The sequence below is a fragment of the Podarcis pityusensis genome (genome assembly GCF_964106645.2).
Source record: "Podarcis pityusensis genome assembly, chromosome: 8".
NCBI lineage: Eukaryota > Metazoa > Chordata > Lepidosauria > Squamata > Lacertidae > Podarcis > Podarcis pityusensis.
Window position 1 is genome coordinate 62,440,479 of NC_138033.1, and position 121,896 is coordinate 62,562,374.

At 48.3% G+C, this 121,896-nt stretch overlaps 2 protein-coding genes across 7 annotated transcripts in view; one reads left to right on the plus strand and one right to left on the minus strand.

Moving 5' to 3' along the window:
• Nucleotides 1–4,273, minus strand: part of SLC2A1 (solute carrier family 2 member 1) — a 42,416-nt gene extending 38,143 nt beyond the window's left edge. The window contains exon 1 of one of the 2 annotated variants that reach the window (XM_081017166.1): nucleotides 3,926–4,273. In XM_081017166.1, the coding sequence (XP_080873292.1) occupies nucleotides 3,926–3,946 (21 nt within the window). In that variant the 5' untranslated portion in view covers nucleotides 3,947–4,273. The remainder of the gene's footprint in view (nucleotides 1–3,925) is intronic. The other variant, XM_081017165.1, reaches the window with a different exon arrangement.
• Nucleotides 4,274–60,509: 56,236 nt separating this feature from the next.
• Nucleotides 60,510–120,700, plus strand: PHC2 (polyhomeotic homolog 2). Of its 5 annotated transcripts, none has more exons than XM_081017144.1 (16): nucleotides 60,510–60,583; nucleotides 76,831–77,053; nucleotides 88,792–88,950; nucleotides 91,188–91,265; nucleotides 91,463–91,627; nucleotides 94,434–94,583; nucleotides 94,849–95,173; nucleotides 97,001–97,422; nucleotides 98,941–99,118; nucleotides 114,271–114,479; nucleotides 115,286–115,441; nucleotides 115,556–115,691; nucleotides 116,324–116,438; nucleotides 117,110–117,251; nucleotides 118,530–118,821; nucleotides 119,387–120,700. In XM_081017144.1, the coding sequence occupies exons 1-16, from the start codon at nucleotides 60,567–60,569 to the stop codon at nucleotides 119,539–119,541; spliced, it is 2,922 nt and encodes a 973-aa protein (XP_080873270.1). In that variant the 5' UTR covers nucleotides 60,510–60,566; the 3' UTR covers nucleotides 119,542–120,700. The 5 variants fall into 5 exon arrangements, with proteins under 5 accessions (XP_080873270.1, XP_080873271.1, XP_080873273.1 ...); XM_081017145.1 differs by having other exon boundaries at nucleotides 60,511–60,583; nucleotides 94,500–94,583; XM_081017146.1 differs by lacking the exon at nucleotides 60,510–60,583 and adding an exon at nucleotides 71,931–72,275.
• The last annotated feature ends 1,196 nt before the right edge of the window (nucleotides 120,701–121,896 follow it).

The window sequence follows — 121,896 nt, forward strand, 5'->3', positions numbered from 1 at the left end:
AATATATTCTGCTGGATCTTCAAAACAGAAACTAACCAAGTTACAATGTTTGGCGGTACATGACAGGCAACCCCCACAAAAAGAGGGATGCGATTTAAAAAGTGAAAACAATCCAGTTATTCTCTCCCCCCCCCCCATTGTGAGCCTTGTAAGGAATTTTAGAATGATTTCAGAGTCTAAAAAAATATTTCTAATATAATGTAATAGAAGGCAACGTTTTACAGATTAACAACAACAGCATAGCCCTACTGAAATTAATGGACCTAAATTAGTCATGCTCATCAATTTCAATGTGTCTACTTAGAGAAGAGCTAACATGGGACCAAACCTATCTGTAAACTCAGGGGAGAGGGTACAAAAAAACAGAATCGTCTGCCAATAAAGGTACGTGTGAGAAATAGATTACTTGATCCCAAAATAAAAAGTAAGCCTTACTAAAACACTAGACTGATGGTGTGATCCACAAGCAAGTTAATATCACCAAAGTCACCGTGACTAGCAGACAGCCTGACTTATTTACTCTAAGGCTGCAAGCCTATACCTTGGAGTAAAAGCTCCACTGAATTCAATGGGGCTGACTTCTGAGCAGACATGCACAGGAGAACATTAAGCTCAACGGGATTTACAAGCAGCACAAAACTGCAGCTGAACCACGCAGCACCAGACACAGTTCTTACCTATTCGTAAGCCCCATTGAACCTATTGGAATTTAAACACCAAAGGAGAAAACATGCACAGGGGGCAGGCATGGGCATAGCCAAGGTGGGCTGCCCCCTAACAAAAATCCTGGCAACACCCATGGGGGCAGGTTACACAGTGCGCTTCCTTGCGAATAAGACCCAATGCACATAGTGCAACTTACTTCTGAGTCAACATGCCTATAGGCTTGTTGGGTGTTTAATCCCAGGTCTACCCCAATCCCATACAAATTCAGGGGTGGGGTCCTCAGATTTAAGAGCTGGAGTGATGTTGGTAAGTGTAGCTGGATCTTCAATACTTCCCAGAGACCAGCCTTTCTCAATCTTGGGTACCCAGATGTTGTTGGACTACAACTCCCATCATCTTGCTAACTAGGAATGATGGGAGTCGTTGTCCAACAACATCTGGGGTCCTAAGGTTGAGAAAGGCTGCACTAGACTATTTCCCCTACCCTACCCTGTCTTATTTCTGGTACCTGAGCTCAGAGCCCCTCTGGCTGGGAAAATCAGCTCTCCTCCATTTCACCTGCCTTTATACAGCAACGCGGGTGGCGCTGTGGGTTAAACCACAGAGCCTAGGACTTGCCGATCAGAAGGTTGGTGGTTTGAATCCCCGCGACGGGGTGAGCTCCCATTGCTCGGTCCCAGCTCCTGCCCACCTAGCAGTTTGAAAGCACGTCAAAGTGCAAGTAGATAAATAGGTACCACTCTGGCGGGAAGGTAAACTGCGTTTCCGTGCGCTGCTCTGGTTCGCCAGAAGCGGCTTGGTCATGCTGGCCACATGACCTGGAAGCTGTATGCCGGCTCCCTCGGCCAATAAAGCGAGATGAGCGCCGCAACCCCAGAGTCAGTCACTGCTGGACCTAATGGTCAGGGGTCCCTTTACCTTTACCCTGTCTTATTTCTGGTACCTGAGCTCAGAGGCCCTCTGGCTGGGAAAATCAGCTCTCCTCCATTTCACCTGCCTTTATACAGCAACTAAGTACAATGCATCTTCTGAGCCTTAAGCTGCAACCTCGTAGTGTACACTTTCTGGGTAGTCCCACTGAACCCAGCAGCATTGCAATTTCAAATAGACACACGTAAGACTGAGCACCAGAACTGGTTTGCAAATGCTCACACACTGCTAGTTCTGGATTTTGCCTGTGCAGAGCCGCACACAACTCAATCCAAGCACCCTGAGTTTGTGGGCTTGCATTACAAGTCAATGGTGGATGCTTCTCTTTTTTGCAAATATCACTGTCCAACAGCTCAGATAGCCAACATGATGAAGTCTAAGCTTTGCCAACCTGCTGCCCTCTGGATATTTTGCAGCCTGGCAAAGACTGGGACAGAGGCTAGAAGACTGGACAGGAAACATCGTGGGTTCATTTATTGTATCTTCTGTTTTATGCTCACAACAGCCCTGGCAAGGCAGGTAATGGTCAAAATAAAGCAAGGGTTACAACATCACCCATGAGCTTCCCAGCAGAGCATGATTTGAACCAGCATCTCTCCTGTCCTGGCCTAACAATTTAACCAACACACCATGTCCTCTGCGTAACTTGAGCCCAGCCAATTGCAGGGTTGTTGTAAAATAAAATAACCCCAAAATAACATACACTCGCTTGGTGACCTTGAAGGATGGAATGCTTTTTTTTGTAAAAAAAATTGTAAATTAGGGAATAAAGCGGAAACTGATGCACACAGTCAAATATTCCAGCTTCTCAATCACGGCATCATCAACAAAAGTTGCCATTTCTCCCTGTTACAGAGGCTGCAGATTTTCTGACAAATTTCCAGCTGACTGTTACAATCATAGTGGGCTGTCCCAGACTCAGGGGTTTTTGGAACACCTTCTGCAGCCCCAAAAAGGCACTTGAACCCTGTTTAATAAGGAACACAAGCACACAAAACTTTGCGAATTGTGCTCCACTAATGTATAAACCAGTCACAGAATATTGACAGGCGTAAAGTTGCCAAACATCAGGCTAGCTTTAAGAAGTCCTCATAAATGAAACAGGTGTTTCCCCAATTTCTTTTCATTCTTTTCTCTTTCAGTTTCAGAAAAATATAGATCTACTGCACATCAATAAACCTGTTCAGTGTGTTGCCAAGAGTTTTGCATCCAAACACAAAATTTCCATTCAGTAGAGGAAAATTTAGACGCTGAAGTAGAGGCAAAAGGTGGAACAAATTATTCTCTGGGGAGGTGGGAGCCCCTCAAGCTAAGAGCGGGCTAACACACACACACACACACACACACACACACACACAAGCTCCAAACCAAAAATTTCCACTTTGCCTCACCACCCAATCAAATCGGGGCAGCAAAGGAGGAAAAGGCGAAGTTGGACTTTCCTGCATTTTTGTCCAACGTTAAGAAGGCTGCCTTTATTTATGTTTCCTTATTTCACCACCTTCATCCTGATGTGTTCCCCCCCATCCCATTTAAGCATAAGGCCCTGAAACCAAAACCCCATTTACAACCATTGTTTGAATCGGAAACAGAGGCGGGACATGAACGCTGCCATTCAAGCCATCACCCTCAAAACTCAAACAAATTCCGTGGGGGGGGGGAGTGGGGAAGAGAGTGGACCCCTTTGGTTTCCAGTGTAGAGATTCCCCCCCCCCCAAAAAAAACCCAGTCCCTCTAAAACCAAAGGAAAGTCGATTTAAATATCAAAGCAGCCGGAACACAGGAGACAAAGGACACCCTCCCAGGAGCCTTTTAACGGAAGTAACACTTTTTCTCCATCAGTGGTTCGTTGCTGATTTTTTGGAGGGTAGGGAACAGTTATTTTGAACTTCAGCCCTTCCCCGACTTGCTTGAGAGTATTATGGGTTGCCCCACGGCCAACCATTTGGAAAGCGACATGATGCAACGGGAGGCAACGGGGGCGGGGGAGAGGAGCCCGAGCGGTGGCGGGACAGCCTGGTGGGGGCGGGGAGCAGTAGTAGGCACGGCACGGCATTGCAGCGCGCTCCCTCCCCCGTCGCGGGAGGGCCTTGCCGGCTTCAGCCACACGGGGGAGCCGCTGCCAACCGGCTTTCTCCGGAGGGGTCTAGCGGTCCGGCGCGCGCGCCCGCTCGCTATGGAAGCCCCCCGCCCCCGATCGCCTGCTTGGACGCCAGGAAGGCGCGGGGATCGGGGGGGATCGGGGGATCCGTGACGCGGGAGGGATTCCCGGGCAGAGACCCGGGGAAAGAAAAAGAGGGAGAGAGTTGGAGAGGCACCGCGCGCTCACCTTGCCGCCGCCGGACTCCATGGCGCTGCGCCGTGCGCCCTCGTCGTGCGCTCCGTCTCTCCAAGTGCCCGTCGAGCTCCGCCGCGCCGCTGCTGCTTCTGGGCTCCTCGGGGCTGGCTACTTCCAAGCCTGGCTGGCTGGCTGGCTGGCTAGCGGGGTTGGCTGGCTGGCTGCACGCTCCTTCGCTCGCTCGCTCTCGGCGTCGTCGTCCCCGCCAAGCTCCCGTCCGTGGTGCGGCTCTCCAAAGTGGCCGCGCGTCGTGCCTCGCCTCCTTCTCCTTGTCCCGGCCCGGCGCGTGGAAGCTGCTTAAGTGACGGCGTGTGTGTCACGCAGGCCCGCCGCGGATTGGCCGGCCCGGCCGGGAGGTGTGTCGGGGGTGTGTGGGGCCGCTTCCCGAGGAAGCGGAGCCGAGATGGGGCGGGGGGGCGCCTCCCGCGTCCTGCGTGAGAAACTGCAAGGCAGAGATGGCGAGGGAGCCGGACGCAAAGGAAAGCGGCGGGGGCGCGCGCTCCGGAGGCTCCTCTGGCCCGCGCAGAGCAGGCGAGGCGAGGGGCAAGGAGAGAAGAAAGCACATTTTAAGGAAAACGCTTATTTTAAAAGCACATTATTTTTTTTTAAAGCACATTTTTACTTTAATTAAAAATCCCACATGCGCGCCTAAGAGAGAACATCGTCGACATGACGTTGTTGCTTTACTGGTTTTAGGCAGAGTTTCGCTTTAAACGGTCCAGTTATTTTCAGACCTTGTGCCGCGTAGAGGATTTTGTTTTCTTTCAGAAATATTGAGCGTTATATAAGCAGTGGAATTATTAAGCGTTGCGCCTTCGCATTTGTCTGCCGCTTACATAACGCTTGATATTTACTATGGTGCACGTTATTTACCGTTTGTTTGTTTGTTTGTTTGTTTGTTTCGTTCTTTTTTTAAAAAAAAGCCTATCGTGTTTATTTGGTCTTTTAAAACTGCCACTCCGGGATTCTATTGATCTTTTTTTACAGTTGTATTCTCAAAAATAAAGATATATTTAATCGATCTTCTATACATACTGTATATAGTTTTAATTCTAATTAAAGTGTTCAATTGCTTTTTAATGAGTGTCTGGAGAGAAGATGGGACATTAATATTATTTAAAGAAACTGTTTTTGTTAGTTGCTTAATGCACATTTTAGCATATACTGTATCTTTCTATCTCTCACAGGTTCAGCAAGCCAAGTTTCTTTTCTGTTTTTATAAAATTATGTTGCCAAGTTCAAGATTGCATGAAAATACAGACTGTATCCAATGCTAGTCCTACCCAGAGTAGAACAACTGAAATTAATAGCACATTCATACCAACTGGTCTACTCTGAGTAGGACTTGATGCAGCCTTGCCTATGCATAGCTGTCAACTTTCATATTTGAAAATAAGGGATCAGCAGCCTCACCTGTCCTGGAAACAGTCTACGGGATAGCAGCGGGAAGCAATGGGAATAAGGCAATTTCCCACAAAAAAAGGGAAGGTTGACAGCTATATGCCTATGCATATTATATTGTACATACAAACAGTACAATAAACATAAGAAATGAAAGAAGCAACTATAATTAAAGATGCCGTGGACCTCTTGGACCATGGGTGGGTCTAACCCCTTATGCCCTCAAGGTATAAAAGCAGAGAGGGATTTTGCGTAGTAAATAGTATATAAATATTGATGATGATGATGATACTCAGGAATGTTGCTGGTGGGTGGGAGAGAATTCTAGAGTTACAATCTGATCCTGCATGAACTTTCTTTGTTAGTTCATCCCTGCCTGCTGTATCTCATGGAGTTGTTTTAAATATGCTTTTATTGTCTAATTCAGTGGTTCCCAATTAGCTTAATTACTCAGGACCCTCTTTTTCAAAAGCTAAACCACGGACCCCCTACTTTTGAAAATTTTGAAAACTCTACAGTAGTTATCTCTGCAAAGCAATTTTTGGAATAAAATGTGGGGTGTCCCTAATAAGCAAAGGCTTTTAGGTATACTTTTTTTAAAAAAAGACCCTAAAAATTGTGATATTATAATGCAAAAATGACAAAAAACTTAGTTGAGGGGGAGGCAAGGGATGGGGCCTTAGAACCCCAGGGGTCCACAGACCCCTAATTGGGAACCATGGGTCTAATTCCTTGTCAATTGCTGCAGTGGGCTACTTTGGGAGGAAATGAATACCAGTTGCTGGAAGCCACAAGAGGGGAGAAGGTTCTTGTGCTCGAATCCTGCTTGCTGGTTTCCCTTTGGGGCATCTGGTAGGCCACTGTGAGAAGAGGATGCTGGACTAGATGGGTCTTGGGCCTGATCCAGCAGGGTCTTCTTATGTTTTTATGGCAGAAGAATTGCATGCTGCAGAATTACTAACAAAAATAATAATTCAGGGGTGTCAGCTGGCACAGCTTGGGCAAACGGGCTCAATAAAGCATGGCTTCCTGTAACTACTGAGGACTAGTGTAGACTTTCCCTGTCCATATATGACAGGGGTGTGGAAAAAACCCTTTGTATCCTGAGGGCCACATTCCCTTCTGAGGGCTGTATGATAGCAGTGGGCGGGGCCAGAGGCAAAAAAGTGGGTGGGGCCATGAACATCAATCTTACCTTTGTTCCTAGGAGAGTTTCTATGCAAACTCACACACCCCTCCCTGTCTTCCACCTGGGCAAGCAAGAAGCCGTATCGGAGTTCAAGGACACATTTCCAGACAGGCAAAAGCAGAAGGTGCAAAGCAGGCCATTAAGGGTTGCAGGCTGGATAAAGTTCTGGGATAAGGTTACCAGATTTTTTTTCAATGAATCCGGGGACGCTTTTCAACTTCAATGGATTTTGTATGAAGACTGATTTGTAAATCAGGGAAACAGGGATGTCTGGTAACCTTATTTTGGGAGCCAATGGAGATGCCGGGGGGGCCCTCCTTTGTCCAAATGCCCCCAACCCTTGCAGCAGCAGCTTTTTACTATCTTGCTCATATTGCAACCAACCAACCGCCTTGTCTTGAGCCAGGAAGGCCTTTTTTCCCTAACATCAAGTGTCTGATGACATTAAGACGTTCAACTCGTTTTTCAGCTTCCTTGGCAGGACTCTCAGAGCCTCCAGAGCTGTCCAGGGATGATATGCAAAGTTTATCCACGCCTGGCGTGGCGGCTCCTGCCTCCTCCCATTGTGGCGGCCTCTGGGCTGCACGCGAAAGAACAAAACACAGTGGGGCTTGCTTGCTGTCCTTAAACATAGCAAGTAGGTTTGCTTAGAATATCTCAGTGCATCCCATGATTCGGGGTCTCAGAGGTTCTAGCATCATAACAAATGAGAAGGGAGTGGGTGGGGGGAGGAAGGAAGAAGGAAAACAAATATATAAATGAATAAATTTGCAAATCCAAATGCATCCTCTAAGATGCATCCCATGACATGGCGAAATAAAACCTCTTTTTAGAAAATGGCCTTGAGGATTCCTAATGGAAAAAGATTGGAAATCTAGATATAGCTGATTGTATGAACCATGGCTACTTTTTAAATTAGATGCGACTCTTCTTTTTATGAGGTGTTTTTTGTGATTACGTTTTGTTCTCAATTGTAAGTTTTTTAAATGGTTTTCAAAGTTCCATATTTAAATTGTTTCCCTGGGGAGGGGGAAGGGTGTGTGTAAAAATAATAGTAGTAATCATAATCATATCAGGTCAGCTCACACAGGACATGAAGTCAAACCTGGGAGTTGCAGCCAGTCATAGCTCCTTATTTTAAAACAAACCCTTTGACCAAATTAGGGTTTACCTGATGAGTATCGGCCCTGATCAGATGCACAGGATGGTTAGAAAGTCATTCAATGTCAAGAGAGGAATCAGCAATAAGAGACAAGATTTTGCAACTGCTCACACCGTGTGCTTATGCTTGTGTTTGTCTGGTGAGCTTCAGCAAACATGACATGGCCTTGATTTCTGGAGCAAAGTTCACACACGCACAGTCGTGGCAGAGGTGCAGAGGGGGTCAGTTTGGCATGGACGCGTGATTCTAAGTGAATGTAAGGTACCCCCTTGCCCTGAATCAAGGTTTCCTGCATGCATTGCAAGCATGTGTGCCGCCTGTCTTCTGTGGAGTTTATCAGAAGAGGGAGGGACAGAAATGAATCACCAGCAATCACATATTCTATTAATAGGCCTATTTCTTCAAATGCCACCTGTGCACAAATGGGGGGGGGGGTATAGCTGCCTGCAGCTTTGTATGTGTGGAGGGGGTGGGGTGCACCTCAGTGGGAAGAAGTGCACAGAAACATTGGGATTAAAACTCCAAAAAACCTAATGATCACTGGTTGACTGTTGCTGGAAGGGGATGGTGATGGAAAAATCACTGAGGAAGGTGAATGGAATGGAGTATTCATGAAAAGGGCATGGCTGGCGGGCTGGCTGGCCAGCCAGCCAGAACCCTACAAAGGAGCACTCCATGACGTTGCAACATTCCTTTGCAGATCCTGCCAGTTGTAACTAACGTTGTGTGGGAAAGGTTTTCATTTGACATATGAACCAAGGATAACTCCCCTACAGAGATCATTAGGGTGGAAACGGCACCGCTCCACCTGTCCTGATCTACCAGAAAGCATCTTCTGGTTTTTTTGTCCCATTTGCTAGCAAATCACAGTCTTGGTTTGCTGTCTCATGGAATGCCGTGCATACATGTGTGTGAGAGGCATGTCATGCCACCCCCCCTTCTAGGGTTAAGCTCTCTTCCTCTTTCCTAGGAACTAAATCTCTGAGGTGGGGAACGGATGTATCTAGCGCACATGTGGACGTGCATGAACACAAGAGCACCCATGCATGTCATGACGTCCTGCTATTTAACACCCTGCAGCTGCTGCAGAGTATTCTGAACCACTGATCAAATATCATAGGAGATTTTCATTCATGCCAAAGGGATCCCATCGGGATCATGCCAAAGGGAGCCCATCGACTCCAGCATCCTCTTCGCCCAGTGGCCAACCAGATGCCTTTGGGAAATCCCCAAGCAAGACTGGAGGGCAAGAGCACTCTCCCCTCCTATGGTTTCCACAATAACATAAGACGAGCTTGCTGGACCAAGCCAATGGCCCATCTAGTTCAGCATTCACTGAAGGTTTTAAAACAGAGATTGGATGGCCATCTGTCAAATATACTTTAGCTCCGATTTCTGCATTGCAGGGGGTTAGACTAGAGGACCCTCGGGGTCCCTTCCAACTCCACAATTCTAGGATTCCCACATTTCCCATGAAGCTTTTGGTTAAACACCCTCAGGGCCAAGCCAGACAGTGACACTGGGAGATGCGATCCCCGGTGGCATTCACAGGGCAGTTTATTCTGTTTCCTTGCCCTTTCCCTAACTGTCCAATTCCGTGTTACATTTGAGTTTTCACATGATGCAACAGACCACAGTGCAGGTTTGGCATGCGTTTCTGTTACAGTGGTACCTCGGGTTAAGAACTTAATTTGTTCTGGAGGTCCATTCTTAACCTGAAACTGTTCTTAACCTGCAGCACCACTTTAGCTAATGGGGTCTCCTGCTGCCGCCGCGCCGCCGGAGCACGATTTCTGTTCTCATCCTGAAGCAATGTTCTTAACTCAAGGTACTATTTCTGGGTTAGCGGAGTCTGTAACCTGAAGTGTCTGTAACCCGAGGTACCACTGTACTTGCAAATATATCTCAGCTAACAATTTTTAGTCTCGGTTAGCAATGTTAATTAAAAGCAACTGAATTCCATGAATGGCAAATAATTCAGCAATTCTAAATAAAAAATAAAAAATCAGACACAGCAGGAGCAAACTAAAAATGAAGTGCAGAAAGGCTTCACACTCCATCAGGATGATCACTTAATGCAGTGGTTTTCAAGCAGTGTGCTGTGGCACCCTGGCGTGCCTTGAATGATGGTCAGGGGTGCCATGGGCAACACTGGCTTCTGTCCCTCTTTCCTTCCCTCCCTTCCTCAGATGCTGTCCCTCATCTCTGCCTCCCAAAGGCTTGCATGGCTGTTTGGTGCAGCAGCCCTGGTTGCAAGCTCCCCAAGTGAATGGTGCCTCTGGGGGTGGGCAGGGGGTGCTGCTTTCCAGGAACTGTGACCCCGGACTACGCAAGCAAGTGGGTGACGGAGGGAGCCCAGTCAGGCAGTCCACCAGCCCTTGCTGTTGGGAATGGACAGAAAAGTGGGAGGCTGGGCAGGCTGGCCTTTCTTGTGCTTGCTGTGTGCAATGCCTGACTGGGAGACGAATGCCCAGTGCTAAAGGGGAGCCTTTTCGCCATGCAGGCCCAGCCACTGGTGACCCCCACATTAAGGTACTGGCCTCACGTTCACCTTTGGCCAGTCTCCGTTGGGCCCCTAAGGCTGTGGGCAACCTCTTCCGAGGTCGCTGTTGGGCAGTGTGAGGAGGGACCTCTCTTTGTGGTTGGGGGGGGTGTAGCTCAGAGACCAGGGGTGGCAGCTGTGGCTGCCCAGAGGACTCCCAAAGAGAGGGGAGAGGAGAGGAGGCTGAGGGAACACTGCACAAGGAAGAGTGTTCGAAAAAGGGCAAGAGGCTGCCAGCTCTGCAGGCAAGGGGAGACATAACTGGGCTCCTGAGTGCCACTGATGTGCGGCAGAAAGAATGTAGTTGGTCAAGGGAGCTGTGGACTCAGAAAGGTTGAAAGCCTCTGACTTAACGTATCACCAAAAAAGAGGGTGTGTACAGTGGTACCTCGGGTTAAGAACTTAATTCGTTCCTGAGGTACTATTTCTGGGTTAGCGGAGTCTGTAACCTGAAGCGTCTCTAACCTGAAGCGTCTGTAACCTGAGGTACCATTGTATTAGCATATGGTTTTCATGTGCTGATTTATTTGTTTAAAAATATTGGGTGCTATCATTCTAAGTCCCAGAGAAGGCCCACTGAAATCAATGGAGGGGAGTGGGTCACGCCATTGATTTCAACAGGTCTAGTCTGAGTGTGAAATTAACATTGGCTATCAGCACCCAATGATGGTAATTTTCACAGCAAAACAGTGGTGGGCGGATCCAGCGTCCTACAGGAATGGGCCGGCGTATTCCGTTTCCCTTTGAGGGAGCAGTAGCAAAGCAAAGCAAAGCAGGGAGATGGTCGGAAAAGTTTTACCTATTGTATCCACCTGGTGTTCAGTTATGAAAACCGACAAATGCGGCTGCGCATAACTAGAGTTGTCTGCGTTGTCTTACTGTCAATGTGCAGGTGAGAAAGTTTGTAGACAGTCAGTCAAGTCTGCAAGCAGTTATTCAGAGCTGTGCATGCATTGAATCATGGGTCGGCAAACTAAGGCCCGGGGGCTGGATCCGGCCCAATTGCCTTCTGGATCTGGCCCGCAGACGGTCCAGGAATCACCATGTGGATCGGCATGGGGATTCTGATTGTTTGGGCTGCGCCATTTCTCCCCCCCCCCCCACATCATGGCGGCGCCTGCTCCCTCCATCCTCCTGGCTTCTCCCCACCCTGCCTAGAGGAGGAAGGTGGCTGGACTTTGTTGAGCCACAATTGGCTGAGCGCCATTTTAAGCAGCCCCTCTCTGGAGCCAGCCCTTTTGCGCCACTCATTGTCCCTCCGCCGCCACTGCCAACCCCTGCTGCTTGCAAGGCACAGGTAAGCAGCCACTGGGGCTCGTCCGGTGCTGTGGAGAGGGGAGGGGAGAGTCATGCGGGGATTTCCCCCCAAAAAAATATAGTCCGGCCCCCCACAAGGTCTGAGGGACAGTGGATCAGCCCTGTGCGGAAAAAGTTTGTTGACCCCTGCATTGAATGCAGGAGTGTCAGTTTGGCCCTGCAACCATGGGTGCCTGGAGCTGTGGGTGCCATGCAGCGTACATGGACCTGGCACTGAAATTTGTGAGTGCCCAGCCCCTTTACGGGGAATTTTGTGGGTGCTTGGGCACCCAGGGCCCCAGGGAGGTGGCACCTATGATTGAATGTGTGTGTGTGAATTATCTTATATCTATCTTGTATTTTATTCTGTGAACCACCCTGAGATCTTATGATGAAGGGCGGTATATAAATTTAATAATAACAACAACAACATATCCAAGACAGTCAGGGCCCTACTGGACCCGAATAATTTGTAGCAGCTTTCTGCCCCCTCTGCTTCTTATCAGCCCAGAACTGGACCAGGACCCCAAGCAGGGCCTGACCCAAGACAGAGAGAGCAATACAAGACAGTGAAATTGCAACAACTCTCTTCAAATGGCTTAAAAAGCATGCACTGAGATCAAACAAGCCTCTAAGTCCACAGTGGCCTTTGCTGCAGCTCATCAACGCAAGCAGAAAGGGGCGTGTGAGAGCTGGGGGTGAAGGAGGAGGGGGAGGCTGTCGCACACAGAGGGTGCGTGCCGTGGTGCACGATTCTGTCTGTGGGGCATGTGTGCCCCAGAAGGCGAGTCTGGAGTGAAGCACTCCCCCCCCCCCCAGCGATAATGCAAAGTGAGGCTCTAAACCTTTCCAGGAAATCTCAAATCCATTGCCTTTTGAGGAAAGCCTTTGTGAGGCTGTCTGCCGGGGTGGGGGGAGGACTAGAGAGGCTTAGACTTGCAAAGGATGTAGCAGTTTCCTTTCAGACAGGGCCAGAGGCTCACTCAGGGGGTGGGATGGAGGTTTAGCAAGAACCCTCCGGACTCGAAAGCCCCAGACACAAGGCGCAGTATGGGGAGAATGAAAAGTGCTCCTTAGACTTCTTATCCCATGAGATCCAAGAAGATGAGATGGGGAGACTTGCTCACCTGGATGCAGAAAGTTAACATGGACCTCAGAAGTCTGGAAACAGAGCTGCAGCTTGGAGCAAAATCATAGGATTGTAGAGTTGGAAGGGATCCAAAGGGTCCTCCAACTGGGTGAAAAGGTGCTGGGAAGTAGTTCCTTTTTCATAAATTGTCTGGAAGCACCCAGTGTTCTGAGAGACGGAGAAAAACTTTTCTCTGTCTGCTTTCTCCCTGCCGTGCAGTGCTTAGTAACAAGGGAAGAAGAAGAAGAAGAAGAAGAAGAAGAAGAAGAAGAAGAAGAAGAAGAAGAAGAATAATTTGGATTTGATATCCCGCTTTATCACTACCCTAAGCAGCTAACATTCTTCTTTCCCTTCCTCCCTCACAACAAACACTCTGTGAGGTGAGTGAGGCTGAGAGACTTCAAAGAAGTGTGACTGGCCCAAGGTCACCCAGCAGCTGCATGTGGAGGAGCAGGGACCCTTCTCTCCAGTAGCAGAGCATATGCCCGTGCTGCCAAGGGCGGGCGCGCTCCCGAGGGGGGTGGGGCATGGAGGGTGCCCTCCCAGGTGCAGGATAGCAGCTCAGGTGCATGGAGTGGCGCACGCACCCTGCAGCCAGGGGCGGAGTGAGGCGCCGATGGTGGACATTTGGCGCACCGCCCGCCCGCAACTGCCAAATGTCACCCCCCTCAGCGAAGACACTTGGGGCAGTCCACCCCCACCGCACCCCCTTCCTCCTCCCCTGCTTCTCTCAGGGTACCCTATGCCGTTTTTATCTGCTTCTTCTGTCTGTACATGGAGCAGAGATGACTTTTAATGCCCATCAGGTCCTGCCTAAAAACAAACTCAAGCTCTGCATTCAAAACCTCCGCCAAGGAAAGATGCAAATTATACAAATGCCTTCCACCTGCAAATTTCCCTCGTTTGCATCTGGCTTTTCCTGTAAAAACAGCAAAGTGGTATCTAAACTTTAGCTGGGACAGGAGGAAAAGTTGCTTCCAAGCTGAAAAGATTAAAAACAGGTAAGCAGGTTATTTTTGAGGGGGAGTGTCTCTATGACTTCTTAGAGCCTATGATCCTGTATCTGTGAGGGTAGAATGTATAAGAAGAAACCTGCTAAACTAGTTCCTTTGTTAAGGTAATGGCCTTTGCCTGCCAGTTAAGTTAAGTACCACCACTTACAAGTTGCCATGGAGACAAATGAATAGGCCTATTCCCACCTCACCTGACCATATCATCCTAGGATGGAGCACAAAGACCAAGGAAGGCTGCATGATAAAGTTTTTGGCTGGTGCTGGAAGCCGGAGACACAGAGACTTGTCTTGCTCTGCGCTAGCCCAAAGGTGTGGCTTCCTGCCTCCCTGGAAATCTAATAGGGAAGCAAAACCTCCTGGGGTGTTAATGCTGTGAGCTCCTCTTCAATCCTATAGACAGGTGTAAATAAAACCATATATCCTAAAGACACCACAGTCTCCACAGGTAAATTCTGGCATGCCTGGAATCTCTTGCCACTTGCAGATTGGGATGCACACAACAATACAAAATACCTTTGATAAAAGGAAGCACTCACTGGGTTCTTCCAACTGCTGTGATATTTAATTGCATACAGGAAAATTCAGTTTGCACATTTATAGTTGATGGGGAGGTCTTGTGCAACCATGAAAGTTAACACTTTTTGCAGTAAGGAATGCAATGCCCGGGAACATGTGGGCTAATGCTTGCTTCAGTGCAGCGCCAGGCAAGCTGAATTCTCATTAAACAGCCAACATTGTCTGATGTCCCAGCAAACAAATCAAGATGTTCAAAAAACAGGTCGCCTAAAACTCCTCAAATCTGGGAACTGCTGGGCCTCCCAGGCAAGGGGTACAACAAACTGGAAAGGCCCCCTTCTCAGCTGCCTAAGCACCCGGAGAAAGATAAGCATAACCTTCTGGTGTGCGTATTTACTAGGAATGGAGGACAAATTTGATTCAGTAGGCATTTGCAGATGAACCCATCCGATTTCTAGAACAATATGTGAACTGAAGCACAGCTATCCTTCAAAATTCTCTAGGTCCCAGTTAATGCTCTTGACCAGTGCTAGAGATGGCGAAATCTAATTCAGCTCGTATTTTAAAGCAAATCCATCAATTTTGTGCTTTCCTAAACAATGTGAGAACCGAAGAACAGACACCCTTCAGAATTAGCACATAGCCAAATTTTGCAATGCAGTTCTTCGGCCAAACAACGCTTACCGACAATGCATATATTATGTAAAAGTGTGCCTAAAAACAAAGGCGTTGGTGAAAATAATGCACAAAAAGGCATTGTTTTAGAAAAAATCGCTTACAGAAATGTGTACTGTGCATTTGTCAAAACTAATGTGCATATAAGGAGAAATTTTCACTAAATGCTGGTGAATTTTCATAAGGTTTTTTTTTTAAAAAAAAAATCAGAACTGCGAATTGCTGCAAAATGCAGAGAATTGGAAAAAATGAGGAACAGGGAGGATGGAAATGGATCAATCCTTCCACCCCCCACAAGCCAGGAACTAAGGCTGAAGTCCTAACCCCACATACCTGGGAATAAGGCTTGTTGAATTCTACAGGACTTATTTCTGAATAGACATAGTTCTGTTTCCAATGTTAATAACCCCTGCATACAGCTGCTCCCTCACTGTGACGCACAAAACCAGATCAGCTGATTTCTCCCGATTGCTTCACTCCTGCACTTGACAGCAGCAATCTGGTTTTCCGACTTCAAAGGCAATCTATGCAGTTACTCATCTCTTGTTTCACTTGCCTCACCTTTATACTGATGCCTGCCTGCTTGTGTCACCTGTACAAACACTGCCAAGTGTATCTTTGCAGACATAATAACAGCAAGAGAACTTGCTTTTAAAAAAGCATTTTTTGAAGTGAGCCGAGATCCTTTGGAAGGTCACTACTGCACCCACAACTCGTGCTTTTCCCCAACTGCTGGGCGACGGAGTGACCACGTGTCTGTCTTTATAGGCAACAGTCCTCTCTCTGAAGGGCTTTCAATAATACAGGCTCCTGTTTGAAGGGTGTCCTTGGTTGAAGGACTGTCCGGCCCAAGTTCAGGTTAAAGAGAACAAATCCAGAGGCAGAAGTCCATGCAGAGGGCATTATTGCTGGCAGCTTAAAAGGCACTAACCCATGATGACATAAATCTGTATAAGCTGATTTATATGTACAGATAATAGAATAACAGAATTGTAAAGTTGGAAGGGACCCTAAGGGTCTTCTAGTCCAACCCCCTGCAATGCAAGAATCTCAACTAAAGCATGCATGACAGAGGGCCAGTCAGCCACTACTTAAAAACCTCCACGGAAGGAGAATCCACCACCTTTGGAGGGAGTCCGTTTCCATCCTGGAAGAGCAAGTTGGGTGGGTGCTCTTCTCAGTTTATACTTGGTATCAGGTCAGTGGTAGACTACCTCTGCCAAGGGAGGTTTGCTTATTTAGTTACTGCATTTGCATCCCACATTTTTTATCCAATGAGCTGAAGGTGGCATACATGGTTCTTCCTCTCCTCATGCAGTTTAGCTTTCAGAGACGTAAATAAAGTTTTAGCTCATGCTGATCTGGGCTTGGTCTGGGCTTTGAGGTGCCCAACAAGATTTTCTGGGGCCAGGGTGTTGTATGTGGACCTGGCCCACAATCCTCCTGTCATCTGTTAGGAAGAACCAATGTCTATGCACAGTATGGCCGCATCTTACAGTGCTAAGGGTTCTGCGCACATGCAAAAAATGTGCCTCTAGGCAAATTAAGTTGTTGGCTGGCTTTCCCTGGCACAGAACTTTGCATCAGAACATCAGAAGTGTCCTAATGGATCAGGCCAAAGGGTGTGCACTGAGTCCAAATAATACCCTCCAACACGTTGAGCCTCAAAACTAGGATGCGTGTCTTCCTGGCTGTGCTTCCATGTGAGTCACATGACCTGCATGAGATCACGGAGCCCAGAAGATGTGCTTTTTCGAGACCATGCTCTCGCAGCACCCAGAAACGCGTGTTTTGGAGCGCCACGTGAGATCGCTGGCCGCAAAAAAGGACTTTCTTTGGGACAATAGCATGCCATGAAATGGCTGCCATACTCTTGGGGGTGGGGGACACACGGGATATCCCGGTTTTTCCGGCACACTTGCTGGGTCTGCAAATACAATTATTATTCTTTTTCTAGGATTTCTAGATCTTGTAACATTTGCAAAAGCAGCATTGTTAGATCAGAACAAGCGCTCAATCCTCTCTTTTGACTAGCTGGATGTGCCTGTGTGCATTAAAACAAATACATATATTTAGGATTCATGGGGGGGGGGAGCTCCCCCCATGGAAACCCCTACAGGGTGGGGCAATGGATGTCCCTCTTAACTTCGGCACAGCAGACAAAGGGCTCTACACACACGAACACGGATCTCTCCATCCATGCCAACAAACAAGAAGCATCATCAACAAGAGAGCCAGTGTGGTGTAGTGGGTAGAGTGCTGGACTAGGACATAGCAGGCCAGAGTTCAAATTCCCTCTCAGCCAGGAAGCTCACAGTCACTCACCCTCAGCCTCACCTACCTCACAGGGCTGTTGTGGGGTTCATACTATTTGTTAGAATCTGCTTATTTTAAAGTTATTGTGACTTTTTATATTGGATCAGATTGTTACTATTAATGTTTGGTGTTTTATTACTACTTTTATGAGTGTCGGAAGCCGCCCACAGTGTCTGGGGAAACCCAGCCAGACGGGGCGGCATACAAATACAAAATTATTATTATTATTGTTATTACAAACGCGAGTCAAATGCAATAGCAGTTCAAGGACACCTTCCAGCCAGCCAAATAGGTTTCAAGGAGAAGGCAGATCAGGTATGTGTATTCTGCACCTCTGCATTATACCCCTTGGCTCTCTCATTTGAAAATCTGTCCATCGGGCTGCAAAGGCCACAACACACACACACACACACAGAGACACCATTAGTCGCACAGAAGATGAGCCAGGAGACCAGGGACAGCAAAAAGCAGCCACTGCCACCAGCATCGCCTTGTGAAATCTCACCCCGCGGCAACGGAATGAACCTGACTTTCCAGCCAGGCGGCAGGTGTAGTCCCAGGGCGTTGGGCGTGTGTGCCATTTGCCCTTCTTTGGCCAAGTGCGGCTCCATCGATATCTGCTTCCTCCTCCTCCCACACCCGGCCTTCCATTCAACACCTTGACCACCTGACAAGGAGTCTGGCAGCAGCCGAGTCCTCCGTCTCGAATTGCATCAGACCAGACTGTCCCTTGCCGCCACCTCCCCAACCCCCCCCCCCCCCCCGCAGCACAGCAGAGGCAGGCTGACTTTTGCCTAGCAGAAATCGGCCGGGAAATCAGCTGAGTGAACTTTCTCCTGGATTTCTCAATGCATCCAGAAGAGTTGGGTTGCTCTGTGTGGGTGCGTGTCTGTAATCGCATGACATAGGACTTAGACATAACAATCAATGAAGGTGTCTGAACTAAAATGGGATGAGTCCAGGCTGCAGCACTGAGGGTTGGGCTTCACTGGCACTGCTGAAGTTCTCTTACATCACTTTACTTCCTCCTGCAGCAGTGAGTTCCACAGTTTAACTACGTGCTGAGTGAAAAGGTCCTTTCTTTTGCCTGTCCCGAATCTTCCGACATTCCTCATACGTTTAGGGTCCTGTGTGTATAAAGAAACTGGGTTTGAGCAAAGCATTCTTGATGTAGTTTATAATATGGGCAGTCAAGCAAATTATTTAAAATCGCCATAAAACCAGACTTAGAGTACAATCCTCTATGTGTCTTCCCAGAAGTAAACCCTACTGAGTTTAAGGCATGAACTCCAGGACATGGGTATGTATATAGGATTGCAGTCTTCTTTTTTTTAAATAAATCTTATTTATTGATTTGTTGCACACATAAGAAACAACAAAACAAAAAAAGACCATAAATTACTTTATCCATTGACTTCCCATCCTCCTCATCCATGGTTTCAGTATTTACCCTTGGACATAGCTGTCAACATTTCCCTTTTCTTGTGAGGAATCCTATTCGGAATAAGGGAATTTCCCTTTAAAAAAAGGGAAAAGTTGACAGCTATACCCTTGGATGCTGCGTATTTTACACATACGATTCAATACATCCCATTTTAACCTATTTATCTTAATAATTAACACTGATGCTCGTATTTCAAAAGCTGCTCGCGTTTTCACCTTGCTGTAGGATTGTGGTCTTATTGAGTTCACAGAAGAGGTGCAATTTGAACGCAGGGCCTTCCTAACCCAGTTCATAAGTCTTCATTTGCTGCAGATGAACCTTTACATGCAGACGAGCCAAACAGTGATCATCGTTTGAGCACAGGCAGCAGTGCATTTAACACTTAGAAACATGCATTTCTCATACTTCAGTGCACATAGTAATCTGGATGCAGACCAGGGCAGAACCTGCCCATGCAAATCCTCGCTTGCCGCGGCTTTGCCTCAAGTTGCCAGCAGCAGCCTTCTTCCCTGCGCCTCTCGCATTGACTCTCGGCCAACTCTCATCTCGCTGTTCCCTAGGCCTGTCAATGGCATCCTTCCACCCAAAAGCTCCTGGAAGCCGGGCTGCCAAACCTCTCCTGTCTTCAATGCCTGCCTCTCCGGCACAAAACAAACTCCGGGCAATGGGACATTTGATGCTGTGCCAGACCCACAGGCAGTGGAGGCTGGGATGCATCTATAGCCGCAGAGAGGATGCTTCTTAAACTACATAATGAAAAGCCATTTGGTCAGTTAAGTGCTTTTTGTAAGCTGAGGTGGGGCCATCCGTTTGGGGCTGCCAATTTCAGCTATCAGTATTCAGTTCTCATGCAACCCTCACTTGGGGGAAAAAGCAGGAGCTTCTAGATTACTGCTTTGCTTCTGGGGCAAGTATGGAAGGATGCAGTACTTAGGGGACTGGTGAAAGAATTGCCTGCCTCTTGCCAAGTGAGGGTGCATCCAGACAGCCTACTTATTGAGCAGGCTGGAGGCAGCAATGCTTCTGAATACCAGTTGCTGGAAGCCACAGGATTGGAGAGAAGGCTCTTGTGCTCAGGTCCTGCTTGCTGGTTTTCCGCAGACACTGGCTGGCCACTGTGACAACAGGATGCTGAACTTAGATGGACCACTGGACTGATCCAGCAAGGCTGTTTTGATGCTCTTATGGAACCTCCAGGTCCCAAGGCAGTCTATCCAGATTCCTAGGTTGTTTGGGGCATTTGGTCCCTGTGAGGACAGGATGCCGGACTAGATGAGTCACAGGCTCTTCTGATGTTGTTATAGAAACACATTGCACTCGGGTCCTTCTTTGGGGCTCCCCATTGGGGCATCTGGTTGGTCACTCTGAGCAGGATGCTGGACAGGATGGGCTAAGTGGTTAGAGCACCTGCCTTGCATGCAGAAGGGCTTGGGTTCAACCCCTGGTATCTCCAGGTGGAGCTAGGAAAGACCTGCCTGCCTTAAACCCCAAATGGGCAGCCAGTCATTGTCTAGAAAATATGTGCTATCTGTCTGTCTGTCTGTCTGTCTCTCTGTTTGTTTGTTTGAAACAGTTATGCCCTGCCTTTGAACCAAAAAAGGACTCTCAGAGCAGCTTATGGAAATCAATGTTTAGATGGCCCTGGCCCTCTGGCTCCCAATCTAAAAAAAACAACAAGAAAAAAGACATAACATATGAGGAAAAAGGAAAGGGAGGGAAGAGGAAAAGGCAAGATCAACCACAACATCTTACAGTTCTCAATACACTGTAGATTAGGGTGGGGGGATGTGGTGTCCTCCAGATATCCCATCACCCCATGCTCTTTTGGGGGTGATGGGAGTTGGGAGTCGAACAACAGCTGGAAAAACACTTGTTCCCCATACCTGGTGAGAGGGACCCATTGTCTGACTTAGTGCAAGACAGCTTCCTGCATTTTATTTCATGCATATGGGGTGGTGGGGAGAGGCAGGCCTATAGATTTCCTTTCCACGCAGTTAGGCCATCCTTGCCCATTAAGGTGAACGAGAATTAACCAGTCCACCCACACTGAATTTGCACACAGGGCTCTCAGTTAAGAATCGTCAGGAGGTTCATTCTTCTACCAGGGAGCAAAAGAACACCCCATTACTTCTGAATCAGGGTGGATGAGCCTGACCTATTTCTGCTATTCCCTCAAGGGCTTCTGCAGATGGCAACAGTTTTTTCTGCTCGGATGCACTTTCCCAATATGTGGCACAATTCTTCATGACACACATTAGTTTTGCTGCAGACTCAAGAACGCAGTGTGCCGCCCATCCTTGAAATGGCGTTTCCTAAAGGTTAAAAATAATAATAATAAATTACTAGCAGCATAGTGTAGTGGTTAGAGTGTTGGACTAGGACCTTGGAAACCAGGGTTCAAATCCCCAATTGGCCATTAAGCTCACTGGGTGACCTTGGGCCAGTTACTGCCTCTCAGCGTAGCCTGCCTCACAGCGTTGTTGTGGGGATAAAATGAGGAGAGGTGGGACCATCTGTGCCACCTTGAGCTCCTTGGAGAAAAAGGTGGGATATAAAAGCATCAGCATCAGCATCATCATATTCTGCTGAGCCATAGAGGCAACATATTTAACACAACACGCTGGCTCTGAGCCAGTCTGTTGCTCGTCCTATTTTGCTTCTGGTATGTTTATTCACCTTCCCATTCATCATTTGTTTATCCCACACCAATGCATCTTCCCTTCACTTTCCTAACCACAACAGTCTGCATTTTTGTTTTAAAAGTGGGCATCTTCCATGGGAACATTCTGTGGAACAGCATCCCTGTCGAGATACGGCAGGTGCCCATGATCTGCCCTTTCCAGAAACAACTGGAGATGTTTTTGTTGGGACAAGTTTTCCCCAGCTGGATAAATGGGTCTTTAGCATGAGTGTCCACTTTGGGTGTCTAGAGTTGGAAGGGACCCAAAGGGTTATCCAGGCCAACTTCCTGCAATGCAGGGATCTCAGCTAAAGTATCCAGGACCTCTACTTCAAAGCCTCCACTGAAGGAGAGTCCTTCTGAGAGAGTCCAGTCCACTGCTGAGCAGCTCTTGCCATCAGAAAGTTCTTCCTGAAGTTGAGTTGGAATCTCTTTCCTTGTCATTTGAATGCTTTTGTTCTGCCCTCTGGAGCAACGGAAAACAACCTTAATCCATCTTCCACGGGGCGGCCCTTTAGGTATTTGTAGGTGGCTCTCATATCACCTCTCAGTCTTCTCTTCTCCAGGCTAAATAAACGTACCCAGCTCCCTCAACCATCCCTCATAAGCCTTATGCATTGCTTTGGATATTTTGTATTTTATTGCTTGTGAAGGCCTTTGGCTATGTACAATAAACTTGACTGATTCACGGTAGGCAGTTTCCTCCAAAGCACTCCCGCTTGACCCACACCTGACTGCTTATGTGAGCTTAAAGCGAGCCACCGATTGCTCCTATGCTGACAGTGGAATAAGCTAAACTGGGGAGGGGGGTGGGCAAAGCATATTTAATTCTTAGCCTCCTGCCCCTCCAAATAATCCATTCCTAGACAAGAAGAGTGGCTGGCTGTTCAGGCCCAGAGCTATAATAACACAGTGGATAGCTTAGAATGACAGAAAGTCTGCCTCTCGCCTCTAGGCATGTTTGTATAACTGAGGGTGATGGTCATCTTTTTCTGAAAAGGTAAAATAAACATGGTTGGGGGAAGCCATTCATAAAACAGGCAGCGGCGCAGACAGAATGGGCAGGCGCGCTGGGTATGCACTCTGCAGCTGGCCAGTTAATCCTCGGTGCCCTCAGGGTCGAGGGAAGCCCTGATGCGTAACATTTTGGGTCAAGGACCAGATCCCAGAATGTGTGTGTGTGTGTGTGTGTGTGTGTGTGTATGTAGCGAGCAGATTTTAATACTGTGTTCTTAAGACTAGGAAGTGTCTGCAAATGGTGTCTCCCAGACTTCTCCACCCCACTGAGGGGGGCAGAGAAATTGGGGTGAGGGGCATTTCACCCAGAACACATCCACACGAAACATTTAAAGTGCTATGATACTATTTTAAACAGGCATGGCTTCCCCCAAAGAATTATGGGAGCTAAAATTCATTCAGGGTGCTGAGAGTTGTCTAGAGACCCCTCTACCACCCCCTCCCAGAGCTACAATTTCCGGAGTAGTTTAACAATCCCTCTTCACAGGGAACTGCGAGAATTGTAGCTCTGGGAGAAGAATAAGGGTTCCTCAACAGTTCTCCTCACCCTTAGCAAACTGCAGCTCCCAGAATCCTTTGGGGGAAGCCATGCTTGTTTAAAATAGCATGCTAGAGTTCTAAATATATGGTGTGAATGTGGCCCAAGTTTTACTTAGAGCAGATCCACTAAAATTAATGGACCTAAGTTAGTCATGTTCATTAATTTCAATGGACCTACTCTGAGTAGGGACTATCACTGGATACACAGCCTCGTGTTTTACTCTTGTTGTAAATCCTACCAGGACTTTTTCATAAGTTCAGTCAACTCAACCACGATCATCATCCATTGGAACGGACGCCTTCCTCACAGGAGGCCTCTCCAGCATGGTGTAGTACAGTCATCCCCAACCTTCGGCCCTCCAGATGTTTGGACTACAATTCCCATCATCCCTTCATCCCTGACCACTGGTCCTGTTAGCTAGGGATCATGGGAGATGTAGCCCAATACATCTGGAGGGCTGCAGGTTGGGATGCCTGGTGTGGTGGTTAGAGGTTTGGGTGTCAGACACTAGGACTAGGACCAGGGATCAAATCCCTGCTTGGCCATGAAACTCACCCAGCGTAACCTTGGGCCAATCACTGCCTCACAGGGTTGCTGTGGGGATCAAATGCCGAGGGGCAGAAGAACCACATAGGCCACCTTGAGCTCCTTCGAGGGGGAAAAATGTGAGATAGAAAATCAATTAATGAAATAAAATAAGAACCAAGAAGGGCCTCTTTTCATTCCTTCCTCACAGGAGGCCTTGCCAAGAGGTGCCCCTTTTGATTCCTGCTGAGGGCAGCTCAAAAGCATCGTCAGTTTGGAGAAGCGTTAAAAGTGTTGTCCTCTCTATCACGTAGGCTTGCTACGCTCTGCTGAGTCAGCCTTGGGAACCGCTCTCCTGTGAAATTCTCTGTAACTGCTTCCCCACTTTCTCTCTCTCTCCTTGACGGAATCAGCTCTCTTCGCCCCGCTGTCCCTGGATGACGATGGAGCAACATTGCCAATATGAGCCCAGCGGTGCCACCCCAAACCGCAACGCAGCCTCTCCAGAGAAGGCACCAGGGCAGGGGGATGCCTGGAGGACCAGCATGCCTGAACTTTGCCCCGGCTGATGGAGACGCTAACCGTGTGCCAGAAAACAGGAGGCTTTTTTTTCTTCTCCGACTGGCTTCTCCTTTGACTGCTTGGGGCAGGATTGCAGGCCCGGGCAGGCCGTGGAGCATGGCCAAACCTGACCACACTCTCTCAGATGGGGCCTGCAACCTGGGTGTGCTCACATGAATCAGCGCTCAAGAGGAGGCTGGCTGCAAGATGCGCCGGGACCCAGAGCAAGTTGGCGTCTGTTTGCAGCGTGTGGGGACAGAGCCAGATCGGTCTTTCCAACGTGCAAAGGATGAGGTCAGCAAAACAGTCTGCGCCCCCCCCCCCTTATTGCTGTTGTTCTGGCTCCTGTCAGGGATTCTGCAGGTACCTGCTGGGTTTGGGAGCTTGTAAAAGGTAAAGGTGTTATGTACTGAAGTTCTCACCCTGGGCCAGCAGGGGGATACTGTAGATAGTTTTCACTCAGGTCCACATATGCAAATAAGGGATTGAAAGTGACGTTCAGTGATTGGATAGTTACAGAAAGTTGTTACAGTTGCGTTTTGCTGGAGCTCTATATAAGCAGGTTGGCTGAACCCTTCAGTTCAGTTCAGTTCTGTTCTGGCCTGTGAATAAACAAGAGCTGTTTGAAGAATCGCTGTGTTGTCTTATATGTTCACCCACAACTTAAAAAAGGGACCCCTGACCGTTAGGTCTAGTTGTGGATGACTCTGGGGTTGCAGCACTCATCTCGCTCTATAGGCCGAGGGAGCCGGCGTACAGCTTCTGGGTCATGTGGCCAGCATGATTAAGCTGCTTCTGGCAAACCAGAGCAGCGCACGGAAATGTCGTTTACCTTCCCGCCAGAAGGTATTTGTGGGGTTGGGAGGCAGCAATGCTTTTGAATACCAGTTGCTGGAAACCACAGGAGGGGAGAGTGCTCTTGCGCTCGAATCCTGCCTGCGGTCTTCCCATTGGGGCATCTGTTTGTCCACTGTGAGAACAGGATGCTGGGCTAGATGGGCCCCTGGCCTGATCCTGCAGGCTCTTCTTATGTTCTTTGGGGTGGGAGGAGAAGAAGATGAAAAAGAACAAAGACATGTGTAACTTCATTTATTCATTTTCATTCATTTATTAAATTCATACACTTCCCTTCATCAAAAGATCAAAGGGCAGTATATAGCAAAGAACACAACCTAGAACACAAATATCAATACGTAATATCAATACGCAAATATTCATTCAAGATAAAAAACCAAAGCAGTTACATGAATACAATTACAGCAAGGAGAAAAAAAATACATAATACATAATTAAAAAACATATATTTATAAGAACGGCAGCATAAAAATATAAAGGAGAAAACACTGGGAGGGGGGAAACAGTGCACAGATACAAAATCTTTTTTAAAAATTGTCAAGCACAGCTGCAAATTTACACTATATTTGGGGAATTGGTTTGTCTGTCTGTTTTAGTTGGGTTTGGACACCTGACAAGACATCACTTTCAAAGTTGGCACAAGGGTTTTCTCGGTGGGGGTGATAATTTTTGTCAAGGTTTCCATTCTAGACACCCTTTTTGAATTGAGTTGGAGAACTGAAACATGACCGTGGCATGAATTCGTCATTTTTTTGGCCTTGGGTTCAGCCGCTTCTTGAGATATTGTCACCAAAAATGCACGTTGTGTGTGCATAAAAATGAAGATATTGATGAAAATAATCTATAAAAATGCATTAGATTCAGAGCAATTCTTTGCAAAAATGTGTACATTATTCAAAACTGCAGACAAAAATGTGTTTATCAGGAGAAATTTGTACTAAATGGGGAAGGTTTTTCATGAGGATTTTTTAAATCCACAAATTGCTGCAAAATGTGAAAAACTGAATTCAATATTGGAAAAATGAGAAATTTAGTGAAATTGACAGGTCCTCCTATCCCTAAGCATGAACTAGGGCTGCAGTCCTAACCTTGCTACCTGGCAGTAACCCTCACTGAATTCAATACAACTGACTTCTGAGAAGACATACTTGTGTTTTCACTGCCAATAACCCTTCACACTGCTGCTCTCTCACTGTCACATGCAAAACAAAATTGGCCGATTTCTGCCGATTGCTTCATTTGTACACTGGTTCTCCAACTTTAAAAGAGGCCAGAGAATTATTTGACATTAGTCATCATCATTTCTGAATTTTGCAATGCAGTTTTCCAACCGAACCATGTTTACAAAAATGCATGTGTCGTGTTACAGTATGCATAAAAATGAAGATATTGGGAAAATAATATATTAAAATGCATTAGATTAGGAGCAATTACTTGCAAAAATGTGCACATTAGTCAAAACCTTAGACAAAAATGTGTTTATTAGGAGAGATTTGCACTAAATACTGCCCCAAATTTCCTCAACTCAATGCAACCCACCTCCCTGTGATTTCCCAAGTTAAGTAGGTGGCAAAAGTATCCCCCCCCCTTGGAAACAATTAACGTGGAAATGAGCCCTAAACTTCCACTAGGTTTCCAGAAGTGGCTTCTTTGTTGTGTAAAAAGCCAGCACCTGGAGAGCTGGCCCAAAGGCGTGGCCTGGCATCAACAGTTAATGCCTACCATTTGCAGGCTCCCAGGCCTCATCAAGAATAAAGTGTGACTTGTCACTAACCCAGCTTGTATTGTGTTTGTGCATAAACAGCAGAAGACAATGCAGAGGGACGCAACCAGTCACGGGAAACAAGCAGCCTCCCAGGTAATATAATCATTGAATTGTAGAGTTGTAAGGGACCACAGGAGTGATCTATTATACTGTATCTCTGTGCCGCTTTTCATTCAAATGAATCACTAAGCAGCATACAAACAATAAATAACAACAACACAATAATAGTACGGTACATGGAAAGACTCTGTCTGTGTGGGCAACCTTACGTAGAGGACCTGTACCACTATTTATTGCAATGCCCGCTATATACAGTGGTACCTCTGGATGCGAACGGGATCCGTTCCGGAGCCCCATTCGCATCATGAGCAGATTGCAACCCGCATCTGCGTGTGCACGGATCGCGATTCACCGCATCTGCGCATGCGCGTGACGTCATTCTGAGCGTCTGCGCATGCATGAGCGGCAAAACCCTGAAGTAACCTGTTCCGTTACTTCCAGGTCGCCATGGGACACAACCTGAAAATGTTCAACCTGAAGCAACATTAACACAAGATATGACAACTCCCAACCTAGCAGTTTGAAAGTACGTCAAAGTGCAAGTAGATAAATAGGTACCGCTCCAGCAGAAAGGTAAATGGCGTTTCCGTGCGCTGCTCTGGTTCTCCAGAAGTGGCTTAGTCATGCTGGCCACATGATCCAGAAGCTGTACACCGGCTCCCTCGGTCAATAAAGGGAGATGAGCGCCGCAACCCCAGAGTCGGCCACGACTGGAACTAATGGTCAAGGGTCCCCTTTACCTTTACCTATGACTGTATAGAACCAAGAGACCAATTTATAAAACCCCTGCTTACGAATGGAACACACTCGAACAGGGCGGAAAGGGTGAAATGGCTGCTGAGTGATACTGATGACTTCGTAACTTATAAAGTAGCACTATATGCATTGGCAGCTAAGAAGATCAGGAGAAAAGAACTAGAGAAAATAGCGGTCAATTGCAAAGGTGATTTGGACATTTAAGCTGGCACATTCTATCTGAGAACCCCCTGCTATTCCATTGTATGCAACAAATAATTTCTAGGAGAAGTGACCGTGGTTTATTGTACTTGCAGTGCCTGATGTTTTTATGGTTATTGTTGTTTTTCTTTTTGTTTCCTTTGTGAAGGATGCCATGGCCTTTGGCTAGCGCAATAAAGTTTATGATGATGATGAACAACAAAATAGAACATCACAAATGCAGCACAAATCATATAGCACAATTAACAAATCGTCAGTAAAGTAATTACGATCCATAAAGCACCCTCAGCAAAACAACTAAAAAAATAAACGAAACAGCACAATTACAAGAAGAAAGTGCAGCTAAAGAATCCCATGGCAGAGAGCCCTCCAACCTCTGTTGAAAAACCATCTTCCCTGGTAGTCCCTTTTGAATGGCTGCTTACCCTCAGAAAGTTCTTACCAATGCGTGACCATAGTTCAATGGTAGAGCTTCTGTCTTGCATGCAGAAGGTCCCAGGTTTAGACCCTGGCATCTGCAGGCAGGGCTAGGAGAGACTCCTTCTCTGAAACCCTCGAGAGCGGCTGCCAAACAGAGTAGCCAACACAGTGGTACCTCGGGTTACATACACTTCAGGTTACATATGCTTCAGGTTACAGACTCCGCTAACCCAGAAATAGTGCTTCAGGTTAAGAACTTTGCTTCAGGATGAGAACAGAAATCATGCAGCGGCGGTGCGGCGGCAGCGGGAGGCCCCATTAGCTAAAGTGGTGCTTCAGGTTAAGAACGGACCTCCGGAACGAATTAAGTACTTAACCCGAGGTACCACTGTACTGTGCCAATTGGATCCCAATGGTCTGACTTCCTCTGTTCCTAATAAAAATCACCTCCTGATTTCTGCAGATCAAACCTTTATGGAAGGCAGAGGGATAAAATTGGGTGGTTTTTTTTCCTGGCCTCCTGGGCAGAGATCCTGGTGAGCTCCTGCCAGTCACTGTAGACACTACAGAGTTAAATGGACCAATCTTTTGACTAGACATAAGGCAGCTCCCTTTGTTCCAGTGACACAACCACCTGCCCACCTTGCAATGCACCGGGCCTGTCTCCCTCCACACCCCATCCCTCGGGCTTTGTGTGAATTAATAAATCTGCACAGTCCAGAGCCCTCTTGCTTTGCTGTGGACCGCCGCACGGCAGTTGCTGAACTGGAAAGGATGCTGAGGGAAAGCAGCAAATATGATCAACCACGTGGAAGGAAAATAATTTTTTAAAAACCTGAATGAGCTCCTGCAACTGGGAATGCTTGCCTAATCCTCCAACAGATGCCACTGCCACTGTTGGTACAAATCTCCCCACTCTCTCTCTCTCTCTCTCCAAAATGGGTTGATTTGCCATCTTGATTCCTAGCAGATGCTTTTATGCATAAATTCTGGAAGAAGGGAAGGGGTGGAGAAGCGGAAAGCCTAACCCTCCCACCCTAAAACTGGCCATAGGGAGTGAGCTAACCCCACTGCTTACCAAGCTGCTGGGGCGGGGGTCACTGCCTCCTCAGTTCTATAAACTCATCCCCAGTGCCCCCTGCCCTATAAAAACACTGATTTCTTTTCACTTTTAATTTGTGAAATTCCTCCTTTCTAGATTGCGATACTAAAGGTGGTTTACAAGCTGAATGAACGACAAAATATACAACCAAGATCACACATCCTATAGCAGTCTAATTTAGTGCAAACAATAAAAAATACCACTTTAAGATAAACCTTACATCAAATAAAGTAGTATTTAATAAGTATTTTGGAATACAATGTTACACAACAAAATTAACTCTCAAATTATCAGCAAATAATTATTAAACAGAAAACCACTCTCAACTATTACAATATATCACATTCCATTACTTAGAATATCATTTTGTACAACCCACTAAGGGAGATAATAACACAGCAACATTCACCAACTCGGAGAACAACCAGTGCAGGTGATATCGGTGATTGAGCTGGGATTGGGCTTTTTACATATAAACTTGTTCTTGCAGGAGGCAGCAATGGCCACCAACTTCGACGACTTTAAAAGTGGATTAGACAAATTCATGGAGGAGTCGGCTCTCGGTGGCCAGTAGCAATGAATTCTCTATCCTACCTCCACAGTTGGAGGCAGCAGTGCTTCTGAGGACCAGGTCCTGGGAACTGCAGGAGGGGAGATGGGTCTTGTATTTGAATCCTGATTGCTGTGTTGTCCACTGTAAGAACAGGGTGTTGGGCTAGAGGGTCCATTGGCCTGATCCAGTAGGACTCTTCTCCTGTTCTTATGCAATGCAAGGGCCTTGAACCTGGCTCGATTTGCAGGGAGAGTTTGGAACGGAGTAGGGTTGCCCGAGGCCTGACCCCCTTTAAGGCGGTGTAGTTCTCCACAAAGGGGTGGAGTCTGATGGGACTCTGGGCCAGAGAGGTAAAAAGCCTCAGTCTCCTCGCAACCTCCTTCAGAGCAAATTTCCTCTTGGCCCTGTCCGTGGTGCTACAGCCGCTGGCCAGTCTTGCCCTGCAGGATCTGGTGTCAGACCAGAACCCAACACTGTTGCTGCTGCTGCAGTCAAGGCTGATGGATGTTCTCCCAGTGCCATATCCTGTTTGCTATGATCATTTATAGTGTAAGCAGACAACATTTACACTAATAGCAAACTCATTCTCTGAGCACAAATCCTTACGTGGTTAAAACAGCATCAGCTGCAGAGAAGAAAAAGGCACCAGCTGCTTCCAGGTAACCATCCAAGTACAAAATTTTGTTAAGAAACAAAACGATCTAGCAACTCTAAACCAAACCTGCTAAGCAAGCATGAAATGCTGAGACAGACTGTTGGGAAATGGTTGACTCTTGACTCCCCCCACTGGTGTAGTGGTTAGTGTGTTGGACTAGGACCCGGGAGAGACCTGGGTTCAAATCCCTACTTATTGGCCACAAAGCTCACTGAGGCAACTTTGGGCAAGTCACTGCCTCTCAGCCTAACCTACCTTGCAGGCTTGTTAAGGGGGTTAAATGAGGAGAGGGAGAAACAGCATGTACCACCTTGAGTTCCTTGGAGAGAAAAAATGGGCTATAAATGTAATTAAAAAATTAAAAATTAACACAGGGTGGAATGGAGTATGCTGGAACGGGCCACACCTCTGGAGCAGGAGCCCTTCAGATTTTGCAATGCTTTCTCACAGGCTCTACTTGTCAGTTTTATTGGCCGCCTCCAGGATGTATTTTGTGGGAGGGCTCTAAGCACATCCTTGGAAATTTAGGTGTGTGCAATTAAAGCGGATTAAAGTGCTCCGTCAGCTAAGCAGAAGATATCCACTTTGAAAGCAGGCAAGGGGGGAAAGCAACAATAACCCAGCCTTTTTTCATTTTTGCTTCAGGGAAATGCTCTAAAAAGTGTGGGATAAATGACTGATTGGTGGGAGGGAGGGAGGGAGGACCCCATCAGCAAATCAGGAAGAAGGCTTGTTGTCGTATGACCACCCCTCAAACCAATCAGAATACAGGCTGGACATAGCCGAACCTCCAATGAGCTTTGTGCAAACAGATTGGGATGAAATGTTCAGTAAACAGGTCACCTGGTGGAGTGTGTGTGTGTGTGTGTGTGTGTGTGTGTGTGTGTGCATGATTGCGACAAACCTGTTTCCATGAAATCAAACGCGATGGCTTATCACTTTTATCCTTTGCCCATTAAACAGTCTCCTGATCCCTTTGTGCCTTCTTTTCTCCTGCCTAAAAAGCACTTCCAGGAGTCCCGCTCACATTCCTAGAAAAGCTTTCCTTGATCTTAGCAGGAAGAAATCAAACAGGCCAAGATTTCCTCACCATGGCATGCAAACCTGTTGAATATCCACCTGTCACATGGCGGATGTTAAAGGCAGGGAGCCCCCCTCGGGGAAAATGGCGGCAGCAGTAGCCAGGCAGGCAGCTACAAGAACCTAGCAGAGGGAATCTTGGATCTTGGCTTGTCAGATTGGCGCCCCCTACAGGGTTGATGCCCGGGACAAATGTCCCATTTGTCTCATGGCCAGTCCGGCCCTGTGATTTCCCCCCTCCCTGACCTCCTTTCCCATTCATCTTCTTTGTAGTGAGTAGAGCACCTTCCATCTTTGCAGGCTTTGTATTTAATCAATTGCTCATTAGGGCTCGGGCTTCCATTGTTCCAGCTGAGGGTCGCTCTCTGTGCAATTTCCTTTCTTTAATTGCATTTTTCGCTGCGAGGAACTGCAGGAGAGAGCGACCTCGGCGGGTCTCATCTGCACAGGCGGAAAAGCGCGCAGGGGATTCAGTTGCCTAGCACAGGCCGAAGGACAGCAACCTTTTCGACAGAGGGGAAGACGGAGCGAGTGCCCTTTGCACGTGGCGGTGCCAACCCAGCCTGGCACAGGTCGCTATATTGGGTTTCATAGCAAGCAGGACAGAAACAGCTTTGTGCAATGACCACAAAGCTTCATAATTCAGGCTTAAGGAACAGGGCTCTCCACTTACTCTGGGTGTGTTCCAAAATCCACAAGAGAGCAACACGGTTATATAGGGGTTAAGGGCTAGAGCTGAGTGACAGAGCATCTTCCTTGCATGCAGAAGGTCGCAGGTTCAAACCCCAGTGGCATCTCCAGGTAGAGCCAGGAATGTGCCCTCCCTGCAACCCGCTGCTGCCCCTCAGTGTGGGCAACCTCCAAGGGAGGAGAGTCCATCACCTCCTGAGGTCGTCCATTCCACTGTTGAATGGCTCCTACTGTTAAAAAGGTCTTCCTAATGTTTGGTCAGAATCTTCTTTCTTGTCACTCAGATCCACTGGAGCATCACAAAACAAGCTTGCTCCATCTTCCCTCTTCAGCTATTTGAGGTTGGCTCTCCTTTCTCTTCTCCAGCCTAACCATACCCATCTTGAGATGCATGCTCCACAACCTCTGCTTCTGATCCACCTTCCATGGGCTGCACTTCCCTTTTGGGACCTGGAGCACTTGGGCCCAGGACAAGGTGTCTGTGGGGGTCCTTACTCTGCTGGTTCAGGGGGTGCCTGCCCACCCCATAGGCCTTGAGTCCAGTGGTCCCCTGAACACCAGGCTCAGAGTCAGGAACTCAGGGAACTGCTTAGTGAATTACTCTATAGCCTCCAACTTGGTGTCCTGGTCATTGCCAGGTTTTCAGTGTGGGGTAGTGGCTAGAGTGTTGGACTAGGACTTGGGAGGTTTGGGTTCAAGCCTACACTCAGTCACGAAGCTCACTCTGGGTGACTTGGGCCAGTTCCCTGCTCCCCATTTTTTGTCTAGAATAAAAGTCTCTCACAAAACTTGTCAGCATTATCACGCACTTAATAGACACATTTTGTTTGAGCAATTTCCCGCACAGTAGTGCATCTCTGTATGTCTTTTGTACGGATACCTGCATTTGTTGTTGTTGTTTAGTCGTTTAGTCGTGTCCGACTCTTCGTGACCCCATGGACCAGAGCACGCCAGGCACTCCTGTCTTTGAACGTGTGCAAAAACAGTGCCAATTATTTGCATGGAGAGCTACATAGAAAATATGAGAGTCAGTGTGGCATAGTGAAAAGAGTGTCAGACTAGGAGTTGGGAGACTAGGCCTCAAAACCCCAACCTGGCCCTGAAGCTCCCTGGGTGAATTTGGCTAGCCTTTGCCCCACAATCTACCTCACAGGGTTGTTGTGAGGATAAAACGTGGAACGGGAGAACCACATTTGCCACCTAGAGATCCTTGGAGGAAAGGTGGTATAGAAATGGAACAAATAAATAAATTGCTGTGTTTTTGTGCCCTGCTGCTCATCCGCCCCCAGGTATCTCGCTGCCACAACCCCCTCTTGTAACTTTCCAGTCTGCCTGTCACTGGACTTCCAAAAAGGTGCATTCCTGAAAGGGGCACGAAGTTTGGCACCCGAAAGCCCTCGGAATGTCTCCTTCAATCAGGTTGTGGCTGAGGCGCAGGGCCAAAAATTTTAATGCCCAGGATGGGGAAAAGGGGAGGGGGGAAACAATCCCCCGCTGGATTACAGCTAATTAGAAAAAGGTTGATCCAGGTTGTGTGGAGAGAGAAAGAACATCCTTGGGTCTCTCTCCCGAGAACAGAGGCTCTGCTCCCAAAACGGAGCCGCTGTACTTTCCCGGCAAAGCTTCCTCTGAGAGGAGAGTTTAAATTTACCATCGCTTAGAGATCTCCTGTGTGCTCCCTACATGGGTAATTAAGGAAAGAGTCTCATTAGCCCCTTGCTAACTGAAATTCCACATCAGTGTGCAATTGTTTTTCAAGAAGAGGAAATTGATCGGTGTTTTAGCGCATATTTCTCCTGCTATAGACATAAGAACGCAAGGAGAGCCTGCTGGATCAGGCCAATGGCCCATCTAGTCCAGCAGCCTATTCTCACAGCAGCAGCCAGGTGACCCAGTGGGAAGCCTGCAAGCAGGATTTGAGCCCCGGAGCCCTCTTCCCTCCTGTGGTTTCCAGCAACTGGGATTCAGAAGCATCGCTGCCTCCAACTGTGGAGGGCAGAGCAGAGCCGTCGTGGCTAGTAGCCATCAGTAGCCGTCTCCTGCATGAATTGGGCCAACCCTCTTTTACAGTCATCTAGGCTGATAGCCGTCACTGCTCCCTGTGGAAGTGAGTTCCATATATTAATTATGTGCTGCGTGAAGGACTTCATTTTATCTGCCCTGAATCTTCCAGCGTTCAGCTTCAATGGATGCCTTTGAGTCCTTGTGTTATGTGAGAAGGAGAAAAAGCTTTTTTCTACCCACTCTTTCTATGCCAGGCATAATTTCATAAACTTCTATCATGTCTCCTCTTACTGGCCTTTTCTCCAGACTAAGAAGTCCCAAATACTGCAACCTTCCTTCATAGCATAATTGCTCCATCCCCTTGATCATTTCGCTTGCCCTTTTCTGAGCCTTTTACAAATCTACAGTATCCATTTTGAGGTGAGGTGACCAGAACTGTGTACAGGATTCCAAATGTGGTCAAACCAAAGATTTGAATAATGGCATTATGATACTGGCAGTACACTGGTTTTTTTTTTACTAATACAATGCATTTTTTGTGCATTATTTTCACTAATATATGCATGCACCCTTTACCCAAGTATATGCATTTTTGGGCACATTACTCTCCCAGAGAACTGCACTGCAACATTTGGAGTGGTGCAGATTTCAAAAGGATGCCTGTGTTTGGGTCCGTGCATTGTTTCTGAAAGTATGAATTAGGTAGATTTTCCTTTAAATGACTGCTGGCTCATCTTTCCCTCCCATCCCTGTTTACCCAGGCCATGAATCACCTTGTAAAATAGTTGGATAATGTGCTTCAGAGTGTGTGTGTATGTGCAGAGCAGGGGTGCAAGGTGAAAATGGTTTGTGACATCACAGGTTGCAGCCAGTCAGAGCTGTGCAGAGCTAGTTTATGCTGCAAACATGCAGTAAAACGGCTGAATCCTGGAGCCATGCAGCTCAAATTAGGAATGAGTTTTTTTACGCTGAGATTAATTGAAACCCTCTCGCTCATCTGCCCAGATTCATTGTTTGCTTTCACCCACGTACCCCCAAATTGCTCCATAGATCCTCTGTCAAAAAGGCCACCTCAAATGAGTCACATACCTGGTGCCAATCACACTGCAATTTAACAGACTAATGTCTCGGGAAAGTGATCTCATCCTAGAACATTTACCAACTATGGGCCTCAATGACAGGCAGAAGTTGACCATTGGTTCGGATCTTCCCCTCTGCAGCAGCAGAAAAGAAGATTGCTCCATATCATATCTCCTCTCAATCTCCTCTTATCCAGGCTAAACATCTCCAACTCCCTCAACTGTTCCTCATAAGGTTTGGCTTCCAGACCCTTGATCTGCACCTTCCTTTACACACCTTCCAGCTGGTCAATATCTGGGGTGCCCAGAACTAGACTCAGTATGGAATCTGCAGCCACAGGACGTCATAACGGCCACCAACATGGCTGACTTTGGACTGGGGTGGACAAATTCATGGATGTTATGTACTGAAGTTCTCACCGTGGGCCAGCAGGGGGATACTGTAGATAGTTTTCACTCAGGTCCACATATGCAAATAAGGGATTGAAAGTGACGTTCAGTGATTGGATAGTTACAGAAAGTCGTTACAGTTGCGTTGTAGTGGAGCTCTATATAAGCAGGCTGGCTGAACCCTTCAATTCAGTTCTGTTCTGGCCTGTGACTAAACAAGAGCTGTTTGAAGAATCACTGTGTCGTCTGATATGTTCACCCACAACTTAACAATGGAGGAAAGGGCTCTCATTGGCAGCTAGTCATGATGGCTATGTCCTGCTCCCAGGAGCAGAAGCACCGTGTCTTTGAATACCAGTCACTGGGTGGTGGCTGTTGCTATTCTTTTCTGCTCTTGGGTTCTCAGAGGCCTCTAGTCACCCACTGTGGGAAACAGAACGATCCACTCTAAGTGACTCCCCTCTGATTCAGCCAGGCTGACTCTTAAGCTCTTAATGAGAGTGATAAGGGTCTGGCAGCAGATAAAATTTAACTTGATTCATGTCCCAGTGGTTAAAATAGCAACACTCTTGTGCACTTCGAATGGAACTCTGGTCACTGCTGGGCACTTCCTCGCCTCCCATTACACATCAGTAAGGACTCTGGTGAGGGTCTCCCTTCACCCTGCTTTGGAGAACAATCCTCTGTTTCTAGAGCTACCTGGACCCAGTTTGGAAACAAAATAGGCTAAGGAGGGCTGTGCGAGAGAGATGCTGTTGCTAGAAGCTGGGGACACACTTTGCGCTGGACCCAACAGCTGAGTTTGCGGCAGAAGTAAGATCTGCCAGGGTGTTAATGCTGTGAGCCCCTCCATCTTATGCTCAGGTTGCGTATATGTGTAAATACCATATTTCCTAAAGATGCCACAATCTCTGCTGACCTTTATTCCGAGGAAACTGAACCCTGGAGAAGCACAGACACTCCTGGAGTCTCTACATGCTCAGAGACTAGGAGAATACAATAATTCATAAGATTGCGCGCATGCACATTTTAAGGTATGGCCCTCCCCAAATGGTGGGGAAGGCGCACTGAGTGGTTGGGAATGAAAAGCACGTTCCCACACCATAAGGAAGCGATGGAAAAGAGTATTGTCTGATCCAGAGCAGTTATGGGAGGGAATCATAGAACCATAGAGTTGGAAGGGACCTTAAGGGCCATCCAACTCCTAGCGATACAGGAAGGAGGGAGGGAGGGAGGGAGGAGGGAGGGAGGAAGGAAGGAAGGAAGGAAGGAAAGAAAGAAAGAAAGAAAGAAAGAAAGAAAGAAAGAAAGAAAGAAAGAGAAGCAGCCCAGCACAATGTTACGGATGCTGGTGTGTGTTTGCATGACTCCAAACCAGAGCCAAGCTGTACAGGCACACAGCCGATCAATTTTATATCGAAAGACACAAGGGTCACTTTTCCTTCTGGGCAACCTTCCACACGCCAGGGGTAAAACTGGGTAGAGCAGCAAATGAAATGGTTGGCTTTGGTTCACTAGTCTGGTCCTGAAACACACTTGCCAGGTAAAGGTAAGGTAAAGGACCCCTGGATGGTTAAGTCCAGTGAAAAGCGACTATGGGGTTGCGGCACTCATCTCATTTTCCAGCCGAGGGAGCCAGCATTTGTCCACAGACAGCTTTCTGGGTCATGTGGCCAACATGACTAAACCGCTTCTGGTGCAATGTAACACCGTGACAGAAACCAGAGCACATGGAAACACCATTGACCTTCCTGCCGCAGCAGTACCTATTTATCTACTTGCACTGGTACGCTTTCGAACTGCTAGGTTGGCAGGAGCTGGGACAGAGCAATGGGAGCTCACTCCATCACGGGGATTCGAACCGCCAACCTTCTGATCAGCAAGCCCAAGAGGCTCAGTGGTTTAGACCACAGCACCACCCGCATCCCTTTAACCCTTGCCCGGACACCCATCTCGACCCTCCGTCCGGGTGGGCAAGTGGCACAATTGGGGTTTATGGGTGTACATTCCAGCATCCAAGACACGTGAGAAGCCAGACCAGTGGGAGTACAGCTGGAGAGGGCGTGTGACCTGGCAAACATCTGGAGGGCTGGCCAGCCAGCCAGCACTTGGGGGGGCACATTCAGCCTGAGGGTCCCCACCCCTGCCTTAGCAGAGGAGAGGACCCGAGAGAAGTCTGGGGCATCACAGGCACGCCTTAAGAGCATGTTAAAAATGCACCCCCAGCATCTGCCCCAAATGAATACCTTTATGAGCTGATCCTGCACATGGAATCTTTTTTATAAAAACAAGGGAATGCAAAACTCACAGAGAACTCAGTCGCAACAGGGACAGTCAGAGGTGATGCTCTGAATCAACACAGGCCAGAGAAAAGGGGTAGAGTAGAGAACATAAAAGCAATTTTCTGGCAAAGCTTAGCTTTGCTTCCCTTGCTGTTGCAAAAACTGTCTGGAATTACCGCTAAAACTGGACCCCACCCCACTTGGGAAACGAGCTAATTGTACAAATGCCACCCCCTCCCTCAGCCTTTCTTTTTTATCCCTGCGCATAATCGGCTAAGCACTTTAGCCCCAGCTTGGCATTACTGAGAAAGGTCAGCATCCATGCGCAGAGAAGCGCATGACATGGAGGCCGGGAGCTGAGCTGCTTTTTGGGGGAGAAAGTAGCGTTGGTGGTGGTGTTTGTGTTGTCCTTGGGATAAGGGATTTAGTAAAACTGATCAGCTGGGGGCTGTGGGGCGGGAAGGGCCTAATTCCCCAGTTTAGGCAGCTCACATCGGCTAAATGAGCCACAGTTGCTTCTTGGAGGATAACACCGCCTCTCTGTTTTTCAACAAGAGGATAAGGCTAGCGTTGGCTACTAGGTATGATGGCTACGCTCTGCCTTCAAAGTCAGAGGCAGAAATACTTCTAACTACCAGTTGCTGGAAACTACAGGAGGGGAGAGGGCTCTTGTGCTCAAATCCTGCTGGAGGGTTTCCCACGGGGGCATCTGGTTGGCCGCTGTGAGAACACATACCCTCCAACATTTCTCTGATGAAAATAGGGGTATCCTATTCAACAGTAACAACAGCATCTATTCCCTGCCCATCTGACTGGGTTGCCCCGGCCACTCTGTGCAGCTTTCAACATATATATATAAACAAGGGCTTTTTTTCAGTCAGAACTCACTGGAACTCATTTCTGGTTTCTCTCAGGTGGGTGCCATTGCCATTATAAGTAGGGCTGCCATACGTCTGGGTTTTCCTGGACGCATCCGGGAATCAGGCTTGAAAACGGCATCGAGGCAGATTATCAGTGAATCAGCAAAATGGCTGGGAAAACCAGGACATATGTCAAGCAGGATGCTAAAAAAAAATCCCAGAAAAGCCCCAAAACGTGTGTGGGGTTTGGGGGGGGGGCAAGATGCTCAACAACTTTTATGAAAAACAAACAAACAAACAAAAGCTCAATAACTTGGTCTGGATTTTCATTTTTGGGAATATGGCACCCCTAATCATAAAAGAACAAGGGAGGCATTCATGGTGAGTTCCGGCACCTCTTTTTCCAGAAAAATAGCACTGATGAAAACATTTGAAAAACTGCCTTCAGAAGTCTTCTAAATGTTTTATAGTTACTTATCTCCTTGGTTCGGGGGTCACATAACTCCAACATTTCTCAGAAAATAGGGACATCCTACCATACCCTCCAATATTTTGCCAATGAAAATAGGGACATCCTAAGGAAAAGCAGGACATTCTGGGATCAAATCAGAAACTGGGATGGCTTCTGTAAATCCGAGACTGTTCCTGGAAAACAGGGACACTTGGAGGGTCTGAGAAGAGGATACTGGAGTAGATGGACCATTGGCCTGATCCAGCAGGACTCTTCTGAGATGGACCATAAGCCTGATCCAGCAGGACTCTTGCTACTGTGTCTTGTCTCCTGCTGCACTGCAGATGGTTGGCCATCAGATGGGGTGGAACAGCTCTCCTTGGATCATAATGAGCTTGGGGTTTCGTGATCAGGCAAGCAGGCCTGCTTGGCTTCTTCTATCTAACTTGCCAATAGCTCGCAGGAAGGGTGTTCTCTGTGACACAGCTTTTCTCTAGCAGAGCAGCCCAAGTGGATTTCCCCAGCTGTGGCCGGGTGAGCTGCGCCAGGCATTACATCATTCCTTGGCGTGTCAGGACAGCCGACATCCGAGGAGACGGCTCCTTTCACTTCTAAGGAGGAGAAGACACTCCAGCCAGGTAGTTGGTTGAGAAGCCATTGGCCTTTCACGGACTATAACTGTCCTGACTTGCCAGGGAGAGTTGCAAATTGTCCCAATATTTAATATGGGGGGGGGGGGAGAGAAAATCTCCTGTAACAACACTGTTGCTCACGTCTCCAAGTGGTGGGAGACTCTACTTGTTAACGGAGAAATCTTAACACACTCTTACCCAACATTCAGCTCCCTGGAATGAAGGTCATTGGAGACTGTGGTGAATTTAGGACGGTGGCTATGCTCTCATACCCCCCAACATTTCTCTGATGAAAATAGGGACGTCCTATTCCATAATAATCATAATAATGATTTTATTTATACCCACCCATCTGACTGGGTTGCCCCAGCCACTCTGGGTGGCTTCCAACACACACACACACACACACACACACACACACACGTTAAACATTGAAAAACTTCCCCATACAGGTCTGCCTTCAGATGTCTTCTAAAGGTTGTATAGTTGCTTATCTCCTTGGCTCAGGGGGTCGCATAACTCCATACCCTCCAATGTTTCTCTGATGAAAATAGGGATGTCCTAAGGAAAAGCGGGACATTCCAGGGTCAAATCAGAAACCAGGACAGATTGTGTAAATCTGGGACTGTGCTTGGAAAACACTTGGAGGGTCTTTGCTCAGCCTCCACAGCTGGAGGCAGCTATGCTTCTGAATACCAGTTGCTGGAAACTTCAGGAGGGGAGAGAATTGCTCATGTGCTCAAATCCTGCTTGGTGGCATCTGGTTGGCTGCTGTTGAGAAGATGATGCTGGAGTAGATAGGCCCCTTTGGCCTGATCCAGCAGGCTTTTCTTAGCTCAGTGTATTTTTCTGCTGCTACTCCATGTTTGTGAGCTACATTTTCAAGGGTGGGCCTCTCTCTCTGCCAGCACAATCCTGTGGACTTTGTGTCGGGGACGCCAGGGACAGCAGCAAGCAGTGAAGGACTGTGGGCAGCATGCCAGAGGCGGGAGCAAGTGTTGATCATGCACAGATCTGTGGCCTAGGAACAGGCATGTGACAATCATGTTCCCTGGGTTTGTTTGTCCAGCGTTGGGGTCATGTTTATTACGAAGGCACCAAACCAAAGTCGAAGCCACAAATCCAACGGCAGCTTTTTCAATGGTCTGGTCCGTTCAAAATGTTCTTCCGTTCCATCCCATCACTCTCAGTGGGATCCAAAAATAGTGGCGTTCTACAGATAAGGACACTGGCTCTGGACAATCTCACGTCTGGCAGTGAAGGAGGACCTCTTGCATATTAGGACAAAGATAGTCAAACGTGTTCATATAAATTCATGGACTGCTAGGAATTTGACTCATGAATTACGAGGCGAGGGGGCAACATGCATTGCTAGGCATTTTGAAGCAGTGTGTGTTTGGGGTGGGGAGGTTCATGCAAAAGCTTGAACGAGGGATCTGTAAAATAGAACAGTTATTGTCTCATGTGATTTCCTCCTTGCCTCTGAGCCACAAACCGAGGCAAGTCCACAGGCAAGTCTAGCAAACACTTCCCAAAATGTGCTCAGGTTTGGACTTTATGGAAGCAAATCCTATAATTACAAAGCATTGGTGAGGCAGAGCTGCAGCCTTCACTAGGAAGGGGAAAATCTGTCAATTTTGGTTTCTCAGTTTCTAATTTTTCCATGCTTCAATTCAGTTTGCTGCATACATTTGCATCATATATTTTTTTTAAGTTCACATGAACATTTCAGGACATTTTTGGGTACATGTTACCTAATGTATGCATGTTTCCATGTAATTTTGACTAGTTATCATCTAGTAGTCCAACCCCCTGCAAAGCAAGGAATGCCATGAAAATGCTTACACATTTTCCTGAGTGTTTGTTTGAATCACAAATTGCTGCAGAAATACAGGGAACTGAACAGAAGAAAGGGGAAAACTGAAAAAGGAGGGGGGCGAAACCAAATCCGAGAAATTTGTCCATTTCTGAGGCCATTGCTCTAGCCTCCTCTCTGCAGGGGTCGGGGACTAGACGAGGAAGTGCATGGCAAACAAAATGTCCTGATTTCAAAGGGATACCGTCAGCCCCCCAGGGCATCTGTGACAACCCTCTGGTCTGCTGGCAAAGCTTCCTGAGACTAGAAATGAGATAATCCTAAGAATGCAACAGGTTTCCGCTCCATGTTTGTCTTGCAGCTGAGGAATGTCGCTGCAGTGCTGTGACATTTCCCCCCCTGGGGTCAGGAGAAGCTCAAAAACTCATGACGCTGAAGGTCTGGGGGTGAGGCCCAAAATTGCACCCCAGGATCTTCTGGGAAGTTTGCCCCTTTCCCCCTGCTTAGAGTATGAGGGCAGGTCATTCATTTGTGGGTGGAGCACAAATGACTGCGGAAGACACCTGAAGGGGGCGCTATTTGGGTGGCTGTGGTGATGTAGCGGCAGGTAACTCTACAGCTCCAAGGTGGGCAAACTCCAGCTCACAGGCCCAATCTAGCGTGCAAACCTCCTCATTAGCCCAGGGGTTAGTTTTTCCCAAACCACACCCACTTTCCCTGAACTCGATGCCACATGTCATGCTAGGTAGAGTTATGAAGCTGGGTGGGCCTCTTGCCCAGCTGATTTCTGCAGAAACAGGGCGTGGCAGCAGCAGGGCCATCTGCCATGCGTGGTCGAGCCGCCGCATGCGAGGTTGGCAGGGAGAGCCCCCCGCAGCGTGCCTTTTTGTCACCCCCTCAGGGATGGCACTCGGGGCGGACCGCCCCCCGGCCCCCCTTCCAACGCCCCTGAATCGATAATAGAATCATAGAGTTGGAAAGGAACATGAGGTTCATTTAGTGCAACACCCTGCAAAGCAGGAATCTTTCGCCCAATGTGCGGCTCAAACGCATCGCACTGAGATTAAGAGGCTCATGCTCTACCAACTGAGCTATAGATCTTCATTCCCTCCTTCTTCCCTGGCTGGGCAGGGGAGGTGCCATTTTGTGGTTTGCCTCTGTTGTAAACAAAATCTGCCTCCCCCCCCCCTATGGGGTATCCAAGAGCCCATATAGAGTCCTTACGTGGGTTCCCTATTGGTAGGAGAAAATAACAGAGACCAACCAGAGTGTGCTGGTCCTGGGGGGAAGGTTACCGTTGGCGTAGTCAAAGTCTGGTCCTGGGTCACTAGCCTGGAAACAGTTCACAAGGAGCGGGGCGAGGTCCGAAGCAGGAAGCCGGGCGGGGACAGGAACACTGGAGGGTCAGGTCTGGGTCCGGGCAGGAACAGCTACTCCACAACGACGTTGCTCCCGCAACCTGGGACCGGGCTGACTGGCCTTTATCTTCTCTGAGGCCAGGGGCGGTCCCGGCCCCCAGGAGACCCGTCTCTCCTGGCCTTAAGGCGAGCACTCCTCCTGGGAGAAACCAGTTCCCTTCACCTCTCTGCCCTGAGCCTCTGCAGTTCAGGAGAGGCTGAAGGGTTACTGGGCCCAGGGGGAGACTCACCTGTAGGCACTGAGTCCTCAACCACCTCTGGAGCCAGAATGGATTCACCTGGTGCCTGCTCCTGAGGATCCGGCACAGGTGTAGGCGCCTCAGAATCAAGGCCCTGCCCCAGTTCAGCCGACCCTGGAGGCGGGGACTCCTGTGCAGGCTGGGATTCCTCCGGTTCACCCTCTGAATCGGATTCCCAGGCCATCACACCAAGAATATTGAGAAGCAAAGCAGCTAGTAAGCCTGATCTTTATTAAAGCTGTTGCAACAGGGTGCTCCCCTCACACGCAGGAGGACAGAGGAGGACCCAGAACAAAGGTGTGCCTGCCCTTATACAGACATTTTAAATTCCCTGCCCTGGAGCTCAAGACCACCCCTCCATACATCATACATACCTCACAGAAGGGGTGTAACCCAAGACCACCCCCCACAAACATCATACCTACATCCCAGAAAAGGTGGTCTACAACAGAAATTTGAATGTTGTTGTTTTTCCTGTCTGCCAGTTTATCTGATAATGCCTTATCTGATTGCCTTTCCTGGTAGTCTGCCCATTCCTTTGAAATGGTGATTACCCAATTCCTGTAACAAGGAAGGTTTTTTCACCTTCTCCCTCCTTGCAGAGAAACATTTGGTCAGCTTGGGAGTCAAAATGGTTTCAGGACTGTCTTCCTGTGCTGCTTCAGACATGTGGTTTATATATTTATGTATGTGTTTCCTTGGTACATTTATGAACATTTATTATATATCTAAGGTCTTAAAATTCTTATAACACCTCAGGCACCAAAATGTCTCGGGCCAGCCATCGATAGATGCACCATAGGGTTGCATGCACTGCAGATATTGGGTTGTATCCAACCACGTTCTCCTCCTCTGAAGTTAACATGCCTGTCATGCCCACTTTGGGCCTACTCTGAGTTGGACTGATGCTGGATCCAATCCACTGCTTGCCCACCATCTTGTTGAGAACGACTCTTTACGTCAACCTGGAAGAGAGACGCTTGTTGGTGTTGGGGTGGGGTGGGGGGAAGCAAAATTCATTGTCCTCCGGTAACTGGAACAGTCGAATGTCGGAAAGGGCCCGGTGGCTTCATGCTTTGCGGGAATGCAGGATATTTTCTGACACTAATTAGCTGAGTGGTGCTCCGGGGGCATTGTTCAAACTCCTTTGTCTTCTGTTTGTTGTTGTTGAAACCTACTTAACGTCAGTAATGAACTGATCTCAGAAATATAAAGGAAGCCTTTGTTCACTCCCCTCCTTGGCAGATCAGCACACACAGCAGCCCTTACACCGGATAAACATTCCTCCCCACAGCTTCTGCAGGGCCTCAGACATTTCTGATAAGGATCAACACCCCAAAGCTGAGTCTTGTCACTGCCACATTTCCCCCCACCCAGGGTGATGCCATGGGAGACCTTGGTTCAAATCCTGACACAATCACAGCCCCGCTGGATGGTCTGAAGTTCTACTCTGTCTTGACTTTTAGCCTAGCTTTATGCACGTATATTCAGGAGCTAGCCTCACTGAAATCTATGGTGCAGCCATGTTTGGAATCTTGTGTACGGTTCTGGTTGCCTCACCTCAAAAAGGAGCTGGAAAAAAGGTTCAGGAAAAGGCAAGCAAAATGATCAAGGGGAAGGAGGGTATTCACCTATGAGGAAAGGTTGCAGCATTTGGGACACTTTAGTTTAGACTCGCAGCGGTTCTCAACCTGTGGGTCCCCAGATGTTGTTGGACTACAACTCCCATCATCCCTGAGCTCTGGCCTTGCTAGCTAGGGGTGATGGGAGTTGTAGTTCAACAACATCTGGGGACCCACAGGTTGAGAAAGGCTGGTTTAGAGAAAAAGCAAGTTAAACAAGACATGATGAAAGTTCATAGCACGACATTCAGAAAAGTGGATAGAGTTTCTCTCCCTCTTTCATAAGACTAGAACCCATGGGCTGAATGTTGGTCATTTCAAATCTTGCAATATTCTCTACTAAAAATGTGAGTGCTGAAGAAATTGGTTACAATGCTACTGCAGATTATTTTGCTTCATGCATAAAACATACATTTTAAATTTTTTAGATTGCATCATTACCTATTAATCTGATATTTCTAACTTCGCTAATTTCATAGTGAAACACAGAGGTATGCATTTGCTAGTATTATGGATCAATACGACTGATCGCTGGGCCTGCATAAATAAAAACTGTTGTTACTTAATAAAAAAAAAGTTAATCAAAGTCCATTAAGACTTAAGGTATAAGAAGAGACTTGCAGTTGCCGCATATCCAGAATTCATGTTGATGTTAAACAAAAGTTATTATTTTCATTGTGTAAAGTATGTAATTTATGAGTTTATAAATATTATGATTACCAAGAAAAAAAGAATGTCCTGCAAATTACATTTATGTTTGACTGACAGCAGTCCATGTGAAAAGGATTTCAGGGTCTTCTTAGTAGGCCATAAGTTTAACGTGAGTCAATAGTGTGATGCAGCAGCAGCAGCAAAGAAAAAGCTAATGCGATTCTAGGCTGCATGTGCAGAAGTCCAGGGAACAAAGAGTACCTCTCTTTTCTGCCTTGGTCAGACCCCACCTGGAGTCCTGTATCCCATTCTGGGCACCGCAATTTAAGAAAGAGATTGAAAAGCTGGAAGGTGTGTGCAGAGGAGAGTGACCAAGATGATGAAGAGTTGGGACACCAAGCCTTATGAGGAAGGGTCGAGGGAATTGAGTAGGCTTAGCCTGGAAAAGAGAAGACTCGAGAGGCAATCTGATAGTAATCTTCCAATATCTAAAGGCCAGTCACATGGAAGATGGAGCAAGCTGCTTCATGGGTTGATGACCTGAACCAATGGATTCCAAATGGCAAAGGAGGAGATTGCGACCGAACATTGGGAAGAACTTTCTGAAAGTAAGAGCTGTTTGATAGTGGGACAGACTTCCTCAAGAGGCTGGATGGCCATCTGGCAGGGATTCTTTAGCTGCGATTCCTGCATTGCAGTGGGTTGGACTAAATGACCTTTGGAGTCCCTTTCAAGTCTGCAGTTCTGTCGTCCTAATAGGAACCATGGAGGTCACCTCGAACTCTTTGGAGGAAAAGGCGGGAAATAAATAAACAAGCAAGCAAATAAATGACCACCACTCCCAGCTATAAAGGGTTCCCCTTAGTGCTCACACAACTTCCAAACCTGCATTTGTGCTCTTGTGGTCTACAAGTAGATGTCTTGAAAGCTAACAAAATCAGGGGTGCTGACTTCTTTCTGCCGTTCCTTCTCTCTTTTTTTGTGTGACTTGAATCAAGAGTATCTCAAGTAAAACTGGGTAGCTGAGCTTCTAATCTCCAACATCTCTGAGACACTCGGGACCGCTGTTCACCTGTTAGGAAAAATCTACCAACCGGTGTCCTAATTTTGAGGATCACGCATTTCCACCTGCTCAGTCCACGCCACCCTTGCCATGGTTGTTGAGAGAGCAAGGAGGAACAGCAGCGCCACCCCTGGTTGTTCCACAGGGCAGTTTGCCAGCCGCTCTGATGGGTCACCTGAGGTATTTGGGGCAGTGACATCCATTTGCCTGGGGAATTCTTATCTCCAAATGACAAAAGGTAAATATTGAATCAGCCGCCTTGGCATTCAAGGTAGACAGGTTGGCCCAGGGCAGAGCTTGCCTGGTGGTGCTGCGCAGAGTATTGCCAGGGGAAGCCCCGCCTTGTGTCACCAATGCAGGACAGCCAAGGACTTAGGATCATAAGAAGAGCCCGCTGGACCAGGCCAATGGCCCATTGGTCCAGCATCCTGTTCTCACAGGGGCTAATCAGATGTAATAATAATAATAATAATAATAATAATAATAATAATAATAATACAGTGGTGCCTCGCAAGACGAAATTAATCCGTTCCGCGAGAGTCTTCGTCTAGCGGTTTTTTCGTCTTGCGAAGCAACCCTATTAGCGGCTTAACGGATTAGCGCTATTAGCGGTTTAGCGGCTATTAAAGGCTTAAAGGCTTAGCGGATTAGCTGCTAAAAGGCTATTAAAGGCTATTAAAGGCTTAGCGGATTAGATAAAGGGGGGGAAAAGCGAAAAAAAAATCTCAAGACATTTTCGTCTTGCGAAGCAAGCCCATAGGGAAATTCGTCCTGCGAAGCAACTCAAAAACGGAAAACCCTTTCGTCTAGCGGGTTTTCCGTCTTGCGAGGCATTCGTCTTGCGGGGCACCACTGTAATAATAATAATAATAATAATAATTTATTATTTATACCCCACCCATCTGGCTGGATTTCCCCAGCCACTCTGGGCAGCTTCCAACAGAACACTAAAATACAATAACCTATTAAACATTAAAAGCTTCCCTAAACAGGGCTGCCTTCAGATGTCTTCTAAAAGTCTGGTAGTTGTTTTTCTCTTTGACCTCTGGTGGGAGGGCGTTCCACGGGGTTGGTGCCACTACCAAGAAGGCCCTCTGCCTGGTTCCCTGTAACTTGGCTTCTCGCAGTGAGGGAACCGCCAGAAGGCCCTCAGAGATGGACCTCAGTCTCCTGGCAGAACGATGAGGGTGGAGACGCTCCTTCAGGTATACTGGACCGAGGCCGTTTAGGGCTTTGGAACCCAAAGGAAAGCCTGCAAGCAGGAACCCAAGCAGAAGAGGTCTCTCTCCGCTCCTGATGTTCTTCCTGGTGTTTATTTGGAACTTCCTTTCTTGTAAGAGCTGTTCAACAGTGGGAGGGATTCCTTGGAGAAGGGGGTGGACTCTCCTCTACAATTCTATGATTTGGAAAGGTGATAATCTGAGCTGGGGTGTGAGGCTCATTACTCTCCTTCCTTGGAGGCTTTTAAAGAGAGTACCTGCCAGAGATCCTCTGGCTGCGATACCTGCATTGCAGGGGGCTGGATTGCAATGGGTTCCATTGGGGGTCCCTTCCTAAGTCTGCAATTCTGTCGTTCTATATATGCCCATATATTGCTGAGTGTCAAGGCTGTGGTTAAAGGCACAGGAGTCAGGCTGGTGAAGAAAAACAAGCCAGCCCTGGCAACTCTGCCACCAAGCGAGACTTGCTCCACTTTGCCCCACCCCAGCCTGGCCAACTCAGACCTGGGTTCGCTCTCCCTCATTGCCACCCTACCATGCCCTGCAGTTCTGTGAATCAGCTGGACCGACTGTGTGGGAACCAACAGGCTTTGCTTGGGCAGAGGGTGCTTGGGCTGCCAGCTTCCCTTCTTCCCTGCCCTTGCTTTTTAATTACTTGGGAATTAACAAATTCTTGGCGCAGGCTTGGTTCCTCGGGGGAGCGTAATCTCTGGGATGAGGCTGTGGAGGAGGGCCAGGGGGAGGCCCAAGGTGCCCACCCATAGCGTGACACTTTGTGGGAGAGAGGAGGAGGTGGGGAGGAGGAGGAGGAGGAAGGCTGGGGGTCTGGGGGTCCCCCTCTTGGAGGAACCCTGGTGCCCCTCCCTCCCAAAATAGGAAGCATCCCAGGCAGATACACTCTGATTCTCGAAAAGGATGCTCTCCTTGGAATCCTGACATGGAGGAAGATAATAATAGCCTGCTGGATCAGATCAATAGCCCATCTAGTCCAGCATGCTGGTCTCACAGTGGCCAACCAGATGCCTCAATGGGAAACCCGCAAGCAGGATTCTAGCAGCAATCTTCCCTCCTGTGGTTTCCAGCTACAGGTGTTTAGAAATATTGCTACCACCAACTGTGAAGGCAGAGTATAACCATCCTGGCTAGTAGCCATTGACACCACTCTCCACCATGAATGTGTCTAATCCTCTTTTAAAGTCAACCAAGTTGGTGGCCATCACTGCCTCCAGTGGGTGAGAGTTCCTCAGGCCTTTCTGTTATCCGTCCTGAATCTTCCAACATTCGGGTAGGTGGGATGCCCATAAGTTCTAGTGTTGTGAGAGAGCAAGAAACCCTTTTCTCTCTCTACTTTCTCCACGCTCCGTGCATAATTTGATAAGCTTCTATCCTATCACCTTCTAACTCGCCTGTACTCTAAACGAAGAAGCCTCAAACACTGCAAACTTTTTACATAGGGGAATCGCTCCATCCCCTTGGCCGTTTCGGGTGGGAGTGCGCAGGAGCAACTCAAGGAAAAAGTTGGCAACATCAGCTCAGTGCACAGGAGCAACTCAAGGAAAAAGTTGGCAACATCAGCTCCTGATCTTTCGGGGGGGAGAGGGAAGGGAGAGAAAAGTTTCGTTTGCAGGGTTGCCAACCGACCAGCTCTGTGCTTGTTCAGATAGCCAGGCTCACTCAGTCACACCTGTAGACCAGCCAGCTGCTAAAGGTAGAGGACTGGAAAGCTGGCAATCCTCGTTGTTGTCTCCAGCCCTCCCTGCACCCGGCATCGCTTTGTCCTGCCACCACCGTGGGATCCTCGCCCTCATTACTACTCATTAGCAAAGCTCCCGTCTCCTGCCTGTTTGCAAAACTTTCTGGGCTGGCTGCAGAACAGGAGAGCCTGTCGAGGCCTATTAGAGGCCCGCCTTCTATGCCTTGGCTGCAGAGCCTCAGGGGGAGACTGTGTGGGGTGGACCCGCTGCCAAGCTCCAACGGGGCAGAATAATTTAATAGTGAGTTAGGGGGAACTGCAGGGGGAGCGGCGTCCTCGGATGCCCAGGCCTCCCAGCCTGCTACTGTTTACTCTGGGGTAACCAAGGGTTATTTATTTCCTATTTCCTATATTTCCCTGTGAGCTTTGTGGCAGAGTGGGGACTAGAACCCCAATCAAACTCCAACTAAACATTAGGAAGAGCCTTCTGAGCCTAAGAGCCGGTTCACAGTGGAACAGTTTTTAAACAGAGATCGGATCCTCTTATAAAGCCATCTAAGCTGTTGACCATCACTGCCTCCTGTGGGAGTGAGTTCCATAGTTTAAAGTGTGACCTGCATGCAGAAGTCCTGTCTCTTATCTGTCCTGAATCTTCCACTGTACATGCAGACCCAGAAGCAGGGTTGGTTACGGTTGCCGAGAGGTCAAAACAAGGCAAGACTTTTTTTGGTATGGAAATACAATTATGGGGAAAGCTTCACCTGTTGACATGCTGCCTGTCATCTTATTATTTGTGGGTGGTTCCCTGCTTTATTTCCAGGTCCTCTGCTCCCACCTGCAAGGAGGTCGAAAGGGTGTATATTTGCATCTGACAAAGAACGAGAAAAGGTTGTGCAAATGTGTAGAGAGCTCAATCCATTAAAAGAGTACTGAGCCCAGAAAATCCTGTTGTCACTTCTAGGGCCAGTCAGCACACACTATGTTGAGGGCAGGGGCTTTTTGGCAGTGGCCTCCCTCCCTGTGCCCATGCTGGTCTTAAATAAGGCCTCTCCGGAGATGAGCGCTGCTGTCCTTGGTGCTGAAAGCCCAGTCTCACCCTTCCTGCTGACTGAGCGACTGCATTCAAGCACAGGGAATAGTAATGTTAGTTTTCCTGAGCATAATGCACATGCGTTCCTCTCGTTTTCTAATGTTCCTTTCGCACTGCAGCGCCTGCTGTGTTATGAAACTGTGGCTTTTGGGTCGCTATCCAGTGGATATCCAATGAAGCTGAACGTTGGCAGATTCAGGATGGATTTTTTAAAAAGGACCTATTCACGCAAGGCGGAGTTGAACTGTGGAACTTGCTCCCACAGGAGCCATGAACGGTCACCGACTTGAAGGGCTTTAAAAGAGGGTTAGACAACAGCTAAGGGACGCAGGTGGCGCTGTGGGTTAAACCACAGAACCTAGGACTTGCCGATCAGAAGGTTGGCGGTTCGAATCCCCGTGATGGGGTGAGCTCCCGTTGCTCGGTCCCTGCTCCTGCCAACCTAGCAGTTAAAAAGTATGTCAAAGTGCAAGGAGATAAATAGGTACCGCTCCGGCGGGAAGGTAAACGGTATTTCCATGCGCTGCTCTGGTTCGCCAGAAGCAGCTTAGTCATGCTGGCCACATGACCCGGAAGCTGTACGCCGGCTCCCTCGGCCAATAAAGCGAGATGAGCGCCGCAACCCCAGAGTCGGCCACGACTGGACCTAATGGTCAGGGGTCCCTTTACCTTTACCTTTAGACAACAGCTACCAGCCATGTCAATTCTGCTCTGCCTCTGTGATCAGAGGCAGCAATGTTCTGAATAGCAGTTGTTGGAAACCACAGCAGGGGAGAGTTGTTGCTGTGCTCAAATGCTGCTTGCTGGTTTCCCACAGGCAACTGTTCGGCCACTTTGAGAACAGGATGCTGGCCTAGATGGGCCATTGGCCTGATCCAGCAGCTATTTCTGCTGTTCTTGTGATATACTAGCACGTCACATTAAATTTCACTCAGACCAGTGGGTGCAGCTTTCTGCACACTTGTTCCTCCCTGAAAACATCAGGAAAGACCCGGATGGTGTGAAGTTCTGATACATTACTCCTGCGATTTCCCAATTCGGGGGGCTGCAAACTAATTCAAATATCACGGAAATGAGCTCCAAACTTGCACTCTGCTCCATCAGTTTTCTGGAAGTGGCTTTTAGCTCCTGTGAAAGCTCCTGTAGAATACGGAAGTTAACAATGAGGGAAACAGAATAAACTGCCGTGTTGATGCTGAAGACTCCTCCGTCTGTGTCCCATCCTCTTTGAAGGGATGGAGAGTCTGTGATTTCAACTCCCACTAGTCTCAGAGATGATGGTCAATAGTCAGCGATGATGGGAGCCACAAGCAGAGGGTCGCGGGGTCTGCTTCTGCGTAGTCATGCGTGTAAGATTGCGCTGTCAATCTGCAACTCTACTCACACTTGCTTGGCACAGCAGAGTTTACTTTGGAGTAAACTTGAATTGAATCAGCTTGCAACACACCGGATATTTAGGAAGCCAGGGCAGCAGCACAAGTGCCTCAGAAAAAACTCACCTGAAGCTGATGGTGCTTGAGATTGAATGGCTGCAACCCAAAACAAGTACAAAAATATCTGCTGCAGTCGACAGGGAACTGTGGTGGAAAGGAGAAGGAATGAGCAGGCCACACATTTTCTGTTTAGACACAGCTGAGCCCCAGGCTCGGCCTGGCCACAAAGTTTAAAAGGAGAGATTTTGCAGTAATTTATCGTTGGGGCAGAAGTAAAGGAACACAGCTGGGATGCCTGGGGTAGATCAGATTGCACCTTATCTGGATAACGTTTCAAATATTTATTTTATTAAAAGATCTGTAAACCGCTTTTCTCAGGCGAGGCAGTGTGTGCGAAGCAGATACAAAATAAAAACCTAATAATAATAATTAAATTCACATTGTGTCTCTTGAAAGCAAAGCTTCATCCAGATACAACAATGGGAAAAAGCCAGATTCAAAGGTGGAGAACTCTTAGATGTGCATATTCTGGAGGGTTTGGCCACTTAATATTCACGGATGTGCAGCCAAGTAATAAATATTGATAAGCAGCTGGGTGCATAAGGACCATTTGTCAGCTGCTATCAATTAATATTAACGGACGGCAGCAATGAAGATGGGGGCTATAAAAGGGTCATGTGATCACAATGAAGTGGGCGGGAGGCCTCATGAATATTCATGGCATGGCTCATGAATATGAATTATTATCATTCTCCCATCCTTCCTCCCAAAGGAGCCCAGGATGAACATTTAGGGAAGGTTAACCCACTATAGAGGGGTGGTAATCTATTTCTCCTTTAGCAATTTGCACAAAGCACCTCTGCCTCTCCTGGCCAGGAATCAGACCTTTGGGCTGCATCCACACTCACCTTAACCCCAGCGCCGGATTTAGAATGGTTGGGACCATTCCCTCGCACAGGGCACTGAGCTGAGGGGGCGCAAAACTGAGAAGATCCATAACTGAGAAGATCCATTTTGGGGCACCAAAGTTTGGCCTTGCGCAGGGTGCCGTATTACGAAAGATTAGCCAAGTCCGCCCTCGCTAATGCCAGGAAATCATCTGAGGTCGCTCCGGATTTCTGGAGACTTTGTCCAGTGGGCACATGGCTGCGATAAGTGGCAAGTCAGCCCGAAATGCAGCCATGCGGCAGCGATACTGATGCAGTTTTGATGCGCAATGGTGCTCTCATTAGAGCCCAAGCCACCCAAGTCGTGCCACCACAGGGAAGGTTCCCAGAGGCCCTCTGTCGCAAGGGATGTTCTTCCTTTGAAAAGACCGCACCTCAGTGCAGAATATTATTATTTGGGGTGGGGTGGGGGTCCCCTGAACAGCAGCAGTGTTACAACTTCCGTAACACAGGCAACGATTCCCTCCCCAAACGCACAAGATGTGCTTTCGCTGAGCAGATGCTGAGGACGCAACACGTTTTCCACCCCCTGCTTCCCCCGGCGACCTTTATGCAGAAATGCTTGCACCTGAGGGATGGTGGCGATTATGAAAAAAAGGTTAATCCTGTTCGAAACGGTTCCGGCCCTTTGGTGGGACACACGTAGTAGCTTTCTTCCAGGAGGTTCCTGAGTTGGACTTGCTGTCCGGCTTTGCAGAACCCTGCCACTCATACGGACGCATCACCCCGGTGGCCTCCACGTGTAAGTGAGTGCATCGCAGATCAGACAAAGCACAAAGCTGACTTGTAAACACCTCTTTCGCCTCTCCAAGTCTGCAGGCACCCGAGAGTTTGAGTCAGCGATTGAACCCAAAACATCCTGCCTGCAAAGCAAATTGTCCGCTCCTGAGCTGTGGCAAATCTTCCCTAAGACTGTAGGAAGAGCCCTGGTGCTGGAACAAGTCAAAGGGGGCCCATCTAGCCTAGCACCCTGTTCTCACATTGGCCAGCCAGAAGCCCCAGTGGGAAGACTCGAATACAGGACCTGAGCACAACAGCAGCTCCCCCACAACTTGTGTTTCCCAGCATCTGGCATTAAGGGGGCAGATTGCCACTGGGATCCATCTGACTGCGCAGTTATGCTCTTTTACTGATCTCTTTGTATTTTAAATGACATAGTTGGGACTTTGCAGAAACGTGTCATGCGGCATCTTTAGAAGGTATAGATTAGGGCATCAGATAATCCAGCCCCTGTGAGCTGTGCCTAGGGATGGGTGAATCTGTCAATTTCTGTTTCTAGGGATCCAAGGATCTGCCAGTTTCAGATCTCTCTGTTTCTCATTTTTCCACTCTTTACTTGAATTCTCCACATTTCCACATCCGTTTGCAATAATAATAATAATAATAATAATGCCCTCATGAAAACTCATCAGCGATTTTTTTTGCCTGAATTCATATACAGTGGTACCTCAGGTTACATACGCTTCAGGTTACATACGCTTCAGGTTACAGACTCCGCTAACCCAGAAATAGTGCTTCAGGTTAAGAACTTTGCTTCAGGATGAGAACAGAAATCGGGCTCTGGGGGCGCGGCAGCAGCTGGAGGCCCCATTAGCTAAAGTGGTGCTTCAGGTTAAGAACAGTTTCAGGTTAAGTACGGACCTCCAGAACGAATTAAGTACTTAACCCGAGGTACCACTGTATTGCATATGCCTGCTTTACACATTTTTGTAGCCAGCTTTCTCTAGAGCAATGCATTTCTGCACGTCACTTTCACTATGATGTGCATTTATAGGCACACTTTACCCCAGAATATGCTTCCCTCCTCCCCCTACACTTTACTTGGCTGGAGAACTGCACTGTTGAATTCGGGGGAGTGCCTCGAAGTTGCTGCAGGCCAGAGACATCCTGGATCTCCCGCTGTCGGGTGCCGGCTCACTGCAAGCACAGCGGAAGCAAAAAGCTGTAAGCAGCTTCCAAGTCCGCAGTGAACTGAAGTCCCTTAGTGGGGTTACCCAAAGGCTTCTGGCGCCACCTGGTGGTAAAATCCAAGACCATGCGCGCCAGTTATGTGCCCAGGGTTTCTTGCACACATTCAATTCCTACCTTTTCTGTCCTAAGAGTCCCGGGAGTTTGCAGCGCCTTCCAACATGCGGTTGTCCTTGGGTGCTCAAACCCTGATGAAAGTCACGTGTGGGTGACATGGCAGGGGGCAAAGGCCCATTGCTGTGTTCATTCAGGAACTGCGTGAACGGAGCCAAATTCCCTGCTTAGTAATTTGTAAAAACTTCAAACTAGACATCCGTTCTGTACTTTCAAACTAGCCACAGTAGCTTGTGCTGGCCTGCCACCTGATGGAAGCAGAGCATAACAACCGTGGTCTTTTAAAGACACCAGAGCAACCCAAGGTGATGGAAAAACGCAGAGGTGGCTGCCTTCTGGGAGGGAATCCACAACCTTTGCACCCAACGTCTCCCATAGAGATGAACTTCAGAGTTACCACTGCTGGGACTGAAGCACATATGGCCAGACACTGTGCCACTTAACCCTAAAGCCTGGTTTGGGGACTGCTCTTATTACCAGCTGGGGTCACCACCTAGCCTCTCCTGGCTGCAGATTAAGCTCAGTCTTTTGTAGAAGACTGTCCTATGTCTGCCTGGTTCACATCCAATCCCAGGAGAGGAGAGCATCAGGGGAGCCATACCGCAAACTGAGAAAGTGCTCAGCTCACCTGGTCGCAGTCTTGCCCCGTGACAGTAAAATACATTCCTATTCAAATTAGAGTCAACATTTTAAAATTTGCAGCTGCCCACACAAATGATCATGTGAGCATTTCATGCACATCAATTGTTGTTGTTTAGTTGTGTCAGACTCTTTGTGACCCCATGGACCAGAGCACGCCGGGCACTCCTGTCTTCCACTGCCTCCTGCAGTTTGGTCAAACTCATGCTGGTAGCTTTGAGAACACTGTCCAACCATCTCGTCCTCTGTCGTCCCCTTCTCCTTGTGCCCTCCATTTTTCCCAACATCAGGGTCTTTTCCAGGGAGTCTTCTCTTCTCATGAGGTGGCCAAAGTATTGGAGCCTCAGCTTCAGAATCTGTCCTTCCAGTGAGCACTCAGGGCTGATTTCCTTAAGAATGGATCGGTTTGATCTTCTTGCAGTTCATGGGACTCTCAAGAGTCTCCTCCAGCACCATAATTCAAAAGCATCAATTCTTCGGCACATCAATATATTCCTTCAATTTCCTCTGTTGTTGGCCTTCTGGAAGTGTTGCAAGACTAGGCAGCAATTTCTGAGGGACCGGTCCCTGAAAACAGGGACTGTCCTGCAGCAAGTTGGGGCAGTTAGAGAGTTAAGCACGCAGTTGGGCCATGGTGATCCTAGTCAAGAGGAGGCCAGCCATTTCTCCACCCCTGCTGGGAAAGAAGCCAGACTCCCTAAACCTTTCTCCTCCTGTCTGCTGGTTAAAATCAGTACTAGAGAAGCCCTGGTATGAGTGGCCTTCTCTGTGGCAGCCCCTAAGTTGTGGGACTAGGTGCCCACAGAGGCACACCAAGCACCTTCACTGTACGGCTTCCGGCAAATGCTAAAGAGGCATCTCTTCTCCCTGGCTTTCAAAACTTGGTGTGTGTATGTTTAGGACCCACACTATTTCTTTGATTGTAAGTAGTTTTAAGCTGTTTTTAACATTGTGTTTTAATTGTTGTATCCTGCCTTTGCACCTTAGGGTGAAGGGTGGGTAAATAATAGTAGCAGCAGTAATAATATTAATGGTTGTTGTTATACAAAATGATTGTTGTTATAAGAAAAAAAAACTGCTCCCTTTCCCTTATGGGGTACCCAAGAGCCCATATAGAGTCCTTTTGTAGGTTCTCTATCAGTAGGTGGCGCTGTGGGTTAAACTACAGAGCCTAGGGCTTGCCAATCAGAAGGTCGGCAGTTCCCATTGCTCGGTCCCTGCTCCTGCCAACCTAGCAGTTCGAAAGCACGTCAAAGTGCAAGTAGATAAATAGGTACCACTCCGGCAGGAATGTAAACAGAGTTTCCGTGCGCTGCTCTGGTTCGCCAGAAGCAGCTTAGTCATGCTGGCCACATGACCTGGAAGCTATACGCTGGCTCCCACGGCCAGTAAAGCAAGATGAGCGCCGCAACCTCAGAGTCGTCCGCAACTGGACCTAACGATCAGGGGTCCCTTTACCCTTTACCTTTAAGAGCCCATATAGAGTCCTTTTGTAGGTTCTCTATCGGTAGGAGAAAATAACAGAGGTCAACCAGAGAATATTGAGAAGCAAAGCAGCTACTGAGCCTGATCTTTATTCAACTGTTGCAACAGGGTCCTCACCACATGTGGAGGGAAAAGGAAACCAGAACATTGGTGTGCAAGCTCCTATATAGACTTTTGGTGGTCTACAGCAGAATCCTGTCTGGCAGGAAACTGGTTGATGGATTTACCTGGCTGTTAATGGGTTTACCTGGAGAGCCTGGCCATTCTTTTGTGATGATAAATACTTAATTCCTGAGTCCAGGTCACAGGCTCACCCTATTCATACCCAAATGTGCCCTTAGGGCAGGATTTGTGAGCACAGAGACAATGGGGAGAGCCAGTGTGGTGTAGTGGTTAAGAGCAGTAGTCTCGTAATCTGGGAAACCGGGTTCTCGTCTCCGCTCCTCCACATGCAGCTGCTGGGTGACCTTGGGCCAGTCATACTTCTTTGAAGTCTCTCAGCCCCACTTACCTCACAGAGTGTTTGTTGTGGGGGAGGAAGGGAAAGGAGATTGTTAGCCGCTTTGAGACTCCTTAAAGGGAGTGAAAGGCGGGATATCAAATCCAAACTCTTCTTCTTCTTCTTCTTCTTCTTCCCATTTCCATCCAAACTGCAGAGGAATATCTGAGGTCACTGAAAGAGTCAAAATGGCTTTAGGACTGTCTTTCTGTACTGTTTCAGACATGTGGTTTATATATTTATGCATGTGTTTGCTTGGTACATTTACGAACATTTATTTTATATCTTAGACCTTATAATCCTCATAACATTGTGAATTAATCTCAGATCCGACCTGCAAATGGTGCATTTGTTCACACTCAGCTGCTTGCCTTGCTCCTCTTCTCCCTGTCAAAAACATTAGAATGTAACATCCTTGGGGCAGAGATCTGCCTTTTGTTGCTGTTGCTTCTTCCAATGCCCAACCCTTGCCCCACTCCCAGCAAGGAAGGCAGGTTCTCCCCATCTGGGTATTTCCCCCCAAGTGTGGTACAGATGCAAATTAAGAATTTAAATGTTCCAGGAGGCAAAACAAATCGCCCAAGAGAAATCTTCCAGTTAATTTGCACCCCACTTAATTTACTCCAGATCAGTTCTTCAATTCATTTATTCCCGATTAAATTCCCCCACTAATTCAGTTTAATTACCCTCCAGTTACCCCTATTCATTAACCTCCCGAAAACAGCTCTATATAAAGTCATCTTAAATTAAATGTTGTTCCTCCAAAATAATATCCTCTACAGTAACCTGGATCACACATGCTCCACTGACTGAGTGGTCTAAAGTCTTCAATTTATTGTTTGGTTGTTGTTGTTGCTGCTGCTGCTGCTGTTGTTGTTGTTATATTTATTTATATCCTGTCTTTCCCCCTGACAGGGAATCAAGGCGGCTTACGGGCTAAAATACAAACAGCTAAAAACATATTAAAAAGCAATCATGAAAAAGCAATTAAACATTAGTAGAAAGTGTGTATGTGTGTGTGTGTGTGTGAGAGAGAGAGAGAGAGAGAGAGAGAGAGAAAGAGAGATCACATAAATGACTTAGGCCCAACATTAATAAACTTCCCTATACAGGGCTACCTTCAGATGGCTTGGGGTAACGCCACACCCTCCAACATTTCCCCAAAGAAAATAGGGACATCCTAAGGAAAAGCAGGATCAAATCAGAATCTGAGACGGTTTCTGTATATCTGGGACTGTCCCTGGAAAATAGGGACACTTGGAGGGTCTGAAACCCCTTCTTTCCCTACAGACTCTCTTGGGTGTCAAGATTAGCAGAGGGGGCTTTCTTGGGAGTTCCTCCTCAAGGGTTGGCAGCCCGGGAGAGTGCCTTCTCTGTGGCAGCCCCCAAGTTGTGGAGCTTCTTCCCTACAGAGCTGAGTCTGGTGCCTTCACCACACGGAATGCTGAAGACATGTACCTGAAGAAGTGTAAGCTTATACCCACAACAAACTTAGTTGGTCTCTAAGGTGCTACTGGACACTTTTTTTAAAAAAAAAATTATTTATTAGGATCCATCCTGCTTGTTATAACTGTTTCTGATTCTGAATTTTAAATAGTTGGAACCCATCCTGGGACATGCTGCTGAAGGGCAGGTAATGAATTTAATACTAATAATACTATCCCATCTGGATACTGTAAGAATGATATAGCAATAAGAAGCTGGTGTTTGAGTTTGCTTGTTTTCCTCTTCCCTCCTTGTCCCTTTTCCTTTTGTGTTGTGTCTCTTCAGATTGTAACCCTGAGGGCAGAGACGGTGCTATTTTTCATTGTTATGTAAGTCACTCGTCTGGGAGTCTTTCTGGCTGAAGAGCAGCATATAAATGCTTTGAATAAATACACATTCACTGGGTGGGGTTTTTTGGGTGGTGGTGGTGAGTCAATTACTCTTGGTGCAAGATGCCAATGTGCCCTACTTTATGAAGGACAGTCCTCTATTTGAAATGCTGTCAGTGGGCCACCCTCTGCCTATAGAGCAAAATGCGCGCCACAACCCCAGAGTCGTCTGTGACTGGACCTAATGGTCAGGGGTCCCTTTACCCTTTTATGTCCTTTTTTAACGATGCATTCCTCCTTAGGAGCAAGCGGGCAGCCTACCTCACAGGGCTGTTGTGAGGACAGGATGCAAAACCAGGAGAACTCCCTCCCCCCCACCATCTCCTTGGCGGAAAGGAAACTGTAATAATGAGTATTAAATGTGGGTAGCGGATTTGAATTTCCAGTGTGCCAGGAGCAATTAACGAAAACAATGGATAGCTTGGAATTTCAAGGCATGTGCCAATAATGAAGACCACTCGTTTGCTTTGAAAGTTAGGGCAACTGTATTCTAAACCCAATCCTAAATCTTCAGCCACCTCCAAACTAGACATCCCGCCCCTCTTCTTTCCCTTTTTTAACCCAGACATCACATCTTGTGATTGCTGCATGCGTGCTTTTTAAATATATTTGCATTTCAAATACTGGCTAAAATAGAAGAGGGTGGGCTGACTGCATCATCCCCCCCCCCCATTTACTATCTCCACCAAGAGGTGCAAATGGAGGGGGGGGGAAGATCCAAGGCCACGTGATCCACAGGGTGGGGTTTCCCCTGCCCAGTTGCTATGGCAACTGTCTGGTACATGCATTCCCCCCCCCCCCCGCTTCGCTGGGTTTCATGGTGTGAGTCCAGGGAGGGGCGGGGACAAAAAGGCCCGCGGAGCTGCCATTGGCGGGGGCGCGCACGTGACGCATGCAGGAATGCTAATGAATCCTGCCCCCCCCTCCCGTCTTGCGCGCGCTGTCTGGGTTTTTTTTTTTTGCATTCGCTGCTCGTGGCGCGCGCGCGGAGGGGGGGCCAGGCTGGCTGGTCGCTGCGCATGCACGTGGAGGTCAGGTAAGGGGGCAGGGCAGCCTGTCAGGGTGCTGGTGCTGGTGGGGGACGTTGGTTGCGGAGGGGGTGTCTCCCCTTCCTCCTGCTGCTTCTCTTCCAAGGCCTGAGCATTGCAATAGTGTTTTTTTCCCCTTTTTGGTGGTGGTCGGGAAGGTGTCATTTGCGATGCTCTGTTGCAATAGGAACATGGCAAGCTGCATTCTTCCCGAGGCAGGTCACCGGTCCAGATAGCTCAATACTGGCCGCACTGACCGGCAGCGGCTCTCCAGGGTTTCACATTCGGGACATTCGCAGCCCCTACCTGGAGATGCCATTGGGGTTTGAACCTGGGACCAAGGCAGCTGCTCCACCTCTGAGCTGTTGTCTTTCACCTAAATGCAAAGCGAGGTTCTGAATTAAACTGGAACACGGGAAACTGCCTTGTGCTGAAATCATTGGCCTATCCATCCCAGTATTGTCTACACCAGGCATGTCCAACAGGTAGATCGTGATCTACCGGAAGATCACTGGTAGATCATTGGCTCCCCCCAAAGAAGCTGAACAACTGTGGCTCCCCTTAAAAAAGCTCAACATTTTACCTCCTTCCTAAAAAAAAGCTCAAGAACTTTGACCTACCGGTAGATCACTGCCAGTTTTTAATTCTGTGAGTAGATCGCAGTCTCTTGGGAGTTGGCTACTGCTGGTCTACACTAACTGGCAGCAGCAGGGTGTCTCTCCTTACCTGGAGGCGCCATTGGGGATTGAACCTGCATGCAAGGCAGATGCTCTACCCATTTGAACTACAGCCCATTGCAGCCCATGCAACATTGCATAGGGAAGGGAGATGTGCTCAGCTGGACTCCTGGGTCCTTGGGGGGACGGGACGATGGTTTTCATACTTTTTCAACATCTCTTATCAATCATAGGTACGGCATGGTCATGGTGATGCTCCTAACTCTTAATGTTCATAGAGTGCTTTTTTGGGGTATCTGCTTTAGATTGTTAGGCCCTCAGGGCAGAGAATGGAGCTTTTACTGACCTCTATGCAGCATCATGCCTGTGGATGAGTCCTGTAGAAATAAATATTCAGAAACCGTGAGTGGCTTTTCTGGATCAGGCCACACGATTTCGGGATAGCCAAAGTAACACCCTATCCTAGGGGTAGGCAACCTAAGGCCTGGGGGCCGAATGCAGCCCAATCACCTTCTCAATCCGGCCTGCGGACGGTTTGGGAATCAGCGTGTTTTTACATGAGTAGAATGTGTCCTTTTATTTAAAATGCATCTCTGGGTTATTTGTGGGGCCTGCCTGGTGTTTTTACATGAGTATAATGTGTACTTTTATTTAAAATGCATCTCTGGGTTATTTGTGGGGCATAGGAATTTGTTCATTCCCCCCCCCCTCAATATACTCCGGCCCACCACATGGCCTGAGGGACGGTGGACTGGCCCACGGCTGAAAAAGGTTGCTGACCCCTGCCCTATCCGGATGTTACTGGGCTGTAGCACTTATCCCCCATGACCATTGGCTGCTGTAGCAGGGGATGATGGGAAATGGAGTCCAGTGACCTTGGGAGGGCAGGACATTGACTAGAGCTTTGTGGCAAACATGGCCAGATGGATGCCTTCAGGGTGCCCTTCAGACTGTCGCCTGACCACATCTGTTACTCTTATCTGTTAGTCATGAAGGCTATCTAATAGACAAGGCCATGGTCATCACCACATCTTACTGTGCTACATGAATAACAGAATCATAGAATTGCAGAGTGGGTTCCAGGCGCCACGAGGGTCATCTAGTCCAACCCCCAGCAATGCAGGAATCTTTAGCTCAACATGGGACTCAAACCCATGTCCCTGAGATTAAGAGGCGCCACCCACTTTAGCCCCCTGCTGCTCGCATGTGGCCCTCAGAAGAAGGTTCCCCATGAGGGAATGAAGGGCTTCCCCCGCCCTTGGACCTCAAGCCACACTTGTTCCAGCAAGCATTTGGCCCCTCATAAGCTGGCGTGGTGTTGAGCATGGGGGGTATCGGTTTCAAAAAGATTTAGGCCACCTGGCATTGTGGCTGATAGATGGCGCCTCAGAAGTGGGAAGTCCCTGATTCCAGTCTCGCACGGTGGCCTTTTTTTCTGGGATCAGCGACACATTGAGAGCGAGGCAGTGTCATGGAGTGGTTAGAGTGTTGGTGTTAAAGGGTGGGACGCGGGTGGTGCTGTGGGTTAAGCCACAGACCCTAGGACTTGCCGATCAGAAGGTTGGCGGTTCGAATCCCCGTGATGGGGTGAGCTCCCGTTGCTCGGTCCCTGCTCCTGCCAACCTAGCAGTTCGAAAGCACGTCAAAGTGCAAGTAGATAAATAGGTACCGCTCCAGCGGGAAGGTAAACGGCGTTTGTGTGTGCTGCTCTGGTTCACCAGAAGTGGCTTAGTCATGCTGGCCACATGGCCCGGAAGCTGTACGCTGGCTCCCTCAGCCAATAAAGCGAGATGAGCACCGCAACCCCAGAGTCAGTCACGACTGGACCTAATGGTCAGGGGTCCTTTTCCCTTTAGCTTTATTAAAGGGAGACCTGAGTTCACATCCTGTGCTTGGCTGCAAGGCTTCCTGGGCATTCCAGAAGAACAGCCTGTTCATTACCTCCAACCACCCTCTACCTTGCAGGATTACGGTATTGGGCGGATGGGAGGCAGGAGACAGTGTGGACATTGTGGTGGGGGTTGAGCGGGGAACAGAAGGAAGGTCTGCTGTAATCAGCCTTGAAAAGGAGCTCTCTCTCTATTAAAGGCCTTATTACGGAATAGATCCAATGTCCCTTGTGGGAGGAATTGCCTTGAAATGGAGATGAGATGAGTAAGCTGCGTTGGGGGGGGGGTGTTGAGCGCAGGGGGAAGGTTGAATTCTTAATTTTTGCTTGATGTCTTTTTTCCTCCCTCCGCTCCCCCCCCCCCCATATGGCAGGCTGATTAATTTGTGGCTCCTTAATGGCAAACAATGAGCTGAAGGGATTCTGACTACCAGAAGCGTCTGGTAGCTCCCAAGTCCAGGGTTTGTGAGGGTGGCATAATAGGGTTCCTGGTTTCCCATTCCTTATTTATTTGTTTACAAAAAAACATTTATATACCGCTGCAGTTTACGCCACTATCAAAGTGGTTTGCAGCAATAGAAGCATCATAATCATCACTAATATTCATTTCATTTCTATACTGCTTTATATTTTTAATAACCTTCCCCCCTACAATAAATCTTTCCAAGGGTTAGAATCAGAATTTGGCTAAATGCTGCGGAAAGATGTATTTCTAATAGGAATAGGAAACTTTTCAGCAGGCATTTAAAAGTTGGCCCAGAAGGTGCCCTTGTTTTTACTCTGGTGTTCCACCCTAAACCAAAACCTGGGCTGCCATCCTGTACCCAACTAGGTGAGAGTAAGCCCCTTGGCACACAAAGAGATTTACAGTGGTACCTCTGTTTACGAACTTAATCCGTTCCGGAAGTCCGTTTTTAAACCAAAGCTGTTTTTAAACGGAGGTAAAGTTCGCTAACCGGGACACAACTTCTGGTTTTGCGGCGTTCGTATACCAAATAGTTCGTAAACGGGGCTGTTCTTAAATCGAGGTACCACTGTACAGTGGTACCTCAGGTTAAGAACTTAATTCGTTCTGGAGGTCCGTTCTTAACCTGAAACTGTTCTTAACCTGAGGTACCACTTTAGCTAATGGGGCCTCCCACTGCTGCCGTGTCACCAGTGCACGATTTCTGTTCTCATCCTGAAGTAAAGTTCTTAACCCAAGGTACTACTTCCGGGTTAGCGGCGTCTGTAATCTGAAGCGTCTGTAATCTGAAGCGTCTGTAACCTGAGGTACCACTGTACTTCTGTGTGGACTCGTGTTAGGTGGTGTTAGGTAGCTCTGTGGCGCATTCTCGACAAGTGCCTGGTCTTTAGCCCATGCACAACAGCAGGAGACTGTTCCTAAGCCCTTTTGCAAAACTTTGCCGCTTGCGTTTTGCAGGGAGGACTTGCATGCTTATTGTAAAGTAGTAATTGCAGAAAACTGCTTCTCGGGAGTACCAAAGTCCCGCAGGAAAGATGCATCCTGGCAGCTAGGAACAAAAGGAAGAGCAAACTAGAGAGATTTCAAGGACTATGAAAAAAATGAGATGGAGAGATGGAAAGGAAGGAAAAGAGATTCTTGCTACAGTCCCTGACTTCACCCACTGCTCAGTCTTGAGCAGCCAGGGTGGCTCACTTCACAACAGTCACTTAGAGACTTGCATTTTATTTATTGTTTAATGAAAGCTCAGCGCTGGCTGGGACCCCTCGTCAGGGGCTGCAGTTAAGGCCTTCATGGGCACTGTGTTGGTGCCCCCCGATTTCTACGGGGCCCAAGTTCCCTACCTCTGCCATAGAGGCATGCCCCATTCTCTCCAACCCACAGAGAAGGGGGATGTCGTCCTTGCAGTCGCTAACCAGCCGTTTAGCAGTGAACTTGTGGAAGGAACTTGAGAAAGCCTTGCCACAGTAGTTCATGCACAGGTTACTTCAAGACTGGATTGCTGCAATGCGCTTCATGTGGGGCTTCCCTTGCTGACAGGAGTGAGGCTTTGGCAGTGGGAAACTCCTATAGCTAAGAGATTTGCACTGGTCGCTGATTTGCTTACAGGGCCAAGTTCAATGTGTTACTATTAGTATCTAAAGCCCTTAACAACTTGGGACCAGCTTACCTATGAGATCGCCTTACCTATGAGATGCACTCACTTGACCCCTTTGATCTGCAGAACTGTCCCTGCTACAGGTACCACCCTGTAAGGCATGGATCTTTTACTGTGGTGGCATCTACACTGTGGAACTCCCTGCCTATTGATATCAGGCAGGGTCCTTCGCTGTACTCCTTTCAGCGCCTGCCAAAAACATTTTTGTGTAGGCATGCGGACCCAGACATGTAGAATGTTGGTTATGTTTTAATTTGGTTTTAGTTTATTATTGATTTTATCTTTCAAATGTTTTAACAAGTTGCTTTTTACTTTTAAAAATATATATATTTTTGTTTTATTTTCTTTGTAAACCACTTGGAGGTTTTTTTGTTTTTGTTTTCTTAAAAGACCAATCAAGCTGAGTATAAATCTTATGAAATAAAGGAAGGAAGGAAGGAGGGGGCCTTCCCTCTTTTGATTTCTTTCCTTGCCTCCTTAGAACCTTGTGGCTGCAATGGCCTTCGGGTGGGTTTGATGGATGGCAGGTGTCAATCGACGGATTGCTCCAAAGATGTTTTACTGGAGAGCTGGGCTGACCTTGGGTGTGAGGGGAAATACATCAGCCCCCTCCAACCCCATGCACTCCCCTCTCATAACTCTCCGTGTTTCCTGCCGGAAATAGATGCTTCCGTAACCCTAATACATTTTTAAATGCTCCATGTTTATCAGACGGCGTCTTCCAGGCAATTAGTCCTGGTTGGAGGATAGGGGGAAGGCAAGGAGGCAAGTGGGCAGCCCTAAGCCTTTCATGCATGTGGAATTCTTTGAAGGTTTGGGGAGCGTTTAGCTGAAGGAACGGAAAGCTGAGCTTCTTGGGGATTCAATTAAGACCAAGAGCCAAGTGTCTAGCCCTCATGGGTACACAGAACAGTGATCAATATTCAGTGGATGTGTGTTGTGTAGGCCTTGGAAGAGTTCTGGATGAGTCCTTCATGATCTGGAGTAATATTTCCTTTCTCCTCCCCATCACCCTTGCCCCAATTTCTGTTTTTCTTCTTTCTCTACCCATACATTTTGTTTTTGCAATTTTTTTAATGGTCCTCCTCTCTTTATTTGCAGTCCACAAAAATGCCCATTGCTACAACTGGAAAACACATAATCACAGATCAGTTTCAAAAACTCTGTTGTTTGTTCTGCTACTTATTAAGCTTCCCCTGATCAAGCCTGTCTTTTTCTTTTTTATCATATTTTGATGATTTTCAGATATAACAGGACTAAGGAAACAATAATAACCATTGAAGTTCTGAGGCATGACTAACAGGTTCATTTATTTCAATGGGTCTAGTTCTAAATAGGACTAGCATTGGTCTGGAATACAGCAGATCTCTGTACACCTAAAATGTCGCTAAAAGTATCCTAGAAATTGCAATTTCTCAGAAACTAGCTAAACTATAACAGTAAGGATTGGCTGTCTTCTGAGGAACCCATACACAACCTGTTTTTAATTATTTGTTTTGAATTGCTGTTCTGGGTGTGCTTCCAGACTGGAAAGAGGCAAGCCCAGAATTGCATCTCTGCATGAGTTGCTGAAAGAAGCCCTTTTCCCCCCTTCAAAGAAGGGCTTTGTACCTGCAGCAGGAGTCATCTAATCGTACTTGATGGGAAGGAAGTGTTTAGCAGCATTTGAGCTCAGCAAAGGAGGCTGCTTGAAGGAGACAGGGTCAGAGCAGTGATTCATACAGAGATACAGCAGGAAGCCTCCACCTTTGAGATTTTCTGCACTTAAGTAGCATTAAGTAATTTGTGCACTGTGGGAGTGTATCAGCAAGTTGAGCCAACATTGCATCCTTTTCTGAGCATGCTGAATGTGAAACAGAGCCTCTGTTTGGTGTTTTTAAATAGTGTCTTCCAGTCAGTCCCTTCCTACCAAACAGAGTGCATTGCAGTTAGCTGAACCACAGCAATGTGCGCTGAAGGGCATTGCAACACCATTACGTTTGCTGGGGGCAGATGGCCTCACGGCTTTGCTTCCAGAGAGAGGAAGGAGTTGCTGCTCTTATGAGGGTAAAGGGCAAGTGTAATTGGGGAGAAGAGAGGCAGTTACTTCTGCTGGCCCTGCTAACTGTGCACCTTGTTTAAAGTCCCATATGACATAATGCCAGCCAAGGAAAGTCAAGAGCAGCCGTTGGCCTGCCAGGTCTTTTTGTAAAAGATAAAATAAATGGCAGCCAGCTCAGATCAGGGAGCAGCCATAAATTTCTGTGTTTTTAATCATCATTAAGTTGCAAACGTTGCAGCAGCAGCAGCTGGGAATGCCTAAATGGGAGGTGGACCCCGGCTGCGGATGCACCAGGCTGAGTGGGCTGCCACGATTCCGGCGCTATTTCCGGAAGATTTACAGCTACGGAGCTTGTAAGCAGACAGAGGCCATTTGTGAAGGCTAATGGAAAGCTCCATAATAGCACTTTATAGAAGCTTATATATATTTGACTCCTAAATTTATATATATATATAGAGAGAGAGAGAGAGAATGAGTAAGCTTCCGGTCCATATGGAGGCAAAGGTAAAATGTGGAAGGGTTAATGGGGGCATCATTGCCTGGTAAAAGCTCAGAAGGTGCAGAGGGTCAAGTCATCTCAGGAGGCAGGAATAAGGGGAGGAGGCAGGCGGGTGAAAGGAAAGGCGCCTGCTCCATTTAGCTCAATATCATCCGCACTGACTGGCAGCAGCTCACCAGAGCTTCAGACGGGGTCTTTCCCATCCATACCTGGAGATGCTGACTGCTGGACTTGGGAGCTTCGAAGTGCAAAGCAAGTGGAGAGCGGTGGTCCTTCTTCCAAAGTTAAGCTAAGGTTCTAGTCCTCATGGTTCTGAATCAAAGAGCTGGTTTTGAAGAGGAAGTTGCTTTATAGCGAGCCAGACCATTGGTCTTGCCAGTTCAGCTTTGTCTACACTGACTGGCCAGGACTAGTCAGGGTTTTGGGAGGGAGTTTCTCTGCCCTACCTAGAGATGCTGGGGGTTGAGTTGGGACCTTCCATATAAAGGAGGGGCTCAGCACTGAGCCGGATGAGTAAGAGGTGCCATGATATATAACAATGCAGATAAAAGAAAGCCCTTCTTCATGCAGTACATAATTTAACTGTGGAACTCCCTCCCACTGGAGGTAGTGATGTCAATCAACCTGGGCGGCTTTAAAAGAGGACGGGACACATTTGTGGAGGATAACACTATCAATGGCTACTAGCCAGGGTGGCTATGGTCTGCCCTGAGGGATAGCTTAGTTGGTAGTGCATGAGACTCTTAATCTCAGGGTCGTGGGTTTGAGTCCCAGGTTGGGTGAAAAATTCCTGCATTGCAGGGGGTTGGATTAGATGACCCTGCCCCCGGTCCCTTCCAACTCTATAAGTCTGCGATTCCGCCTTCGCGGTCCAGAGGCAGTTATGCTTCTGAATACCTGTTACTGGAAGCTGGAGGAGGGGAGAGGGCTCTTGCGTTCGCCGGTTTCCAATGGGTGTCTGGTTGGTCAGTGTGAGAACAGGATGCTGAACTAGATGGGTCCCCTTAGGCCTGGTCTTCTGAAGGTCCTGTCCATCATTTAGCCTTGGTGGTCCTCTTCAGTGAGGAAAGGCGGAAGTGCTGGTTTGTTAAACTAGTGAGAAAGCAGAGGAAGACCTATGATCAGGTGTATTTTCCTGGGAGTGCAGGAAGAGAAACCCTTTTCTTCCTCACTCTGGATAACCAGAACTCCAGCACACCATGCAAGCAATAGATTTAGGGCAGACTTCTTTGCATGGCAGGAAATTAACCTGTGGAACTCACCGTCCTAAGCCATGGTAATGTCAGGTTTCTAAAAACGACATGAAAATGGGATTGATCTACTTTATAGGAGATGGGCTTTTCCACGGCTACCAGCCCACACTTTGTTGTTGTTGTTTAGTCGTTTACTCATGTCGACTCTTCGTGACCCCATGGACCAGAGCATGCCAGCCACTCCTGTCTTCCACTGCCTCCCGCAGTTTGGTCAAACTCATGTTTGTAGCTTTGAGAACACTGTCCAACCATCTCGTCCTCTTTCGTCCCCGTCTTCTTGTGCCCTCCATCTTTCCCAACATCAGGGTCTTTTCCAGGGAGTCTTCTCTTCTCGTGAGGTGGCCAAAGTACTGGAGCCTCAGCTTCAGGATCTGTCCTTCCAGTAAGCACTCAGGGCTGATTTCCTTAAGAATGGATAGGTTTGATCTTCTTGCAGTCCATGGGACTCTCAAAAGTCTCCTCCCGCACCATAATTCAAAAGCATCGATTCTTCGGCGATCAGTCTTCTTTATGGTCCAGCTCTCACTTCCATACACCACTACTCCAGCCTACACTAGCTAAGCTGAACTTCCAGGTTTCTGACCATGCTGCTCTTGGGGTACCAGTGGTTGGAGGGCAGAGAGTTCTCATAGAATCATAGAGTGGGAATTATCTAGTTGCAAGGCAAGAATATGCCCTCGTCCCTTACGGGGATCGAACCTGCAACCTTGATGTTGTCAGCGCCACGCTCTAGCCCTGTGAGCTCTTGCTTTCGTGCTGTGTTTGTGAGCTTCTCAGGACAGGAACATTCGGTTGGAAACACAGTGGGACTTGGGATATTGGACTAGATGGGCCTTGGATCTGACCCCGAAAGGTGGGGAATCTCCAGCTCTCCAGGGACCATTGGACTATAGTTCCCATTATCCCTGACTTCCTTCCCTCACATGTGTTTTTTGATGCTTTTGCAGATGGGCTTCGTGGTTTTTTTTTAAAGGGCTACCAAACTCAAATTAATTTGTGCTGAATACTTTCTCCTCGCCCGCCCCCACCCTCCCAGAAATGGCTAATTTATATGCTAAGTAGCCTGATGGAAATCGATGGCGCCTGCCGATCAATAGGGGATCCTACGGGCACCATTGACCAGGGCCGGCTAATGGAAGTCCTTTCGAGGCGGCGCCAGCAATGAAAACGGAACAATTAGGGGACGATAAATGGGCCCACTGGATGGGGGCAGGGGGAACGCTTGAGTGCCTCATATTTGAGTGATATGAGTTCATTGCCCCTTCCCCTCCCCTCGTGTAGGAGGGTTCCTCCTCCTCCGTGGTGATTGCCTTTATTTTCTCCTGGGGGTTTCAAGAAGGTTTCAACTGTGTGGTTTGGAGAAACCTCCCCAGTAGCCAAGGCTTGGATGGCTTCAGAAGAAGATCAGACAAATTCATGGAGGGGAGAGCAACCGAGGGCTCCTTGATAGCTATGCTCTGCCTCCACTGTCAGAGGCAGCCATGCTTCTGAAGACCAGTTGTTGGAAACCACAGGAGGGGAGAGTGGTCTTGTGTTCAGGTCCTGCTTCCAGGTTTCCCCCTGGGGCATCTGGTTGACCACTGTGAGAACGATCTGGATTAGATGGGTCAATGGCCTATTCCATCAGACTCTTCTTACCACCTTAAGGCTGCAGTGTGGACACACAAACACTAAATATAGTGGCAAGCACAGAATTCAGTTTTCTGATAGGTAGTATTTTTTTCACTTTCTTTTTTGAAAGAGCCACTCAAGTTTCTAGATCTTAAGGTTCTACTCAAGGCAGTCTGGATTCAAGACCCAGTGAAAATTCCAAAGCAAAAGAGGTTGCTGAATGAGACTTTTTTTCAACGTTCAGAGAGTTAGGGGTTCAGTTTGATCAAGCTGCTGCTTATTTTTGCGAAATCAAATACAGGTTGCAGAATTTCGTGGAATCATAGAATGTAGAGTGGATCAACTAGTCCAACCCTCTGCAATGCAGGAATCACAGCTCAATAATCCCAGACAGGTGGCTATCAACCTCTGATTAAAAACCTCCACCTTCCAACACAGTCCGTTTTGCTGCTGAACAGCTCCTACCCTCAGAAAGTTCATCCTAATGTCTAGTCGGAATCTCCTCTCTCGTAATCTGAATCGACTCACTCGGGTCCTGTCCTTTGCGAGCAGCAGAAAAGAAGCTTGCTCCATCTTCCATGGGACAGCCCTTTAGATATCTGAAGACGGCTATCTCCCAACTCCCTCCGCTGTTCCTCATAAAGCTTGGCTTCATTTTTTCTGAGTTACGGTTTTAGTTTGCGTTGGCAAAGCCTGTGTGTGTGAATACTTTAACATCTTAATTTCTTGCTCAGGGAGGCTCTTGGAACTTGGAAATGTCCCTTCCCTTTGTTGGCAGAAGTGGGTTTCTGTGCCCATGCCCCAAGATGTGCTGTTGCCAGCTGGACCGGGATAGATTGCGGCCGCTGCAGGGACATCCCTTTCCCTTCCACCTTTCCACCGTGTGGTTGTGCCTACCTTGAGCTTGGTCCTTGGTCCTCCCTGCGCTGGGAAGCTCCTGGGCGAGGTGGGCACTCTGTCTTTCCGCACACCCCCCAGGCTCGTATCAGTCTCTTAACGTGTCCCTTGGGAGTCATGCTAAGCCGCTTGGCTGACCCTTTGAGATTAAAAGGAACGTGCGCATGCCACCAGCCCCCTGAAACTATTTGCATGAAATACTGCAGGCAAAACGGCAAGGCCCTGATTGGTGGTTGCTAAGCGACATCATAATCATCAGGAAATTAGGCTCTCTTCTTTATCTCTCCCCCCCCCTTTCTCTCCCAACCCTGGAGTATCTCTGCGATTGCTGGGCTGTGCAAAGGGGGGGGGAGGTAGCGGAACAAAGGCAGATCGGCAGGAGGAGATCTCAGGCACACGGTTCCCCAAAATGACATCCACTGACAGCAGAGCGGGTGGCGCTTCTTCTGCCCCCAGGAGCTGTGCATTGATTTGTGCCTCTTAGCTTCAGGCTGTGCCCCACTACCAGGGTGCCTAAAACGGTCCTTTTCCAAGCCTGCTGTGGATGTTCAGGTGTGTGGAGAGGATGCTCTTGTCTGTTTCGGGGGATGTGGAGGATTGAAGGAGCAGAGCGTGGAGCTGAGGCTGGGGACCCCTGGGCAGGGGTCCTGCCATCCCTTTGAAGACTGTGCATGCCTTCTGACTTGTGCCACAAATCCTGGTAGCCTGGAGGTAGGTGCAGAGAGCCCGTGGAGGTGGGCTGTGAACTGGGGGGAGAGGTTGTGCTGTTGGCTTTGAAGGTTTTTTTTTGGTGGTGCATGACAGCAAGCTGTTGTGGACCAGAACTGTGCTTACGGTACTTGGTCCACTCGCCCTGAAACAGTTAGCTTCCTGCTGGGTTTCCTCATTGGGCAGTGCAAGTTTCTAGACCTCAAGGTCACAGAGTAGAATTTTGCAGGCAGTGTACAGCCAGCGGGATTCCAGTGGGCTCTTAGGCTTTCATGTGCTAGATAATTGTGTTATTTCCACCCACGTGGATATCTGGGATGGAGTAACGTGATCGCGGGAGGTCTTAAACGAGGCTTGTGGATGGCAAGTCAAGAGGCTTGGAGATGAAGATCTGCAACGACTAGATTTAGAAGTAAAGGCAGGGGGAGGGAGAAAGAGAATTAAGAAGTGTAATAAACTTGTGGAACTCACTGCTGCTAGAAGTAGCTGTGGCAGCTGTGAAAGGAAAGGATAGACTAGGCATAGGCAAACTCGGCCCTCCAGATGTTTTGGGACTACAACTCCCATGATCCCTAGCTAACAGGACCAGTGGTCAGGGATGATGGGAATTGTAGTCCCAAAATATCTGGAGGGCCAAGTTTGCCTGTGCCTGGGATAGACTCACAGAGGAGGCATCTGTCAGTGACTGAGCAATGATGCGTAAGCAAGACCCCCCCCCCCCCATGTTCACCTGCAGTCTACCTCAGAGTAACAGATGCTGCAGATAAATAACAGGGTCTTATTTTTTTATTTACAATTTCACTACATTTATATCCCACATTTCCCCAAGGAGCTCTAAGATTCCTCGTAGAATCACAGAATTGTAGAGTTGGAAGGGACCCCAAGGGCCATGTAGTCCAACCCCCTGCAATGCAGGGATTTCAGCTCTTATCCCTCACATCCCATTTTCTCTTCACAACAGTCCTGTGAGGTAGGGCTTCCATATGTCTGGAATTTCCTGGACATAGCCAGAATATGGCAATTGGAAACAGTGTCCAGGCATATGGCAACCCATGTTGGAGGTTTGGGCAAATTTCCTTAGAAATAGCTCAAAACCTCTTTTTTTTTTTTTAGATTTTCCAAAACACCTTTGCAAAAAAGAAAAAGGAAAAAAGAGCTCAACTTTTGTGTCCGGATTTTCACATTTTGAAATATGGCAACCCTAGTGAGGTAGGTTAAGCTGAGAGTGAATGATTGGCCCAAGGACACCCACTGAGTGTGGATTTGAAGCTTGGCCTCCCAGGTCCTAGTCCAATGCTCTCACCACTATGCAACGCTACCTCAAAGCTTTTGGAGAGCACTAGGCTGAGGAAGGCTAGAACAGATAAGTGCCCAGCTAGGTCGGCTGAAGGACGATGAGGCAGCTTCTTGTGCATCATGTCTTACGGTTTGCCAGGGTTTTCCTGCTCCACTATATCTTTCACTCCAGTTTCGGGCAAATACCTTATTAATCTCCGCTTTTTCTTCCTTATAAAAGACTTTAAAACAACAAAAAAACTTCCAGGTGTTAAAGGTCATAGCTAAGCCCTCCCCACAAGGGGCAGGTGAGATTATACCATTTCATTCCTTTTTTCCTACAATTGTTTGTACAATTGCCTTCCTCGTTGTCATATTCCATTGGTCTGTGCTTTGCTTTGTGTGAATCTTGAGGTCTAACTAACAGGCTTTTAGGGACGTTTTGACTCTAAGTAAAAAGTAAAGCAAAGCAAAGCAAACGCGAGCATTGGACAGATTAAGATGAGTTTCTGAATGATGCATTTTGCTGCTGGATTCATTTTGCTGTTTATTGGGTCTGTTTTTTTGGATTTTGGTATTTTATTATTTTTAATTGTCATGTGTTTTTCTTTTTTCTTTTATACTTTTTTTAAAAAGTTTTGTTATTGCTTAGGGACATTTTACTTGTGCCCAGAATATTAGGTGTCAGGCTGCGATCCTAAACAGACTTACTATTAAACAGATATTGTATGTGTTAGGGTTGCCATATTTCAAAAAGCGAAAACCCGGACACAGTTTTTTTGCCCCAAATTTGAAGTTTTTGAGCTGTTTTTAAGAAAATTCACCAAAATTTACACTTCTGACATGTGTTGCCATATGTCCGGACCCTAGTGTGTGTGCATGCAGAAGGCTTCAGTGACCCAGTCTATTTTTTAAAATTTATTTATTATTATGAAGCACTTCTGGATGCATACACTAATGGCTCACCTAGCACCAAGAGCCCCCCCCCCGGCAACTTTTTAAAGAAACTACCTAGCCTGATAAAGAATTCTTCCTGCTCTATTTCACGGCATTTTGTTTGGCCTCACAAAGGTTTTGCCCTAATATGGGTGCTAAAACCTGTATTATTTAAATATTTTGAAAATTTCAAAACTCTGTACATATATAAAGAAATAAGGCAGTCCCTGTCTGCAGTCAATTACCAGAGGGGTTGGGGCAAGATGCATGATGCAAAAGAAAAACGGAATTATGGAGTAGCCTGTTTTTTGTTGGCAGATGGATTTGCCATGATGGACTTCCTGGCAGCCCTAGGGCAGCTGGCAGTTGGAGCAGTCTATTTGCGGAACGAAAATCGGTTACCTCATTTCAAACCATTTCCCCACCTTACCTGCTTTCCAAACGGCCATTGCATCTGTGCACTTTCTAAAGTACCGTATTTTACCACTGGAAGCGCATCAAAACCCAAAGCCTTATGAGAAACAGTTGAGGGAGTTGAAGAAGACGAGGGGACTGAGATGTGATATGATAGGTAAAGGTAAAGAGACCCTTGACCATTAGATCCAGTCGTGGCCGATTGTGGGGTTGCGGCATTCATCTTGCTTTATTGGCCGAGGGAGCCGGCGTACAGCTTCTGGGTCATGTGGCCAGCATGACTAAGCCGCTTCTGGCGAACCAGAGCAGTGCACGGAAACGCCGTTTACCTTCCCACCGGAGCACTACCTATTTGTCTACTTGCACTTTGACGTGCTTTTGAACTGCTAGGTTGGCAGGAGCAGGGACCGAGCAACGGGAGCTCACCCCGTCGTGGGGATTCGAACCGCCGACCTTCTGATCGGCAAGTCCTACGCTCTGTGGTTTAACCCACAGTGCCACCGATAGCCACCTTCAAATATCTGAAGGGCTGTCTCATGGAAGGAGGAGCAAGCTTGTTTTCTGCTGCTCCCAAAGGGCAGGACCCAAACCATTCAATTCAAATTACAAGAAAGTGAACACTCAGAAGAACTTTCTGAGGGTAAGAGCTGTTCAACAGTGGAACGGACTCCCTCAGAAGGTGGTGGTTGGAGGTATTAAAACAGAGGCTGGATGGCCACCTGTCAGGAATTCTTTAGCAGGGATTGCAAGGGGTTGGACTGGATGACCTTTGGGGGGGTCCCTTCCAACTCTGTGATTCTGTGAATTTATCTATCATCCTTCTGGAACCTCCCTTATGGCTGTGTGCCCTAAGCTGCTCAACCAGCTTTGTAAATGGTTGGGATCAGAAGCTCCCTTCTTTAGTCCAGCGGTGCGGCAAAACTCTACACCCTGAGGGCCGGATTGCCTTCTGGTCAGCCTTCCAGGGTCCACGTGCCGGGGAGGGGGGGCAGAGGCAAAAATAGGCAGAGCAGCAAGTGTGAATTTTTACCTTTGCGTAGCCGGCTAGTTCTCAGGACTCCCACATCTGTGTCCCATCCAGGCAAGCAATAGGCATTGTCCAAGTGCAAGGACATATTCCAGTCAGGCAAAACAACTCAAGGAGGGTGCTAGGCTTGGCCATGGAAGGGTTTGGGGAGAGCTCTGAGGGGGAAGCCAGGAGCTCTGGAGGGCCGGCCCCTGACTGCTGTGCCTTGGAGCACAAATCTTCCGTCAACACCATCGCTGAGCTCAGCGAATATGTTAGCCTAGTGTGTGGCCGCTGGGCAAAAGGCAAATTCCATGCTAGGGATTATCAGGAAAGGAATTGAAAACTAAAGTGCCAATATCACAACGCCATTACACAAATCTACAGTGAGACCGTATTTGGAATAATACTGTGTACGGTTCTGGCGCCTCACCTCAGAATTATTGTAGAGTTGGAAAAGGTTCAGAAAAGGGCCACGGAAATTTTCAAGTGGATGGAGAGTGACTCCCCTATGAGGAAAGGTTGTGGCATTTGGGGTTTTTTAGTTTGGAGAAAGCTTTAAAAATGATACAAGGCATGGAGCAAACAGACAGGCAAACATTTATTTCCCTCACTCATAACACTAAAATTCAGACATCCAACGAAGGTGAACGTTGGAAGATTTGGGACTGATAAAGGACTTCGTCACGCTGCGCGTAAACTGTGGAACTCACTGCCACAGGGACAGTCACCAACCTGGATGGCTTTAAAAGAGGATTGGGCAAATGCATGGAGGGAGAGGGCTGTTGATGGCTATTCGCCATAATGCCCTTGACAGTCAAAGGCAGCCATGCTTCTGAATCCCAGTTGCTCCTCTGATGTTCTTATGAGGTGAGCTTTGCTCTCAGGGTGGATCCTCTGGTAACCTGCTTTTTCATCTCCTCACAGCTGTAGCCGGCTGGCCACCCGCACCCACGCACCCCGCCATCTTGGCCTCCGCCCGTCCTCTGCCGCCTCTCGGGTGCCCTGGATGGTTACCATGGAGAACGAGCAGCTGCCAGCCCCCCCTCCGACCAGCAGCGCCACGGCAGCCACGGCCACCAGCAATGGACGCCAGGCAGGGCCACAAATCTCTGTGTACGGAGGGATCCCCGATCGCCAGACCGTTCAGGTAAGTGGAAGCGGGCGGGAAGGCCCTCCTGTTCGGAGGAGCTAAGGCAGACGGGGAGAAGACGCCCCAGGCTTGAACCAATCCAACCCCTGCTTGCCTTTGTGTCTGATCCAGCTGAGGAGTTGTGCATATTGTATTGTTGTTTTATTACATTTACAGTATATCCCACCTTTTCTCCCCCGTCTCCATTTTGCCCTTGGCATACAAGGCGCTCCCTTTCTTCATTTAATCCTCACAACAACCCTGTGAGGTAGGTTAGCCTGAGAGGCCAGCAATTGGCCCCCAAGGTTGCACCTAGGGAGATTCACGGCCTATGAGTGGCGATTTGAACCCTGCTCTCCCTGGTCCAACTCACTAGCCACAACATTGACTCTCACTTATATTAGATTAATATGCTGCCTTCCCCCCCCCCCCCATGTATCTCAAGGCAAAGTACTTGGTTGCCCTGCCCTGCCCCTTGTTAATTTCTCTTCATCCTGACAACAGCTCTATGAGGTAGGTTAGGCTGAGAGATAGTAACTTACCCAAGGTCCCCCAGTGAACCTTGGAAATGAGAAGGGATCTGAACCCCGGTCTCTCCTGGGTCCTAGCCCAGCGCTCTAACCACTACACCATGCTGCCTCTTGCAGAAGTGGGAGCGTGTGCAAGCATAGGCAGCCTGGGCCATTTGGGGCTGTTTGAATGCAAGAACATCCCTGATGGGTCAGGCCAATGGAGTCCTTCCAGCGTGGCAACCTGACTCCCATTTGGGAGGCCTATGCAATGCCTACTTACTTTCACACACACATACACAGTATCAAGGAAAATCTGGACTATTGACTCCTGTTGTCATTGTTGTCATCCTCCTTATTATTCTATTTATTATGATTGATTTTTAAATCGTTTTCTAAACCACTGTCTCAAGGTGATTTACCTATAAGATATTTAAGAACAGTTAGAAACACAAAAACAACATACCCGTATATACTTGAGTATAAGCCGACCCGAATATAAGCCAATATAAACCTAATTTTACTACAAAAAACTGGGAAAACTTATTGACTCGAATATAAGCCGGCTCACCACACCACAAACCTGGTGGTAGCAGCAGTGGCAGAGGAAGAACAAGCAGCCCGAAAGGGCTGCTTTTGGGTTGCTCGTTCCACTTCCGCTGCCCCCGACAGCGGCAAAGGCAGAGGAGGAAGAAGGAGCAGCCTGAAAGGACCTCACTCGAGTATAAGCAGAGGGGGGCTTTTTCAGCATAAAAAATGTGCTGAAAAAGTCGGCTTATAATCGAGTATATACGGTAGTCCATTTAAAACAAGACTGGTGGTAAAGAGCCCTTTTTTCCAGCTGGGAAAGCCAGTCAGAACAAAAACGGCTTCATCTGTTTCCAGAAAGTGCAGCTAGTGGGCACCCAGGGATGCTATTCCACAGGGCAGGGGCAGCCACACTAAAAGCCCTGCTCTGAGTTACTGCAGAGATCTTTAGAACTTGCAGGAGAAACTCTCCCGCAGACTGCAGTGAGCTACTGGGTGTATAAGGGATAATAAGACGAGTTTGAACTCATCGAGCCTTTCTACAAATAAACCACCAAGAACTGCAGAATTGGCTGCGCTGTAATGCATGGAATCTGAACTGAATATTTTATTTAAAAAATATTGTGCATATTGGTGTGTTCTCTCTGGTCCTCTCGCATCAATTTTATTTGGTATCGGTGAGGCAGCATCGCCCCCTAGTGGGTCTTGGAGAGCAGTTGCACGTAACTTCTTGAGTGTGTGTGTGTGTGTGTGTGTGTTTGTCTCTGACTTGAGAGAACAGCTGATGCTCCATGCAAAATTAATGACCGAAGGGGACTTGTGCCTTGATGACTGTCAAATGTTGGACATTTGGGAGATAACCCATCCTAAGAGGAGCCTGCTGTGGTTTTCTCCTCCATGAGCTGCTGATCTTAGCATGCCTCCTGGTTGGGAGATGGCCACCTTGGAGCAGGGACTCGTTCAGGAGTGTAATGAGCAGCCTCCTCTGAGGGCAAGTCGTTCTGCCATATCTCTGGCTGAGCCATCTAAAAACCAGCCAATGGGCCAAACCGTTCTGCCCTGGAAGGAGGGTCACCTGCCGCGTCTCTCTCTCTCTCTCTCTCTCTCTCTCTCTGTTGTTTGCTTTGTTCTCCCAGTTTTAATTTAGTTGTTTGGAAGTTTTGGTTGGTTGGCAACAGCTGTGGATTTTATTTTTTATTTGCCAACTGGAAGGACGCGGGTGGTGCTGTGGTCTAAACCACAGAGCCCAGGGCTTGCCAATCAGAAGGTTGGTGGTTTGAATCCCCGTGACGGGGTGAGTTCCCGTTGCTCGGTCCCTGCTCCTGCCCACCTAGCAGTTCGAAAGCATGTCAAAGTGCAAGTACAGTGGTACCTCAGGTTACATACGCTTCAGGTTAAATACGCTTCAGGTTACAGACTCCGCTAACCCAGAAATAGTACCTCGGGTTAAGAACTTTGCTTCAGGATGAGAACAGAAATCGTGTGGCGGCGGCGCAACAGCAGTGGGAGGTCCCATTAGTTAAAGTGGTACCTCAGGTTAAGAACAGTTTCAGGTTAAGATCAGACCTCTGGAACGAATTAAGTATTAACCCAAGGTACCACTGTTGATAAATAGGTACCACTTTGGCGGGAAGGTAAATGGTGTTTTCATGCTCTGCTCTGGTTCGCCAGAGGCGGCTTAGTCATGCTGGCCACATGACTTGGAAGCTGTACGCCGGCTCCCTTGGCCAGTAAAGCGAGATGAGCGCCACAACCCCAGAGTCAGTCACGACTGGACCTAATGGTCAGGGGTCCCTTTACCTTTACCTAAAGTGCTTCCCAGCCCAAATCTACCAAGGCAGTTTGCAGTAAGATGAAATAGTAGAATCATAGACTTGAAAGGTACCCCCAAGGGTCATCTAGTCCAACCCCCTGCAATGCAGGAGTCGCAGCTAAAGAATCCCTGACAGATGGCCACCCAAACTCTGCTTAAAAACCTCCAATGAAATAGAGTTGGCCACCTTCCAAGGCTTTTAAGTCCTCCACCCCTTTTTAAAATAACAATAGTGGGGGGTTTTTCTTCATTTTCCGATACACAACGAGAGCCTGCTTTTTCCTTAGCTTTGAAGTTTTGGATTAAAAATCCGTTTGAGATGGTTCGTTTACAAATGAAACAACTTGGTCTTCCTGTGTGCAGCTGGGAGCAAGCAATGCCTGTCTCTCAGCCAGGATGCTGGGGAAAAGGCTTTGGATCTATGTTTAATAATGAGATTGGCCTGTAGGTGTCCATTTATTCAACGTCTTTGTTTGGGTTGGGTGGAACCATAATGATGGGGGGTCCCTCCAAGAACCCAGGGTGGGTCCATCTTGCCGAATACCGTTAAACAAAATACCAGGAAAAGGGTAGGAACTCAGCATATAGATAGATAGATAGATAGATAGATAGATAGATGATAGATAGATAGATAGATAGATAGATAGATAGATAGATCGATCGATATATGAGAGAGACAGCTATATAGAAGGGTGTGTGGGTGTGTAAACAAACAAACAAGCAAACAAACAAACCTTCTATATAGCTGTCCCAGCCAGGAGCCTTCCTGGGTTTCAAACTATTTATTTCTCTGGTGGTTGTTTTTTTTTGTAAAGGATCTGATTAAATACTGTATACAATCTCATCTTTCTCCAGTTTGTGCAGTCCCAGTTTGTCCAGATACACACCTGTGTTGTTAAAGGAAAACAAATGGCAGTCTGTCTTTAAAATGCCCCAGTTTTTTTGCTCCTGAGCAGAGATCTTCTTTGTTTCCATGCTGTGTGGGTGTGATTTCACCCCTCCCCTTGTTTTTGCTTTCATCTAAAAATGGGAATTTCCTTTGGGCAACTCTGCTTCTGGAGGTGGATGGGAAGCGAACTGCGCTTCGGATTGTCCTGCATCCTTGCGAGGTGCTGAATGGAAACTTTCTCCTGGGCCGCCTCTCCAGCTCCCCGCCCCCCTTGCTCGTGGGGGTCGGAGGCCAAAGGCCAAGGGTCACCTTTGTCTTCACCCAGGGAGGCGGGGATTTCCTGGAGACAGCCTCTGGAAAGCGGGGGAAATCTGGGGCCAGAGGAATTGGGGGCGTGGATGCCAGCAAGGGGGCTGGGCAGGAGAACTCCCTTCGTCCTTTTGAGTATCATGTCCCCCAAAGCTGTGTGTTAGGATCTCCTTGTGCAAAGAGGCTCTTAGCTTTTGCTGCTGGGTCTGCCTGCCTCTTCACCCTCCTGGGCCACCCATCGTCCGAGGCCTCTCATCCCGGAGTCCTTGAAGAGGCCCAGCTGTCTTGGGTCTTCCCCGCGGGGCGTAAGTACCCTCATTTTCTGCAAGATCTTTCGAAAATTCTCTGCCCAGAAGACTGCATGATTCTGGGGGGTGGAAAGGGTGGAATGGGGTCCCCTCGCTTGGCTTGGAAGCTGCCAGAGTCCAGCATCTCCCACCAGTTTGGGGGTGGTGAGCATTGGAAGCACAAATGTCGTTCCCTGCCTGCTCCAATAGAGTTTATTTATTTTATTGCATTTATAGGCCATTTGTTTTTTCTCAAGGAGCTCAAGGTGGCATATGTGGTGGTTTTTGCTGAAAGAGGCAGTGACTGGCCCCTGAGTGAGCTTCATGGCCAAGTGGAGATTTGAACCTTGGTCTCTCAGGTCCATATTCTCAATTAAACCCCACAACAATGTTGTGATGGAAGAGCGAGTGATTGGCCAAAGGTCATCCAGTGAGCTTCATGGCCAAGTGGGGATTTGAACCCTGGTCTCTCCCAGGTCCTAGGAACAAAAGGGTTGGGTTTTTTTTGGGGGGGGGGTGTTTTCATGCCAGGCCACACCATCCTATGGAACTCTTTGCCACAAGATGGTGGAGATGCTGGGAAAAGGTTCTCCCCTCAGCCCTTTCCTTGCTTTTGTTGCCTTCCCAGGCTTGCAACTGCTGCAGGGAAGTAGCTCTGTGCCCTAAAAGTGAGGGGGGGGGGGAATTGGCCTTCCTATTTTAAGCTCCACGGTATCTTGCAAATGGGGAAGGGATGGAGCCCAGTGATTGAGCCTCTGCTTTGCATACAGAAGGTCCCAGGTTCCATCCCCAACAGCATCTCTAGGTAGAGGTGGAAAAGATTCCCTACCTGAAATCCCGGACAGCCTCTGCCAGTCAGTGTAGACAGTCCTGAGCTAGATGGACCCAACAGTTTGGCTCAGGGGAAGGCAGTGTTGTAAACAAAATCTGCCCCTTTTCCCTTATGGGGTTTCCAAGAGCCCATATAGAGTCCTTACATAGGTTCCCTATTGGTAGGAGAAAATAATAGAGGCCAACCAGAGAATATGGAGAAGCAAAGCAGCTAGTAAGCCTGGTCTTTATTGATCTGTTGCAACAGGGTGCTCCCCTCACACGCAGGAAAGGAGAAGGAACCCAGAACAATGGCGTGCAAGGCCTTATAAAGACGTTTTAAATTCCCTGCCCTGGAGCTCAAGACCACCCCTCCATACATCATACATAATCACAGAAGGGGTGTAACCCAAGACCACCCCCCACATACCTACATCACAGAAAAGGTGGTCTAAAACAGAAATCTGAGTGACTTGTTTATCTTGTCTGACAGGTTACCTGTTTAATGGTCACTTGATTGGATTGCCTGCTTACTTGATTGGATACCCTGGGGAGCCTGGCCAGTCTTTTGTAATGATAAATACTTAGTAATGATAAATACTTAGTTCCTGAGTCAGGTCACAGGCTCACCCTATTCAAACACAGACATATCCTTAAGACAGGATTTGTGAAGGAAAAGACAATGGGGAGGCTTTTCCATTTTCCTTTGACCTTGCAGAAAAAACATTTGGTCAGTTTTTGGGACAGTTTGGGAATCAAGAATGGTTCCAGGTCGGTCTTCCTGTGCTGATCTATGTACGTGCTTGGTTGGTACACTTATGAACATTTAACATATATCTAAGCCCTCAAAATTCCTATCACAGCAGTTTCCTATGTACTCTGCCCACCAAATCATTGTTGTATCTGCCAGGAGAGATGGTGTTTGTGGGAATTGTAGCATTGTAGAGTTGGAAGGGAACCAAAGGGGCAACCCTCATGTGATTCTTTCCTTGATGGGGGGTTATAAGGGTGGGAAAAGGTCATGGTCCCCCAAGCCATTTATGTTGATGCTTCCAGGGGAGGAAGGTTTATTACTGTTATTGTTGCAGAGCTAAAGATCCAGGTTGTTTGTGTAGCTGTGTCTACGGCTTTCTTGCCTGCTTGCTTGTGCCTGTGTTTTGTGGGGGTCACTTGTGAAGTATATCACACCCCCGGGGTAGGGTGGGGGTGGGAGGAGGCTGGGAAAGTCTGTCCTCATCTTTGGCTGTGTTTCTGGGTTGAAATATGCCCCATTCGCACCTTTGGCTCTCTAGTGAAGTTGCCACTTGGTGAGAGTCTTTGTTTTTGTTCTGGTTTAATTTTTGAGGCAAGTTTCTAGTCCACTTTATGTCTGCAAAGGCTGGTTTGTAGGCGGCAGCTGCAGATATGGAGGTGAAATTGCAAAAAGTCGGAAAGAGGTTTGCGATGGGATGGAGTAGCCTGTTTTATTTGCTCAATTCTGCTCCTTCCCTTATCCCATACTGATGCCCCAAATCAGCCATGTCAGGCAGCCTCTGTAAATAGATGGAGAAGCATCCTGTTATCACAGTGGCCAACCAGATGCCCCAGTTGGGAAGCCCACAAACAGGACCTGAGTACAACAGTGCCCACCCCCACCTGTGATTCACAGCAACTGGGATTCAAAAGCATTGCTGCCTCTGACCGTGGAGGCAGAGCAAAGCCATTGTAGCTATAGCCACGGACAATCTTCTCCATGAATTTATCCCATCCTCTTTTAAAGCCATCCAAGTTGGTGACCCTCACTGCCACCAGTGGGAGGGAGTTTCCTAGTTTAACTATGTGCTGCATAGAGAAGTCCTGTCTTTTTACCTCTCCTGAAACTTCCGACATTCAGCTTCATTGGATGTCCACGAATTCTGGTGTGATGGGGAGAGGGAGAAAACCTTTTCCCTCTCCACTTCCTCAGTGCCCTGCATCCTTTTACACACCTCTAGTATGTCCCTTCTTCCTTGGCTTTAAAGGCAAAGCCTTCAAATATTGTCACCCTTTTGGTCATTGCACCCTGTGATAAGAATTTTAAGGTCTTAGATATACAGTGGTACCTCAGGTTACATACGCTTCAGGTTACAGACTCGGCAAACCCAGAAATAGTGCTTCAGGTTAAGAACTTTGCTTCAGGATGAGAACAGAAATCGTGCTCCGGCGGTGTGGCAGCAGCAGGAGGCCCCATTAGCTAAAGTGGTGCTTCAGGTTAAGAACAGTTTCAGGTTAAGTACGGACCTCCGGAACAAATTAAGTACTTAACCTGAGGTACCACTGTATATCAAATGTTCATAAATGTACCAACCAAGCACGTACATAGATCAGCACAGGAAGACCGACCTGAAACCATTTTTGATTCCCAAACTGACCAAATGTTTTCCCTGCAAGGAGGGAGGGGGGTCAGGGAGCCTTCCCATTGTCTCCGGAATTGAGTAATCAGCATTTTAATGGGTGACAGACTATCAAGAAAACAATCAGGAAAGGCAATCAAATAACCAGGCAAACAGTAAAAACAACATTCAGTTTTCTGTTTTAGACCACCTTTTCTGTGATGTAGGTATGTGGGGCATAGCTGTCAACTTACAGATTTGAAAATAAGGGACCAGCAGCCTTGAAAATAAGGGACCAGCAGCCAAAATAAGGGACTTGCAGCCTCAACTGTTCCAGGCACTCCAGTCTTCCTGTCCTCCTGCAGTCTGGTCAAACTCATGCTGGTAGCTTCGAGAACACTGTCCAACCAACTTTGTAACCAGAGGTTCAACTGAATAGAATCTGAATCACATGCACCACAAGGCCTATGCAGCCTCAACTTAAGATGGCTCCCCGGCCTGGCTTTGCACTGCAAAGTTTGCAGCAGCACGTGCAACAAAATGGCGTCCAGCATTCAAAAAACCCCTCAGCTTGCATTAACTAGCCACACACAAGGCATTCAAGCTCCACCCCCCAGTTGTTCTTAGACTTCTTATTGGGTGAGCAACACAGCCAAGCAACACAGTTGGAGCCTCCCTCCTCCCTGGACGGCAGGGAGGGAGGGAGAGGAGCTGCTTCATTTGAAATTTAAGGGACATCATTTAAGGGACATTTAAGGGACATCCATCAATAAGGGACAGTAGCAGGACATGGCACTGGAATAAGGGACTGTCCCTTCAAATAAGGGACACTTGACAGCTATGATGTGGGGGGTGGTCTTGGGTTACACCCCTTCTGTGATGTATGTATGATGTTTCTGGGAGTGGTCTTGGACTCCAGGACGGGCAATTTAAAATGCCTATATAAGGACGGGCAGGGATGCGGGTGGCGCTGTGGGTTAAACCACAGAGCCTAGGACTTGCCCATCAGAAGGTCGGAGGTTCGAATCCCCACGATGGGGGTGAGCTCCCATTGCTCGGTCCCTGCTACTGCCAACCCTAGCAGTTCGAAAGTACGTCAAAGTGCAAGTAGATAAGTAGGTACTTCTCCAGCGGGAAGGTAAACGGCGTTTCCGTGCGCTGCTCTGGTTCGCCAGAAGCAGCTTAGTCATGATGGCCACATGACCCGGAAGCTGTACGCCGGCTCCCTTGGCCAATAAAGCGAGATGAGCGCCGCAACCCCAGAGTCGGTCACGACTGGACCTAATGGTCAGGAGTCCCTTTACCTTTATAAGGACGGGCACACCTTGGTTTTGGGTTCCTCCTCCTTTTCTGCGTGTGAGGGGAGCACCCTGTTGCAACAGATTAATAAAGATCAGGCTTACTAGCTGCTTTGCTTCTCAATATTCTCTGGCTGGCCTCTGTTATTTTCTCCTACCAATAGGGAACCTACGTAAGGACTCTATATGGGCTCTTGGATAACCCATAAGGGAAACATTGCAGATTTTTGTTTACAACAACTTCAGAACTGTCTGTCATGCCCCTGGAGCTCCTTGGGGTGCTTGTTTTGGGTGCACATAAGTCTTTCTTTTTAAAAAAGGAAGCTTCCGAGGAACTGATTTTTTTGTTCTATTGCTTTAGCACTATTGCCCCCCCCAAGCAAGGAAGGGGCTGTGGGGAGTGCCCAAAAGGTTTGCTTAAGACTCCCTGGGGTATCCATGAATGCTGGCAGAGGGCAGAAGTGATGGATGGAGGATTTCATTCCTTGCAGGCAGCTTGGAAATTCTCTGCAAGGTCAAAGTTCTCAAGACCCTTGCTGATGCCGGTTAACCTTTGACCTCCCCCCCCCCTAAAAAACTGCTCCTTTCGGTGGAAGCTTGGCACTACTATGAGGTATTTAAACTCCCATCCAAACCTTTATTCTGTCATTTTCAAGATGATAGATAGATAAATATATGAAAATATATTGGATCTGCATTATTATGACAAAATATAACACACACACACACACACTATATTGGCTTCATATTTTCATAGCTGTAACAAACTTTTCTTTAGGTTGGTGGTACTCTTAATTTTATTAACAGGAGGGAATATCCCACACTTTCTATTTTATAGAGCAAGTGTGAGGATTTCTGTCTCTTTGCAAATTTTGTAGTTTCAAGTGTCTCGATTTATTTATCAGCTCAGTAAATAGGTCTCCCTCCAGCGTGAATATCCTTGTTTTTGTATTCTGCGATGTGTGTCAGTGAGAAGGTTGCTGTTTTCTGTTGCACTCAACTCATCGTTGATTACCCTTTAAATGTGAATTTCAAACTTGCTTAGGGTTCTGTTGTTGTTGTTTTGCAGTTTTAATGATTTGCATTTCTGGGTGAGATCCTACTGTGCTGTCCTGCTTGTGGAGCAAACTTCCTGCTTGTGCAAACAGGGTGTCTCTTTCTGCTCCCCAACCTCCTGGAGGGTTTTGGAACCCATCAGATTTGTGGGCTCAATGCTGGAGCTCGCCTTAAATGTTCTAATGCCCTCCTGGATCAGTGATCTTGGTGGTTTTTTTAGAGTGTGTGTGTGTGTAGTTTTTCATTAATGTAACATCAAAATTGCAAAAAATACAAACAAAATCCCCCAAATGTTACAAAACATAATACAGGAGCAATACACAGCTTGCATTTTCCAAATCAAGGTAGAGCAGATAATGGAGATAGATAAAAGCAGAAAGACACACCAGGAAAGCCAAATTTCGCAATTTGGTTGTATTTGGCACGTAAGAAATGGAATTCCACAAAACAGTGCAGAAATTTCTGAGGTTTTCCTCACTCTTAGAAGCACATAACTTGACAGTTCTTTTCTCTGCAGTAGTCTGAGTCCACATATTCTTGGGCAGCAATATGAGGTCTAGGTTTTCTTTCTGGGTCAAATTTGTTTTGTAATTTTATATTGAATTAATGTGTGTGTGAGTGTGTGCACGCATAATAATTCTTAAGCATCCTCCGCAGAAATCCTTTCTGAGCATAAAAGTGCCTCCAGCTTTTAGCTCGCAGGGCCAGGGGGTGGGATTTGTGCCCCCCCCACCCAATGTGTGACAGTGAGAAGGGCCATGGAAAGATGGGATGCATCTCTCCTCTCCTTCCACCATGTGGCAAATTGCTTTGAATGTAGATTACATGCTGCTTTCACGCCTGGTGTGGTAATGCTTTCCCGGGGCTTGAATTTCCCAGACTCTATTCACCCCCCTTATTTTTTCTGTGGGGGTGGGAAACCGTTTTGCCCACAGCTGCGTTTGCACTTAACTCCCCATCCCACATGGTGCGCACACAGCCTTTTGGGGAGGGTCCCTTAGCTCAGTGGAGTTGCACACTTTCCCCACCCTGGAGTCATTTTCGGTTCTAAAAGGATTTTGGGTTGCTGGGCTGGGAAAGGTTTCTGCCTGTCTCTCTGCCTTGGTACCCCGGAGAGAGCAGCTGTCCGTCAGGGTGGCCACAATGCTCAGACAGACCAATGGTGTGACTCAATATGCCATGGTTATTATGATATTTAGAACCCGCCTTTTGCCAGCTGCAGGAACCCCCTCCCAAACACATTTAAAAGGCTGTAGATCAGAATGCAGAACCAGCGGGATTAACAGCAAAAGATTATAGAGACCAAAATGGGGAAAAATTCGAGGACGGGAGACCTTTTATTGAATATTCAAAGAGTTACTATAGCGAGATGAAAACATGAGCAGGACTCGAAATACGAGTGACGGCATTCGTTATTAAGATACATAGGTTAAAATGGATGTATAGAATAGCGCATGAGAAATATACAGCATTCAAGGGTGATATGAAAACCATGGAAGGGGAGGACGGGAAGTCAATGGATAAAGTAAATTTAGGTCCATGTTAAGAATTTGCAAAGCTTTTTTTTTGTGTGTGAAAAATAAGATGATAAATAAATGAATATAAGGCCAAAATCAGCCAAAAATCCTTCTTCCTAGGGAACTCTGGGAATTGTAGCTGTGCAAGTGGGTCTCCTAACAATGCTCAGCACCCTTAACAAACTCCAGCTCCCAGAATCCTCTGGGGGAAGAAGCCGTGACTTTTGAAGTGTCTTCATAGTTATTTAATCTTATGGTGTGAATGTGACCTGTTTCCCCTCCACACAGGGGGGGGGGGGTTTAACCCTTTCCCTTCCCAGCTGCAGCCCTGATAAAGAATTCCTCTTGTTTGGCTCTTTGATCACGGCCTGCTGTCCTTCTCCCCGCAGGTGATCCAGCAGGCCTTGCACCGCCAGCCCAACACAGCCGCACAATACCTGCAGCAGATGTATGCCGCCCAGCAGCAGCACCTCATGCTCCAGACGGCAGCCCTGCAGCAGCAGCACCTCAGCAGCACCCAGCTCCAGAGCTTGGCTGCCGTCCAGCAGGTAGGCCTTTGGGGCCAGCGGGAGAGGGCAAGGAAGGTGGTCGTATTTGTTTTTTTTTAGGGAGGTCTATGCCAGGATGTTGTTTATTGATTATAGCTCGGCTTTTAATGCCATCCTTCCAGACATCCTCATTAAAAAGCTGACTGACATGAACCTTTCTCCTACCATCTGTGACTGGATTAAAGACTTTCTGATAGATCGGACACAAACAGTGAGGATTGGACATGTGACATCTAATTCCTTTAAAATCTGCACTGGCACGCCACAGGGATGTGTGCTAAGTCCCTAGCTGTATTCATTGTATACATATGATTGTGCATCATCTGACCCGTCTACTGCAATTATTAAGTTTGCGGATGACACCACCATAATGGGTTTAATAACAGGTGGAGATGAATCAGTGTATAGAGGAGAAGTCCAAAAAAATATCTACATGGTGCCTAGGGAACAACTTGCACCTAAATATCAGCAAGACAAAGGAGATGGTGTTGGACTTTTGGAGGAAGAGAGGAGAACTAGCCCCATTGTACATCGGGGAGGGCTGTGTGGAGAGAGTCTCTTCCTTTAAATTCCTAGGAGTTTATCTCAGTGAAGGGCTTACTTGGAAAATCAATACAACCCAGGTGGTTAAGAAAGCTCAACAGAGACTCCATCTCCTCAGAGTATTGCGGAAGAACGATGTCAATCAACATTTGATGATCTCCTTCTACTAGTCCATAATAGAAAGTGACCTTTCATAATGCATCACAGTGTGGTACGCTGGTTTGACATCAACTGATAGGCAGTGCCTACAGAGGGTGGTGAATACAGCACGAGATATTATGGGCTGTCCTGTGAATCCACTGGATGACATTGCCGAAGAACGTTGTTTCTTTCTTAATCTCCTGCCCTCCGGCAGAAGATATAGAAACATGATTAGTCACACCAACAGGGTAAAGATAACAACAGAGCAGCTGACTTTTGGGTTTGGTAGGTGTGCGTCAGTAAACTAGGGGAATTAAGACTAAGAGAGCTGAGTGGGGGGTGCTTGTGCAATCTCACTGTATACAAGTTGTACAAGTGACAATAAAGTATTTCAACCGTTAAATGCATAATAATTAAATTAACCAGCCGTTGGGCTAGATGACCCTTGAGGTCCAATTCCAACTCTACAATTCTATGATTAATTGCATAATAGCAAAGGGTCCCTCCAGACTGGCGAGTTGTTTTTCTTTCAGAATGTATTTGATGCATGTAATGGACATCAGGAAGTCGCCTTTGTTTGTTTTTTTATCTTCACGAGATTTAAAAAAATTGTTATCTTATCAACTGGCACTGATACAGATGCCACATAGGGTTCTGCATTTGTAAGAAATCTATCTCTTAGTATGGTGGCCCCCACACTTTGGAACTCCCTGCCTACTGACCCCAGGCAGGTGCCTTTGCCATCCTCTTTAGGCACCTGCAAAAAAACATTTTTGTTTCACCAAGCCTGTTCAGGTATATAGAACCTGACATGTGCTTTAATCTATTTTTTAGTTTATCTTTGATTTTAACCATTCTTTGAATTTATTACATATCTGTTTTCGAGGTTGTTTTTGTTTATAATTTTATTGTTTCATACTTTCTGTGAACTGCTTTGTGGTTCTTACAATTGAGCAGCATATACAGTTTATGAAATGGAAACAAATAACTTTTTAAAATGCAAGAATAGTACATGAGCAGTGGATCATTTATACTGGGTCGTTCACACATCCACATTGCTATTCTTATTAATACTATTAATGACAAGAATAGTAATTTCATTTGTCAGTTCCTTTGTGCAACAAAAGGTCTCAAGGCGCATTGGCAAAATAAGGTGCAACATGTCATTTATGTTCATTAAGATTTTTTTTTAATTTCCTTTTATAATGTCTCCAAAACTGACACAAACAGGAGGGGAGAGGGCTCTTGCAGATTTCACATTGGGGCATCTGTTGGTTCAGGATCCTGGACTAGATGTGCCCCCTTTGGTCTGATCCAGCAAGCTCTCTTCTTACATTCTGAGCCTGGGAAGGTCCTGGGTTCAAGCCTTGGTATAGGGCTGGGAACGCCCCACACCAGAAAGCATGGAGAGCCTCTGCCGACTGGTGAAGTAAATGGGCAAATGTTCTTATCATAGAGTCATCTAGTCCAAGCCCCCACACTGCAGGATTCACAGCTATATGGATTCAGTATGTCTGATTTCTGCTTAATTCCCCCTCTGCTTGCCCTTCCAGGCAAGTCTGGCAGCCAACAGGCAGAATACCTCATCCAGCAACAATGGGCCCACACAGACCCCGCCTCAGCAGTCCACGGTAAGCCTTGAGTCTGCCCCTCTCTCTGCAGGGCTGCTGTGGGGTTTCTGTTGCCCCACAGAGCTGGGGCATCTTGGGGCCTCATGCGCTCCACTTTTGCTGGTGCAGATGGGCCTGTCCCCATCTCCTCCTGCATGCCGTTGTCCAGATTCACTGCACCACTTTCTGTCTTCCCTCTCCTCCCCACCCAATCCCAGATAAACCTGGCAACGTCCCCAGCTGCCGCCCAGCTGATCAACCGGGCCCAGGGCGTGAACTCGGCGGCCGCCTCTGGCATAGCCCAGCAAGCTGTACTCCTGGGCAACGCCAGCAGCCCCACCCTGACAGCTAGCCAGGCCCAGATGTACCTGCGGGCTCAGATGGTAAGTTGGCAAAGCACCTTGAATCCCCTGTTTTTGCCAGCTGGGTACCTCCAGGGGAGCTGACAGCCTATTGGGAGATGGTGTGTGTCTTACTGGTACATCTGGGGAGGCTCTGGGAAGGGAACAGCATCCTGGTGGTGCTGAAACAACCTTGCTCTTTTGGGTACCACCCTGGCGATTCTTCTGCCCATTCTACACCAGCCTGAGTGTTTTATTTGTTTATTTAATAGAATTACACACCACCTGTCGGTTGAAAAAAGAAATACCCTCAAAAGCGATTTACATTGAGAGTTTAAAAAAAGAAAATGATCAGTAGAAAACAGTTCTTTAAAACGTTCAAAAGATAAAAGCAACAATAAACTAAAAACAGATTAAACCTCACATCCGCATTTCTGGGGAGGATTGCTGAAACAAAATTGTTTTTAGTAGATGCCGGATAGAGTACAACGAAAGTGCCTGGCTGACATTAATAATAATAATAATAATAATAATAATAATAATAATAAATTATATTTATATCCCGCCCTCCCCAGCCGAAGCCAGGCTTAGGGCGGCTAACAACAATAAAATAGTGCAACATTCTAAAAACATTTCATTATAAAAATTAATTAAAATCAAAATGATGGCAACCATAAGCTTAAGTTCTGTAAGGATTGCCAAAGGAGGGAGTCAGGCTGCGCCAATAGGCAGGGAGTTCCAGAGGGTAGGGTCTGCCTCTCTAAACTATGACTTCCTTACAAATGTGGGTATTACGGGGTACATGTACCAGTGCCAGCACCGCAGATTGAAGCAGGAGTAAGGCAACCTCACAGGTGAACTGGTCCCAGGTTAAGGGCTTTATATACTAATACAGTGGTACCTTGGGTTACAGACACCTTGGGTTACAAACACTTCGGGTTACATACTCCGCTAACCCAGAAGTAGTACCTCTGGTTAAGAACTTTACCTCAGGATGAGAACAGAAATCGTGTGCTGGCGGCTCGGTGGCAGTGGGAGGCCCTATTAGCTAAAGTGGTACCTCAGGTTAAGAACAGTTTCAGGTTAAGAATGGACCTCCAGAACGAATTAAGTTCATAACCAGAGGTACCACTGTAGTAACACCTTGAACTTTGCCTGGTAGCAAATTGGCAACCCCCCAGTTTAGATTTCTGTGTGGTTGTTATATGCTGAGAAGGCCTCACTCCTGTCATCAACTGTGCCGCAGCATTCTGCGCTAAATGCCGCTTCCAGATCTAGTGCAAGAGAAGGCCCACATGGTGTGCAATGCAGTAATTCAGGTTTTCCTGCGGTTTTGATGTGGTGGTGGTATGGAGAAGGTGGTGGAGGGTGTCGGAATTGGTTCCGAGTCTCTCGAGAGCATGGTTTTGCAGTGAGGCCCATTCAGAAGTTCCCATGCACAGACTGTAGCTCCCTTCACGTGGCAGTTTATTCCATTTTCCCGACTTTCCCCTAACAGTTAATTTCTGTGATACATATGAGCTTTTACATAAGGGCAAGTTTAGCTCTTATTTCAGTGTAATTTGCTTCGGGGGGGGGGGGGGAACAATTTGCAAATAACACAGAAATGAGTGCTAAGCTTTCATTGTAGTCCACCATATTTCTTGAAGTGGCTCAGATATAATGCAGAAATTAACAGTTGGGAAAATGCTCTTAAAATGGAATAAACTGTGGTTTGAATTTGGACAGTGAGCCTCTATTTTTAGATGTAGAACATGCACACACTAGGGTTTTTTTAAAAAAACCTAATCAGTACACTCCAATTCTGGCATATATTTTTTTAAAAAATATGGTCACACTTTGATAATGGACAAAACTATGACCTCTCTAGTTACCCTTGCAAATGTGTTGCCTTGCGAAGTGTTGCAGTATATGCTTTCCTCTTCCCCTTACAGTCTGTTCCAGGAGAAATTCCCCCCTCCTGTGTCTTACTGAAGCAGCTAATAGTCTTTTGCTGTTTTTGCTTCCTTTCCTGGGTGAGGTGTCATCCTGGTTTGTAAACTTAAGAAACACTGCGCATCCCAAATTCTCAACTAAGATGGTCCGTGAAAAATCTGTTTTTGATTTTAAATGGGCTCCCTTGCATCACCTTCCTGGAAATATATAATAAATAAGCATATGCGTTTTGAATCCCTATTCTTCATTTCTGTTGATGCGTTTGGCGTAACTTTGGAAAGAGTGTTCCAAAGTTCAGAGGCAACCACTTTATTTATACATAATATGAAAGTATATACCGCTATGCACAAAAAATATTTGAGTAGTTTACAACAGTAGTACCTAAAAAACCATACAGTAAGTGCCATATTAAAAAGTTGAAATCAGAAATCAGCTATTATGGAAAGATGTATTCTTAACTTCCTTCATAGACGTGATGGAATAGAAAAGTATTCAGCAGGCGTTTACAAGTTGAAGCAGAAGGCGCTTGCTGAATCTCCAGTGGCAGGCAGTTCCATAGGACTGGGCTGGTGACACTAAAGGCTTGGTTTCTCATGGTTGTCAAACGAACTTTGCGAAATCAGGAAATGGCCAACAATGCTCCAGCAGATTATCTCGGTGATCTAGCTGGGATAGAAGGTTTCGGGTGATCCCTGAGTTGTTCAGGGCTTTGTAAATTAAGACAAGGACATTGAACTTGGCCCCCAACGCATGGAGTCCTTGAGCATGCTCCTTGGTGCATCCCTCCCCTCTGTCCTGCATGGTTGTGGTTTCCTGGGGCTGCTGCACCCCCCAGCCCCCCCCCACGCTGTGATCTCTCTGCTGGGATGGCAACGGGTGATGTATAAGGGGACCCGTTTCCTGTGATTTCCAGGCTCAGCAGAGTAACCTTGTGCAAGTAGCTAGGAGCCTAGGCCGTGCTCTCCCTCTCTCCCCGCAGCTCATCTTCACGCCCACGGCCACGGTTGCTGCGGTGCAGCCCGAGGGGGCCACCACCACCCAGCCATCCACCACCACAGCTCAGGTAAGAACCAGGAGGGCGAGGGTCTGGGTGTGTCTCTGCGGTTTTAGCAGGGAGAAAGAAGGACAGGGAAGCCTCAGCTCACTGTTTTAAGGCGCGTGATTTGCATGCACAAGGTCTCGGGATCAACCCCCAGCTTTTGGGAGAGACCCCCTCCAGGTGTAAAACCTTGGGGCGCTGCTGCCGGTTGGTGTAGACAGTACTGTAGGCTCTGTGGGTGGACCAGGCTTCTGCAGCTGAGCTCTCTTCTTCTCCCATCTTGTTGCAGGTACAAAACTCATCTCTCCGCACCCAGCAGGCAGCCGCTCAGGGGCTGGCTCCCTCCCTGAGCCAGCAGCTCCCCACATTGGCCATGAAGCCCACCCCGAGCAACACCAGCCACTCCACCTCCTCTCCGGCTACTCAGGGCAAGACGGCTGGGCAGGCTCCTGGCGGCAAGACGGGCGTCTCCGAACACGCCCCAGAGCATCTTCGGAAAGGAGAGGGGGGTGGCGGAGGTGGCAGCAGCGGGGGAGCTGGGAATCTGGACGGGCGGGGCGGCTCCACAAACCGGACGGTGACCTCCTCCACGACTCACCCGCTCATTGCCCCAGGTGAGGCACTGGCCCTGTCTCCGATGGACTGAGCCACGGGGGGGCAGAGCAAAGTTGGGGGTGTGGAGTAGCAGAAGGGGGTTGTCAGCTGCCCCCTTGCCTTGCTTCTGGGGCTGGGGGTTTATTTTTGAGAACCACACCCGAATGAGGGGTGAGTGAGAAACCATCTAGAGTTGACTCTTTTTTTAAAAAAAAGCAACAACAATTTCATCAGTACCAAAACATAGTAAATTTTTCTTTGTTTTTTCCCTGACTCCCCCTCCCATTTTCCATTGTGTTTTTAATTTCTCCCCCTTGCTGCATCCTTGCTGCATGGTTATGTCATAATCACCATACAATAATCTCTTAATTCCTACTGTGGTTCATAGTTCGAATCCTGCTCACGAATTCATCATACAGTGGTACCTCGGGTTACATACACTTCAGGTTACATATGCTTCAGGTTACAGACTCCGCTAACCCAGAAATAGTACCTCAGGTTAAGAACAGTTTCAGGTTAAGTACGGACCTCCAGAACGAATTAAGTACTTAACCCGAGGTACCACTGTACTGTAATATTTCTTAAGCTGACTCTTAAGGCAGCCTTTGCCAGCCCGGATACCTTCCAGATGTTTTGGGTGGCAACGGATGGGAGTCGTTGCCCAGAACGCCTGGATGGGATGCGAATTGGTAAAGGCTGTTCCAAGGAACCTGGTGACTGCTTCTTGCGCTGATTAGTAACTGGCTGGTGATTATATTAGTATTACTATATTTTTCAGAATTCCATGTGAGATGGCTCAGTTGGTAGAGCATGAGACTCATAATATCAGGGTCACACTTTTGAGCCCCATGTTGAACCAAGGATTCCTGCATTGCAGGGGCTTTGACCAGATGAGCCTTTTGATCCCTTCCAACTCTATTACTCTAAGAGGGATTGATTGTTAAACCGCTCTGGGAATTGTCACTTCTGTAGGGGTCCCCTAGCAGCTCTCGGCAACTCTGGGGCAAAGAGCTTCTCTCCACTTTTGCTGTTGTTTATGGGCAGCTCCTGACTCACTTTATAGCTCACCGATTTTGCTTTGCTTCCTCCTGGAGTGTTTTCTCCTGGCTGGGCCACGTCCTTGAACTCTGATAATGCTCCTTGCTCATCTGGATGCTAGCTAGAGAGGGGTCTATGAGGATGTATATCTGCAGGAATTTTCAGCTCTCGGGAACTCTAGGCATGGACACTGGCATGAACCTCAGTTGCCTTCACATGGAAAACCTTACAGGGCTCACGGCTTTCCCTTTAGCATAAAAATTTGTGCTGCCAGAGACAGGAGGGACCTTGAAAACTTCTATGATGTTTGGTGGGATTTTATCTTGTATACCACAAATGCAGAAACACAGGACTCCCCTAACCACAGGACAATGAGAAATCAAGATTTCCAAACAGTCTTAAGTACTTTACTAACCTAATATAAAGTGGATATATCACACTCTTTTTTTATTCTGTTATTTTTATTAATTCATTTTTATCTCACAGAAGCAAATCAAACAGATTGATTTTTTTATACCATTTTGTTTGATTTCCTCCAGTAAAAATAAATCTGGTGGCTTGAGAAAATTGGGTCCACAGTAACTCTGATTAACCTATTAAAAAAACAACAACATATGGACCAGGTTTATGGGGAAATTGGCATTTTATTGGAATGACAAGTTCTGTTACAATGTGCAACCTTATGCTGCTTTCAACCTGCTGATACAGTATTTCTTTGTGTTATTTATCTATGGCTTATTTTGATGATGGTGATGATTTAAAGGGCATCTGGAGTGGCATTAGTTAACTGGCCCCTTTCTCCCCTCCAGCGTATTCCCAGCTACAGACCCACCAGCTGTTGCAACAGCAGAAGCCAATCCAGCACCAATTTGTGATCCAGCAGCAACACCCACATCAACCCCTCCAGCCCAGGCCTCCGCAGCTGCAGGTCCCCCCTCCACCAACCCCCAGCCTTGGGGCGCCCCCCAGCCTGCACGCCCAAGGGCCCTCGCAGAACCAGGCGCCCGCTACCAGTCTGCCAGCCTGCCAGGCCCCCAGCCAGCACAAGCCTGCTGCCAGCCAGCCCTCGCAGCAGCACACCCCGCATCCCTCTGGGCCCCCAGCGCTGGGGGCCCAGAGGCTGGAAGGTGGCTCCCCAGCCAGACCCTCCGGCTGCCCCAACCACGCCGGCCAGCGCAAGTTCCAGCACACCTCGGCCGTCATCCTTCAACTACAGCCAGCTGTTGGAACAGTGAGTTGGACCTCTGGGGGGCATTCATTTTGGGGTGAGGACTGGGGCAGAGGGGTGGAACTGGATCCTTCCCCCCCAGCCTTTCCTCCCAAGGCAGGCTACCTTGGGCAGGTGGGCAGGGCCACACACCTGTCCATCACCTACCTGTCACCCTTATGAGGCCAGGTGACGACTCAAAAGGGGCTTGTCTTTTGGGAACCCACTTGCAAGTGGTTTTGATATAAGATGCTTGCAAACAGGCTTCGGAGCGATGGCGAGTTGCTTTGCATGTGGGACGGGTGGCTGTGGTTTGGGCAACGGGCCCATGGGCCAAATTCAGAACTCATGTCGGGCCTGAGCAAGCCCCTGGGCTGGAAGTGCCCCACCCTCACCTCAGCTCATTGCGAATCACACAAAAACATCCCAGAGCAAGGGGAATGTCTTCGGTGGGTTGGGCAAACCCTGACTCCCTTTTTAGCTTTGGGTTTTTAGCTTTGGGTTTCCCTCAGAAAGGCTCAGGCTACTCTTCCCCTTATCCAACAGAGCTCTTCTCATGGATGTTTGTTGTAATAGCGGAGCCTCCACATCTGCAGGCAGCCTACCTCTGAATACCAGATGATGGGGAACAACCACTGGAAGCCTGTGGGCTTCCCTCTTTAGGCCTCTGGTTGGCCACTGTGAAAACAGGATGCAGAACTGAGATAGGCCCTTTTTGGCCCTGATCAAGTAGAGCTGTTCTTGGTTTTATTTATTTATTTTTACATATTAGGAAAGCACTTAATGAGGCCATGAAAGCAGTGTGTAGCATAGGAATTCAATACAGTACCAAAAACAAAAACAAAAAAACATTCCTACAGAGTTACAATTCTAATTTCATAAATGACTGGGTTATGCCTCGGGGAAGGCTATGATTCTGAGACGCCTGTCTAATTTCAGCTGGGCATGGATTCCAGAGGGCTTGAGACGTGGCACTAAAAGCCCAGTTTTTAGTACAAACGAAGTGCACATCTGTTCTGATGTCCTTGCTTTGATGACGTATGGGTCCTTGATCCTGCTCTGGGTGAGGCCACCCACTTGCTCAAGAAAACCAGCCATTTGGGGAGAGCTGCTTGCCCCGTTGCCTCTGAGGGGGTTGCTGCTTCCACAGGGGCTCCCCTCCACACTTGATGTTCTGCCTTTGGCAGCCTCGTGTGAACTCTGTCCCAGAAGCCAGGCCCCTGGCAAGATGGGTTTGTGTGTGTGCCTCCTGAGTTCCTCCCCACTCCAGATCTCCTGTCTGCTTGTCTCCCATTATGGTTAGGGAGTGACACTTCTCTGCAAAGTACTAAACACTCTGATGGGCAAAATGCCTGCAAAACAACAGTGCATCTAAGCCTGCAGTTTCAGGGGGTTGAGGTTGTGTTCTGCCCGTGGCAGGTCCCGGGTTCAATTCCCGTCAACTCCAGCAGATAGACCTCTGCAGCAGGGCAAGCAGGGGCCTCTTATTTCCCCCTGCTCTTGATGTTTTCCTCCCTCGCTTCTCTCGTCCTTCCTCTGCAGCCGCCACTCAGCAACCAGGAGAATTCCAGGAAAGACCCGTTTCCTGCAGAGAAGCCCCCGGCAGAGTCACGAGTCGCTCAGCCCCTACTCCCACCCCAGGGCGCCTTGACGGCGCCACCTCTGGCGGCCCCTCCTGAGCAGCAGGCCTCTGAGGGCACTGGGACCACCCCACCTCACGGTAAGGGGTCTTTTGGGGGTGGGGAAATGTGCTGCCTCTGTGTGTGTGTGTGTGTGTGTGTGTGTGTGTGTGTGAGAATCTTTGCAGCCCTTCCTCTGCTGCAGGGTTGCTTTAAAAGGAACCGGAGAGGTGTGTTTTTCTTACTGCAATCTCCAGCGGGAGGAAGGAGAAGGTTGTCAAACTCTACTTGCCTCTGCCTGCAGCAATGCTCTGAATCCCAAGGAGTGCTTCGGAATAGGCACTCGGGGCAGCGTGGCGCTGTACGTTCCTATCTGTTGTTGTGGGGTTATGAGTGCTGCTCCAAATCGTGGGCAGTTTGCAATGATGGCTCCAAGGGAGCCTCTGTGTTCAGGAGCAGTCTATCTCTCAGTACCAGTTGCAGAGAATCAAGCAGTGGGGGAGCACGCTATTTGCTGGCTGCTGTAGAAAGTGGTATCCTGGATGAGACAAAGCCCATCTTGGTTTGATGTTTTTTTAAGGAAAGGTGAATTCTACAAGCTGAATTAATTGATATGTATTCTGTACGTGGTTTGGCTTAATGTCGTTCTTATGATTTGGTTGATTGGGAAAGGGGCACAGTGCTGGAGAGCACCCCAAACCCTTGTATCTTCTCCCTGTACCAGAAAGTGTTGGAAACCCTACTTGTCCCCAGCTACTGAAATTTTTCCCTTTCAGTGTTTTATCGTTGCTGACCTCAGGGATTAGAAACTTGCCTCTTGATGAACGTAAAAGATAATCAGAGTATTCTTTGAGATTTAACCCCCCCCCCCAATAAAAAAATTCTGGAAGTGCACGGAATGGATGTTGATCCTGGACTGTATGGAATCCTTAGGGAGATACCACCTAGTTCAGGAACATCTATGCCTTCTTCTCTGTGGATGATGGGAGCTGTAGTCCAAAATACCAGGAAGGCAACAGGTTGATTTACACAGAGATGGCTGGAGCTCTTTTCTCAGACAATCTTGATATTCAGCTTCCCTTTTGAAAGATCAAGTTTCTAGTCCCCTGGCTATGGAAATGTGCGGGTGGCATTTTGTGCATTCTTGGAAGATGGTTGTTGTTGAGGAAAGAGTAGCTGAGCTGATGATCCAGGGGCTGTTTTTTTAGTGTTCTGAGAGACACGTTTTCCATTCCCCCACCCCACCCGAACATGCACATTCATGAAAAATAAGCCATAAAAACTGAAATTTCCTTAGCTTGCCCCACCTGGTTCTACCAGGAGAACTGGTTTAGGCTTCCCGAGGGGACCTGGAGACCCAAGTCTCATGAGAAGTTGAGTGTGTTTAGCCTGGAGAAGAGAACTTTGAAATGTGACATGATGGAGCCATATTTAAATATCTGAAGGGCCACCTGCCAGGGATTCTTTAGCTGTGATTCCTGCATTGCAGGGGGTTGCACTAGATGACCCTTGGGATTCCTTCCTACTCTGAGATTCTAAGGCTATTGTCTTCCAACCCTGGCAGGGCTGCTTTTATGTCCCCCTCGGCATGGGCTTGTTTTGGAGAAGGGAAAATGTTTGTTCTCTCCCCGCCTCCCTCCATCATCTTTGCATAGTAGTACTTGATCCCGCCTGCTTTTTGTCCCAGTTCCATGGGGAGGGGAGGGTTCGATCGCCCCCTCCTTTTTTTGTTTGCACTCTTGGGAAGCTGGAGGGGAGGCCCTTGCCGCCTGCCTGCTGCAGAGACAAAAGGCTCTGCAGCTGGATCTTTGACCTGGCTGCACATTCCCTTCAATCAAGTTAAATGGAGCAAACCTTTTCTCCTTTGGGGAAGGGGAGCCCCACATCTGCATTTGGGCCAAGGGAGAGGAGGGGGTGCTTGGATATTCCGCCCCCCCCCAGGGAACAATGGCCAGCTCCTGCTGCTCCCCTCTCCTCCGCAGACCTTTTGTGGGGTGGGGGCGTGGGCCACACAAGCACACACCTGCTTTCTCCCCCCCAGCTGCTCAAAAATCACTCTCACTCTCAGTCCCTCTCACTGCTTCCTTTTTTGTGTGTCCAGTGCTGAAAAAATAATGGAAAGTGGAAACGAGAGAGAGAGAGAGAGAGAGAGAGAGAGAGAGAGATTTTCCACTTTCCATTATTTTTTCAGCCACTGGTCAAAAAAAAAAAAAAAGAAGAAGCAGTGAGTGACTGAGAGTGAGAGTGATTTTTGCATAAACAACAACAAAAAGCCAGCACGGATTCCCCAGATGTCAGTGGCATCCTGTTAGTTGAATGAGGAGCTGAATTTTCATGTCTGCCAGGACTCCCCCTCCCCCAATATCTAGAGAGCAAGTGTAGTGGTTAGTGTGGTGGATTCTAAGACCAGGGAGAATGGATCCCCACTCAGCCACAGGCTCACAGAGTCACCTTGCGCCAACCAGTAGATCAGTCTTGTCTACCTTACAGGGGTGTTGTGAGGAGACAAGGGGGAGGGAGCTGATAATCAGATATCTAATATTCTTTGCTTAGACTTTGTTATTTTAACCCATGTGTGGCTGTACTCCTCCTCTGTGCCCATTTTATAGTTTTGTTGTTCATCTTTTTAATTTTCATTTGTTGTTATAACGGTTCCATTTTATACACATTATAAAATGAAAATTTCAAAAACGACATTTTTCCTTTATCAATGCCTGTGATCCCATAAAATGTATACACTGCTAGATTGCTTTTTTAAAAACAACAACCCAAAGTGGTATTCAAATACATTATGAAGAGAAATGAAATCTTTCCGCCCCCAAAAGAGGGCAAGTTGGTACACCACCTTGGAGGAAAAAGGAGCTATATATGTAATGAATAAATTTTTAAAATATGGAGAGCTCCCGGTCCCCGCTCTCTGGGGCATCTTGCCATCCGTTGTTGGGAACTGGAGACTGGGTTGCTCCTCCCGCGGCTGCCGCTCAGCCCTCCTTCCTCCGCCCCCCACTCCGGAGGCTGCGGCCTCGGCCCTTCCCTGCCGCCGAGGCGCGCTCGGGGAGGCGGAGGCTCTTGGCGCAGCCAATCCTGGGAAACAGGAGGCGGCGGAGCAGAAGGAGGCGGAGGCTGGCCGGCAGCTGCTGCCTCTGCTGCCCCCGCTCCCCCCTCTCCACCCTCGGCGGGCGGCATTGTTTGCGCTTCCCCTTCCCCGGCCAGCCCGGGCGCGGCGAGAGCGCGGCCCGAGCCAGCGAGCCAGGAAGGAAGGCCCGGCGGGCGCAGCGGCGCGCGTTTTGGCACGCGCCCAGGGCGCACGGAGCAGGGGACCCTTTTGGCACCGCCGCGCGCGCCTCCCTCTCCCGGGGCGAACAGGTGCTCAGCGCGGCCGAGGCGGAGCGCGACTCTGCCCGCTTTGTTCCGGCCTCTTCCCCCCCACCCCTCTCCCGATGCTGCGTGGCGGGAGTCCGGAGGCTGCCTCGGCCTGCCGCCGTGCCCGGCTGCCCTCGCCACGGTAAGGGCTCCGGCGGGGACACGGGGCCTTTGTTCCTTCGCCCTCCGATGGGACTTGGAGTTGCTGCTGTTGCGCTTGAGACTCAGGTTAGCGGCGGGCGGGTGGGGGTGGGGGTGGAGACTTCTCTGTTTGTTTGTTATTAACGATATTTCTCCCATCCACGATTGCCAAGTCCAAGAAAGTGGGACTGGTCCCCAAAGGGAAAACACTCAGCGGGAGCGATTGGAGGTTTCCTTTTTTGGATGGGTGTTTGTGTGTGTCAAAAATAGATAATAGACCTTTGTGCCCGGGTTTGTGGTGGAGAGGGGCTGTTGTCAAAGTGACGGGTAAGTAGGGTGTTGTTTGGAATTGCTTGGCTGTGCAGGGTTTAGAGGCAAAGAAAGAGGGAGTTCCCTCAACTCCCTTCTAAATATTATGGGGGTAATTTTTATTTATCGTAAGAGTTGTTTTTCTGGAGTGTAAGGCTTGGGGGTCAGCTCCATTGTTCAGTTGATAGCATTTATACCTGACCTTCTCCAAAGAGTTCAAGGTGGCGTGCAGGGCACTCCCTCTTCATTTTAACCTCACAACAACCCTATGAGGCAGGTTAGGCTGAGCGGCAGTGACTGGCCCAAGGCTATCCAGTCAGCTTCATGGCTGAGTGGAGATTTGAACCCTGGTCCAGGTCCTAGTCTGACTCTCTGACCTCTGCCTCACGCTACTCATGGGCCTCCTAGTAAAGCTGTCTAGAATCGTGCAATTAACTGTTACAGCTCAGTAGAACCTCCATATCCAGGGGCAGTCTATTTGACAGCCCGTGGAGTGTGTGACCTTCTTCTCTTGTTGCCTTGGATGACTTCCAGGATCATCCAGTGTTGTTGGAAAGGTGAACTCAGGCCTCTATGAGCCTTGGATCCAGTGGGGCTCTTTCCTACCTTACTTTCCCCTTTAGGAGGGGCTGTTCTGGGATAACAGCTCCCCCCCCCCCAGTAGTAGGAGTCCCCCTGGGGTTGAGATTGGGCACTGGAATAATCCGGAGGCAGGAAGGCATGGTAGAAAATATAGCCTGATGCCATCATGTTGGGAAAGTACCAGTAAGTCTGGCCAAATCTTTTCTCCCCTTCTGAAATTCAGCTCTCAAATGATGGGAAATGAATTCAATCTATATTGCTTCACCATCAACCTGTAAGTGTGTTGCATGTCTGTTTTTAAATAAAAGTGGGCTAAGCATGGGTTTAAGGAATATTTGCAGCCGCCGCCACCCTGCCCTCCCCCCAGGCTTGCAGTTTGCAGCATGATTACTCAGGGGTAAGCCTCACTGAACTTCTTGAATCAGATCTGGCTGTATGGCTAAGCCACGGGGTACTTAAACTGCACATTAATCCCACTGATTCCCAGGGGGACTGAGGGCTGGCCTGTCAAGTTAGAAGAAGCATACACGAGCTCCTGTTTTGCGGTTGAGGGTTGGAGCTGATTTCAGCCAGTTGGGGGTGGGTCCTGATTTTGGTGAGACTGCAGACTGAGGGCAGCAGCAGAGCCAAAGCTGGGCGCAAGCTGCCCAGGAAACATGTGCAGGAGGTGGGCTCTCAGCTCAGCTCTCCAGAGCTGTGGAGTCTAGCGCTACCTCCGCCAATCCACAAGACATTAACAGTACAATCCTGTTTTCTTGGAAGCAAGTCCTGTCGAGTTTAGTGGGGTTTGCTCCCAGGATTCCAGACTTGGAATGCCTTGTGGAGGGCACTCGGGGTCTCTCCTGTGTCTTACAATGAGTGTGAGAGAGTTTAATCCCCTAAATTTAATTCTCCATTGCAGGGCTGGGAGACTTGTGGAAAACTGCCTTGGTCCATCTAGCTCAATATTGTCTGCACTGATTGACAGCAGTGGCTCTCCATGGTTTCAGGCAGGAGTCTCTCCCAGTTCTACCTAGAGGTGCCATTAAATTGGGACCTTTTGCATACAAGGCAATGTTCTACCACTAAGCTACATGCATTTACCTGTGCTGGACACACACCCAACCCCCACCATCCCTGACTATTGAGCATGCTGGTCAGGAGCCTGGAGGCAACATCTGCAGGGCCACAGGTTTCCCTCCCTTGCTCCGCTGAATGTTTAATGCGATGTTAGCTGCTTTGGAGTACGAGTGGGCCTTTGGTGGTTCATTGATAGTTTGTTTGTTTGTTTGTTTGTTTGTTTGTTTTTAAAAAAGCTCAAAGCGGTTTGCAAAGAGAAAAAGGTTTCGGTCAGTTGAGTTGTTAAATGCTACCAAACAACAGTTGCGTTCTCTGAAGCACAGTTGGGTCGCAAAAAAGAATATTGCTTTATAAATATTTCAGTCGAACTATGCTTTCCCTCACTGCAGCCATAAAATTGGTTAGCTGCTGTTGTGAAACCAAGCAACTTTTTTTAAAATAAAAAAATGAAATGAATTATTGCACTTTCCAGAAAAGTTTGATTACGTAGATTTATGTAATTTGGCTGACTAGCTCTTCCCATTGACTTCTGTCAACAGTCATTTAGCTGTTTGTCTTTTAAAAAGCAGAAGTAAGGCAGAGCGGTGGCAAATCTTTGAAAACAAAAGGCGCTTTTGCTGACAAGGCAGCAAGCTGATTGGGAAGGGCACAGTCGCTCAATGGTTAGAGCACCTGCTCTCCATGCAGAAGGTCTCAGGTTCAATCCCCAATGGCAATATCTTCAGTTAGGACTGGGAAAGATTTAATGCTTCTGTTAGTCAATGCCTGCAATACTGAGCTAGATGGACCAGTGGCCTGGCTCAGTTTCCTAAGTCCAGTTATCATTTGCACCAGTGTTTTGCGGAAACTTTTGGAATAGTTGACCTCTTTCAAACTGGAGCGGATTGCTGGCCTTGCCACTGTTGCTTTAGGGGACTTGTAGGTCTAAATGCATATTGAAAAAATAAGAAGGCCGTTAATAAAGTTGGTCCAATCACAGGTCCCTCTAGCCCACAAGTGAATGCAGTCCTCCAGAGGTTGTTTTTGTTAAGCCTCCAGACAGCTTGCCCACAGCTTGACCACACCTGACTCTATAGCCTGTGGGGTTTTAATTTCATTTTAATGTATTGTTTTTTATATTCTTAACTCTCTTTGGTTATTTTATGCATAAACTTCCTTGAGATGGAGGTTTGGAAGGCGATTTATAAATTAATGGTAATAATGATGCGCCTTGACTTTTTTGCCATGCTGGGCAAGCCTGATGGGAGTCAGCCAACACGTGGTGGAAGGCCACAGGTTAGGCACAAGAAACCTGGCTATCAAGGTCGCCTAATGATGTTTGCACCTCTGTTTTGTTTCTGTTTTGATAGGCGCAGCTTGGCTCACTTCCTTGAGCCATACAGGTGGGCTATGTGTAAAATGGGGCCACAGAGAAACCAGGGGTGGGGTTATGGCATGCCCTCCATCCTAAAGTACAAAAATAAATGGAACTTGCTTACTCCTTTGCAAAAGCCCAGTTGTGACTGAGCATGCTCAGTAGCTGCAGAATGTTGGAAAAGAAAGGCAGGAGTGGGATTCTCGGATTCTGCGGGGAGGAATGGTTGGCTGGGACCCAGAAATGGAGCACTCCTGTTCAGAAAGGGTTGGCTACGCTGCCGTACTCCCACTGCAAATGAGCTGTGCTTTCTAAACAAAGCAGCTGCCTAAGGAGCTTGTGATAACAGCACTTCAGCTGGGTACCATCTCCAAGGACACTTCCCTGGAGTGGCTGGCGCATGACTCATTTCTTATGCAGCAGGTTGGCAACCAGACATCCCCTGGCTGAAAGGGGACCCTAAGTTGCCAACCTCGGCTGAGAACAGACAAAGGGTTTTAAAACATTCTGTCCCTGCCATCACCCAAACTTGGGAAGCTGCCTTTTATTATGAGTCAGGCCACTGGTTCACCCAGGTCAGTATTACCTGCGCTGACTGGCAGGGTTTTGTTGGCAAGAGACTTCAGGAATTGAACCTGAGACCTTCGGTGTGCAAAGCAGGTGCTCCGCCACTGAGCTACAGACCTTCCCTTAAAATCAAGCCAAGATTCTTGTCCTCATGGTTCTGATTGAAATAGGAACAAAAAGAGCTTCCTTGTAGCAGGTCATACCATTGGTCCATCCAGCTCATGAATGTCTACAGTACACAGTGACTGGCAGCAGTGCTCTTTCCTGGAGGGGTCTCTTCCAGCCCTACCTGGAGAAGCTAGGGATTGAATCCAGGACTCTGCATGAAAATCAAATGCCTCCTTAACCACTGAGCTGTGGTTCTCCCCTGGTCTCCGTTATTCCCCTGCCTCTGTTTTATCTCTAGTACAAAGGATATTTGAATATAGCCCTTTTATGGGTGGTGCCAGGGTAATGAATGTGTTTCAGCACAAAGATAGGGGTTTTGCTTTAATCTTTGGGATTACAAGCATTGTGATAGGATATTAGTGATTTTGTTTTGGGGTAAATATTTTTAAGTTTCATTTTATAATGTGTATATAAAGCAGAACACTGATAACAACAGGTGAAAATTGGAATAATAATAATAATAATAATAAAGCTGTGAAAGAGGCACACAGAATGAATACAGTTGCACATGGGTTAAAATAACAAGTAGGGAATATTAGTGTTATTTAATTACCAAGTGCGGTTTCAGATTGGCCAGGCTTGTGACGAAGGTTGTTTCGAAAACAATGGTTCTGCTGTAATAAAAGAATGCTAAATTATATGAAACGAGTCCAGAGGGTCCAACAGGCTGCAATAAAGGAATGCCGGATCACCTAGAAAGCGAACGGAGGTTCTAGTCCTTGCCGAACTCTCAAATTACGTGCAGTTTTCTGCATTATACCTGTAATTGTTTGTGTTCCTGGTGCGCATAAGTGGAAAGAGGAAGAGAACTGTCAGATCGCAGAAGGAACATGTGAAAATAAGCTGTTTTCTGTTTTTGCATGGCGAAAGGGGAGGGGCAAGGAGATTATTTGGCACATGAGTAGGACGGCCTGAGTTTCCAAAGCCTGGGCTGAGTTGAGGAGGTTTTAAAATAGCCACTTGGAATTCTCCTTCTGGTGGCCTGGATGGTGCTGGCAGCTCCCTTCCGTGCGGGGAGAATTCCAGCCAGGGTTTCTGTGCCACCCTTTTCCTGTGGCAGAAGGAGAGAGCTCATCTCAGCACTGAAGCTGTGCCTGATGCATCTCTCCCCCCCCCCAAACCAAGCGCCTTCCCTCCCCTATGAGGGAGGAGCAGCTTTCTGGGAGGACTGGCTGGCCTCCCAGCAAGCTGGCTGGCACGGAGACAGGAGAGAGAGCTTTCTTGAGGTCTGGCCATCCTACTGGCTGCCCCCTTGTTGCAGGTCCTGTGGGGATGAGCCAGGCAAGAAGCCCTGATGCCGTTGCTCGGGGGGTTGGGAGAAACCCAACTTTGAGCCCTGGGTTTCACAGTCCCTTGTTTGATGCCTTGGAGCCTGCCTGCTCTCTCCTGAGCTTCTCCTCTTCCTCCAGCAGCTGCTGTCTTCCCCGCCTGCCCCTCTTGTGTGTTCATGCGCCCCCTGCGCGCCATGTGCCTGCTCTGCGCTGTTTTCCCGATCCTGCTTGCGCAGCTGGGGAAGAGGCGTTTGGGCGCTCTCTGGAGACGTGCTCCAGTTTCACACTGCAGTCATGCACTGTCAGGTGGTTCCCATGCCTGTTCCCATTATGAAATGAGGGGGGGGGGAGGAAGAGTGGACTGTTGCTCCTCTCTCTCCCCACCCCCTTCCTCTAACCCTTGTAAGGATCAGTCGCATGTCCTTTGTGATTGATTGGCAGGAGCTCCGGAATGGACAGCAGGTGGCGCTCTTCCATGCTGTGCATTGTTCACTTGTGGGACATAGGAAGCTGCCATATGTGAGAGTCGGACCGTTATGACCCATTTATCTCAGCATTGTCTACACTGCCTGCGCTGGCAGTGGCTCTTTGGGTTTTCAGGAGATTCCCAGTCATACTTGAAGATGCCGTTTGGGGATTGAACTTGGGAAAAGCAGCTGCTGCTTCCCCTACCAAAAAATGGCCAGGGTCTAATTTTCAAAGTTCCGATTAAATGGCTGATTTAAACTTGGAAACTGCAGTATATGAAGCTCAGTCCATTGCGGTCCATCTAGTTCAGTATTTGCTACACTGACTGGTAGCAGCTCTCCAGGATTTCAGGCAGGGAAAATTTGTCGGCCCAAACCGGAGGTTGCAAAGAATGACCCTGGGACCTTCTTTATGCAACGTGTCTACTCGACCACTGAGCAAAGGCCCTTAAAAATAAAGCCAAGTTTCCAGTCCTCATTTTTCTGAATAAAGGACTGTTTTAAGTGGGAAGAGGCCTTCTATGAGTCACACCTTTGGTCATCTAGATCAGGGTTTCCCAAACTTGGGTCTCCAGCTGTTTTTGGATTACAGTTCCCATCTCTGATGACTGGGTCCTAGTAGCTAGGGATGGTGGGAGTTGTAATCCAAAAAAAAGCTGGAGACTCAAGTTTGGGAAATCCTGGTATAGATCAGTGTTGCCTGCATGGATTAGCAGCCGCTCTCCATGCATTCAGGCAAGGGTCTCTTCCAGATATAGCTGGATACACCTCTAGGATCTTCTGCAGGCAAAACAGGTGTCACAGCCTTTTCTAAAAGGGGCATCAGGCCAGTTCTTTGAAGCCTGCAACCAACTGCGACCCAATTTTCACTTCCTAGTGCAGCACCAAGGGATGCATCCCCTGCCGGTGCTACTCAGAGTAGGCCCATTGCCTGCTGAAGGCAGCCGGTGTGACCTGTGTTCATTAATATGAATTTTGTTTGCACTGCTTGCCTCCGGGGCGGGGGGCATAAGCTACTCGCCCTCCTGCCTTCCCCAGCAAATGACACTGCAAGGGAATGTTCAGAAGCTGAGCTGCCAACTTGAAATAGACCGCAGTGGCCTTGGATTCCCCTAAATATTTGTCCTGCTCAAATGAGAAGCAATAAGTTGACCTCTCGCTTGACAGTGCGAGTTGACCTGCGACTTGGCAGTTGTGCCCTCTGCCTCGAATAGTAGACCAGGTCATCTGGGATAGCTGCTCAATCATGTGAGCATCTCCTCCTCAGCTGTTTCCTGCCATAGGAAAGGACCCCTTTGTTTCTTAAGGCTCCCTTCTCATAGAGAAATTGTGTGTGGAGGGAGAAGTTCTCTCTCTGTCATAATACTAAAACGTGGGGCAATCCAACGAAGCTGAATGCTGGTGGGTTCAGGGCAGAGTTAAACTGTGGAACTTATCGCCCATGGATTTGTCTAGCGGTGGCCAGTGTTAGAAAGTCAGATATATAAGCCAATCACCATAGGGTACCTTAAACCTATGTTGCGTTTACCACAATGGAATGTCTAGGCGCCGTTTTGTTTTTACAGTGGAGTTTCGTTGTTGTTGTTACTCATTTCTGTGCCTCTGTGCCACTTTATATTTTAAAGTACAAATCTCAAAGCGGGTTGCAATGCCTTCAAACATCAAACAATCCAGGATAAAACAAATTTGAGCTTCAATGAGAATATTTCAGATCCTTCTCTAAGTGACATTTTGCTTTCCCCAGTCACCAGCCTGGCATCCAGAGTTCTCCACACGGTCGCAGTTGGGCCTGTGCCAGTTGCAAAATGATTTCTAACACGGCCAGTGGCTGCTCTGCCTCCACTCTTGGAGGAGGCAACCTGCCTCTGAATACCAGTTTCTTGGAATCGCAAGCAGGGAGAGCCCTTTTATATGCAGAAGTATGTTCTGTCCCACTGAACATACTGAAGTCAGCTTCCAGTCTTTCTCATTCATTCAGCTCATCGTTGTCTGCACAGACTGGCAGTAATCGGTCTCCAGGGTTTCAGGCAGGCTTTTCTCCCAGTGCTACCTGGGAGATGCTGCCGTTGGGGGACGACCACGGGACCTTTTGCTCTTGTCAGTGAGTTACGGTCCTTTTCTTTCAACATAACGCAGGGTCATAGCTTTCAATGTTTCCCTTTTTTAAAGGGAAATTCCCTTATTCCAAATAGGAATCCTCGCAAGAAAAGGGAAAAGTTGACAGCTATGCGCAGGGTTCTAGTCCTCATGGTGTTGAATAAATAGCTGATTTAAACAGGAGCATAGGAAGCATGCCTTGTGCCGAGTCAGAATACTGGCTCCTGCCAGCCAAATCTCTTATCAGAAGCTAACAAAGCATTTTGGACCTCGGGCAGAACCCCCAAATTAAAATGAGGCCGGTTTGAGTTTTGCCACTGTGGTACCATTTGACACCCCTGCTCATCTGCCAGCGGCTGGATTGTATGCCGTCAGAAGCGGCTGCGTTTCCCCCTTTGTTGGGTCTCGGCGCGGCAACTCCCAGCATGCCTTGCTTTGAATCCTTGGCGCCGCGTGCGAAGCACATCCTCCAGGGTGGTTAATATTTAATGCGGTGCTGGCTGGGCGAACGGACCGCAGTCTAGGAAATCAAGAGAGAGAGAGAGAGCGCGCAAATCCCAGAGTCTCTGAGGAGGTGGCATTGAAAGGGGTCTGGAGTGGGAGGTGGGGAAGAAATGGTTTTGTCTCTCGGCTGCGCCTCAGCAGCCAAGGATTATGGACCCTCTTGTGTGGGGGTGCTGGCGGGGGGTGGGTGGGGTCGGCAGCTGTGGTGTGCAGAGTGCTTTGGCACTCCAAATGATGTCATCCGGGCAAAGCTGCGACTCTGGTCATCCCCCGAAATCGAAGTTGACACGCAGATTAAAAACGGGGCCCTGGATTCTGCTTCAAGAGAGAGCGAGAAAGAGCATAAAACTGAGCGTTCCTTGTTCATTTTATGGCTCGGTTTCGTGTATTCTGCTCTTGCCCTTCTTGGGAGGGGCAGCAAGTTACGTGGGACAGTTTCCAGCAGCAGTTAGGATCTTTTGAAAAGGAAAAATATATAAAGTGCTGGAGAGGTGGAGCTGGCTTTTGTTCATTGTTCCACCTTCTGTATTTCTCACGTAAAAAGCCTTGGCTTATGGGTGGTTGTGGTTAGGATTCTGGTAGCATATTTGGACATGAAAAAGGAGATGTGGAGAAGATTGGGGTGGGGAAGCAAAGTGATACAGGAGGGGAATAACCACAGGAAAACATTTTTTTTCTTTGGCACAACATGAGGCCTAGAAACTTGATGCGTTGACATAAGGATTCTCAAAACATTCAGGAGCCCAGGATCCGTGTGCTTCCAGTGTGTAAAGTAGCCCTGGGTTGTGTATGCGCTTTGCCAGTTGCCCGTTGGTTGTTTGAGAGAGCCATGCGATCGTGCCGGAGTTTGCAGTTGATAGAATCGTAGGATTGTAGAGTCGGAAGGGACTCCAAGGCTCTTCTAGTCCAGCCCCCTGCAATGATGTGTTGTGCAGGTGCGTTGGCTAGAGCAGTTTGTGGGTTCTGTCCACACAGTCCCTGGGATTCAGCCGCTTTCTGCCACTTCAAAACTTTAATGTGGCCTTCCCGAGCCTCCTCTCTCTCCCCATACTGTGTTCTGGACTACAACTCCCATCATCCTGTGCTGGCTGAGGCAGATGGGAGTTATAGTCCAAAGCAGGGGTAAGCAAGCTTTTTCAGCGGGGGGCCGGTCCACTGTCCCTCAGACCTTGTGGGGGGCCGGACTAGATTTTGAAAAATAAATTAAAAATGAACGAATTCCTATGCCCCACAAATAACCCAGAGATGCGTTTTAAATAAAAGGACACATTCTACTCATGTAAAAATACGCTCATTCCCGGACTGTCTGCGGGTCGGATTTAGAAGGTGATTGGTCCGGATCCGGCCCCCGGGCCTCAGTTTGTCTACTCATGGTCCAAAGCATCTGGAGGGCTGGGAGTTCAGTTGTGGGGGCAGCGGGCTGCTCTGTACCTTTGGCAAGGAGCCCTTCTCAGATGGACTTACCTGCTAAATAATTTCTCTGTGTTACAGAAGATTCTGGGGCATCAGTATACACCCAGTTTGGGCAAGGCATCAGCCTGGTCCAGGCCACATTGTCATTAACTGTGATTCCTGTGTTGCGGGAAGTTGGGTAGATGGCTCCTGGGGTCCCTTCCAATTTGATCATGCTGTCAGTAATAGCATCACGTCTCTGATTTTCATTTCTTCAACAGACCGTGTGTGTGTCGTAAGGGGTTCTTGGAAACCCATCCAGATTTACAGACAGCCTAATTTTTTGCTGAAAGGTTATTTAGTTACTGAGGGTTTTTTTACCGTTTCCTTAGTGGAGGAGGGTGGGATGTTGATCTTTAATTTGGTACAATGTGGCAAAGTGACTTGTACATCCCTCCCCCCCAAAATTCTCAATGCAAAGGTCCAAGGATTCGTAATTAAAAATAAACAAATCACCAATTTTCACCTTTCAAACTTTGCAACTCTTTCTTTCTTGGGAGCATTTAGGCAACCAGAGTGATACATAAATGGAAACCTTTTAGCTACAAATTAAAACTAGCATAATATCCCAGTTGGATAAAAGGGTCTTCACCACAAGTGTCTACCTGCTGGCTTTCTAAACTTGTTTTAAATGTATTTTTGGGGTGGGGAAGCAGGTGTTAAAACTTTTAAAAATTATCTTATGTGTAAATTGCCTTGAGATGGTGGTTTAGAAGGCAATTGATAAATTAATTGTAAAACGAGCCTTCCCTCCTAGTATCTGATTGTAGTCAGTCCGGGCTAGACCCCCACCCACTGAATCTTTTGTACAGTCGCAGAATTATTGCATTTTGATGGGGTGCACTTGTAATGTCCAATTCTCAGGCCCCCCACCCGAGACTCCAAAGTGCTTAGACTCCAAAGTGGTTTCAGAGTCTGGGAAGGGCTATACCACTTGGCACCTGTTGACAGAATGAGGAAAGCAGAGTGGGCACCTATGCCAGGCAGGGCCCTTGTCTTAGCCCCACCCCCCACCCCGCAGTTGTTAGCAGTTTTGGGGGTATTGGATGAGAGCCTGAATCCCCCACAAACCCCCCACTCCACAAATCTTTTTGCAAATTGCAGAGGAATAACTTAAAAAGGGGCAATAGCATATTTCTCCTCCTATCATAGTTGCTAGGGGATGTATGTGGGCTTTTTTGGGTATATTGTTATATTCTCTGTTGTGTTGCTGTTTTGTCACGTTGTTATGAAATCGCTTTTGCCCTTAGCACCCCCGTTTCCGTTCTCCGCGAGCTGCTTTGAGTGCAGCTTCCCCCCCACAGCAAAGCACCAGGAGGATAAAATTGCAACCGCAGCAGCTCTCTGGTGCAGCCCCCTCCAGAATCTGGCGTTCGGGACTGGAGGTGGCAAACTCCCTTGGGATGTATTTGTAGAAGCCTGGGACAGAAAGTCTAGGAATCATGGCCGAGAGTGGATTGTATGTAGTTTGGCCACTCGCCTCCCGCATGCCACACACAAGTCTTTCCCAGGCTCCTGTGCCTATTGGAAAGAGGAGGGCATGGATTTAAAGCCAGGGGTCTGCGAGCGTCAGAGTTGGCGTCCCCCTGCCTGGGGCACGCCGGGTCCTCTGTGCCAGTTCTTCTGCTCCAAACTGCCTGGCAGACTCTTTCTGTGTGTGTGTGTGTGTGTGTGTGCTCCTCCTTCCTTCCACAACCCTCTCTGTGTGTGCTCCACGCAGAGGTTGGAAGGGGGGGGGGCAGGCGTCCCATGCGGCTTGGAGCAGGAGCAAGTCAGCTGTATGGTAATGGGCAGAGCGGGCGGTTGGGGAGGGTGTTGGAGGGGCAGGGCCGGTGGTCCAGCCTCCTTGGTGCCTCTGCCTTTGTCTCGGCTTGCCTGTCACGCTCGGCTTCCCTCCTCTCCCTCCTTCTCCCATGCAGAGGCCGGCCGGGACAGCCTCCGCCGCACGCCTCCGGACGCCCCCGGCAGCCCCGGCATGACATCGGGGAACAACGGCAGCTCTGCCTCCACCGTCGCCGGCGCCCCTCAGAACGGTGAGAACAAGCCGCCCCAAGCCATTGTGAAGCCGCAGATCCTGACCCACGTCATCGAGGGGTTTGTGATCCAGGAGGGGGCTGAGCCGTTCCCGGTAGGTAGCCAACAAACCTGGCGGAGGGGTGGGTTGAGTTGGGGGTGGGGGAGCCCCAGGGCAGTGCATGGGTAGGTGTTGGTGGGCTGCCTTTGTTGTGGGGCTTTGGGAAGGGTGGGCATTGAAATCCCATTGCAAGAAAACTTGAGGGTTGTGCTTGGGCACGTGCAGATGGCAAAGGGTTTCACCCACCCACACCCTGGTGTTTCTGTTTTCACAAAGGCTGTGGGGGGAGAGTGAACTTGGCTGGGACTGGAGGGGGCAGAGAAACTGGTCGGAGCACGGGGCGGGGGGGAGCTGGTTTACATGATTGGGGTGATGCAAGGGAGCCCAGGGTCCCTCCTCGCAATATAAAATCTTACCAAGTCCCAAGCACATTTCAAGTGCTGTGATGCCACTTGAAGCAGCTGTGGCTTCCCCCAAATAATTAGAGGAGCCGTAGTTTGTTACAGGTGCTGCAAGTTGTAGGGGAGACTCCCTTATCCTCCCTTCCCAGCTACAGTTCCCAGAGTTCCCTGGGAAGAGCTATTGAATTTTAAACCACTCCAGGAATTGTAGCTCTGGGAGGGAAATACGGGGTCTTCGAACAATTCTTAACAAATGGCACATCCCAGGATTCTTTGGGGGGGGGGGTTCAAGGTGGCACCGTAGCGCTTTAAATGTGTTGTGTGGAGTGTGGCCTCCGAATGCACTGTTCAGAGATTCCTGCCCAGCCGGGCCAAATCCACCCACCCACAGCCCTGCGCTCCCATTTCTGGCGCTCTTGTTTCCAAGGTGCATATAGCCAAGCGTTTCTCCCGCTGCAGCTGTCAGTCGAGCGTCCGCCCTCCCCTCGTCCTGCGGGGCCAAGGCCACCCGGGTCTCCCTGGAAGAAGAGAAGGGGGAGGGGGCTGCCTTCCAAGCTGCCTTACGCCGACTCCCTTGTCGAAGCACCTCCCTCGCCCATCTCTCCTTTGCTGGAGGTTTGTAGAACAGAGGTTTGGATGGCCGTCCGGCAGTGGCGATTCCAGGGGGTTGGACTAGATGACGCTCGGGGGGTCCCCTTCCTGCTTGACATGACTGTGGTTCTTTGCCAGGTGGGGCGCTCTTCGCTGCTGGTGGGGAGCCTCAAGCAGAAGTATGCCCAGGACCTCCTGGCCGAGAAACCCCAGCACCAGGACAACAACACAACCACCACCACCGACTCCGAAATGGAGGACCCCTATCTACAAGGTAGGCCCAGCGGAAAGCCTAGATAAGCAGAGAGAGAGAGGGACCTGGAGCATGTGCAGAGTGCCTTTCACTTGCTCCCTCAAGGAGCATTAGGGATTGATGGGGCAGCTTCCCAGCAGAGAGGTGTCGTATCAAAACGTGCAGAAAAGCAGAACAAATATTTGGCACAACCCTCTTCTGCAAAGGTGGAGAACCTGTGGATGTTTCTGGGCTCATAAGATCACCAGAAGAGGCTGCTGGATGAGCCTGTTCTCACAGTGGCTGACCAGTTGCCCCAGGGGAAACCAGACTGGGAGAGTCCCTTGTCTAAAACCCTTGAGAAACGCTGCCGGTGTGTGCAGGCAATAGTTAGCTGGAGGGAGAAAGGGTCTGCAGTTCCTGACGTTCCTGTGATGGGAGCCACATCTGGTGGCCGCAGGTTCCGCAGGTACCTGGCTGGAAAAACAGCAATCAACTGCTGGGGGTTGGGCTAGATGACCCCTGGGGTGCCCATCCAGTTCTGCCATTCTGTGATTAAGAGGTGCCTGATCCAGCAGGGCTTCTTAAATGTGGGTGCAAGGGTTTGGGGGGCTTTGCTGCCTTTTGTTGCTTTGAGGTGAGGGGTCCTAAAAAACTCTGCTCTCCTTCCCCAGAATCCAAAGACGACGGATCACCCCCGAAGCTGAAATGCGAGCTCTGCGGCCGCCTTGACTTTGCCTACAAGTTCAAGCGGTCAAAGCGGTTCTGCTCCATGGCCTGCGCAAAGAGGTACCTCCCTGGCAGAACCATCTGCCTGCCCTTCTCCTTGAAGGGGCCGTAGCTCAGGGCAAAGCAGCTGCCTTGCTTGCGGAAGGTCCTGATAGCATCTCCAGGCTGGCAGCTCTAGGAATCTCCCCTGCCTGAAAACCCAGAGAGCCACTGCCAGCCAGAGTAGGCAGTGTTGAGCTAAATGAACCCAGGGTTTGACTCCATTATAAGGCGTATTCCCACGTTCCACAAATTTTGTGCTGGGTAGCAGCGGAGAAGCTTTTATATAGCTGATTACTCTACACACACACTGGGCTGCACTGCTTTTATCGTCTGTATTTTAACATGGTTGCTTTTTATAGTGCTGTGGTGCTGTTTGGGTCTGATTACTTTCTAGAAATTATTAATATTATTAATTGGATTTAAATTCCCTCCTATACCCAGAGTTCTCAGAGCTATTCACAGAACGAAATAAAAACATAAAACCACAAAATATACCATCAAAATAAAAACAACAACCCAATAAAATACCTTGTATGTTTTTAAGCTTTTTGTATTTTGCCCAGTGTTGTTTTAATTTGCGAGTTGGCGGGGTGGGAGAAGGAGGGGTAGAAATAAAAACAATCATAATTAATAATACAAGGTTGGAACGTTGGCCACACACAGGCTTTGACCTTCTCTCTTTCTCGCAGGTACAACGTGGGTTGCACAAAGCGTGTGGGGCTCTTCCACCCAGACCGCAGCAAGCTTCAGAAGCCCAACACGCCTCCACACGGCCGGCGTCGGACCTGCAAGGGCTCCCTTCCCCCTCTCAGCAAAGAGAACAAGAAGCAGGTAAGAGCCTTCTGGAGTTATCCAGGGGCAAGGAACTTTTTTGCACAGCGGAGGAGAAATTTGGGAGCATCAGGTATCTCTTTGTGTCTCCCTCCAGTGCACCTGCCACAGACCCAAGAGGAGCATAGTGCATGGTTTTATCTTTCTTCTTCCCCAGAGTCCTCAGTTTCCGACCTCTAAAATGGGCCCAATTGGGGTCCTGCATGGAGGAACTGCCACATTTAATCCCCTCCTCAAAACCCTGTGAAGTAGGTTAGGCTGAGAAAAGGCAGTGGCTAAGTGCCCAAGGCCACACCCGGGAATCTTCATCCATGACCAAGTGGGGATTTGAACCCGGGTCTCATGGGCCACTTTCCCATGTTATCCTCACAGCAAGTGACTGGCTAAGAGGGGAAGCTAAGAGGCAGTGACTGGCCCAATGAGCTTCATGACCAATGAGTAGGGGACTTAAACCTAGTTCTTTCCCAGGTCCTAGTCCTGCACCCTAACTACTACACCACACTGTCCCCCCCGGAACACGATAACAAATTGTTTGCTACACATGCTTGGAAGAAGAGTTCTCAGCTGCAGAGTGGACATTTGCTTTCAGGCGGTGCTGGGTTCATTTGTAATGATAATTTCTTCACTAAATTTTAATAATTGAAAGATCTCAAGAGTCAACTTCAGGGGAAAGGTATTATTCGCTGCATGTTAATCTGCCCATAATTTATGCAGAGATCCAAGGGAAAGATTTCCTTGCTGATGTGTGGGAACAGGAATGCCCAGTTCAGTTTCTTCTGAGCTGTCTCAGAAGTTCTTTTCGCACAGTCTGCAAAAAAAAAGATTACAAAAGGGAGACGATATTGCTAAAGCGGAGTTAGCCAATGGTTCCTCCCCTTTTTTCTTCATCTAATGTTGCTGATGTTCGTTAATATTATTACTGCATTCGCATTTTGGTATATTGTAGTGTAATTTCGAAAAGTTTCTCAATTTTGTTGAATTAAGTAAATAATTCCCATTGGGTTCTGAATAAACGCACAATGAATCGTTCCTGTTCTGTATTTTATTGTGTGGTTACCTTCCTCTCATAAGCTGTGCAGACTGCTATTCTATGATCTTGTGGAACCAAAGGGGGCAGTGGCTCCAAAGAAATTGAGGAGCCCAGGGAGTTAGCGCAGTAAACATACAGATGTTGTAACTGAGCCTCCAGACAGCAGCTGCCAGCCAGAGGAGGCAGCACTGGGCCGGATGGGGCAATAGCACAGCCTCCTAAAGTGGGGTGCTCCTCTGTGTTTGCAGGCGCCGGTATCGCTGCCCCCTGGATCGGGGCCCATTTCCGTCTCCGGGTCTCTGCAGCTGGCTCACGCGCAGGAGGACTCCAGCCGCTGCTCGGACAACTCCAGCTACGAAGAGCCCCTCTCGCCCCTCTCGGCCAGCTCTTCCGCCTCCCGCCGGCGCCAGGGTGAGCGCGACATGGAGCTGCCTGATGTGCACGTCCGAGACCTGGTGGGCATTGGGCACCACTTCCTGCCCAGCGAGCCCACCAAGTGGAACGTGGAGGACGTCTACGAGTTCATTCGGTCCTTGCCCGGTAAGGATTGGGGCCTTCCGCCTGCCTGCTTAGGAAGGGAACCTTGGAGCGGTCCAAGTTGGGCAGAAATGAGCCTGCCCCCCTCTCTCCCAATTCTCTGGTCTGGTGGGAAGCCCAATATTTTCCGGTGTTTCTACTTTGAGGAGTTAAGTTTATGGATGGATTTGATTTGGTTACGGAAATATCCCAGGGGTCATTTAGCCCTAACTTCCCTGCATTGTGGGAACCACAGCTGAAGCATCGGCCATCCAACCTTGGCTTAGAAATCTCCAACCAAGGAGAGCTCACCAGCTTCCGAGGGAGTCTGTCCCACTGTTGGCATTGAGAAGTTCTGACAGTTTTCTGGTGATGATTAAAAACATAATAAAACATTGAACATGGAAAACTCCCGACAGAGGGCTGTATTTCAGAACTCCTCTAAAAGTTGTGTCATTCTTAATCTGCTTGACGTCAGATGAGAGGGCGTTCCACAGGGAGGGCGCCACTGCTGAGAAGGTCCTCTGCCTGGTTCCCTGTATTCTCACTTTCTCGCACTGATGGGGCTTTTCCTCTCCCCCTGCCGCAGGTTGCCAGGAGATTGCGGAGGAGTTCCGGGCGCAAGAGATCGACGGCCAGGCCCTGCTTCTCCTGAAGGAGGACCACCTCATGAGCGCCATGAACATCAAACTGGGCCCAGCCCTCAAAATCTACGCCCGCATCTGTATGCTGAAAGACTCCTAGAGGCCTTCAGGCCGGGGCGGGTGGGAGGCCCTGCTGGCAAACGGATGCTTTCTTCCTCGGAGGCTGGGAGGGGCTGGGAACAAAATGGACTCTGCTTTCTTCTGCCTCCCACTCTTCACAATGCAACTCGAGCACAGAGGCAATACCCCTAGCCTCCCTCGATGACAGGAGGGGCGTGGAGGCACCCCGATTCGGGTGGGATGTCCGTAAGCTAAAGCCGTTGCGGGGCTGTACATAAATATGTAGCATTAGCTTCCCCCCTGCAGCAATGGAGAGAGTCGTGCAACCTTGTTTTTTTAGTGGTGGGGGCGAGGACCCTCTTTCTCACCCTGGAAGCTGCTTCTCCTGCGTCCCAGAGACCCCACCCCCCAGGATCGGACACACCTACTTGAAACCTCAAAAGCCAAACAGGACCATTGCCTTAAATTTTTTTGTAGGCGTGTGTGTGTGTGCGCGTGTGTGTGTGTGGTGCCAAGTAGTGCCCTCTCTGTTTTCTCCTCCCTCCCTGCACCCTTTCCTCTTCTGCTATATCTCTTCCCAAGGCACAGCAGGGGAAGCAGCTGCCCTGATAGATCTCCTGATTCCCGTGGGGGATCATGCAGGAGCAGAAGGGATCTCCGTCCAGTCTTGCGGGGGTGTATTGCTCCCCTCACACTGTTTTGCTTTGGTTTTTTTAAAACAATTTTTTTTAAAGGGGAGGAGTAAGTAGCCCAGCGCAAGTCGTGCAAACTGGCTGGCTGACATCCAGGACTACTGGGGAGGCCTCTATTCTGATTTGGGACCAGGTCTGCAGCTGCCTTAAAAATTTAAATAAAAGGCCCTTTTGGCCCCTGCCACAAACACCTCACCCCCCCCCTTCTCCCCCTCCCATAATACCAAGGCAGGGCAGGAGGAGCCGGCTCTCTCCCTGGAAGATGGGGCTGGCCTCAGGACTGTCGAGAGTGGGCGGGCTTTTTCCTCGGGTGATCAGGAACTGCGGGGAGTGGGATTGCAGCTGAGCTGCACCCCCCCTGCCCCTTTTGACGGTTTGTGTGTGGTGCACCCCCCTTCTTCGTGCTGGCCACTCGCCACAGCCTCTGGGCTGCAAGCAAAAGGACTTTCTACTGTTGCCCCCCCCTCCTGTTTTTAATAAACGCCTTTTGGAATTAAAAAAAAAAAAGACGCCATGTATTTAAAAGGCTTCATTGCTATGGGGCTGGGTGGTTGGGGGCAGGTCCCGGGACATTTTAGCTTCCTAGGGCGGAGAACGTTCAGCTGGATTCTCCAGGTGAATCATAACGTCAAAACCACGGAGAGAGACGAGAACTCACAAGGCGAAAGAAAGGACTTCTTCATGCAGCACGGAGTTCAACGGTGGGACTCGCTGCCACAGGAAGCGGTGATGGCTTGGACGGCTTCAAGAGAGGACTGGAAAATTTTGCAGTCGGAGGCAGCCGTGCTTCTGAATAGCTGTTGCTGGAAGCCACGGATGGGGAGAGGGCTCTTGTTCACGATCCTGCTTGCAGGTTTGCCCACTGTTGAGAGCAGGATGCTGGCCTGATCCAGTGGGACTCGCCTTGTGTTGGCAAGACAGCATCCTCCTCACCTTGGGGCAGCAGTGTCTTAAGGAGCACTGGGGGATGTTGTGCCTAACTGCCCTCCAGTGCCTGCTCCCTCAGCGTTGGGGAGTCTCACTGACTTTTAATGCAATTGGGATGAGAGGTGGTTCCTAAACTGCAATCTGAAGCTTTTTTCCCTTCATATTTTTCATTTTCATCCCCTTTTTTCCTCTTAAAGCTCAAGGTTATGTGCATGTTTTTCTGCCCTCACAAACCCCGTGAGGTAGGGGAGGCTGAGAGATGGTGAGTGGTTCAATGTCACCTGTGAGCTTTATGGCAGAGCCAGGAAACTCTGGTTTCCAGGCAGACGCATGGCTGAAATGAATTCTTCCTAGAGCAGTTTTCGGCTTGGTATTCTGACGTTTGCAAAATGCATCCCATGCCTCTCACTTCTCCAGAGTGACTTTCCTTCCATCTGCCACCACCTCTGGCACACACAAGGCTTTTCCTCAGTTGCTCAAGCGTAATTTCTGTCACCTCAGGATGCTGGGAACTTAAGTTCTTAAAAGACGCTTGTTTCAGCAGTGGCTGGCAGGCAGGATGGCTACTTTTTCCACCTTCGGAGGCAGTTCCTGGGATCACATGGGGAGAATTGCCTGTGGGAAATCTTCAAGCAGGACCTGAACGCATCTAGCTGGCCACAGGGAGCTGGATTAAGTGGGCTTTCTGTAAATCTTTAGCAAAACTAAAGTACCGTATTTTTTGCACCATAACACTCACTTTTTTCCTCCTAGAAAGTAAGGGGAAATGTCTGTGC

Excerpts from the sequence above, each read along its gene's own strand:
- PHC2 (XM_081017144.1), top strand. Across the intron at positions 77,054-88,791 it reads CCGATCGCCAGACCGTTCAG|GTGATCCAGCAGGCCTTGCA; the intron begins GTAAGTGGAAGC and ends TTCTCCCCGCAG. Across the intron at positions 99,119-114,270 it reads TGGGACCACCCCACCTCACG|AGGCCGGCCGGGACAGCCTC; the intron begins GTAAGGGGTCTT and ends TCTCCCATGCAG.